The sequence below is a fragment of the Lactuca saligna genome, chromosome 3, assembly GCF_052625555.1.
Source record: "Lactuca saligna cultivar CGN05327 chromosome 3, ASM5262555v1, whole genome shotgun sequence".
In the NCBI taxonomy this organism is placed as follows: Eukaryota; Viridiplantae; Streptophyta; class Magnoliopsida; order Asterales; family Asteraceae; genus Lactuca; species Lactuca saligna.
Window position 1 is genome coordinate 206,543,545 of NC_136419.1, and position 144,179 is coordinate 206,687,723.

Genomic DNA, 144,179 nt, shown 5'->3' on the forward strand with positions numbered 1-144,179 from the left:
TGCGATTTGGGTGATCGTGGATCGGCTGACGAAGAGCGCTCATTTTCTAGCCATTAGCGAGAGCTTTTCTGCGGAGAAGTTGGCCGAGTTATAGGTGAGGGAAGTAGTATCTCGGCATGGGGTGCCGATCTTGATTATTTCGGACCGTGACGTGCGTTTCACTTCCAGGTTCTGGAAGAAGTTCCATGAGGAGTTGGGTACTAGGTTACATTTCAGTACTGCATATCATCCCCAGACAGACGGTCAGAGTGAGCGGACGATTCAGACACTCGAGGACATGCTTCGAGCATGTGTGTTGGACTTTAGAGGGAGCTGGGACACCTATTTACCCTTAGCAGAGTTCTCGTATAACAACAGCCATCATTCGAGCATTGGTATGCCGCCCTTTGAGCTGTTGTATGGGCAGAGGTGTCGCACCCCCATCTGTTGGGGTGAGGTAGGACAGTAGGTTATGGGTAGCACGGAGATCATGCTTCAGACGACCGAGCAAATTAAGATGGTTAGGTAGATGTTGTTGACCGCTCAGAGCCGACAGAAGGGTTATGCATACAGGCGACGGTCCGAGCTTGAGTTTCAAGTTGGTGATCCTGTACTCCTGAAGGTCTCTTCTTGGAAAGGAGTGATTCGGTTCAGGAAGAGGGGCAAGTTGGGGCCCCGATATATTGGTCCTTTCCGTGTGATCGCGAGGGTGGGCCGGGTAGCCTACCATTTAGACTTGCCAGCAGAGTTGGGACAGATTCACGAGACTTTCCATGTGTCGCAGTTAAGGAATTTTATAGCCGATGAATCGGCGGTGGTTCCATTGGGGGATATTCAGGTGGATGCAAGCCTGGATTATGCTGAAAGACTAGTAGCCATCAGAGATCGGAAGATCAAGGTTTTGAGGAACAAGGAGGTACCCGTGGTATTGGTTCAGTGGCAGCATCGCAAGGGATCGGAGATGTCCTGGGAGCCGGAACGTGAGATGCGGGAGCAGCATCCGGAGCTATTTGCCTAGCGGGACTTCGAGGGCGAAGTCTTATTCTAGTGGGGGAGAATTGTAACAGCCCGGATCCCCAGGTATCTTTACTTTCATATTTTTGATATTCTGTGAGGGGACTCGGCGAATTGGAGGTCGAACTCGCCGAGTCGGGTCGCGGTTTTGGGCGGAGGTTCACGTCCGGACTCGGCAAGTCCAAGGGATGGACTCGGCGAGTCCGTGCTGTTTAAAGAAACCCTAATTTCCCGGTCCTAAGCCCTATTTAAAGGACCTTATGGCCTTCATTGGCGGCCACCTTGAACCCTAAGAGCACCCATACGACTGTGAGCCCTTGTGAGTGTGTTAGGAGGCCATTTGATCATCTTTTTGTGTATTATTGCAAGAAAGGAGGGAGAAGATCATGCTTGAAGAGTTGGGAAGCTTGGATCTGCTTCTATTTCATCAAGGGAACCTTCTTGAGGTAACTTTCAGAGCCAAACTTCGTATTTTGGGTTGATGTGTCAAATCTAGGGTTTCTTCTTGCATTTCTTGGCTTAAATTGGAAGTATGAAAGGTCCCATGGAGATATGTGTTGGATTAATGTCTAAGTCCATAACTATAATTGGTAAGACTTGACCCGACCCGGCATGGTCCATTTGGGTTGCATGGCATCATGCACTTGGATAGACTATAATGAGAGAAATATAACACTTAAGGTTTGTTAATATATTATAAGTTCTAATATATTAATAAGGTTATTTAATTAGTATTGATCAAGAATTAATTTGGAATTAATTAAGTGATCAAAAGGAGACTAATTAAATATATGGGTTGATTGTGTAAATCATTCATTCTTATATATGTGGGCTTGTGATCCAAGATTCCTTATGTTGGACTAAGTCCATGGGGTGACCCATGGATACTCCATGGAGGTTAAAATCCATGGAGCATAAGGAATGGGTAAAGTCATGAGTTACATGGTGTAACCCTAATAGCCACCATATAAAAGAAACCCATGGCTCAAGAAATCGTGAACACTATGTGTGTGTATGAGGGCTAGACGATTTCATGAAGTGTTCTAATTTCTCTCTAAGTTATTCCAAGTGCTTATGGTGTTGTGTGAACCATTTGAGGTGTCACACTTGGGGCACTAGGCACTCAAGCTTCATGAACACAATCTACATCAAAGAGGTATGTATTCTATCTTGCTTTATTGATTGTTTTGTATGCTAGATTAGGATAATACCTTGGACGTTCATATTTGCATGTATAATAGAGAAAACATAGATCCAAGGTATTTAGGGTTGCATGTACACTTAGGAGTGTTAGAATTCTCATAACCCAACAGTGGTATCAGAGCCTAGGCTTGTTTTCTTGTTATACCTGCAATAGAAGCTGAAAAATCGAGTTTTGATGCTGTCAGCCCAGCTGACTCGCCGAGTCCATGAAGGGACTCGACGAGTCCAAGGCAAAATGCATCCAACTCGCCGAGTTGTGTTCTTGCACTCGACGAGTTGGACCCCAGACAGCATATCTTCGAGGTTTTTGGCTAGAAATGGACTAGGAACATTACCCTAAGTTGTTTTGAACTTATAAACTTGTTTTTTAATGTGGTAATGTTCATGCTAATCCATTTTCAAGATAATTGTCAATAGATTCATGTTTTGTATTAGTTTAAAGGTTAGACTAATTACATGAAAAAGTTTGATTTGAATTATCTTGTTCTTATGAGTTGCTTAGATTAATAGAAAAGTTGAGTAAAAAAGTTGTTTTCAATCCAAATTAATCTAAGAGTTGAGTATAAAATGTGTTTGTGTAACTTATCCTTAAGTTACATGAAGAGTCACATTAAAGACTCATAAAACTCATAAAGTTGGCAAAGGTTATAAAAGATGAAGAGTCTTGTCCTTAAGTTATGGAGGTTTAAGAGTCACTTCATTAATAAATAAATAAATAAAATATGTAACCTTAATTAATTCCATAAGTTATAAAATAAAGAAAAAGGTTAATTCTTTATTAGTTTAAAGTCTTCCATAATTTGTCCACAAGTAATGGAACTTGAAGAGTTTTTGGATTAAAACTACTTTAAATACATAAGTTATGGAATTAATTAGTTTTGAATAGTTTCAAAACTTGCCCTCAAGTTTTGGAATTTGTAAAGTTTTCTCTTATGAATACTTTAATTCCAAGTTAGCCCTTAGAATTTTAAAAGTTAAAATTCAACCCTTATACTTTATAATATTATAAGTTAATAATATTTATATGTATAAGAGTAAAGTCGGTCTTACCGCTAGTACGCCTCATTCACGAAGCCGGTCTATAAGGTGGGTATAAGGTTGTTGCCTATAAAATGGCAACTTAATGGGTGTCCACTCTCACCCACCGCTTGCTTGACTGGTGGAGGGTCGTTAGCCGAACGGGTTTGACAGGACTATAATTCTCCCTTCATTAAAAGTATTAATGATAAATACTAAGTAACTAAACTCTTAATAATTCCCAATCTTAGTTACTTAGGAAAATGTGAATAAGGTGCTAATCCATGAAATTACACTTTGCACTTTGTTTAAGTCGGTTAGTGGAGCGTGTGTGGTTAACTGGCACACTAACTCGTATTTAACAAGGTAGGCAAAGGGTAACTTAATGTTTATCATAGTATCGATGGAGCGTGTGTGGTTAACCGGCACATCGATTGAGGGGTAAACACTTAAGGGTACCAAGTACTTTGCATGGTTACTTCACACCTTGTTTTGTGATCCTCGGCATCCCAGTCACAAAACCTGAAGGGCACACTCGAGATTGAAACATGCCATTGAACAGTTCAATGAATCTCAAAAGATCTAGGAATTTCAAATCCAATTAAAACCTAATAATATATATTTCGTTTATCTTGGTGGAAATTGGTGAATCGTCATTCACCTACCTTCAAATTGTTTTATAGCTTGGATTACGGCATACCTCTTCTAAGTTATAAAATAGTCTGTTGGGTCCTAGCCTTAATATTTCATAACTGGTGTCATATTAAGGACTTTAAAATCAACTATCTTGAATATCTCCCAAAAAGATGTCTGGTTTAGACATTTATGATCTTCCCAAATATCTTGAAACAAGCTTTCCTAATGAAGATGATGTCCCATGGATATCATACTTCTCTCTCCTCCTCCAATTATTCTCCCTAACCCACAAGTTCTTGAAAAATTTAAGGTCACTCGAACCCTATTGGCAAGACAAGGTCTAGGTGTGATCACATCTTGGAGATGTAGTCACATATTGACAAGCCGGGAGAGTTGGGTGTCAAAGTCTTGAGAAAGTTGGTGGTTCAATCACTTTCTAAGTCACATAGTGAGTTGCTTTGGGACACCTATGAAATAGACTATGACAAGACCCTTAATGATCTTATCTATTGTTAAGATCAACTTCCTGAAACTTTATGGACATTGACAATGGTGACACTGGAAATACAGAAAAAGCATTCTCTTCCCAATGGAAAGGGATCGGCCATAGTCAACTCGGTTGAACAAATGGTAAAGAGAAAAGCTAAGTCTGTGATAGTCCCGTGTACCATTATCAAAGGGTCCATATGTTTATATTGCCAAAGAAAGGGTCATTAGTTGCGAAGCTGCCTAATTTACCTAAGGATGTTAAAGTCAATAAGATTGACTCTACTTCAGGTAAAGTCCACTAATCTAACTCTGTTAAGTTTCTATTCTGAGATTCCGGATACATGATGTGACTGGGTCACATGGTAATGTTTTAAGAATCAAAGAAAAGTAAAGGAACTTAAAGAAAGAATATGCTGAATCTGATCGCATAGATGGATTTCTATCGCGTAGTTTGAAGATCGGATTCTTGAGCTACTTCTTAGGAGTTATGAGATATTGCTAAGGAATAGACAACAACAAGTTTTCGTATGGATTGTAAGGATAAGTTTTTCCGCATAGTTTTAAAATAAAAAGAAAAATTTTGATTTTATTTATTTTAAAATATCCTTACAATGGCATTTGAGGAAAAATTGTTGCTTATACGATTCCATTAATAGCAAGAGTGGAAATATGAAATTGATTCTTTCATTTGTGGTAATGTCTAAATTTACCAAATAAGGAAAGATTCTCATCATCCAAAGTCTCAATTGGACCAGAACTTGGAATCATGCGAGTTGTATAGCATGATGAATGAGAACTTTCAAGTATTGGAAAAATTAAGACTAATTACTTATTCACATGGATGTGTGAGTCAAGTAATGGACTAAGGGATCGAGTACATAGTCATGTGCACTGATTAAGTCCACCACAAAGGATATAAGGATATTCGTCATATTTTACTAGAGTTTAGTAAATATGATTATACTTACAAGCTTAAGTGTAACTCTGAGACATTGGAAAAGGTTCCAATGCATAGCAGAGCGGATAAGAAGAATCAAATTAGGCAGAAAGATAAAAGTTTCTCAAATCTGAAAAGATGGGAGAGTACTTTAGTATCAGTTTTGTGATCATCTTAATGATTAAGAAACCATATCAAAATTAGTTCTCTAAGGAAGTCTTAGTGCATTCTCATGACTAAGAAGAAGGGATCTTGAATTGTTGAAATGGTTAATTCAAGAAGATGAGTCATACTTCGTTTCAATACAAGTCTTAGAGTCATACTCCAAGATTGTAATTTGAGTGATATGTCTTAAAGAAGGTTTAAAACACTTGACAAATGTAAGAGTAAAAGTTTTCTACTCTTGTACATTTGAAATTGGTAAGTTGTGATGTTTTGGATAAAAACAAAGATCAACTTAGGCCAATTATTTGAAGTGTTTGTCTTGATTAGAATCCACACTATCTCTTGAATGTCTGACAAGGAAGTCTTATATGTCAAGAGGACAGTGGGAGTTTTAAAGGTCTTGAAATTCTCAAGAACTAATCAAGAATGAAACCTGAAGTTCTTCACTAGCACACGACTTGAGGTTTATAACCTATCGTGTTGACATATTCTGTGCCCATTCTAGTTAAAGTTGGCTTTGCATATGAGTTCTTAGAGTTCTCAATGTGTTGCACAACAACTTGGAAGCAATGGTAGGCCCTTTAGCTACCAGGTAGCAAGAAATTAAGATTGAGTTCACTCAATATGAGTTTGGATTTGTCATTATCCTTGTATTGTGATTATGGTTTTGACAAATTCATATGGGTAGGAACTCATACACCATTAAATCTAAGTGTCATAAGGTTTCTCTCCGATTCATGAAAATGATGGTGAGGAAACACTTCCACTAAGTAGATTTTAGCTAGATAGCAATTGGGATATTTGCATTCTCAAAGTCGTTAGTGGAGCGTGTGTGGTTTACCGGCACACTAACTTGGACTTGTGAGAAATGGCAAAGGTCAAAACGATCAAGACTATGATTACGGCATCCCTTTTCATAGTTCTTAAAATTGTTTTGACACACCCATGAGCTATCTAAGGGAAGGTGTATGTTTTTTGATAAAGTCTTATCAAAACAATCTAGTATCAGAAATCTGAACTTTGGTCAATAAAGTATTGATTTCTAGAAGTCCAGCTGATTTCTGAATGCATGTCAAAGCTAGTGGGAGCATAAGTGTTATGCTAATAATCATCATGTTAGTGGCAGCATGATAATTATGATAAGTATTGCAAGTTAGCAATGTTAATTATAGAAAACAAAAGTTTCAACTGGGAAAAAGTTTTTTTGCTATAATTAAGGGAGAGGAAATTATACTTCATCTCAAATCTATAAGCTTAGATCGTGAGGTTTTAATCATTTAGTCAAGGATATATATGAATTTCATGTTGGAATGGCTCAACATAAGGAAATTATGTATATGGGTCCATTATTTGCGTTCTTAAATTCGATTATGATTACGACATCCCTTTTCATAATCTGAATTATGAGAACTTGGCAAATAGAAATGGAAATGTTATAGCAAAAGACTGGTTTAGTCTTTATGTGAGACATCATGAATCGTGTCCCATATGCTTCAGATATAGGACCGGTTACATGTGCTATATTCATCCTTTCTAAAATTTTCCAAATGTCTAGGGCATTAAGAAGGGAAAAAGGTTTAGAACTGGATATGACTAAAAGGATTAAACAATTGTCAAGGACAATCTAAGGTTTACCAAAGATTGGTTGCTCAAGGACAGTTGGAAGTATAGTGATAATTCTGGAAGGACCATATTGACATAATCTGTAAAGGAGGCAACTCTTGTTCAGAAGTGATAGTCAAAATGGAATCTGGAAATGTTTCAAAGTTAGATTTTTCAATCTGTCTAAGATTAAGGAAACTTAATGCAAGAAGGATGGTTCCAAGGACTTGATCTCCTTTGGAATGCTCTGTAATGATTGTTGTTAAGTCTTTCTGACTTTGTGCATAATCATTACAAGAGGATCGATGCATATAAGTTTAGAATCTAACAGATTTCAGTAAATGACATGAATTTGGAATTCTTGCATTTGCAGTAAGGATTGTGAAAAAAAAGAATTATTGAAGTTATGTTCAATTGATCCAGTTCACAAAGTAAAGATCATAGACAAACATAGTATGCATACTTGGTGTATGGCATGACTAGTGTTTAGAAAACATAGTGTGCATGCTTGGAGCATGGGACAACTATTGTTTTAAATTCAAGAATAATGTTGATAGCTGAAACAATATACAATAAATAATGTGTAATCATATGGTGATAAATAAAAAGTGTTTTATTTATATTCATAAGTTCTGAGACCATATTGGATTCAATTATTATTGTGTTTCACTTTGCATGTTTTGACTTCCCGAATAAACTAGGTTATTCTTCCGGAATGACTAAGTTATTCAAACCATCCACAGTCGGTCATATGTTGGAAGTAGATATGAATTAAGACTGTCATGGGTTGGCTTGTAGAGGTCTAAGTTGTTGGACAAAGGGCTACAACACTCATGAGTGCTCATAAGTTCTGAGTATTGGATTCAACCCGCGCTCATTGGAATCACTTCATGGATTTTATCACGAGTGATCATGAGACGATAATATCTTATATTCTTCAAACCTAGAGATATGAGTTGTTACTATGAGTTGGTTGTACATTGATTGCACGAAACTGCATTTGGTAACTCGGTGCTATAAAACGTGCCTTTGTGTATGATTCAACAAGTAGTAGAACAAGCCATATGAGTCGAAGTTTATCCATTCCTTTTACCTTCAGGATAAAAGCGATATCCGTGGGCCCCTCGATGATTTGATGATGACAGATGGAAGTGCTCGTCCGGGCCAGGACTGATTTGATTTGTTCAATTAGTCAGTCGTCATAAATCGGAAATCGGGAAACAACAAATGGACAGAGAGAATGATTATAATCCATGTCTCAGTCTATATGATATCTAGAATGGAGGAATATATGATCCCTTATCTAATGGACAAGTCGTTGACAAAGATCAGAGTTCATCTACAAGGTCAGAGTTCGACAGAAGCTTTTGAGAGCTACGATTGCTAGTTGGTTCCTGAAGTCATACGCAATAATAGTTTTAGACTTATCCAAGTGGGAGACTGTTGGATTAATGTCTAAGTCCATAACTATAATTGGTAAGACTTGACCCGACCCGGCATGGTCCATTTGGGTTGCATGGCATCATGCACTTGGATAGACTATAATGAGAGAAATATAACACTTAAGGTTTGTTAATATATTATAAGTTCTAATATATTAATAAGGTTATTTAATTAGTATTGATCAAGAATTAATTTGGAATTAATTAAGTGATCAAAAGGAGACTAATTAAATATATGGGTTGATTGTGTAAATCATTCATTCTTATATATGTGGGCTTGTGATCCAAGATTCCTTATGTTGGACTAAGTCCATGGGGTGACCCATGGATACTCCATGGAGGTTAAAATCCATGGAGCATAAGGAATGGGTAAAGTCATGAGTTACATGGTGTAACCCTAATAGCCACCATATAAAAGAAACCCATGGCTCAAGAAATCGTGAACACTATGTGTGTGTATGAGGGCTAGACGATTTCATGAAGTGTTCTAATTTCTCTCTAAGTTATTCCAAGTGCTTATGGTGTTGTGTGAACCATTTGAGGTGTCACACTTGGGGCACTAGGCACTCAAGCTTCATGAACACATTCTACATCAAAGAGGTATGTATTCTATCTGGCTTTATTGATTGTTTTGTATGCTAGATTAGGATGATACCTTGGACGTTCATATTTGCATGTATAATAGAGAAAACATAGATCCAAGGTATTTAGGGTTGCATGTACACTTAGGAGTGTTAGAATGCTCATAACCCAACAATATGGAACCTAGATCTGGACCTTAGCAGGTCCAGGAGGCCCCATATGACAAGCTTTATGTCCATTCTCTTGAGTTAGAAGCTAGGGTTGCCATATTAGAGGTTATTTCTCCAAAATGAGCCTTGTATGCGTTGCATGGCGACCAAGACTGAGACTTTACGTGACAAATAAGCTTGGGAAGGCCAAATCTATGTATGTATGGAACGGATCTGACCGCAAAAGCCAGTTTTAGCTGGTGCATGGCATGGACTCACCGAGTCTGAAGAACAGACTCGACGAGTCGCTTGAAGATTGTCCTTGAGACCACCCAGTGTGTAGTCCTGACCGAGTTGTGGGTGACTCAGTGAGTCGCAGAGAGTTGGAAAGGTTTTGACAGGTGGACCGAGTCAAGTTGGGACTCGCCGAGTTGTCCTTGCAACTCGGCGAGTTGAGTCTCGGTGGCCCCGTGATTCAGGCCCAGGTGGAACTCATCGAGTCGGGGGAGTACTCGACGAGTCAAAGGGAAAATCCTTGAGAGTTGGTTAAAATGCGTAGACTCGCCGAGTCACTATAGTGCACTCGCCGAGTCCGGTCCAAAGTGACCAAAGACTGTTGACCAAGTCAACCTGTGTTGACTTGATATGGATGGTCAACCTTAGTGGTACAAGTAATAATTATAGATTCATGATATCATAGGAGGATTACAGCTCGAGGGTTCGAGCACGAGTGATTCCAGGATTCACGATTAGCGACTTAGCGAGGCATACGAGGTGAGTCTTCTCACTATACTGTACCTGGAAGGGTTTTGACTGTGAGACCGGAAGGTCGAATATGATATGAGATATATGCTTTATGTGCGTTAAGTTATTCGTTATATGTGCCATGTATGATATGCTTGATTTGGGCCGGAAGGCAACATGTTATGGGCCGGAAGGCGTGGTCATATGGACTGTAAGGTTGACGTGGGTAGGACCGGAAGGTTTACCCAGTCGGGACGGAAGTCCCCTGAGACACATGGACCGGAAGGTCAAGGCCTGGAAAGGCGTACGTGCGTAGGTAGTATTTTGGGGAACTCACTAAGCATTTATGCTTACCGTTGTTGTGTTATGTGTTTCAGGTACTAGCGAGGACCGTGGGAAGTTGCCGGCGTGATCGTACACACACTCGGAGAAACCATTTTGTGATCTTTTGTTATGTAATCGGTTGTGACTAAATTGTTACATTGGAACCTAAACTTATTACTCATGTTTTGATGATTGTAAAAAAAAATGAAAAATTTTTGGTTTGGAATTTTATGACGTTACATTGACCTTGAAGGACTTCTATTGGGGTATCTCCCTCTTGGTGTGTTTTTCCACTCATGTGCATAGTAGGGTACATATGCTCGATTAGGATAATTTCGGGCAATGTGTCCAGGTGTTCCACAGTGAAAGCAAGTCTTTTTCTTCAATTGGGAAGTTGTTTATTCCTACCCCTGGTTGTGTGTCCTTTCCTCTTTTCTTATTGTTCCCACAAGCACAATTATAGCAAGTAATCGGTTTCGCTTGTTTTGGTGGCTTGTATTTTCCAACAATAGGTTGGTCATAAGTAACTGGACATGAAGTAGAAGCACTAGAATCGTTTAGCTCAACACTTTATGGCACAAACACGGAAAAATTGTCAAATATATCATCGAATATATCAAAAAAATTTGAGTTATCAGACTTTGACACATAATTATTATCAAATACCCTCTCTTCAGCTGCTTGCTTGGAATAACTTAGTGTTGGATCTGCCTAGGAAGTAGAAGCATTAGTATTTTCAATTTGAGGACCACTTACTGGCACAAATACAACAGGTTTTCCATATATGAGATGTGCGTCTCTATCCGTTTCATCTTTGGTCAAAGGTTATACACATAGGTGTGATTAAAAGGAGGAGGCACTTTATCATACCCTAGACCATTTTTCTGGTTAGCTTTGAATTTTAAACTATGTTGTATCATGGACGCAACTACTTCACTTGACGCATAAAATTTTCTGAAATTAAAATCTACATTTTCAAACTTATTTTTCAATGTGTCAAGTTCAACAGTTAACTCAACAAGTTGTTCTGTTACAAATATATATTTTGCACATTTATTGCTATACTCTTCCTGAAGTTTTCTAAAATCTTTTGGTTTGGCTTCTAGTTGTGCTTTTAGAGGTTTCTATCCTTTCCTGAGTTGATATCCTTTGTATTTTTGGTTGAGAACAAGAAATTTCATTGAATTTGGTTTTTGAATAACTCTTTGTTTACCAAAAATGCCCTTTGACTTGAAAACTCAAAAGTCAACATTAAAAGTCAAATTCAAAAAAGTCAAACTTAAAAATTAAAACTTAAAAGTCAAACTGAAAAATTAAAACTTAAAAGTCAAACCGAAAAGCTAAATTTGAAAATTTGAAGGTTAAACGAGAAAGTCAAAGTTTAAAGTCAAAGGTCAAACTTGAAAATCAAAGTCAAAATTTTAAGTAAAAAGTTAAAAATAAAAGATAAAAAAACTTTGGGTAGAAAATGAAAATTAAAAATAAAAGAAATTGATTTTGGGTTACATGTGTTAAAATGCGAAATTAGGGACCGAGAAAGGAATCCTTTTCAATTAAATTTCGAAGGTTTGTAGCGTGTGACAGGTTGGTTCAACTGGTAATGCGGAGCGGAAAGGAGGCGGGTGATCCGGGTTCAATTCTTGGTAAATTAAAAATTGCTTCCTACTTTTTTTTGATGTGCGTGCAGGTAAAACACCAAGCCGTATACCCTAGCTGTCCACCAAGGCCGTAAATGTCCCTGGGCTGTAAACTTCGGGCTGTAAATGAGTTTAAGGCCGTAAACCCTTCAATGGACGTAAACACTACTTCAGATGTCGTGAAAAACAACGTTTTTCACCAGTTTTTGCTCCAAAACTCAATCTAGAACTCATTTTTATGAAAAGCGCGAAGAACAAACCCCCTTATTTTGCCAAGATCTATCCAAAAACGCAGAAATCCATCAAAAATAAGATCAAATATGCTCCAGATTTGACAAAATTGATTGATACAATCCAAGCTCTGATACCCCCCTTATTTTGCCAAGATCTACACGGATCTCGACGGTTCGATATACTTGTATACTTTTGAAAATACTTATAGTTTGAAGATACCTCTAATTCAGAGCACTTAGGCCCTTTAGTGTTCATAGTTTTATACCATGTAAGGTTTGGTATACTTTATTCACTATAAACAAGGGCTTTGACACCAATTTGTCACACCCTGAAAACCGAAGGCGGAAACATTTCCGCGGTTAACTCCATGTTGGGTATCAAATCCAATGCACATAGTAAGTAAAGTAAAACAACCATTACATTACATATTGAAAAGTTTACATTTGTTTCAAAAGTAAAGTTATACAAGTGATACATAGTATATATGAACAAAATGAAACGGGTCTTCTGAGCACTCCGTCTTCGAACAAAAGGATCTTCGGGTACCTGTCTAACGCTGACCTGAGAATACAAGCGGTTTGAAAATCAGCATAGCGCTGGTGAGTTCATAAGCGGTTTTGTTTTGTGAAAAATGTACAAGTTTCCTGTCCGGTTTCTGAAAATGTTACAACCCAAGAAAATCCAATATTTTCTTAAAAGAAATGTTTGGTTAACTGTTAGGTTACACTGTTTTGGTTATGTTCAACTGTGATCCCAGGAAAATCCCATATTTTCCTAATGTGAAAGATGTATATTGAAAAGCTGGTTATCCTTGTAAAGTGTGTGTTAGTTCACACCCCCAAAATGTAATGTAAAAGATGTACTCTAAAAATGTATTAGTTTTAACACGTTTATAAAACTAACATATACCAAGTAAACTAGTTACTTAACCCATTATTACTATTATGTAAATCTCTGTTATCCAAATTGCGAGTTCCATAACCATACAATAGACTAATTAGGGCAATAAATAGTCCATCACCCTATATGACATTCGTTACCCTTGAACCTTTCGGTTCGGCTGTAGCTAGCAGCCAGGTGTGGGGTAGTCAGCCCCGTATAGATCTATACACTCAAGTCACGCTCCCTATCTAAGAGATTCTGGTTACGGGGGCGGTCCTCCACTCGCGTATCTCCGTGGAGTGTTCACCGAGGACGTGTTTCCAATTATAAGATTAACAAATTTACTAGTTATAATACTGAAAGATCAATTCACTATCCTCCACTTGCGTATCTCTGTGAAGTGTTACTAAGGACAAAACCATGTTCAAATGTTATGCTTTTAACTGTTATATTGTGGGAAAACATTTGTGAAAATATAAATACAACAATTTATAATGTAATTCACAAATAACTTGATAGTGTGTCCTGTAAGTTCAAACGGTTGTTTGTTACGAGTGTTAGTGTTAAAAGCATATATAGTATGAAACACAATGTATATAAAACAATTTTTGAGCAAAAGTATCACTTGTACTTTGCTTGTATTCCCCCACTGAAAACAGTGAAAACAGTGAAAATGGGTAGGGGTATGAACTCACCAGACGAGAAGGCGCAACTGTTTCGGACACTAAACGTTGGTTCGGGGCTTGATTACACGCGAGGTTCCTATGTAATATGTAATGTTATTCAAAGGTATCTAATTAGACTTTAAAACACTAATTAGATATGATAATGCACTCCAATGAGCGAAAATACTTCAAAACAAGTGTTTGGAGTGACCCGCGTGACATCTACGGACGTGTAATGATGCGTGGGACTTGGGAAGTGAGTTTACTCTTCAAGAGTAAACTCCTTAGGGAGTTTTTGTCTACATACCCCATACATACATGAGTTCACGGCCGTGAACTCATGATTGGGTGTTTTGGGGTGCTAAATGGCTTAAATGCGCATGGTAAATTTTGGAATGGATTTTTCTAAAGTCTTGGGATGGATTAAACTCACTTAAGGACCATTTATTGGAGTTTACGGCAGTAAAAATGGAGTTTACGGCCATAAAATCCCCCATGCCCAATTCTTAATTCATTTGGTGAGGCTAGGACAATCTCATGTGATTCCAACTATTTTTCCAAGCCTTGGTATGAATTTAGGGAACCTTTTAACATCTTTTTATGAGTTTACGGCCCTGGAACTATTTCTTGGGAAGATTTGGCTGTAAACTCCTAAATGGAGGGTGTTTGACATGTTTAAGGTCCCCAAACTATTTTTAGATGATTCTAGGATTTATTCCAAGGCTATTGGTGGAGTTATATGGCTTTTAAACATGTTTAAATGAGTTTACTCCCCATGTATGAGGGGTTTATGGCCCAAGATTGTTCTTCGGTAGTAAACTCATGTTTACTCCTCAAAAACCATGTTTAATTGTTCTAATTCCGAATTGGTAAGCCATATAGTCGTATCTAAGTCCCAATGTTGGTTTGGTGGGGTTAAATTGCTCAAAAACCCTTTATTAAGTGTTTACGGCCCAAGCATGCTCCTCGGCCGTAAACACATGTTCCAGGTCCAAAATGATAGATTAAACATGAATTTGAAGGCCTAAGAGGTTATACAACAAGTTACGGATGTTACCTCAAAGATTTAGAGCCTTAATTCAATGTTTTGGACCTTGATTCTTTGGTTGAGGAGAGAGGTTAGAGAGAGAGAGAGAGAGAGTAGTGAGCTGAAGCAAAAGCTTCAAAGGAAAGATTAGGTCACTTTAAATAGTGTTCGGGATTTGGACACGGTGGAATTCTACCCGATACCGGCGTTAGACGGGCTTTTGGTCGCACCCGATTTAGTTATCGTAACCCGATATGGTCGATTCTAAAATGTTTCTGATTATTAAAATGAAGTGCTAATGTGAGTTCTAAACATGTTTAGACACTCATTAAGTCATAATAGAAGTCCCGCAATTGTGACCTAATTAAATGACGTAACGGAAACGAATCGAAAATGACGAATATATTAACGAAAGGGGTTACAATTGATGTAACGAACTTCAGGTTGTCACATTATCCCCCCGTTAGAGGGATTTTCATCCAGAAATTTAGAATTAAGATACAAATCATGGATCAGGAAAGAGGTGTGGATACTTCTTTTTCATTGAGTCTTCATGCCCCCAAGTGAACTCCGGTCCCCGCTTGGCATTCTAGCGAACCTTCACTATCGGGATGTGACTTTGTTTCGTGCGTTTGACCTCTCGATCCATGATTTCGATTGGTTCCTCCACGAAGTTTAGTTTTTGTTGATCTTGATCTCGTCTACAGGAATCACTAGGGTTTCATTGGATAGGCACTTCTTGAGATTTGAGACATGGAAAATGGGATGGATGTTACTGAGTTCCTGAGGTAATCGAAGTTTATAGGCTACCGGACCGATCCGGGCGAGGATCTCGAAGGGTCCAATGTACCTCAGATTAAGTTTACCATGCTTTCCAAAGTGTACCATGCCTTCCAGGGCGAGACCTTCAACAGGACACGATCTCCAACCTGGAATTCCAGAGGTTTTCGTCGGTTATCAACGTAACTCTTCTGTCGGTCTCGTGAAGCTTTCAATCTTTCCCGGATTTGGATGATCTCTTTGGTGGTTTCACGGATGATTTTAGGACCAGTGAGAGCACTATCGGGGAATCGACTCTTGGCTAGCTGCGTGTCCCCTACCTCGGCCCAGCACAGAGGGGATCTGCACCTACGACCGTAGAGGGCTTCAAACGGGGCAGCCTTGATGCTGGTATGGTAACTGTTGTTGTACGAGAATTCAATCAAGGGAAAATGTGTGTCCCATGACTTGCCAAAATCGATGACACATTCCCTCAGCATGTCTTCCAGGGTTTGGATAGTTCTCTCATTCTGTCCGTCGGTCTGAGGATGATAAGCCGTGCTCATATCTAGTTTAGTTCCAAGAGATTTCTGAAGAGACTGCCAAAATCTGGAGGTAAACCTGCTATCTCAATCAGAGATAATGGACGCAGGTACACTGTGCAGTCGAACTACCTCTTAGATGTAGATTCGTGCGATTCTTTCCATCTTAAATGATTCTTTAATCGGGATGAAGTGGGCAGAGTTGGTCAAAAGATCGACAATTACCCAAATGGTATTGTACCTACTCGGACACTTGGGTAACTTGGAGATGAAATCCATGGTAATCATCTCCTATTTCCATTTGGGTATCTCAGGTTGCTGGAGCAGACCCGAGGGTTTCTGGTACTCAACTTTCACCTTGGAGACACTTGCCCACAAACATAGCGATTTCGGCTTTCATGTTCGGCCACCAGTATTGTTTCTTGAGATCTAGGTACATCTTGTCCGAACCTGGGTGAATGGAGTATTTGGTCTTGTGTGCTTCCTCCATGACAATCTCCCTGAACCCTCCGGACTTTAGAATCTAGATTCGGTCCATGAAACAGTAGACTCCGTCACCCCTGATCTCAAGTTTTTTAACCATTCCCCTTAGGGCTTCAATTGATTTGTTCTCAGGTTTGAGGGCTTCTATCTGGGCATATCGGATTTGCATGGATAAATGGAAATGGATAGTCATTGTCAGGTTCTTCACTTTTCGGCTTGAACTTTCCTTTCGGGTAAGGGCATCTGCTACCACATTGGCCTTGTCGGGATGGTAGCGGATTTCACACTCATAATCGCTAAGTAGTTCTACCCATCGTCGTTGCCTCATGTTTAGGTCTTTCTGATTGAAGATGTGCTGCAGGCTTTTATGGTTAGTGAAGATCGTACACTTGGTTCCGTAGAGATAATGTCTCCAAATCTTCAATGCAAAGATTACGACTCCTAACTCCAAGTCATGTGTGGTATAGTTGACCTCGTGTGCCTTCAGCTGCCTTGAGGCATAATCAATCACTTTTCCTCTTTGCATAAGCACACAACCTATGCCCTGATTTGACGCATCACAATAGACAACGAAGACTTCTGTCCCTTCGGGTAGGGACAGAACAGGTGCGCTACACAAGGCTTTCTTTAACGCCTGGAACGCTGATTCTTGCTTTTCACTCCAACAAAAGGGTACACCTTTCTGCGTTAGAGTGGTTAGGCGTTTGGCGATTTTGGAAAAGTTCTGGATGAATCTTCGATAATAGCCGGCGAGACCCTAGAATTGACGGATTTCTGTGGGTGTATTTGGTGCCAACCAATTCTCTATCGCTTTAATCTTGGAAGGATCCACGTGAATACCCTCCTCACTTACCACGTGACCAAGGAAAGTTACCTTCCATATCCAGAACTCACACTTGGAAAATTTCGCGTACAACTTCTCAGATCTAAGGGTCTCTGATAAGATTAAAGTTTCTTTTTAATCTATGAAGATCGAAAAGATCTTGAACAAGTTATGAAAACAATGACGATATAAACACAGTAAAATTATAGAACAAGAATGAATCAAACGTGTCGAATGATTAAAACAAAATCCTCAGAAGAGCTCGATTAAGAACATCAACTGTAGAGGATTGGAAGGTTACAAGTATGATCAAAGAAACCTTTAGTCGTCTGGAAAATATCGTATTCTCAGATCTCTAAAAACTTAACCTAATATGCATGCAAGCATAAGCTTATATACAAAGCATAAATGACATACGGTTGGACAGGCCCAAACCGTAATACAAAGAATTATTAACAAACGAGCCCAAAAGACGCAATCTTCTAAGCCCAACAATCTCCCCCTTTGCGTCAATTTGGGGCGAGATCTTCACTCTGTCTTCAAAGCAGATGGCTTCTTTACCGTTTGAAAAATTTTCGGTATCAAAGCTAGAATATGATGCCTGAAGGTAATATACCAACGAAGCATATCTGTAAAGTTCTTCTTATCTGCTGTTGTATTCTGTTTGCATCGGTGAATGATATTGATGATGTGCTCCAGACACTCTGTAGAGAACAGATGCTTGTCTACCAACGCAAACAGAAACTTGTGCTTACCCCCCCTTGTGAACATAACTGTCAGATTGGAAGAATCAATCTGCCCCAACTTCATTTTATGGACATCTCCGGTTTTGGAAGTGGGCTTGACAGTCGGTTTCTTATTCATCACCTTTGCTATTTCCTGATCCATAGTGGCCAGCTCATGGACATAGGAAGCCAACATTCTTTTAAGATGAGAAAGAATTGGTTCATATTCTCTCTGGTTGGAGAGAAGAATGTTGTATAGCAAGATCCAATCGTGGGGGTTCAGACTGGGAAGATCTGCCAGAGAAATAAGATGTTCGATGTTGGCAGTTCCTCTGTTGATTTTGAAATTGACGTTTACAAATTTCCCAGCCTGGGTTGGTTTCAGTACCTTGACTCTTATAATTTTCTAGGCACTCCAAGTCAAGTACTGAGGTTGACCGAATTTCAGATAGAAATCGATAAGCTCCCTGTCAACCTTCGGGTTCGGATGAGGGACGTTTGCAGTGACATCAAAGCAGTGAAAAGTGAAGGCTTTACGCGTAATGGGCATGTCGAACTGCGAGTCTTTGGAGTTTTCACACTCAAAAGATGCAATCGGTTCCAACCAATAAATAGAAGGAAACTCAATTGCTTGAGTGATGAGTGTGTCTCTGTCCCAATCTGGGAACAGAGTCTTTTTAGCTTGAATTGCCTCCTCATCCTCCCAGATTTTCCTTTCTCTGGCTTCTGCCTCTCGAGCTATCTTAATTGTTTCATCAAGCACTCTGTCCCGTTTCTTGCGTTGAAGAGCTTCAGTAATGGTTTCATCTGATTCTGATTCGCTCTCAACTAGGACATGTTTACCAGAACCCGAAGCTACATTAACCTTCGGTTCTTGTTTGGACATACCTTCCTCTCCCCCTTGTCTCGAAAGAACATGCTTCTCCGAGACACCCTTCATTTCACTTAGGATAGTGATCGCCGGAAGGAGTTTCGCCTGGAGATGCTGACGAACAGTGAGGGTTAGGAAGGGATCATGGGAGTCAAGAACACCGGTTAACATATTTTTAACGTCACCAGCGCAACTCTGAAGAACTGCCCGTTGAGTTTGAAGTAAAGTGATTTCTTGTTGTGCCTGGGCCAGTTGAACTTTCTGTAAGTCAATAGTTGCCTGGTGCTTGATAACTTCTTCCTTCAGGGTGCTCTCGGCTGCTAAAGAGGCAAAACGTGAATCCAAAGATTTGAGAATTGTAGTGGATTCAGTTTTGAGGTCAGCACGCAGAGCCTCAAATTTCCTGGTTTCTCCCTGAAGGGTGGCTGCGAACGAGTCTACTGACGCTTGAAATTTGGAAGCATTTGAATCAGCATGAGCCTTGAGAGAATCAAGAAAGATTTGAGTTGTATGAACAACCTCAGAAACTTCCTTAGTGGCTTTGGAGCATGAGGCTGCTGAATTGTCTACAGCGTCAGTGGAGCGATCCAAGGCTTCGGTGTAAGTCTGGATTGCTGACTCGATGAAAGCCTTCAGCACAGCACCCCCATATGCTTTACTGTCAGCCAGCAGACTGTCGAGTTTTGTGTGAATCTCTTGAAGTTGCTGACTTGACACAGGGGTATCTGTATCGGTGTCGGTAGGGATCCGGTAAGGGCTGTAATAGATGGAATCAAATTCATCATCATCACCCCCTAGGGTAGCACCGGAGTTGGAAGATGGAGAAGGGGAGGATTGAGGGTTGATAACCGGGGTTTCAACCACAGAAGCAGCCCCCGTATCAGATACGTTGACCGTTACTGGTGGTTGGGTTGTGGTGATGGTGATAGATTCTGTGAGAATAGGTTGAGAGATAGAAGATGAAGGTTGAGAAATGGTGAAGGGAATAGTGGTTTCGGTTGAGGTTTGGGGAAGTGATGTTGGAACAGAACTTGAGATGTTCTGTTTGGGTGATTGGGTTGGAGTTGGAAATTTTGGGGAAGTAGGAGGAGAAGGAGATTTGGTAATTTGGGGAGATTTAGGTGGGGTAGGCGAGTTTTGTGGAGACGAAACGGGTGCAGTTTCGGGTTGAGGATCAACATCTTCTGTTTCGGATGGTGCATTCTGTTTTGATTCAGAAGGAGATCCTTTGGCTCTTTTAGCCATCTTCTTAACCTTTTTCGTTCTGGGCTGAGAAGGTTCCTCTGCCTCGGATTTGTGTTTGGAGGACCTTCTCTTTTTCTCCGTTTGGGGTGAGGGTTCCTTCATCTCAGCCTTCTTCTTTTTGCTCGCTCTTTTTCCCCGGTTAGCAGGCCGATCCAGAGCCTCAAGAGCTGCACGTTGTTCCTCAGAAAGAACCCTAGGAGGCAGGGGGGTTCTGGAGCTGTAGTCCGCCATAATCTTGCTGTGGGGCGTGACACATCTGTACATGGACTCAGGGATTAGTCCATAGTGGAGGAACTTACTTGGATCTGAGAGAATGATTTTCTTGGTGTGGTATGTGGCAATTGAAGCCATAAGAACATCCTTCATGACAGGGATGTCAAGAGAATCGATGGCTCTCCTGGTGATGAGGGTCCAAAACCTGGCGCATGAAATTTCTGAGTGCCTTGCGGTAGAGTTGAGACTCTGAACCACTTGAGACCAGAGAATTGACCCATAGTCCAGATTGATCCCGTTGTAAAGCCCATACAGCATTGTGAGAAATCCTTTGCTAGTGGTGTCGGAACCACCACATCGCTCCGCTAAACCCTTAATTAAAAGGGTAAGCAATCCATTCCACTGAGATGGAAGACATGATTTCTTGACTTTGCCAACAGATGTTAGAACATCTGTATACCCCATCTCGTACATCATCTTAAAGATTTGGGCGGTTGAGATGAAGTCTGGAGAGATGACAGAAGCATCCACGGCAAGCCCTAGAAGAGAGCAAAACCGTGTTTTGGAAACGGAAGTCTTCTTGTCGTGAATAGAGAAGTAGATACGGTCTTTGTGTTTGTCATAGCTTGCTGTGGAGTAGACTTGAGATAGCAGGGACATAGGAACTGCCTCCACCTGCGTTAATGCCAATACCAATGGGGAATATTTGAGGCATTCCACCACGTAGAGCATATATGAGTCATAGACGAATGGAGACAACTCTATGATCATGTTCTGATTTGGTTTGATTGCAAGAAAGGAAGAAGAAGCCGATTGATCGTGAGCAGAAGAAGAAGTCGCCATTGTTGAGTTTTTGGAAGAAGATGAACAGTGCAACTTTATCAGAGAGATAATGCTTTGAGAGGTAACTGCCAAAGAACACGATCACATCTTATTTATACCGTTCCCAGGAGAGAGAAAATCGTGATGATGAGGAACCCAAAACGTCGCCTGAAAAAGCGCGATTAGAAGTTATGGTGTATTCAATGAAGACGTCAGCACACGTGGGGCTGAAACGAATCCTTTGCACGCGCCCAAATCTTTTTCGTACCGTTTGAAATTCCTTGTGCCCTTGTTTGGTTACAGTTGAGACTTAGTACTATGTGCCAAACTGTAATTAGAATGTGGGAAAACAATTCCGTGCATAAGAGTGTGAAAGACAAGGAAATAAATCTAATGTGTTTGGTAGTGCGTGTTGTCTAAATAAAAGACAGAAGGCAGAAGATTCCGGGCAAGAATCGCTTCCTTCAGAGTCAAGAGAGACCTGAAGTGTTTGTGTGGTTTCCCAAGAAATACGATCAGTTGTCTTTAGAGAAACAATGAAAGGCGTCTTCTGTTGATGGCTAAGAGGTGGCTGAACTCAAACCAAACATTAAATCTTGACATAAAACTAGGTGTTGGTAGAGTTACCTGTGAGACCGATGTGATCTGTTGAACAGGTAGGTGGGAAGTATTCTGTGATGGGAATGATATAGACAGAAATCTCAAAATAAATTAAACTGGATCTCTTTGGGAAGAAATGTCTTAGGACGAGACAGTTTCATAAAAGATCACTCATAAAGAAGATTTCCAAGTAAAAGCTTGAGTTAATAACTCACCGTCAATTCTATTTAGGTGTTGGATTTTGGGTTTCACTCAGAACGTGGTAATCGAATCTAAGATCATGAACTCAGATGTTGTGCAACCATAAGCCTCAGTGGTAAAGACCGAGAGCATCAAGGGTTACTTTGGGGAGCGAATGTAAGTGAAGAAGTTGAAGAGATGGTTAAGAGACCAAACGTACCTTCTGCTACATAAATGGGACAAAGCAGAGCAACTCATGTTCCAGATGAGTAAAAGAAGGTAGCTCTAGACCGAATATGAGAGAATAGCCTGATTGGGAAGAAACGATAGGTATTGATCGAATCATTAAGGCATGCTCAAGGTCATAGAGGCTTGAGACAACATACAGCAGCATGCTTCTAGGGACGTCTAACTAGTCTTATAAGAGAAAAACATACCTGGATGAACGATCCATAAGGAGATACTTGTATTCACTTGAGCAAGAAGAACATATACTAGAAATATGAAATATTTTTGAAATTTTGAAATTTACTTAGAGATAAATAAATACTGAAAGACAAAATATTTTTGTTTATTTTTAATTTTCTAAAAAAAATAAAAACAGAAAGATAAAATATTTTTGTTAAATTTGAAGTTTCTGAAAAAGAAAAAAAACAGAAAGACAAAATTTAAACAAGGAAAAGTAGTAGAGATTAGGAAGAACCGAGCGGTTTGATTGAATGAGTGCCTATCTTGTAGAGACAGAGAGAGACCGAGCGCTCTGGTTGATTTGGTTCCGTTATGTTACCAGAGCAGAGAGCAACAGAGCGTTCTGCTAGGTTAGGTTCTTTGATTTTGCCAGAGCAGAGAGTAACCGAGCGGTCTGTTAGGTTCGGTTCTTGAATTTGACCAGAACAGAGAGCAACCGAGCGGTCTGTTAGGTTCGGTTCTTGAATTTGACCAGAACAGAGAGCAACCGAGCGGTCTGTTAGGTTCGGTTCTTGAATTTTACCAGAACAGAGAGTAACCGAGCGGTCTGTTAGGTTCGGTTCTCCTTTTTTTTTTTTTTTTTTTTTTTTTTTTTTTTATATATAGAAACATGAGGATTTGGGACCGATTCTGCAACCATCATGCCTAAGCCTTGCAATATCTGATTGAATGATGCTTCAGGAAGAGCTTTTGTAAAGATGTCAGCCAGCTGATCAGTGGTTCTTACGAAGTGAACTTCGACATTTCCATCTTCCACATGATCTTTGATGAAGTGATACCTTAGTGCTATGTGTTTGGTTTTGGAGTGTTGCACTGGGTTATGACAAATCCTAATTGCACTTTCGGAGTCACAATATAGTGGGATCTTCTTCATATTGAGTCCATAGTCTCGAAGTTGACTTTGGATCCAAATCACTTGTGATGTGCATGATGCGGCTGCAATGTATTCTGCTTCGGCTGTAGATAGCGACACGCATGTCTGTTTCTTGGATTGCCAGCTAACTAACTTCCCGTCAAGAAATTGACATCCACCGGTCGTGCTTTTTCGGTCGAGTCCACATCCTCCAAGGTCAGCATCAGAATAGGCTTGAACGAAGAAGCCTGAGTTGGATGGATACCAGAGACCTAAGGAGGTGGTTCGCTTGAGATATCGGAGGATGTTCTTTACAGCAAGCATGTGAGGTTCACGGGGGTTTGCCTGAAATCGAGCACAATAACACACAGAAAACATGATATCAGGTCTGCTAGCAGTAAGATACATTAATGATCCAATCATTTGACGATAGAGAGTGATATCGACAGCTGGTTTGTCTAGATATGGGGTAAGCTTAGTGCCGAATGCCATTGGGACTTTGACTTTTGAGTCTCCCATCATACCGAACTTTGCTAGGAGAGTCTTTTTGTAAGCTTCCTGATTAATAAAGATGCCTTCGGGTCCCTGTCTTATGTTTAAACCAAGGAAAAAGTTAATAGGACCCATTGAGCTCATTTCAAACTTAGTCTCCATCAGCTTTCTGAATTCAGCCGTTAAGCTTGGATTCGTGGAGCCAAAGATGATATCATCGACATAAATTTGAACTATCATAAGGTGGTTACCTTCCTTTTTGCGAAAGAAGGTTGGGTCAACCGAACCTTGTTTGAATTTAGACATCTTTAAAAATTTTGTAAGCGTTTCATACCAGGCTCTCGGAGCTTGTTTAAGGCCGTACACAGCTTTATCCAGAATATAGCAATGATTTGGATGCTTTTCGTTCACGAATCCAGGAGGTTGCTCTACGTACACCGTCTCTTCAAGTTCTCCATTGAGAAATGCACACTTGACGTCCATTTGGAAAACTTCAAAGTTCTTGTGAGCAGCATAAGCTAGGAATATTCTGACAGATTCTAGCCGAGCTACTGGAGCGAAAGTCTCTTCGTAGTCTATCCCTTCCTCTTGACAATATCCCTTGACCACCAGACGAGCCTTGTTCCGTATAACATTACCTTCCTTGTCCATTTTGTTCCTAAAGACCCATTTGAGACCAACAACCGAAGCATCTGGAGGAGTTGGAATTAGGCGCCAGACTTTGTTTCTTTCAAATTCGTTCAACTCGTCTTGCATTGCTTGAACCCAATCAGAGTGGTCGAGAGCAGTGTTAACTGTCTTTGGTTCAACTTTTGATACGAATGAATTGAACATGCAAAACTCTACCTTTGAAAATAAGGAAGTCTGTTTTGCCTTCAGTTGTGATCGGGTCAGAACCTTTTCAGATACATCCCCAACTACCTGAGAGACAGGATGATCTCTGGTCCATTTGATAAGAGGAGGGTAATTTGGATCAACGGTTGGGTCTAAGTCGGCATTGATTATTTCTTCTAGTTCAGATTGGCTATCATAACCGAGTGTCACATCGTCATGTTGTACCTCAGTTGGTGTACTTTGGAAGATATGAGGTTCGTGTGTTTCTAGTGGACCTGAGCTTGCTGGTGTTGAGACCTCTTTGGTTGAAGTTGTGGAATTTGACTCCCCCTGGACTTGAGCGTTTGGCTCCCCCTCGACTTGTGTGCATGGCTCCCCTTCGTCTTGAGCACTTGGCTCCCCCTCGATTTGAGCTTCGTTGGAAGGAGAGTCGTTACAGATTGATTCTTCTTCATACATTCTCCTTGCAGCATCTTCAACAATCTGCTCCATGTGATCAACTTTGTTATCTGCTGCACCAGCTTCAGAAAGTGAAGCATTCTCTGGTTCGTCAAAGAGCTCCAGAAATGTCTCGAATAGATTAGCAACCGAGACTGTAACCATGCCATTTGGAGGAAAGATTTCCCCAGTGATATTTTCTTTAGCCTGCAGCTTCTTGACATAGTTGTCGTCAAAGGTCACATAATACGTCTCTTCAATTTTTCTTGAACGCTTGTTTAGGACCCTGTATGCCTTGGATGTGAGAGAGTAACCCAGGAAAATTCCTTCGTCGGCTTTGACATCAAACTTGTTGCGGTGTTCTTTGGAGTTGAAGATGAAACACCTTGAGCCGAACACATGAAAAAATTTCACATTTGGCTTCCTGTTGTTCAATATCTCATATGGGGTGAGAGCGAACCTTTTGTTGAGATATGACCTGTTCTGTGTAAAACAAGCAGCACAAATAGCATCAGCCCAAAAATAAAGAGGTAAAGAAGCAAAACTTAGCATAGTTCGGGCAGCTTCACACAAGGATCGGTTTCGTCTTTCGACTATTCCGTTCTGTTGTGGTGTGTAGGGAGCTGAGAAATTATGACTAATTCCCTTCTCTGCAAGAAACTCTTCAAACTCCCTGTTCTTGAATTCGAGACCATTGTCGCTTCGGATGTTGCGGACAACCTTTTTGAGCTGTACTTCAATTTGCGTAATAAACGTTTTCAGCTTTTGAGTCGCTTCAGATTTGAGCTTTAGAAAGAACACCCATGTAAATCGAGAAAAGTCATCAACGATAACAAGAATATACTTGCTACCACCGATGCTTTCGATAGATGAAGGACCACACAAATCAATATGAATTAATTCGAGTGGTTCAACAACTTTTGTATTGATAATAGATGGATGACTTTGACGACTCTGCTTTCCCATTTCGCATGCAGCACATAGATGATCCCTGTCGAACTTGAGTAATGGAAGTCCCCTTACATGACCCCCTGTAACAAGACGATTGATATCTTTGAAGTTAAGATGAGATAATCTTCGGTGCCACAACCAACTTTCATCGGATTGCGCTTTTGACAATAAGCATACAGCTGGGTTTCCTTTGATGGGTTTCATGTTTAAGGGAAACATTTCTCCCTTTCGCTCTGACTTGAGAATTATTTTATTTGACTTTTTCTCTATAATCTCTGAACCTTCATCATCGAATGAGACTTTGAGACCTGTGCCTCCAACCAGTTGAGATACACTAATGAGGTTGTGTTGGAGTCCTTCCACATATTCCACCTTCCTTATCGAGAAATCTCCATTGGTTATCATTCCGTATCCTTTTATGGTGCCGAAAGAATTGTTTCCGAACTTGACGTTGCCACCATTTGCAAGCGATCTGTATTCCCTAAGCTCTTCTTTCCTTCCTGTCATGTGACGTGAGCAGCCACTATCAATGTACCATTCTTCATCAAACTGCTCGTCACTTATAACCTGCAAAATTTAGAGAGATTTAGGAACCCAAAGTTTCTTGGGTCCACGTGAGCTTTGCATGGAAACAGGAGCAATGAGAGAGATATCAACAAGAAAAGTTCTTTTTACGAGAGTTGTTTTATCTTTCCTTTTAATGGTGTACACTTTTATTTTGTTAAGATTAGTAGAGTTAGATTCGGTCTTTGATGTGGATTTTTCGACTTTCTGCTTCCACATTTGCTCAGTTGATGAATGAGATTTAGAACGAGATTGATATGAAACTGAGGATGAAGAAGAATTGGAAGAATGAAAAGAATCAGACTTAGAAGGAGACTTTAGGTGACCCTTTTGTTTTTGATCATTGGAGGGACCGACCTTAGAGTTTTGAACTCTTTTGTCTTCAGAACCGAACCTTTGTGTTTGGTTCGAGCCACTTTTGGAACAGAACCTTTGGTTCTGGTTGATATCCTTTTCAGAACCGAACTTCTGCTTTCGGTTGTTGTCTTTTTGTGAACCGAACCTCGGCTTTCGGTTTTTGTCCTTTTGTGAACCGAACCTCGGCTTTCGGTTTTTGTGACTTTCAAGCTTTTCTTCAGGAATGACTTCATACTTTAGATTCTTGTCTTGATGAGTGAAGTATGCATTCTGGGAACGCCAAAATTGTTTCCTTTCCGAAAGGTTCTTCCGGTATCTGATGTTCCTTTCTATCTTCCTGTTCCGCATCTGAGATGGTTGATGATGAACATTTGCTTTTGTTTTTGCTGACCCCTTGATTGGTTCCATTTGAACTGCAGTGGAATTATTTTGAGCTGAAGAAGCCGAAGGAATGGTTTCTGTTGGAGAGTGAACATACTTCTGAGGAGTATCTTTTGTACCACTAGTGCTCGGCTCACTGAAGTTATTTGGCTTATTCAAAGGTTCGGGTATATATCTTCCTTTGCTCTTCCATGAAGTTCGTTCAGATAAACCAATGGTTTCGTCTGCATTATCAATAGGAGCTTCCCAGAAGTATTCATCACAGCCATCAGCATTGTCTTTATCTACAATGGCTGCAAGTTCGGCTGTTTGATGTTCAGTTACTCCTGTTACCTTGTATACTTGATTTGGAGTAGTCCTGACCTTTTGATACACAACAGCTTTCTCAACTAATTTTTGGGACTTTTGATGGGACAACCGAGCGAACTCTACCGAATTTTCAGAAATAAGATTCTTGTGATTTTCTGGCTCAGTTTTAATAAATTCTGAGCAGTCAACCATGTCCTCTACAGAAATTTCACTCATATTGTCATCCTCATCAAGCTCAGATGCATTTTCAACATCAATTTTGTTTTCTGAGCTTACTTTGGTGTTTAAAGAGTCAAATTTTTGCATGGTTTCGGTCCTTAGTTTAAGTCTGTCATTTTCATCCAAAAGATTTTTAAGCATGAGCTTGTGGTCTTTAGATTTAATGAAGGACTCAATTTTGTCCAGTCCATACATGTAGGTGGGATTTATGTCGTCAGACGATATCACACTTTCACAGTTATAAGCTTCGGCATCGATTTCATCTTCCTTAAATTCCAGGAAGGGCAAAATCATGCGGTGAATTCTTTGGCCTATTTCACAATCCAAGTGGAGCTGAGTAATATTAGAATACAGACGTTTAGCAATTAAACAAAAAACATTTCGTTGTTTTAACAATTTCAAATTGTCTCTTTGCAAATAAATGTTTTCATCTTTAACTCTGACTAATTCCGATTCCTTTAACTCTATCCACATTCTCCGCTCCTCACTCTTTGACGCAGCCCTGCTCAATTGATCAGTTAGGTTAGAATTTGTGACCCGAGTTTGAGTTAAGCTACTATCTAGATGAGATATTCTTGAATTGACACTTTTTAGTTCTTTCTCATAAGAGGATGATGGTACTTTGCATGAAATAAAAACAGATTGTACCTTCTTTATCAGTTCATCCAGCTCATTGAACTGCTGGCTGAGTGGTTTGGCTGTGAAGCACATGTCCTCCTTTGCATTCTGTCCATCATGACCTCCATCGGTGTTGTATCCCCTCAATTGAGATACGTCAGAAACCATAAGGCATTTACCACCACTGCCTTCTTCCTTAGACACGAACGCCTTTCCATGAGTAGGCTGCCTCACTTCCTCGTCTTCTGAGTCAGTAGACCAAACTTCCGTGCTACCGAACTCATCACCTGGAACAGAACCCTGCACAATAAGGGCATTACAAGGTGGGTTAGCAGCAGACTTCTTCTTTCTCAACTCTTCTAGCCTTTTCTGCAACACAGCTTCCTCATTGTTTCCATCATCTTTCTCAGCCATTTTCTTGAGGACACAGTCCTTAGCATAATGATTTTTCCCACCACAGTAGAAACAGCTCACTCCAGAGTCGCCGTCAACCTTCGGTTCCTTCTTGTGCTCCTCAACTTTCGGTTCATTAACCACCTTTTCAGAGCTGTAACTTCCCTGCCAGTTTCGGTTTTTATTGCTGGGAAATTTCTTCTTTATGAACCTTTTGGGATTGGATACCATCAAGGCATAATCTTCTGATGTGAGATCATATTCTTCCAGGCTGAGGTCTTCATCCTCCATGACAGCTTTACTTTTTGACAAGAGAGCCAACGAACCGAGACCAGAAACGACATTTTTCTCTTGCACAACGTTTTTCTCTTGAGACTTGAGAATTCCCACCAATTTCGCCAAAGAGTATGATTTAAATTGCTCATGGGCTTTAACTGTGGAAACTACTGCCCTCCACTCAGACTTTAGACCATTCAGGAATGTAACCTTCTGTTCGATGAGCTTCCTTTCGATATCATGTTTGATCATCTTGCTGAGAAGATGATTGAAGCGATCGAATGTCTGGGTTACAGATTCTTCAGCCCCTTGTCTAAATTCACCAAACTCAGATAGAAGCAGAGTTTGAATAGAATGTTCGAGATCTTCGTCTGTAGAATACAATTCACGAAGTCTGTCCCATACATCCTTCGCCGTCGTGCAAGAGCTAACCAGTCTGAATGTATCGGACTGAAGGGCAAACCGGATCAATCTTAGTGCTTCGATATTGCATTGGAACTTGTCTTTTTCATCTTGTGCAATGTCTTTCACGTCCTTAAGCAGATCATTGTATTCTTTTTGAGTTTTAATGACTCTGGACGTTGCAGAATGAGAAAACGGTCCGTTAGTGATGGCTTCCCAAATCAAATACCCATTTTCCTCCGACCCAATAACGTAGTCTTCGAAATGATGTGCCCATACTTCATAATCGTTGGTGTATAAGATCAGAATCCTTGTCGTCGAACCAATGCTGTTTGAAATATTGATAACGTTTGATTGTGTCACGTCCATTATGATCGTAAAAACCTGTTCAAAGATCAGACTTGTAATAAAGCAGATTAGGGCAAAATAATAAATATCAAGATACGTCAATAAAGATGACGGCTCAATAAATATTAATGATTGCGGAAAAACCCTAATGATAATCTTTTTCACAGAAAAGATGTGTATCAATTACACAGCCTCCTGCTCTGATACCAATTGATAAGATTAAAGTTTCTTTTTAATCTATGAAGATCGAAAAGATCTTGAACAAGTTATGAAAACAATGACGATATAAACACAGTAAAATTATAGAACAAGAATGAATCAAACGTGTCGAATGATTAAAACAAAATCCTCAGAAGAGCTCGATTAAGAACATCAACTGTAGAGGATTGGAAGGTTACAAGTATGATCAAAGAAACCTTTAGTCGTCTGGAAAATATCGTATTCTCAGATCTCTAAAAACTTAACCTAATATGCATGCAAGCATAAGCTTATATACAAAGCATAAATGACATACGGTTGGACAGGCCCAAACCGTAATACAAAGAATTATTAACAAACGAGCCCAAAAGACGCAATCTTCTAAGCCCAACAGTCTCCAACACTAACCTCAAGTGTTGCTTGTGGTCTTCTTCGCTTCTGGAGTAGACAAGGATGTCATCAATGAACACGATGAAAAATTTGTCTAAGAAAGGACGACACACCTGGTTCATCAAGTCTATGAACATAGTCGATGCATTGGTTAAACCGAAGGGCATCACTATGAACTCGTAGTGTACATATCGAGTTCTGAAAGCTATTTTGGAAACATCACTCTCTGATGGTACCGTGAACGAAGGTCTATCTTGGAGAAGTAGCTGGCTCCCTAAAGTTGATCGAAGAGGTCATCTATTCGCGGAAGAGGATATCGGTTCTTTACGGTCAACTTGTTCAGCTCACGGTAGTCGATACACATCCGGAAGGATCCATCTTTCTTCTTAACGAACAATATCGGAGCTCCCCAGGGTGAGGAACTCGGTCTAATGAATCCTCTACCAAGCAACTAATTGAGTTGGCTGGATAACTCCTGCATTTCTGCTAGAGCTAAGCGATACGGAGACTACGCTACGGGGTATCTCCAGGAATTAGGTCAATGCGAAACTCGACCTGACGGTCGGGAGGGATTCCTGGAAGCTCTTCAGGAAATACATCAGGAAAGTTACAGATTTCGGGGATGCTCGCGAGGTCTTTAACTTCCTGTTTCTCGTTGATTACATGGGCTAAGAATGCAATGCACTCCTTTCGCAGGAGCTTTTGAGCTTTGATGCAGGAAATGATACGAAGATTGGAACTGAGTTTATCGCTGTAGATTACAAGAGTTTGACCCGAAGGAAGATTAAGACGGATGGTTTTTTAAAAACAAAGGATATCTGCATGATTACAGCTCAACCAATCCATGCCAATGATGACATCAAAGCTCTTTATGGAAACCGACATGAGATTGATAGGAAATGAATGGTCATTCAGGGTAAGGGTACAACCTACGAACACCTCGCTGTCGCTTTCTTTCTTACCGTTAGCCATCTCCACGGTAAACGTTTCAGTTAAAGGTTGGGGATTATGTTTTAGGTTATGTTTGAATGCATGACTAACAAAACTCCTTTCAGCACCCGAATCGAAAAGAATACTAGCATATGAGTTGTCGAGAAAGAACGTACCCGAGACAACAGTGGGATCGGTGACTGCTTCCTCCCATCCCATGGCTAGGACTCTTCCAGTATTATTAGTTGTAGTCTTTTTGGGGCAATTCCTTTTAAAGTGCCCAACCTCTCCACAGTTATAGCAGGCTTGACCAACACCTGCTCCAGATGATTGATTTGCCGATTGGGCCGGAGCTTTGCAGAATCGAACCGTGTGTCCCGTCTTACCACAATTGGTACAAGATAGTTCTCGGCAGGGGCCGGGGTTGTGGTGATATTTGCACTTGTCACACAGAGGAAGATTACCAGCATACCTGGTGGTGGGAGTTGGAGTTGTGGATGCCACAATAGAAGCAGTAGCAACGGGGGTAGTAGCACCATGGACTGCTACAGTCTGATGTTTCTTGGAAGATACTTGGGAAGATTGACCCTTCTTCTTCTTCCAGAACTTTCTCTTCTCACCACTCCTTTTAGTCGGCTCAGGAGTGGTAGTGGTTTCCTCAACATCATCGCTATGACCAATCAAGGTCTGGGCTAAACTCTTGGCACTGTCATAGGTATCTGGACGTGCAGCTAAAACATTTCCCTTTGTTGGTTGGGTCATCCCCCAGATGAACCTTTCTATCCTTTTACTTTCAGGAGTGACCAATCCCGGGCAGAGAAGAGCGAGGTCATTGAATCGAGAAGTGTATGCAGCAATATCGGAACCCTTCATCTTTAGGTTCCAGAGTTCATGCTCTAGTTTCTGCATTTCGCCACGGGGACAGTATTCGGCTATCAGGAGATCTTTCATGGCTTCCCAGCCCATGGCGTTGGCTATGGGCAGGGTCAGAGATTTGACTTGGCCATTCCACCGAGTCAAGGCTTTATCAATGAAGGTACAGGCTGCGAACTTGACCTTATCAGATTCCGCATAGGCACAAATTTCAAAGATGGATTCGATTTTCTCAAACCATCGGGATAAGGAAATGAAACCTCCAGTGCCATCGAAGGATGTTGGTTTCGCATTCATGAAGTCCTTATAGGAACCCTCCTTTCGGTGCCCTTGATTATTTTCTTGGTTTTGGGCTGAGGACCACCTCCTGAGCTATCGGGGTTCATTTGGGACATAGCTGCTACCATTGCGGCAGTCAGAACTGTCTGAAGCGATGCAAGATTAAATTGAGGAGGAGGTGGTGGCGGAGGAGGATTGTTGTTGTTCTTTGACCTGGGTCTCTTTCTGGGAGGCATCTTGATCTAATAAGATCAGGAAAGAGAGAGGATGGTAAGTCCTCCAAATTGAATCGATAGATATGGCAGTTATATATCCCGAATAAGCGATAAAGCAAGAAAGAGTTATCAAAACAGATAATTTATCGCTAAGAAATGATTAGGGAACATCGCTTCAATGAGGATTTCTACAAAGGATTGGCTCGAGAAATACTCCCATAGTATTTCATGGTTTGCTTATGGAACTGGCTCAACGTTTGTGGTATTAGGGTAAGCTTATGCATGCCGCACACCACAGTCACTCCCAAGCACATGTTGGTCGTGTCTCGAATGAATATAGTTGGCCAGGCTATATTGATCCTAGACACGACTACATAACTGCCCAGGTTTAACCGCAGAACACAACACCCATTTTACTTATGTTTTGTTCTACTTGTAGTTACGGATCTCGACGGTTCGGTATACTTGTATACTTTTGAAAATACTTATAGTTTGAAGATACTTTTAATTCAGAGCACTTAGGCCCTTTAGTGTTTATAGTTTTATACCATGTAAGGTTTGGTATACTTTATTCACTAGAAACAAGGGCTCTGATACCAATCTGTCACACCCCGAAAACCGAAGGCGAAAATATTTATGGGGTTGACTCCATGTTGTGTATTAAATCGAATGCAGATAGTAAGTAAAGTAAAACAACCATTACATTACATATTGAAAAGTTTACATTTGTTTCAAAATTAAAGTTATACAAGTAATACTAGTATATATGAACAAAATGAAACGGGTCTTCTGAGCACTCTGTTTTCGAACAAAAGGATCTTCGGGTACCTGTCTAACGCTGACCTGAGAATACAAGCTGTTTGAAAATCAGCATAACGCTGGTGAGTTCATAAGTGGTTTTGTTTTGTGAAAAATGTACAAGTTTCCTGTCCGGTTTCTAAAAATGTTACAACCCAAGAAAATCCTATATTTTCTTAAAAGAAATGTTTGGTTAACTGTTAGGTTACACTGTTCTGGTTATGTTCAACTGTGATCCTAGGAAAATCCCATATTTTCCTAATGTGAAAGATATATACTGAAAACCTGGTTATCCTTGTAAAGTGTGTGTTAGTTCACCAACCCAAAATGTAATGTAAAAGATGTACTCTAAAAATGTATTAGTTTGAACACGTTTATAAAACTAACATATACCAAGTAAACTAGTTACTTAACCCATTATTACTATTATGTAAATCTCTGTTATCCAAATTGCAAGTTCCATAACCATACAATAGACTAATTAGGGCAATAAATAGTCCATCACACTATATGACTTTCGTTACCCTTGAACCTTTCGGTTCGGCTGTAGCTAGCAGCCAGGTGCGGGGTAGTCAACCCCGTATAGATCTATACACTCAAGTCACGCTCCCTATTTAAGAGATTCTGGTTACGGGGGCGGTCCTCCACTCGCTTATCTCTGTGGAGTGTTCACCGAGGATGTGTCTCCAATTATAGGATTAACAAATTTACTAGTTATAATACTAAAATATCAATTGACTATCCTCCACATGCGTATCTATGTGAAGTGTTACCGAGGACAAAACCATGTTCAAATGTTATGCTTTTAACTGTTATATTATGGGAAAACATTTGTGAAAATATAAATACAACAATTTATAATGTAATTAATAAATAACATGATAGTGTGTCCTGTAAGTTCAAACGGTTGTTTATTATGAGTGTCAGTGTTAAAAGCATATATAGTATGAAACACAATGTATATAAAACAAGTTTTGAGCACAAGTATCACTTGTACTTTTCTAGTATTCCCCTTGAAAACAGTGAAAACCGTGAAAATGGGTAGGGGTATGAACTCACCAGACGAGAAGGCGCAACTGTTTTGGACTCTAAACGTTTGTTTGGGGCTTGATTACACGTGAGGTTCCTATGTAATATGAAATGGTATTCAAAGGTATCTAATTAGACTTTAAAACACCAAATTAAATATGATAATACACTCCAATGAGCGAAAACACTTCAAAACAAGTGTTTGGAGTGACCCGGGTGACATCTACGGACGTGTAATGATGCGTGGGACTTGGGAAGTGAGTTTACTCTTCAAGACTAAACTCCTTAGGGAGTTTTAGGCCACATACCCCATATATACATGAGTTCACGTCCGTGAACTCATGATTGGGTGTTTTGGGGTGCTAAATGGCTTAAATGCACATGGTAAATGTTGGAATGGATTTCTCTAAAGTCTTGGGATGGATTAAACTCACTTAAGGACCATTTATTGGAGTTCACGGTGGTAAACATGGAGTTTACAGCCGTAAAATCCCCCATGCCCAATTCTTAATTCATTTGGTGAGGCTAGGACAATCACATCTGATTCCAACTATTTTTCCAAGCCTTGGTATGAATTTAGGGCACCTTTTAACATCTTTTTATGAGTTTACGGCCCTGGAACTATTTCTTGGGAAGACTTGTCCGTAAACTCCTAAATGGAGGGCATTTGACATGTTTAAGGTCCCCAAACTATTTTTAGATGATTCTAGGATTTATTCCAAGGCTATTGGTGGAGTTATTTAGCTTTTAAACATGTTTAAATGAGTGTACTCCCCATGTATGAGGTGTTTACGGCCCAAGCTTATTCTTGGGCAGTAAACTCATGTTTACTCCTCAAAAACCATGTTTAATGTGTTCTAAGTCCGAATTGGTAAGCCATATAGTCGTATATAAGTCCCAATGTTGGTTAGGAGGGGTTTAATTGCTCAAAAACCCATTTATTAAGTGTTTACGGCCCAAGCATGCTCCTCGGCCGTAAACACATGTTCTAGGTCGAAAATGATAGATTAAACATGAATTTTAAGGCCTAAGAGGTTATACAACAAGTTAGGGATGTTACCTCAAAGATTTGGAGCCTTAATTCAATGTTTTGGACCTTGATTCTTTGGTTGAGGAGAGAGGTTAGAGAGAGAGTAGTGAGATGAAGCAAAAGTTTCAAATGGAAGCTTAGGTCACTTTAAATAGTGTTTGGGATTTGAACACGGTGGAATTCTACCCGATACAGACGTTAGATGGGGCTTTTGGTCGCACCCGATTTAGTTACCGTAACCCGATATGGTCGATTCTAAAATGTTTCCGATTATTAAAATGAAGTGATAATGTGAGTTCTAAACATGTTTAGACACTCATTAAGTCATAATAGAAGTCCCACAATTATGACCTAATTAAATGACGTAACGGAAACGAATCAAAAATGACGAATATATTAACGAAAGGGGTTACAATTGATGAAACGAACTTCGGGTTGTCACAACATGCAAAATACATTTTCCTAGAAAAGAAAAGTATAAACCATAATTTTGACCCAAAATATAGTAGATCAGGCTATATCGCTGCAAGATCAGATTATATGTCCCCAAGCCAACTTGTGCTGTCCAACAACCGCAATACTTTTGTTCTGTCTTAGTATGACACTGATTTTAGTATGAATGCAAGTATGTATACTTTCGTTAAATATTTTATTATTTAAATGTATAAAATCTTGGTCAGAGTATTTAAATCCCGATGTGTTTATAGTTGTAAATCTCTTATGGGTTGATATTCTCAATTCACTATAAACAACGCTATGATACCAATCTGTTACACCCCAAACTGAATTGGCGGAAACATTCACAGGTGGAGGATGTCATGTACAATATCATAACAATGCATAATAGTAAAACAAGCAACAACATCATCCATTACATTAGTGGTATAATTTATACATGTGTGTTCTGAATGTATTTGCAAGACACCAAATATATATATATATATATATATATATATATATATATATATATATATATATATATATATATATATCAAAATAAAAGATGAGTCTGAAAGTTCTTCGTCTTCCCAAAACCTGGCCATCTGTACCTGTCTACTGGTGACTTGAGAATATAAGTTATTTTGAAAGAGAGGATCAACATTTAAGCTGGTGAGTTCATAAGTATTTTAGTGTCAAAATTTTGTACAAGTTTGATGAAAGTGTTTGTAAATGTTTGTTGTAAATTTATGCATCTCCTAGGAAATCCTATATTTTCTACTTATCATGAAATGTAGCCTTCTACCAAGACTCTAATTTTCTGCATGTTGTTTGTTTGTACAAGGGAGTGTTTCTCCCAAGTAGGACTATCATTACCAAAATATAGTTTACATTTCTGTTTATGTCAAAAAATCACAATGTGAATGGAATGGGAATATAATGATGTACTATAGTATTATATATGGTAACTACTATTGTACTAACTACCTTAAACAAATTGTTTTAATTAAGGTAAAATGTGATATGATTGTAACCATGCTTGATTGACTATGAAAACATGACGTCTCAAGAAGTCGAAATGATGATATTCATCACCCGTAGACATGCAGGTCCCATTGTAGCTAGCAACAAGGTGTAGGATGGTCAATCCAGTATAGATATATACACGGATCTCGACGGTTCGATATACTTGTATACTTTTGAAAATACTTATAGTTTGAAGATACCTCTAATTCAGAGCACTTAGGCCCTTTAGTGTTCATAGTTTTATACCATGTAAGGTTTGGTATACTTTATTCACTATAAACAAGGGCTTTGACACCAATTTGTCACACCCTGAAAACCGAAGGCGGAAACATTTCCGCGGTTAACTCCATGTTGGGTATCAAATCCAATGCACATAGTAAGTAAAGTAAAACAACCATTACATTACATATTGAAAAGTTTACATTTGTTTCAAAAGTAAAGTTATACAAGTGATACATAGTATATATGAACAAAATGAAACGGGTCTTCTGAGCACTCCGTCTTCGAACAAAAGGATCTTCGGGTACCTGTCTAACGCTGACCTGAGAATACAAGCGGTTTGAAAATCAGCATAGCGCTGGTGAGTTCATAAGCGGTTTTGTTTTGTGAAAAATGTACAAGTTTCCTGTCCGGTTTCTGAAAATGTTACAACCCAAGAAAATCCAATATTTTCTTAAAAGAAATGTTTGGTTAACTGTTAGGTTACACTGTTTTGGTTATGTTCAACTGTGATCCCAGGAAAATCCCATATTTTCCTAATGTGAAAGATGTATATTGAAAAGCTGGTTATCCTTGTAAAGTGTGTGTTAGTTCACACCCCCAAAATGTAATGTAAAAGATGTACTCTAAAAATGTATTAGTTTTAACACGTTTATAAAACTAACATATACCAAGTAAACTAGTTACTTAACCCATTATTACTATTATGTAAATCTCTGTTATCCAAATTGCGAGTTCCATAACCATACAATAGACTAATTAGGGCAATAAATAGTCCATCACCCTATATGACTTTCGTTACCCTTGAACCTTTCGGTTCGGCTGTAGCTAGCAGCCAGGTGTGGGGTAGTCAGCCCCGTATAGATCTATACACTCAAGTCACGCTCCCTATCTAAGAGATTCTGGTTACGGGGGCGGTCCTCCACTCGCGTATCTCCGTGGAGTGTTCACCGAGGACGTGTTTCCAATTATAAGATTAACAAATTTACTAGTTATAATACTGAAAGATCAATTCACTATCCTCCACTTGCGTATCTCTGTGAAGTGTTACTGAGGACAAAACCATGTTCAAATGTTATGCTTTTAACTGTTATATTGTGGGAAAACATTTGTGAAAATATAAATACAACAATTTATAATGTAATTCACAAATAACTTGATAGTGTGTCCTGTAAGTTCAAACGGTTGTTTGTTACGAGTGTTAGTGTTAAAAGCATATATAGTATGAAACACAATGTATATAAAACAATTTTTGAGCAAAAGTATCACTTGTACTTTGCTTGTATTCCCCCACTGAAAACAGTGAAAACAGTGAAAATGGGTAGGGGTATGAACTCACCAGACGAGAAGGCGCAACTGTTTCGGACACTAAACGTTGGTTCGGGGCTTGATTACACGCGAGGTTCCTATGTAATATGTAATGTTATTCAAAGGTATCTAATTAGACTTTAAAACACTAATTAGATATGATAATGCACTCCAATGAGCGAAAATACTTCAAAACAAGTGTTTGGAGTGACCCGCGTGACATCTACGGACGTGTAATGATGCGTGGGACTTGGGAAGTGAGTTTACTCTTCAAGAGTAAACTCCTTAGGGAGTTTTTGTCTACATACCCCATACATACATGAGTTCACGGCCGTGAACTCATGATTGGGTGTTTTGGGGTGCTAAATGGCTTAAATGCGCATGGTAAATTTTGGAATGGATTTTTCTAAAGTCTTGGGATGGATTAAACTCACTTAAGGACCATTTATTGGAGTTTACGGCAGTAAAAATGGAGTTTACGGCCATAAAATCCCCCATGCCCAATTCTTAATTCATTTGGTGAGGCTAGGACAATCTCATGTGATTCCAACTATTTTTCCAAGCCTTGGTATGAATTTAGGGAACCTTTTAACATCTTTTTATGAGTTTACGGCCCTGGAACTATTTCTTGGGAAGATTTGGCTGTAAACTCCTAAATGGAGGGTGTTTGACATGTTTAAGGTCCCCAAACTATTTTTAGATGATTCTAGGATTTATTCCAAGGCTATTGGTGGAGTTATATGGCTTTTAAACATGTTTAAATGAGTTTACTCCCCATGTATGAGGGGTTTATGGCCCAAGATTGTTCTTCGGTAGTAAACTCATGTTTACTCCTCAAAAACCATGTTTAATTGTTCTAATTCCGAATTGGTAAGCCATATAGTCGTATCTAAGTCCCAATGTTGGTTTGGTGGGGTTAAATTGCTCAAAAACCCTTTATTAAGTGTTTACGGCCCAAGCATGCTCCTCGGCCGTAAACACATGTTCCAGGTCCAAAATGATAGATTAAACATGAATTTGAAGGCCTAAGAGGTTATACAACAAGTTACGGATGTTACCTCAAAGATTTAGAGCCTTAATTCAATGTTTTGGACCTTGATTCTTTGGTTGAGGAGAGAGGTTAAAGAGAGAGAGAGAGAGTAGTGAGCTGAAGCAAAAGCTTCAAAGGAAAGATTAGGTCACTTTAAATAGTGTTCGGGATTTGGACACGGTGGAATTCTACCCGATACCGGCGTTAGACGGGGCTTTTGGTCGCACCCGATTTAGTTATCGTAACCCGATATGGTCGATTCTAAAATGTTTCTGATTATTAAAATGAAGTGCTAATGTGAGTTCTAAACATGTTTAGACACTCATTAAGTCATAATAGAAGTCCCGCAATTGTGACCTAATTAAATGACGTAACGGAAACGAATCGAAAATGACGAATATATTAACGAAAGGGGTTACAATTGATGTAACGAACTTCAGGTTGTCACATTATCCCCCCGTTAGAGGGATTTTCATCCAGAAATTTAGAATTAAGATACAAATCATGGATCAGGAAAGAGGTGTGGATACTTCTTTTTCATTGAGTCTTCATGCCCCCAAGTGAACTCCGGTCCCCGCTTGGCATTCTAGCGAACCTTCACTATCGGGATGTGACTTTGTTTCGTGCGTTTGACCTCTCGATCCATGATTTCGATTGGTTCCTCCACGAAGTTTAGTTTTTGTTGATCTTGATCTCGTCTACAGGAATCACTAGGGTTTCATTGGATAGACACTTCTTGAGATTTGAGACATGGAAAATGGGATGGATGTTACTGAGTTCCTGAGGTAATCGAAGTTTATAGGCTACCGGATCGATCCGGACGAGGATCTCGAAGGGTCCAATGTACCTCAGATTAAGTTTACCATGCTTTCCAAAGTGTACCATGCCTTCCAGGGTGAGACCTTCAACAGGACACGATCTCCAACCTGGAATTCCAGAGGTTTTCGTCGGTTATCAACGTAACTCTTCTGTCGGTCTCGTGAAGCTTTCAATCTTTCCCGGATTTGGATGATCTCTTTGGTGGTTTCACGGATGATTTTAGGACCAGTGAGAGCACTATCGGGGAATCGACTCTTGGCTAGCTGCGTGTCCCCTACCTCGGCCCAGCACAGAGGGGATCTGCACCTACGACCGTAGAGGGCTTCAAACGGGGCAGCCTTGATGCTGGTATGGTAACTGTTGTTGTACGAGAATTCAATCAAGGGAAAATGTGTGTCCCATGACTTGCCGAAATCGATGACACATTCCCTCAGCATGTCTTCCAGGGTTTGGATAGTTCTCTCATTCTGTCCGTCGGTCTGAGGATGATAAGCCGTGCTCATATCTAGTTTAGTTCCAAGAGATTTCTGAAGAGACTGCCAAAATCTGGAGGTAAACCTGCTATCTCAATCAGAGATAATGGACGCAGGTACACTGTGCAGTCGAACTACCTCTTAGATGTAGATTCGTGCGATTCTTTCCATCTTAAATGATTCTTTAATCGGGATGAAGTGGGCAGAGTTGGTCAAAAGATCGACAATTACCCAAATGGTATTGTACCTACTCGGACACTTGGGTAACTTGGAGATGAAATCCATGGTAATCATCTCCTATTTCCATTTGGGTATCTCAGGTTGCTGGAGCAGACCCGAGGGTTTCTGGTACTCAACTTTCACCTTGGAGACACTTGCCCACAAACATAGCGATTTCGGCTTTCATGTTCGGCCACCAGTATTGTTTCTTGAGATCTAGGTACATCTTGTCCGAACCTGGGTGAATGGAGTATTTGGTCTTGTGTGCTTCCTCCATGACAATCTCCCTGAACCCTCCGGACTTTAGAATCTAGATTCGGTCCATGAAACAGTAGACTCCGTCACCCCTGATCTCAAGTTTTTTAACCATTCCCCTTAGGGCTTCAATTGATTTGTTCTCAGGTTTGAGGGCTTCTATCTGGGCATATCGGATTTGCATGGATAAATGGAAATGGATAGTCATTGTCAGGTTCTTCACTTTTCGGCTTGAACTTTCCTTTCGGGTAAGGGCATCTGCTACCACATTGGCCTTGCCGGGATGGTAGCGGATTTCACACTCATAATCGCTGAGTAGTTCTACCCATCGTCGTTGCCTCATGTTTAGGTCTTTCTGATTGAAGATGTGCTGCAGGCTTTTATGGTTAGTGAAGATCGTACACTTGGTTCCGTAGAGATAATGTCTCCAAATCTTCAATGCAAAGATTACGACTCCTAACTCCAAGTCATGTGTGGTATAGTTGACCTCGTGTGCCTTCAGCTGCCTTGAGGCATAATCAATCACTTTTCCTCTTTGCATAAGCACACAACCTATGCCCTGATTTGACGCATCACAATAGACAACGAAGACTTCTGTCCCTTCGGGTAGGGACAGAACAGGTGCGCTACACAAGGCTTTCTTTAACGCCTGGAACGCTGATTCTTGCTTTTCACTCCAACAAAAGGGTACACCTTTCTGCGTTAGAGTGGTTAGGCGTTTGGCGATTTTGGAAAAGTTCTGGATGAATCTTCGATAATAGCCGGCGAGACCCTAGAATTGACGGATTTCTGTGGGTGTATTTGGTGCCAACCAATTCTCTATCGCTTTAATCTTGGAAGGATCCACGTGAATACCCTCCTCACTTACCACGTGACCAAGGAAAGTTACCTTCCGTATCCAGAACTCACACTTGGAAAATTTCGCGTACAACTTCTCAGATCTAAGGGTCTCTGATAAGATTAAAGTTTCTTTTTAATCTATGAAGATCGAAAAGATCTTGAACAAGTTATGAAAACAATGACGATATAAACACAGTAAAATTATAGAACAAGAATGAATCAAACGTGTCGAATGATTAAAACAAAATCCTCAGAAGAGCTCGATTAAGAACATCAACTGTAGAGGATTGGAAGGTTACAAGTATGATCAAAGAAACCTTTAGTCGTCTGGAAAATATCGTATTCTCAGATCTCTAAAAACTTAACCTAATATGCATGCAAGCATAAGCTTATATACAAAGCATAAATGACATACGGTTGGACAGGCCCAAACCGTAATACAAAGAATTATTAACAAACGAGCCCAAAAGACGCAATCTTCTAAGCCCAACAATCTCCCCCTTTGCGTCAATTTGGGGCGAGATCTTCACTCTGTCTTCAAAGCAGATGGCTTCTTTACCGTTTGAAAAATTTTCGGTATCAAAGCTAGAATATGATGCCTGAAGGTAATATACCAACGAAGCATATCTGTAAAGTTCTTCTTATCTGCTGTTGTATTCTGTTTGCATCGGTGAATGATATTGATGATGTGCTCCAGACACTCTGTAGAGAACAGATGCTTGTCTACCAACGCAAACAGAAACTTGTGCTTATCCCCCCTTGTGAACATAACTGTCAGATTGGAAGAATCAATCTGCCCCAACTTCATTTTATGGACATCTCCGGTTTTGGAAGTGGGCTTGACAGTCGGTTTCTTATTCATCACCTTTGCTATTTCCTGATCCATAGTGGCCAGCTCATGGACATAGGAAGCCAACATTCTTTTAAGATGAGAAAGAATTGGTTCATATTCTCTCTGGTTGGAGAGAAGAATGTTGTATAGCAAGATCCAATCGTGGGGGTTCAGACTGGGAAGATCTGCCAGAGAAATAAGATGTTCGGTGTTGGCAGTTCCTCTGTTGATTTTGAAATTGACGTTTACAAATTTCCCAGCCTGGGTTGGTTTCAGTACCTTGACTCTTATAATTTTCTGGGCACTCCAAGTCAAGTACTGAGGTTGACCGAATTTCAGATAGAAATCGATAAGCTCCCTGTCAACCTTCGGGTTCGGATGAGGGACGTTTGCAGTGACATCAAAGCAGTGAAAAGTGAAGGCTTTACGCGTAATGGGCATGTCGAACTGCGAGTCTTTGGAGTTTTCACACTCAAAAGATGCAATCGGTTCCAACCAATAAATAGAAGGAAACTCAATTGCTTGAGTGATGAGTGTGTCTCTGTCCCAATCTGGGAACAGAGTCTTTTTAGCTTGAATTGCCTCCTCATCCTCCCGGATTTTCCTTTCTCTGGCTTCTGCCTCTCGAGCTATCTTCAATGTTTCATCAAGCTCTCTGTCCCGTTTCTTGCGTTGAAGAGCTTCAGTAATGGTTTCATCTGATTCTGATTCGCTCTCAACTAGGACATGTTTACCAGAACCCGAAGCTACATTAACCTTCGGTTCTTGTTTGGACATACCTTCCTCTCCCCCTTGTCTCGAAAGAACATGCTTCTCCGAGACACCCTTCATTTCACTTAGGATAGTGATCGCCGGAAGGAGTTTTGCCTGGAGATGCTGACGAACAGTGAGGGTTAGGAAGGGATCATGGGAGTCAAGAACACTGGTTAACATATTTTTAACGTCACCAGCGCAACTCTGAAGAACTGCCCGTTGAGTTTGAAGTAAAGTGATTTCTTGTTGTGCCTGGGCCAGTTGAACTTTCTGTAAGTCAATAGTTGCCTGGTGCTTGATAACTTCTTCCTTCAGGGTGCTCTCGGCTGCTAAAGAGGCAAAACGTGAATCCAAAGATTTGAGAATTGTAGTGGATTCAGTTTTGAGGTCAGCACGCAGAGCCTCAAATTTCCTAGTTTCTCCCTGAAGGGTGGCTGCGAACGAGTCTACTGACGCTTGAAATTTGGAAGCATTTGAATCAGCATGAGCCTTGAGAGAATCAAGAAAGATTTGAGTTGTATGAACAACCTCAGAAACTTCCTTAGTGGCTTTGGAGCATGAGGCTGCTGAATTGTCTACAGCGTCAGTGGAGCGATCCAAGGCTTCGGTGTAAGTCTGGATTGCTGACTCGATGAAAGCCTTCAGCACAGCACCCCCATATGCTTTACTGTCAGCCAGCAGATTGTCGAGTTTTGTGTGAATCTCTTGAAGTTGCTGACTTGACACAGGGGTATCTGTATCGGTGTCGGTAGGGATCCGGTAAGGGCTGTAATAGATGGAATCAAATTCATCATCATCACCCCCTAGGGTAGCACCGGAGTTGGAAGATGGAGAAGGGGAGGATTGAGGGTTGATAACCGGGGTTTCAACCACAGAAGCAGCCCCCGTATCAGATACGTTGACCGTTACTGGTGGTTGGGTTGTGGTGATGGTGATAGATTCTGTGAGAATAGGTTGAGAGATAGAAGATGAAGGTTGAGAAATGGTGAAGGGAATAGTGGTTTCGGTTGAGGTTTGGGGAAGTGATGTTGGAACAGAACTTGAGATGTTCTGTTTGGGTGATTGGGTTGGAGTTGGAAATTTTGGGGAAGTAGGAGGAGAAGGAGATTTGGTAATTTGGGGAGATTTAGGTGGGGTAGGCGAGTTTTGTGGAGACGAAACGGGTGCAGTTTCGGGTTGAGGATCAACATCTTCTGTTTCGGATGGTGCATTCTGTTTTGATTCAGAAGGAGATCCTTTGGCTCTTTTAGCCATCTTCTTAACCTTTTTCGTTCTGGGCTGAGAAGGTTCCTCTGCCTCGGATTTGCGTTTGGAGGACCTTCTCTTTTTCTCCGTTTGGGGTGAGGGTTCCTTCATCTCAGCCTTCTTCTTTTTGCTCGCTCTTTTGCCCCGGTTAGCAGGCCGATCCAGAGCCTCAAGAGCTGCACGTTGTTCCTCAGAAAGAACCCTAGGAGGCAGGGGGGTTCTGGAGCTGTAGTCCGCCATAATCTTGCTGTGGGGCGTGACACATCTGTACATGGACTCAGGGATTAGTCCATAGTGGAGGAACTTACTTGGATCTGAGAGAATGATTTTCTTGGTGTGGTATGTGGCAATTGAAGCCATAAGAACATCCTTCATGACAGGGATGTCAAGAGAATCGATGGCTCTCCTGGTGATGAGGGTCCAAAACCTGGCGCATGAAATTTCTGAGTGCCTTGCGGTAGAGTTGAGACTCTGAACCACTTGAGACCAGAGAATTGACCCATAGTCCAGATTGATCCCGTTGTAAAGCCCATACAGCATTGTGAGAAATCCTTTGCTAGTGGTGTCGGAACCACCACATCGCTCCGCTAAACCCTTAATTAAATGGGTAAGCAATCCATTCCACTGAGATGGAAGACATGATTTCTTGACTTTGCCAACAGATGTTAGAACATCTGTATACCCCATCTCGTACATCATCTTAAAGATTTGGGCGGTTGAGATGAAGTCTGGAGAGATGACAGAAGCATCCACGGCAAGCCCTAGAAGAGAGCAAAACCGTGTTTTGGAAACGGAAGTCTTCTTGTCGTGAATAGAGAAGTAGATACGGTCTTTGTGTTTGTCATAGCTTGCTGTGGAGTAGACTTGAGATAGCAGGGACATAGGAACTGCCTCCACCTGCGTTAATGCCAATACCAATGGGGAATATTTGAGGCATTCCACCACGTAGAGCATATATGAGTCATAGACGAATGGAGACAACTCTATGATCATGTTCTGATTTGGTTTGATTGCAAGAAAGGAAGAAGAAGCCGATTGATCGTGAGCAGAAGAAGAAGTCGCCATTGTTGAGTTTTTGGAAGAAGATGAACAGTGCAACTTTATCAGAGAGATAATGCTTTGAGAGGTAACTGCCAAAGAACACGATCACGTCTTATTTATACCGTTCCCAGGAGAGAGAAAATCGTGATGATGAGGAACCCAAAACGTCGCCTGAAAAAGCGCGATTAGAAGTTATGGTGTATTCAATGAAGACGTCAGCACACGTGGGGCTGAAACGAATCCTTTGCACGCGCCCAAATCTTTTTCGTACCGTTTGAAATCCCTTGTGCCCTTGTTTGGTTACAGTTGAGACTTAGTACTATGTGCCAAACTGTAATTAGAATGTGGGAAAACAATTCCGTGCATAAGAGTGTGAAAGACAAGGAAATAAATCTAATGTGTTTGGTAGTGCGTGTTGTCTAAATAAAAGACAGAAGGCAGAAGATTCCGGGCAAGAATCGCTTCCTTCAGAGTCAAGAGAGACCTGAAGTGTTTGTGTGGTTTCCCAAGAAATACGATCAGTTGTCTTTAGAGAAACAATGAAAGGCGTCTTCTGTTGATGGCTAAGAGGTGGCTGAACTCAAACCAAACATTAAATCTTGACATAAAACTAAGTGTTGGTAGAGTTACCTGTGAGACCGATGTGATCTGTTGAACAGGTAGGTGGGAAGTATTCTGTGATGGGAATGATATAGACAGAAATCTCAAAATAAATTAAACTGGATCTCTTTGGGAAGAAATGTCTTAGGACGAGACAGTTTCATAAAAGATCACTCATAAAGAAGATTTCCAAGTAAAAGCTTGAGTTAATAACTCACCGTCAATTCTATTTAGGTGTTGGATTTTGGGTTTCACTCAGAACGTGGTAATCGAATCTAAGATCATGAACTCAGATGTTGTGAAACCATAAGCCTCAGTGGTAAAGACCGAGAGCATCAAGGGTTACTTTGGGGAGCGAATGTAAGTGAAGAAGTTGAAGAGATGGTTAAGAGACCAAACGTACCTTCTGCTACATAAATGGGACAAAGCAGAGCAACTCATGTTTCAGATGAGTAAAAGAAGGTAGCTCTAGACCGAATATGAGAGAATAGCCTGATTGGGAAGAAACGATAGGTATTGATCGAATCATTAAGGCATGCTCAAGGTCATAGAGGCTTGAGACAACATACAGCAGCATGCTTCTAGGGACGTCTAACTAGTCTTATAAGAGAAAAACATACCTGGATGAACGATCCATAAGGAGATACTTGTATTCACTTGAGCAAGAAGAACATATACTAGAAATATGAAATATTTTTGAAATTTTGAAATTTACTTAGAGATAAATAAATACTGAAAGACAAAATATTTTTGTTTATTTTTAATTTTCTAAAAAAAATAAAAACAGAAAGATAAAATATTTTTGTTAAATTTGAAGTTTCTGAAAAAGAAAAAAAACAGAAAGACAAAATTTAAACAAGGAAAAGTAGTAGAGATTAGGAAGAACCGAGCGGTTTGATTGAATGAGTGCCTATCTTGTAGAGACAGAGAGAGACCGAGCGCTCTGGTTGATTTGGTTCCGTTATGTTACCAGAGCAGAGAGCAACAGAGCGTTCTGCTAGGTTCGGTTCTTTGATTTTGCCAGAGCAGAGAGTAACCGAGCGGTCTGTTAGGTTCGGTTCTTGAATTTGACCAGAACAGAGAGCAACCGAGCGGTCTGTTAGGTTCGGTTCTTGAATTTGACTAGAACAGAGAGCAACCGAGCGGTCTGTTAGGTTCGGTTCTTGAATTTTACCAGAACAGAGAGTAACCGAGCGGTCTGTTAGGTTCGGTTCTCCTTTTTTTTTTTTTTTTTTTTTTTTTTTATATATATAGAAACATGAGGATTTGGGACCGATTCTGCAACCATCATGCCTAAGCCTTGCAATATCTGATTGAATGATGCTTCAGGAAGAGCTTTTGTAAAGATGTCAGCCAGCTGATCAGTGGTTCTTACGAAGTGAACTTCGACATTTCCATCTTCCACATGATCTTTGATGAAGTGATACCTTAGTGCTATGTGTTTGGTTTTGGAGTGTTGCACTGGGTTATGACAAATCCTAATTGCACTTTCGGAGTCACAATATAGTGGGATCTTCTTCATATTGAGTCCATAGTCTCGAAGTTGACTTTGGATCCAAATCACTTGTGATGTGCATGATGCGGCTGCAATGTATTCTGCTTCGGCTGTAGATAGCGACACGCATGTCTGTTTCTTGGATTGCCAGCTAACTAACTTCCCGTCAAGAAATTGACATCCACCGGTCGTGCTTTTTCGGTCGAGTCCACATCCTCCAAGGTCAGCATCAGAATAGGCTTGAACGAAGAAGCCTGAGTTGGATGGATACCAGAGACCTAAGGAGGTGGTTCGCTTGAGATATCGGAGGATGTTCTTTACAGCAAGCATGTGAGGTTCACGGGGGTTTGCCTGAAATCGAGCACAATAACACACAGAAAACATGATATCAGGTCTGCTAGCAGTAAGATACATTAATGATCCAATCATTTGACGATAGAGAGTGATATCGACAGCTGGTTTGTCTAGATATGGGGTAAGCTTAGTGCCGAATGCCATTGGGACTTTGACTTTTGAGTCTCCCATCATACCGAACTTTGCTAGGAGAGTCTTTTTGTAAGCTTCCTGATTAATAAAGATGCCTTCGGGTCCCTGTCTTATGTTTAAACCAAGGAAAAAGTTAATAGGACCCATTGAGCTCATTTCAAACTTAGTCTCCATCAGCTTTCTGAATTCAGCCGTTAAGCTTGGATTCGTGGAGCCAAAGATGATATCATCGACATAAATTTGAACTATCATAAGGTGGTTACCTTCCTTTTTGCGAAAGAAGGTTGGGTCAACCGAACCTTGTTTGAATTTAGACATCTTTAAAAATTTTGTAAGCGTTTCATACCAGGCTCTCGGAGCTTGTTTAAGGCCGTACACAGCTTTATCCAGAATATAGCAATGATTTGGATGCTTTTCGTTCACGAATCCAGGAGGTTGCTCTACGTACACCGTCTCTTCAAGTTCTCCATTGAGAAATGCACACTTGACGTCCATTTGGAAAACTTCAAAGTTCTTGTGAGCAGCATAAGCTAGGAATATTCTGACAGATTCTAGCCGAGCTACTGGAGCGAAAGTCTCTTCGTAGTCTATCCCTTCCTCTTGACAATATCCCTTGACCACCAGACGAGCCTTGTTCCGTATAACATTACCTTCCTTGTCCATTTTGTTCCTAAAGACCCATTTGAGACCAACAACCGAAGCATCTGGAGGAGTTGGAATTAGGCGCCAGACTTTGTTTCTTTCAAATTCGTTCAACTCGTCTTGCATTGCTTGAACCCAATCAGAGTGGTCGAGAGCAGTGTTAACTGTCTTTGGTTCAACTTTTGATACGAATGAATTGAACATGCAAAACTCTACCTTTGAAAATAAGGAAGTCTGTTTTGCCTTCAGTTGTGATCGGGTCAGAACCTTTTCAGATACATCCCCAACTACCTGAGAGACAGGATGATCTCTGGTCCATTTGATAAGAGGAGGGTAATTTGGATCAACGGTTGGGTCTAAGTCGGCATTGATTATTTCTTCTAGTTCAGATTGGCTATCATAACCGAGTGTCACATCGTCATGTTGTACCTCAGTTGGTGTACTTTGGAAGATATGAGGTTCGTGTGTTTCTAGTGGACCTGAGCTTGCTGGTGTTGAGACCTCTTTGGTTGAAGTTGTGGAATTTGACTCCCCCTGGACTTGAGCGTTTGGCTCCCCCTCGACTTGTGTGCATGGCTCCCCTTCGTCTTGAGCACTTGGCTCCCCCTCGATTTGAGCTTCGTTGGAAGGAGAGTCGTTACAGATTGATTCTTCTTCATACATTCTCCTTGCAGCATCTTCAACAATCTGCTCCATGTGATCAACTTTGTTATCTGCTGCACCAGCTTCAGAAAGTGAAGCATTCTCTGGTTCGTCAAAGAGCTCCAGAAATGTCTCGAATAGATTAGCAACCGAGACTGTAACCATGCCATTTGGAGGAAAGATTTCCCCAGTGATATTTTCTTTAGCCTGCAGCTTCTTGACATAGTTGTCGTCAAAGGTCACATAATACGTCTCTTCAATTTTTCTTGAACGCTTGTTTAGGACCCTGTATACCTTGGATGTGAGAGAGTAACCCAGGAAAATTCCTTCGTCGGCTTTGACATCAAACTTGTTGCGGTATTCTTTGGAGTTGAAGATGAAACACCTTGAGCCGAACACATGAAAAAATTTCACATTTGGCTTCCTGTTGTTCAATATCTCATATGGGGTGAGAGCGAACCTTTTGTTGAGATATGACCTGTTCTGTGTAAAACAAGCAGCACAAATAGCATCAGCCCAAAAATAAAGAGGTAAAGAAGCAAAACTTAGCATAGTTCGGGCAGCTTCACACAAGGATCGGTTTCGTCTTTCGACTATTCCGTTCTGTTGTGGTGTGTAGGGAGCTGAGAAATTATGACTAATTCCCTTCTCTGCAAGAAACTCTTCAAACTCCCTGTTCTTGAATTCGAGACCATTGTCGCTTCGGATGTTGCGGACAACCTTTTTGAGCTGTACTTCAATTTGCGTAATAAACGTTTTCAGCTTTTGAGTCGCTTCAGATTTGAGCTTTAGAAAGAACACCCATGTAAATCGAGAAAAGTCATCAACGATAACAAGAATATACTTGCTACCACCGATGCTTTCGATAGATGAAGGACCACACAAATCAATATGAATTAATTCGAGTGGTTCAACAACTTTTGTATTGATAATAGATGGATGACTTTGACGACTCTGCTTTCCCATTTCGCATGCAGCACATAGATGATCCCTGTCGAACTTGAGTAATGGAAGTCCCCTTACATGACCCCCTGTAACAAGACGATTGATATCTTTGAAGTTAAGATGAGATAATCTTCGGTGCCACAACCAACTTTCATCGGATTGCGCTTTTGACAATAAGCATACAGCTGGGTTTCCTTTGATGGGTTTCATGTTTAAGGGAAACATTTCTCCCTTTCGCTCTGACTTGAGAATTATTTTATTTGACTTTTTCTCTATAATCTCTGAACCTTCATCATCGAATGAGACTTTGAGACCTGTGCCTCCAACCAGTTGAGATACACTAATGAGGTTGTGTTGGAGTCCTTCCACATATTCCACCTTCCTTATCGAGAAATCTCCATTGGTTATCATTCCGTATCCTTTTATGGTGCCGAAAGAATTGTTTCCGAACTTGACGTTGCCACCATTTGCAAGCGATCTGTATTCCCTAAGCTCTTCTTTCCTTCCTGTCATGTGACGTGAGCAGCCACTATCAATGTACCATTCTTCATCAAACTGCTCGTCACTTATAACCTGCAAAATTTAGAGAGATTTAGGAACCCAAAGTTTCTTGGGTCCACGTGAGCTTTGCATGGAAACAGGAGCAATGAGAGAGATATCAACAAGAAAAGTTCTTTTTACGAGAGTTGTTTTATCTTTCCTTTTAATGGTGTACACTTTTATTTTGTTAAGATTAGTAGAGTTAGATTCGGTCTTTGATGTGGATTTTTCGACTTTCTGCTTCCACATTTGCTCAGTTGATGAATGAGATTTAGAACGAGATTGATATGAAACTGAGGATGAAGAAGAATTGGAAGAATGAAAAGAATCAGACTTAGAAGGAGACTTTAGGTGACCCTTTTGTTTTTGATCATTGGAGGGACCGACCTTAGAGTTTTGAACTCTTTTGTCTTCAGAACCGAACCTTTGTGTTTGGTTCGAGCCACTTTTGGAACAGAACCTTTGGTTCTGGTTGATATCCTTTTCAGAACCGAACTTCTGCTTTCGGTTGTTGTCTTTTTGTGAACCGAACCTCGGCTTTCGGTTTTTGTCCTTTTGTGAACCGAACCTCGGCTTTCGGTTTTTGTGACTTTCAAGCTTTTCTTCAGGAATGACTTCATACTTTAGATTCTTGTCTTGATGAGTGAAGTATGCATTCTGGGAACGCCAAAATTGTTTCCTTTCCGAAAGGTTCTTCCGGTATCTGATGTTCCTTTCTATCTTCCTGTTCCGCATCTGAGATGGTTGATGATGAACATTTGCTTTTGTTTTTGCTGACCCCTTGATTGGTTCCATTTGAACTGCAGTGGAATTATTTTGAGCTGAAGAAGCCGAAGGAATGGTTTCTGTTGGAGAGTGAACATACTTCTGAGGAGTATCTTTTGTACCACTAGTGCTCGGCTCACTGAAGTTATTTGGCTTATTCAAAGGTTCGGGTATATATCTTCCTTTGCTCTTCCATGAAGTTCGTTCAGATAAACCAATGGTTTCGTCTGCATTATCAATAGGAGCTTCCCAGAAGTATTCATCACAGCCATCAGCATTGTCTTTATCTACAATGGCTGCAAGTTCGGCTGTTTGATGTTCAGTTACTCCTGTTACCTTGTATACTTGATTTGGAGTAGTCCTGACCTTTTGATACACAACAGCTTTCTCAACTAATTTTTGGGACTTTTGATGGGACAACCGAGCGAACTCTACCGAATTTTCAGAAATAAGATTCTTGTGATTTTCTGGCTCAGTTTTAATAAATTCTGAGCAGTCAACCATGTCCTCTACAGAAATTTCACTCATATTGTCATCCTCATCAAGCTCAGATGCATTTTCAACATCAATTTTGTTTTCTGAGCTTACTTTGGTGTTTAAAGAGTCAAATTTTTGCATGGTTTCGGTCCTTAGTTTAAGTCTGTCATTTTCATCCAAAAGATTTTTAAGCATGAGCTTGTGGTCTTTAGATTTAATGAAGGACTCAATTTTGTCCAGTCCATACATGTAGGTGGGATTTATGTCGTCAGACGATATCACACTTTCACAGTTATAAGCTTCGGCATCGATTTCATCTTCCTTAAATTCCAGGAAGGGCAAAATCATGCGGTGAATTCTTTGGCCTATTTCACAATCCAAGTGGAGCTGAGTAATATTAGAATACAGACGTTTAGCAATTAAACAAAAAACATTTCGTTGTTTTAACAATTTCAAATTGTCTCTTTGCAAATAAATGTTTTCATCTTTAACTCTGACTAATTCCGATTCCTTTAACTCTATCCACATTCTCCGCTCCTCACTCTTTGATGCAGCCCTGCTCAATTGATCAGTTAGGTTAGAATTTGTGACCCGAGTTTGAGTTAAGCTACTATCTAGATGAGATATTCTTGAATTGACACTTTTTAGTTCTTTCTCATAAGAGGATGATGGTACTTTGCATGAAATAAAAACAGATTGTACCTTCTTTATCAGTTCATCCAGCTCATTGAACTGCTGGCTGAGTGGTTTGGCTGTGAAGCACATGTCCTCCTTTGCATTCTGTCCATCATGACCTCCATCGGTGTTGTATCCCCTCAATTGAGATACGTCAGAAACCATAAGGCATTTACCACCACTGCCTTCTTCCTTAGACACGAACGCCTTTCCATGAGTAGGCTGCCTCACTTCCTCGTCTTCTGAGTCAGTAGACCAAACTTCCGTGCTACCGAACTCATCACCTGGAACAGAACCCTGCACAATAAGGGCATTACAAGGTGGGTTAGCAGCAGACTTCTTCTTTCTCAACTCTTCTAGCCTTTTCTGCAACACAGCTTCCTCATTGTTTCCATCATCTTTCTCAGCCATTTTCTTGAGGACACAGTCCTTAGCATAATGATTTTTCCCACCACAGTAGAAACAGCTCACTCCAGAGTCGCCGTCAACCTTCGGTTCCTTCTTGTGCTCCTCAACTTTCGGTTCATTAACCACCTTTTCAGAGCTGTAACTTCCCTGCCAGTTTCGGTTTTTATTGCTGGGAAATTTCTTCTTTATGAACCTTTTGGGATTGGATACCATCAAGGCATAATCTTCTGATGTGAGATCATATTCTTCCAGGCTGAGGTCTTCATCCTCCATGACAGCTTTACTTTTTGACAAGAGAGCCAACGAACCGAGACCAGAAACGACATTTTTCTCTTGCACAACGTTTTTCTCTTGAGACTTGAGAATTCCCACCAATTTCGCCAAAGAGTATGATTTAAATTGCTCATGGGCTTTAACTGTGGAAACTACTGCCCTCCACTCAGACTTTAGACCATTCAGGAATGTAACCTTCTGTTCGATGATCTTCCTTTCGATATCATGTTTGATCATCTTGCTGAGAAGATGATTGAAGCGATCGAATGTCTGGGTTACAGATTCTTCAGCCCCTTGTCTAAATTCACCAAACTCAGATAGAAGCAGAGTTTGAATAGAATGTTCGAGATCTTCGTCTGTAGAATACAATTCACGAAGTCTGTCCCATACATCCTTCGCCGTCGTGCAAGAGCTAACCAGTCTGAATGTATCGGACTGAAGGGCAAACCGGATCAATCTTAGTGCTTTGATATTGCATTCGAACTTGTCTTTTTCATCTTGTGCAATGTCTTTCACGTCCTTAAGCAGATCATTGTATTCTTTTTGAGTTTTAATGACTCTGGACGTTGCAGAATGAGAAAACGGTCCGTTGGTGATGGCTTCCCAAATCAAATACCCATTTTCCTCCGACCCAATAACGTAGTCTTCGAAATGATGTGCCCATACTTCATAATCGTTGGTGTATAAGATCGGAATCCTTGTCGTCGAACCAATGCTGTTTGAAATATTGATAACGTTTGATTGTGTCGCGTCCATTATGATCGTAAAAACCTGTTCAAAGATCAGACTTGTAATAAAGCAGATTAGGGCAAAATAATAAATATCAAGATACGTCAATAAAGATGACGGCTCAATAAATATTAATGATTGCGGAAAAACCCTAATGATAATCTTTTTCACAGAAAAGATGTGTATCAATTACACAGCCTCCTGCTCTGATACCAATTGATAAGATTAAAGTTTCTTTTTAATCTATGAAGATCGAAAAGATCTTGAACAAGTTATGAAAACAATGACGATATAAACACAGTAAAATTATAGAACAAGAATGAATCAAACGTGTCGAATGATTAAAACAAAATCCTCAGAAGAGCTCGATTAAGAACATCAACTGTAGAGGATTGGAAGGTTACAAGTATGATCAAAGAAACCTTTAGTCGTCTGGAAAATATCGTATTCTCAGATCTCTAAAAACTTAACCTAATATGCATGCAAGCATAAGCTTATATACAAAGCATAAATGACATACGGTTGGACAGGCCCAAACCGTAATACAAAGAATTATTAACAAACGAGCCCAAAAGACGCAATCTTCTAAGCCCAACAGTCTCCAACACTAACCTCAAGTGTTGCTTGTGGTCTTCTTCGCTTCTGGAGTAGACAAGGATGTCATCAATGAACACGATGAAAAATTTGTCTAAGAAAGGACGACACACCCGGTTCATCAAGTCTATGAACATAGTCGATGCATTGGTTAAACCGAAGGGCATCACTATGAACTCGTAGTGTCCATATCGAGTTCTGAAAGCTGTTTTGGAAACATCACTCTCTGATGGTACCGTGACCGAAGGTCTATCTTGGAGAAGTAGCTGGCTCCCTAAAGTTGATCGAAGAGGTCATCTATTCGCGGAAGAGGATATCGGTTCTTTACGGTCAACTTGTTCAGCTCACGGTAGTCGATACACATCCGGAAGGATCCATCTTTCTTCTTAACGAACAATATCGGAGCTCCCCAGGGTGAGGAACTCGGTCTAATGAATCCTCTACCGAGCAACTAATTGAGTTGGCTGGATAACTCCTGCATTTCTGCTAGAGCTAAGCGATACGGAGACTACGCTACGGGGTATCTCCAGGAATTAGGTCAATGCGAAACTCGACCTGACGGTCGGGAGGGATTCCTGGAAGCTCTTCAGGAAATACATCAGGAAAGTTACAGATTTCGGGGATGCTCGCGAGGTCTTTAACTTCCTGTTTCTCGTTGATTACATGGGCTAAGAATGCAATGCACTCCTTTCGCAGGAGCTTTTGAGCTTTGATGCAGGAAATGATACGAAGATTGGAACTGAGTTTATCGCTGTAGATTACAAGAGTTTGACCCGAAGGAAGATTAAGACGGATGGTTTTTTAAAAACAAAGGATATCTGCATGATTACAGCTCAACCAATCCATGCCAATGATGACATCAAAGCTCTTTATGGAAACCGACATGAGATTGATAGGAAATGAATGGTCATTCAGGGTAAGGGTACAACCTACGAACACCTCGCTGTCGCTTTCTTTCTTACCGTTAGCCATCTCCACGGTAAACGTTTCAGTTAAAGGTTGGGGATTATGTTTTAGGTTATGTTTGAATGCATGACTAACAAAACTCCTTTCAGCACCCGAATCGAAAAGAATACTAGCATATGAGTTGTCGAGAAAGAACGTACCCGAGACAACAGTGGGATCGGCGACTGCTTCCTCCCATCCCATGGCTAGGACTCTTCCAGTATTATTAGTTGTAGTCTTTTTGGGGCAATTCCTTTTAAAGTGCCCAACCTCTCCACAGTTATAGCAGGCTTGACCAACACCTGCTCCAGATGATTGATTTGCCGATTGGGCCGGAGCTTTGCAGAATCGAACCGTGTGTCCCGTCTTACCACAATTGGTACAAGATAGTTCTCGGCAGGGGCCGGGGTTGTGGTGATATTTGCACTTGTCACACAGAGGAAGATTACCAGCATACCTGGTGGTGGGAGTTGGAGTTGTGGATGCCACAATAGAAGCAGTAGCAACGGGGGTAGTAGCACCATGGACTGCTACAGTCTGATGTTTCTTGGAAGATACTTGGGAAGATTGACCCTTCTTCTTCTTCCAGAACTTTCTCTTCTCACCACTCCTTTTAGTCGGCTCAGGAGTGGTAGTGGTTTCCTCAACATCATCGCTATGACCAATCAAGGTCTGGGCTAAACTCTTGGCACTGTCATAGGTATCTGGACGTGCAGCTAAAACATTTCCCTTTGTTGGTTGGGTCATCCCCCAGATGAACCTTTCTATCCTTTTACTTTCAGGAGTGACCAATCCCGGGCAGAGAAGAGCGAGGTCATTGAATCGAGAAGTGTATGCAGCAATATCGGAACCCTTCATCTTTAGGTTCCAGAGTTCATGCTCTAGTTTCTGCATTTCGCCACGGGGACAGTATTCGGCTATCAGGAGATCTTTCATGGCTTCCCAGCCCATGGCGTTGGCTATGGGCAGGGTCAGAGATTTGACTTGGCCATTCCACCGAGTCAAGGCTTTATCAATGAAGGTACAGGCTGCGAACTTGACCTTATCAGATTCCGCATAGGCACAAATTTCAAAGATGGATTCGATTTTCTCAAACCATCGGGATAAGGAAATGAAACCTCCAGTGCCATCGAAGGATGTTGGTTTCGCATTCATGAAGTCCTTATAGGAACCCTCCTTTCGGTGCCCTTGATTATTTTCTTGGTTTTGGGCTGAGGACCACCTCCTAAGCTATCGGGGTTCATTTGGGACATAGCTGCTACCATTGCGGCAGTCAGAACTGTCTGAAGCAATGCAAGATTAAATTGAGGAGGAGGTGGTGGCGGAGGAGGATTGTTGTTGTTCTTTGACCTGGGTCTCTTTCTGGGAGGCATCTTGATCTAATAAGATCAGGAAAGAGAGAGGATGGTAAGTCCTCCAAATTGAATCGATAGATATGGCAGTTATATATCCCGAATAAGCGATAAAGCAAGAAAGAGTTATCAAAACAGATAATTTATCGCTAAGAAATGATTAGGGAACATCGCTTCAATGAGGATTTCTACAAAGGATTGGCTCGAGAAATACTCCCATAGTATTTCATGGTTTGCTTATGGAACTGGCTCAACGTTTGTGGTATTAGGGTAAGCTTATGCATGCCGCACACCACAGTCACTCCCAAGCACATGTTGGTCGTGTCTCGAATGAATATAGTTGGCCAGGCTATATTGATCCTAGACACGACTACATAACTGCCCAGGTTTAACCGCAGAACACAACACCCATTTTACTTATGTTTTGTTCTACTTGTAGTTACGGATCTCGACGGTTCGGTATACTTGTATACTTTTGAAAATACTTATAGTTTGAAGATACTTTTAATTCAGAGCACTTAGGCCCTTTAGTGTTTATAGTTTTATACCATGTAAGGTTTGGTATACTTTATTCACTAGAAACAAGGGCTCTGATACCAATCTGTCACACCCCGAAAACCGAAGGCGAAAATATTTATGGGGTTGACTCCATGTTGTGTATTAAATCGAATGCAGATAGTAAGTAAAGTAAAACAACCATTACATTACATATTGAAAAGTTTACATTTGTTTCAAAATTAAAGTTATACAAGTAATACTAGTATATATGAACAAAATGAAACGGGTCTTCTGAGCACTCTGTTTTCGAACAAAAGGATCTTCGGGTACCTGTCTAACGCTGACCTGAGAATACAAGCGGTTTGAAAATCAGCATAACGCTGGTGAGTTCATAAGTGGTTTTGTTTTGTGAAAAATGTACAAGTTTCCTGTCCGGTTTCTAAAAATGTTACAACCCAAGAAAATCCTATATTTTCTTAAAAGAAATGTTTGGTTAACTGTTAGGTTACACTGTTCTGGTTATGTTCAACTGTGATCCCAGGAAAATCCCATATTTTCCTAATGTGAAAGATATATACTGAAAACCTGGTTATCCTTGTAAAGTGAGTGTTAGTTCACCAACCCAAAATGTAATGTAAAAGATGTACTCTGAAAATGTATTAGTTTGAACACGTTTATAAAACTAACATATACCAAGTAAACTAGTTACTTAACCCATTATTACTATTATGTAAATCTCTGTTATCCAAATTGCAAGTTCCATAACCATACAATAGACTAATTAGGGCAATAAATAGTCCATCACACTATATGACTTTCGTTACCCTTGAACCTTTCGGTTCGGCTGTAGCTAGCAGCCAGGTGCGGGGTAGTCAGCCCCGTATAGATCTATACACTCAAGTCACGCTCCCTATTTAAGAGATTCTGGTTACGGGGGCAGTCCTCCACTCGCTTATCTCTATGGAGTGTTCACCGAGGATGTGTCTACAATTATAGGATTAACAAATTTACTAGTTATAATACTGAAATATCAATTGACTATCCTCCACATGCGTATCTATGTGAAGTGTTACCGAGGACAAAACCATGTTCAAATGTTATGCTTTTAACTGTTATATTATGGGAAAACATTTGTGAAAATATAAATACAACAATTTATAATGTAATTAATAAATAACATGATAGTGTGTCCTGTAAGTTCAAACGGTTGTTTGTTATGAGTGTCAGTGTTAAAAGCATATATAGTATGAAACACAATGTATATAAAACAAGTTTTGAGCACAAGTATCACTTGTACTTTTCTAGTATTCCCCTTGAAAACAGTGAAAACCGTGAAAATGGGTAGGGGTATGAACTCACCAGACGAGAAGGCGCAACTGTTTTGGACTCTAAACGTTTGTTTGGGGCTTGATTACACGCGAGGTTCCTATGTAATATGAAATGGTATTCAAAGGTATCTAATTAGACTTTAAAACACCAAAGTAAATATGATAATACACTCCAATGAGCGAAAACACTTCAAAACAAGTGTTTGGAGTGACCCGGGTGACATCTACGGACGTGTAATGATGCGTGGGACTTGGGAAGTGAGTTTACTCTTCAAGACTAAACTCCTTAGGGAGTTTTAGGCCACATACCCCATATATACATGAGTTCACGTCCGTGAACTCATGATTGGGTGTTTTGGGGTGCTAAATGGCTTAAATGCACATGGTAAATGTTGGAATGGATTTCTCTAAAGTCTTGGGATGGATTAAACTCACTTAAGGACCATTTATTGGAGTTCACGGTGGTAAACATGGAGTTTACAGCCGTAAAATCCCCCATGCCCAATTCTTAATTCATTTGGTGAGGCTAGGACAATCACATCTGATTCCAACTATTTTTCCAAGCCTTGGTATGAATTTAGGGCACCTTTTAACATCTTTTTATGAGTTTACGGCCCTGGAACTATTTCTTGGGAAGACTTGTCCGTAAACTCCTAAATGGAGGGCATTTGACATGTTTAAGGTCCCCAAACTATTTTTAGATGATTCTAGGATTTATTCCAAGGCTATTGGTGGAGTTATTTAGCTTTTAAACATGTTTAAATGAGTGTACTCCCCATGTATGAGGTGTTTACGGCCCAAGCTTATTCTTGGGCAGTAAACTCATGTTTACTCCTCAAAAACCATGTTTAATGTGTTCTAAGTCCGAATTGGTAAGCCATATAGTCGTATATAAGTCCCAATGTTGGTTAGGAGGGGTTTAATTGCTCAAAAACCCATTTATTAAGTGTTTACGGCCCAAGCATGCTCCTCGGCCGTAAACACATGTTCTAGGTCGAAAATGATAGATTAAACATGAATTTTAAGGCCTAAGAGGTTATACAACAAGTTAGGGATGTTACCTCAAAGATTTGGAGCCTTAATTCAATGTTTTGGACCTTGATTCTTTGGTTGAGGAGAGAGGTTAGAGAGAGAGTAGTGAGATGAAGCAAAAGTTTCAAATGGAAGCTTAGGTCACTTTAAATAGTGTTCGGGATTTGAACACGGTGGAATTCTACCCGATACAGACGTTAGATGGGGCTTTTGGTCGCACCCGATTTAGTTACCGTAACCCGATATGGTCGATTCTAAAATGTTTCCGATTATTAAAATGAAGTGCTAATGTGAGTTCTAAACATGTTTAGACACTCATTAAGTCATAATAGAAGTCCCACAATTATGACCTAATTAAATGACGTAACGGAAACGAATCAAAAATGACGAATATATTAACGAAAGGGGTTACAATTGATGAAACGAACTTCGGGTTGTCACAACATGCAAAATACATTTTCCTAGAAAAGAAAAGTATAAACCATAATTTTGACCCAAAATATAGTAGATCAGGCTATATCGCTGCAAGATCAGATTATATGTCCCCAAGCCAACTTGTGCTGTCCAACAACCGCAATACTTTTGTTCTGTCTTAGTATGACACTGATTTTAGTATGAATGCAAGTATGTATACTTTCGTTAAATATTTTATTATTTAAATGTATAAAATCTTGGTCAGAGTATTTAAATCCCGATGTGTTTATAGTTGTAAATCTCTTATGGGTTGATATTCTCAATTCACTATAAACAACGCTATGATACCAATCTGTTACACCCCAAACTGAATTGGCGGAAACATTCACAGGTGGAGGATGTCATGTACAATATCATAACAATGCATAATAGTAAAACAAGCAACAACATCATCCATTACATTAGTGGTATAATTTATACATGTGTGTTCTGAATGTATTTGCAAGACACCAAATATATATATATATATATATATATATATATATATATATATATATATATCAAAATAAAAGATGAGTCTGAAAGTGCTTCGTCTTCCCAAAACCTGGCCATCTGTACCTGTCTACTGGTGACTTGAGAATATAAGTTATTTTGAAAGAGAGGATCAACATTTAAGCTGGTGAGTTCATAAGTATTTTAGTGTCAAAATTTTGTACAAGTTTGATGAAAGTGTTTGTAAATGTTTGTTGTAAATTTATGCATCTCCTAGGAAATCCTATATTTTCTACTTATCATGAAATGTAGCCTTCTACCAAGACTCTAATTTTCTGCATGTTGTTTGTTTGTACAAGGGAGTGTTTCTCCCAAGTAGGACTATCATTACCAAAATATAGTTTACATTTCTGTTTATGTCAAAAAATCACAATGTGAATGGAATGGGAATATAATGATGTACTATAGTATTATATATGGTAACTACTATTGTACTAACTACCTTAAACAAATTGTTTTAATTAAGGTAAAATGTGATATGATTGTAACCATGCTTGATTGACTATGAAAACATGACGTCTCAAGAAGTCGAAATGACGATATTCATCACCCGTAGACATGCAGGTCCCATTGTAGCTAGCAACAAGGTGTAGGATGGTCAATCCAGTATAGATCTATACACGGATCTCGACGGTTCGATATACTTGTATACTTTTGAAAATACTTATAGTTTGAAGATACCTCTAATTCAGAGCACTTAGGCCCTTTAGTGTTCATAGTTTTATACCATGTAAGGTTTGGTATACTTTATTCACTATAAACAAGGGCTTTGACACCAATTTGTCACACCCTGAAAACCGAAGGCGGAAACATTTCCGCGGTTAACTCCATGTTGGGTATCAAATCCAATGCACATAGTAAGTAAAGTAAAACAACCATTACATTACATATTGAAAAGTTTACATTTGTTTCAAAAGTAAAGTTATACAAGTGATACATAGTATATATGAACAAAATGAAACGGGTCTTCTGAGCACTCCGTCTTCGAACAAAAGGATCTTCGGGTACCTGTCTAACGCTGACCTGAGAATACAAGCGGTTTGAAAATCAGCATAGCGCTGGTGAGTTCATAAGCGGTTTTGTTTTGTGAAAAATGTACAAGTTTCCTGTCCGGTTTCTGAAAATGTTACAACCCAAGAAAATCCAATATTTTCTTAAAAGAAATGTTTGGTTAACTGTTAGGTTACACTGTTTTGGTTATGTTCAACTGTGATCCCAGGAAAATCCCATATTTTCCTAATGTGAAAGATGTATATTGAAAAGCTGGTTATCCTTGTAAAGTGTGTGTTAGTTCACACCCCCAAAATGTAATGTAAAAGATGTACTCTAAAAATGTATTAGTTTTAACACGTTTATAAAACTAACATATACCAAGTAAACTAGTTACTTAACCCATTATTACTATTATGTAAATCTCTGTTATCCAAATTGCGAGTTCCATAACCATACAATAGACTAATTAGGGCAATAAATAGTCCATCACCCTATATGACTTTCGTTACCCTTGAACCTTTCGGTTCGGCTGTAGCTAGTAGCCAGGTGTGGGGTAGTCAGCCCCGTATAGATCTATACACTCAAGTCACGCTCCCTATCTAAGAGATTCTGGTTACGGGGGCGGTCCTCCACTCGCGTATCTCCGTGGAGTGTTCACCGAGGACGTGTTTCCAATTATAAGATTAACAAATTTACTAGTTATAATACTGAAAGATCAATTCACTATCCTCCACTTGCGTATCTCTGTGAAGTGTTACTGAGGACAAAACCATGTTCAAATGTTATGCTTTTAACTGTTATATTGTGGGAAAACATTTGTGAAAATATAAATACAACAATTTATAATGTAATTCACAAATAACTTGATAGTGTGTCCTGTAAGTTCAAACGGTTGTTTGTTACGAGTGTTAGTGTTAAAAGCATATATAGTATGAAACACAATGTATATAAAACAATTTTTGAGCAAAAGTATCACTTGTACTTTGCTTGTATTCCCCCACTGAAAACAGTGAAAACAGTGAAAATGGGTAGGGGTATGAACTCACCAGACGAGAAGGCGCAACTGTTTCGGACACTAAACGTTGGTTCGGGGCTTGATTACACGCGAGGTTCCTATGTAATATGTAATGTTATTCAAAGGTATCTAATTAGACTTTAAAACACTAATTAGATATGATAATGCACTCCAATGAGCGAAAATACTTCAAAACAAGTGTTTGGAGTGACCCGCGTGACATCTACGGACGTGTAATGATGCGTGGGACTTGGGAAGTGAGTTTACTCTTCAAGAGTAAACTCCTTAGGGAGTTTTTGTCTACATACCCCATACATACATGAGTTCACGGCCGTGAACTCATGATTGGGTGTTTTGGGGTGCTAAATGGCTTAAATGCGCATGGTAAATTTTGGAATGGATTTTTCTAAAGTCTTGGGATGGATTAAACTCACTTAAGGACCATTTATTGGAGTTTACGGCAGTAAAAATGGAGTTTACGGCCATAAAATCCCCCATGCCCAATTCTTAATTCATTTGGTGAGGCTAGGACAATCTCATGTGATTCCAACTATTTTTCCAAGCCTTGGTATGAATTTAGGGAACCTTTTAACATCTTTTTATGAGTTTACGGCCCTGGAACTATTTCTTGGGAAGATTTGGCTGTAAACTCCTAAATGGAGGGTGTTTGACATGTTTAAGGTCCCCAAACTATTTTTAGATGATTCTAGGATTTATTCCAAGGCTATTGGTGGAGTTATATGGCTTTTAAACATGTTTAAATGAGTTTACTCCCCATGTATGAGGGGTTTATGGCCCAAGATTGTTCTTCGGTAGTAAACTCATGTTTACTCCTCAAAAACCATGTTTAATTGTTCTAATTCCGAATTGGTAAGCCATATAGTCGTATCTAAGTCCCAATGTTGGTTTGGTGGGGTTAAATTGCTCAAAAACCCTTTATTAAGTGTTTACGGCCCAAGCATGCTCCTCGGCCGTAAACACATGTTCCAGGTCCAAAATGATAGATTAAACATGAATTTGAAGGCCTAAGAGGTTATACAACAAGTTACGGATGTTACCTCAAAGATTTAGAGCCTTAATTCAATGTTTTGGACCTTGATTCTTTGGTTGAGGAGAGAGGTTAGAGAGAGAGAGAGAGAGTAGTGAGCTGAAGCAAAAGCTTCAAAGGAAAGATTAGGTCACTTTAAATAGTGTTCGGGATTTGGACACGGTGGAATTCTACCCGATACCGGCGTTAGACAGGGCTTTTGGTCGCACCCGATTTAGTTATCGTAACCCGATATGATTATTAAAATGAAGTGCTAATGTGAGTTCTAAACATGTTTAGACACTCATTAAGTCATAATAGAAGTCCCGCAATTGTGACCTAATTAAATGACGTAACGGAAACGAATCGAAAATGACGAATATATTAACGAAAGGGGTTACAATTGATGTAACGAACTTCAGGTTGTCACATTATCCCCCCGTTAGAGGGATTTTCATCCAGAAATTCAGAATTAAGATACAAATCATGGATCAGGAAAGAGGTGTGGATACTTCTTTTTCATTGAGTCTTCATGCCCCCAAGTGAACTCCGGTCCCCGCTTGGCATTCTAGCGAACCTTCACTATCGGGATGTGACTTTGTTTCGTGCGTTTGACCTCTCGATCCATGATTTCGATTGGTTCCTCCACGAAGTTTAGTTTTTGTTGATCTTGATCTCGTCTACAGGAATCACTAGGGTTTCATTGGATAGGCACTTCTTGAGATTTGAGACATGGAAAATGGGATGGATGTTACTGAGTTCCTGAGGTAATCGAAGTTTATAGGCTACCGGATCGATCCGGGCGAGGATCTCGAAGGGTCCAATGTACCTCAGATTAAGTTTACCATGCTTTCCAAAGTGTACCATGCCTTCCAGGGCGAGACCTTCAACAGGACACGATCTCCAACCTGGAATTCCAGAGGTTTTCGTCGGTTATCAACGTAACTCTTCTGTCGGTCTCGTGAAGCTTTCAATCTTTCCCGGATTTGGATGATCTCTTTGGTGGTTTCACGGATGATTTTAGGACCAGTGAGAGCACTATCGGGGAATCGACTCTTGGCTAGCTGCGTGTCCCCTACCTCGGCCCAGCACAGAGGGGATCTGCACCTACGACCGTAGAGGGCTTCAAACGGGGCAGCCTTGATGCTGGTATGGTAACTGTTGTTGTACGAGAATTCAATCAAGGGAAAATGTGTGTCCCATGACTTGCCGAAATCGATGACACATTCCCTCAGCATGTCTTCCAGGGTTTGGATAGTTCTCTCATTCTGTCCGTCGGTCTGAGGATGATAAGCCGTGCTCATATCTAGTTTAGTTCCAAGAGATTTCTGAAGAGACTGCCAAAATCTGGAGGTAAACCTGCTATCTCAATCAGAGATAATGGACGCAGGTACACTGTGCAGTCGAACTACCTCTTAGATGTAGATTCGTGCGATTCTTTCCATCTTAAATGATTCTTTAATCGGGATGAAGTGGGCAGAGTTGGTCAAAAGATCGACAATTACCCAAATGGTATTGTACCTACTCGGACACTTGGGTAACTTGGAGATGAAATCCATGGTAATCATCTCCTATTTCCATTTGGGTATCTCAGGTTGCTGGAGCAGACCCGAGGGTTTCTGGTACTCAACTTTCACCTTGGAGACACTTGCCCACAAACATAGCGATTTCGGCTTTCATGTTCGGCCACCAGTATTGTTTCTTGAGATCTAGGTACATCTTGTCCGAACCTGGGTGAATGGAGTATTTGGTCTTGTGTGCTTCCTCCATGACAATCTCCCTGAACCCTCCGGACTTTAGAATCTAGATTCGGTCCATGAAACAGTAGACTCCGTCACCCCTGATCTCAAGTTTTTTAACCATTCCCCTTAGGGCTTCAATTGATTTGTTCTCAGGTTTGAGGGCTTCTATCTGGGCATATCGGATTTGCATGGATAAATGGAAATGGATAGTCATTGTCAGGTTCTTCACTTTTCGGCTTGAACTTTCCTTTCGGGTAAGGGCATCTGCTACCACATTGGCCTTGCCGGGATGGTAGCGGATTTCACACTCATAATCGCTGAGTAGTTCTACCCATCGTCGTTGCCTCATGTTTAGGTCTTTTTGATTGAAGATGTGCTGCAGGCTTTTATGGTTAGTGAAGATCGTACACTTGGTTCCGTAGAGATAATGTCTCCAAATCTTCAATGCAAAGATTACGACTCCTAACTCCAAGTCATGTGTGGTATAGTTGACCTCGTGTGCCTTCAGCTGCCTTGAGGCATAATCAATCACTTTTCCTCTTTGCATAAGCACACAACCTATGCCCTGATTTGACGCATCACAATAGACAACGAAGACTTCTGTCCCTTCGGGTAGGGACAGAACAGGTGCGCTACACAAGGCTTTCTTTAACGCCTGGAACGCTGATTCTTGCTTTTCACTCCAACAAAAGGGTACACCTTTCTGCGTTAGAGTGGTTAGGCGTTTGGCGATTTTGGAAAAGTTCTGGATGAATCTTCGATAATAGCCGGCGAGACCCTAGAATTGACGGATTTCTGTGGGTGTATTTGGTGCCAACCAATTCTCTATCGCTTTAATCTTGGAAGGATCCACGTGAATACCCTCCTCACTTACCACGTGACCAAGGAAAGTTACCTTCCGTATCCAGAACTCACACTTGGAAAATTTCGCGTACAACTTCTCAGATCTAAGGGTCTCTGATAAGATTAAAGTTTCTTTTTAATCTATGAAGATCGAAAAGATCTTGAACAAGTTATGAAAACAATGACGATATAAACACAGTAAAATTATAGAACAAGAACGAATCAAACGTGTCGAATGATTAAAACAAAATCCTCAGAAGAGCTCGATTAAGAACATCAACTGTAGAGGATTGGAAGGTTACAAGTATGATCAAAGAAACCTTTAGTCGTCTGGAAAATATCGTATTCTCAGATCTCTAAAAACTTAACCTAATATGCATGCAAGCATAAGCTTATATACAAAGCATAAATGACATACGGTTGGACAGGCCCAAACCGTAATACAAAGAATTATTAACAAACGAGCCCAAAAGACGCAATCTTCTAAGCCCAACAATCTCCCCCTTTGCGTCAATTTGGGGCGAGATCTTCACTCTGTCTTCAAAGCAGATGGCTTCTTTACCGTTTGAAAAATTTTCGGTATCAAAGCTAGAATATGATGCCTGAAGGTAATATACCAACGAAGCATATCTGTAAAGTTCTTCTTATCTGCTGTTGTATTCTGTTTGCATCGGTGAATGATATTGATGATGTGCTCCAGACACTCTGTAGAGAACAGATGCTTGTCTACCAACGCAAACAGAAACTTGTGCTTATCCCCCCTTGTGAACATAACTGTCAGATTGGAAGAATCAATCTGCCCCAACTTCATTTTATGGACATCTCCGGTTTTGGAAGTGGGCTTGACAGTCGGTTTCTTATTCATCACCTTTGCTATTTCCTGATCCATAGTGGCCAGCTCATGGACATAGGAAGCCAACATTCTTTTAAGATGAGAAAGAATTGGTTCATATTCTCTCTGGTTGGAGAGAAGAATGTTGTATAGCAAGATCCAATCGTGGGGGTTCAGACTGGGAAGATCTGCCAGAGAAATAAGATGTTCGGTGTTGGCAGTTCCTCTGTTGATTTTGAAATTGACGTTTACAAATTTCCCAGCCTGGGTTGGTTTCAGTACCTTGACTCTTATAATTTTCTGGGCACTCCAAGTCAAGTACTGAGGTTGACCGAATTTCAGATAGAAATCGATAAGCTCCCTGTCAACCTTCGGGTTCGGATGAGGGACGTTTGCAGTGACATCAAAGCAGTGAAAAGTGAAGGCTTTACGCGTAATGGGCATGTCGAACTGCGAGTCTTTGGAGTTTTCACACTCAAAAGATGCAATCGGTTCCAACCAATAAATAGAAGGAAACTCAATTGCTTGAGTGATGAGTGTGTCTCTGTCCCAATCTGGGAACAGAGTCTTTTTAGCTTGAATTGCCTCCTCATCCTCCCGGATTTTCCTTTCTCTGGCTTCTGCCTCTCGAGCTATCTTCAATGTTTCATCAAGCTCTCTGTCCCGTTTCTTGCGTTGAAGAGCTTCAGTAATGGTTTCATCTGATTCTGATTCGCTCTCAACTAGGACATGTTTACCAGAACCCGAAGCTACATTAACCTTCGGTTCTTGTTTGGACATACCTTCCTCTCCCCCTTGTCTCGAAAGAACATGCTTCTCCGAGACACCCTTCATTTCACTTAGGATAGTGATCGCCGAAAGGAGTTTTGCCTGGAGATGCTGACGAACAGTGAGGGTTAGGAAGGGATCATGGGAGTCAAGAACACTGGTTAACATATTTTTAACGTCACCAGCGCAACTCTGAAGAACTGCCCGTTGAGTTTGAAGTAAAGTGATTTCTTGTTGTGCCTGGGCCAGTTGAACTTTCTGTAAGTCAATAGTTGTCTGGTGCTTGATAACTTCTTCCTTCAGGGTGCTCTCGGCTGCTAAAGAGGCAAAACGTGAATCCAAAGATTTGAGAATTGTAGTGGATTCAGTTTTGAGGTCAGCACGCAGAGCCTCAAATTTCCTGGTTTCTCCCTGAAGGGTGGCTGCGAACGAGTCTACTGACGCTTGAAATTTGGAAGCATTTGAATCAGCATGAGCCTTGAGAGAATCAAGAAAGATTTGAGTTGTATGAACAACCTCAGAAACTTCCTTAGTGGCTTTGGAGCATGAGGCTGCTGAATTGTCTACAGCGTCAGTGGAGCGATCCAAGGCTTCGGTGTAAGTCTGGATTGCTGACTCGATGAAAGCCTTCAGCACAGCACCCCCATATGCTTTACTGTCAGCCAGCAGACTGTCGAGTTTTGTGTGAATCTCTTGAAGTTGCTGACTTGACACAGGGGTATCTGTATCGGTGTCGGTAGGGATCCGGTAAGGGCTGTAATAGATGGAATCAAATTCATCATCATCACCCCCTAGGGTAGCACCGGAGTTGGAAGATGGAGAAGGGGAGGATTGAGGGTTGATAACCGGGGTTTCAACCACAGAAGCAGCCCCCGTATCAGATACGTTGACCGTTACTGGTGGTTGGGTTGTGGTGATGGTGATAGATTCTGTGAGAATAGGTTGAGAGATAGAAGATGAAGGTTGAGAAATGGTGAAGGGAATAGTGGTTTCGGTTGAGGTTTGGGGAAGTGATGTTGGAACAGAACTTGAGATGTTCTGTTTGGGTGATTGGGTTGGAGTTGGAAATTTTGGGGAAGTAGGAGGGGAAGGAGATTTGGTAATTTGGGGAGATTTAGGTGGGGTAGGCGAGTTTTGTGGAGACGAAACGGGTGCAGTTTCGGGTTGAGGATCAACATCTTCTGTTTCGGATGGTGCATTCTGTTTTGATTCAGAAGGAGATCCTTTGGCTCTTTTAGCCATCTTCTTAACCTTTTTCGTTCTGGGCTGAGAAGGTTCCTCTGCCTCGGATTTGCGTTTGGAGGACCTTCTCTTTTTCTCCGTTTGGGGTGAGGGTTCCTTCATCTCAGCCTTCTTCTTTTTGCTCTCTCTTTTGCCCCGGTTAGCAGGCCGATCCAGAGCCTCAAGAGCTGCACGTTGTTCCTCAGAAAGAACCCTAGGAGGCAGGGGGGTTCTGGAGCTGTAGTCCGCCATAATCTTGCTGTGGGGCGTGACACATCTGTACATGGACTCAGGGATTAGTCCATAGTGGAGGAACTTACTTGGATCTGAGAGAATGATTTTCTTGGTGTGGTATGTGGCAATTGAAGCCATAAGAACATCCTTCATGACAGGGATGTCAAGAGAATCGATGGCTCTCCTGGTGATGAGGGTCCAAAACCTGGCGCATGAAATTTCTGAGTGCCTTGCGGTAGAGTTGAGACTCTGAACCACTTGAGACCAGAGAATTGACCCATAGTCCAGATTGATCCCGTTGTAAAGCCCATACAGCATTGTGAGAAATCCTTTGCTAGTGGTGTCGGAACCACCACATCGCTCCGCTAAACCCTTAATTAAATGGGTAAGCAATCCATTCCACTGAGATGGAAGACATGATTTCTTGACTTTGCCAACAGATGTTAGAACATCTGTATACCCCATCTCGTACATCATCTTAAAGATTTGGGCGGTTGAGATGAAGTCTGGAGAGATGACAGAAGCATCCACGGCAAGCCCTAGAAGAGAGCAAAACCGTGTTTTGGAAACGGAAGTCTTCTTGTCGTGAATAGAGAAGTAGATACGGTCTTTGTGTTTGTCATAGCTTGCTGTGGAGTAGACTTGAGATAGCAGGGACATAGGAACTGCCTCCACCTGCGTTAATGCCAATACCAATGGGGAATATTTGAGGCATTCCACCACGTAGAGCATATATGAGTCATAGACGAATGGAGACAACTCTATGATCATGTTCTGATTTGGTTTGATTGCAAGAAAGGAAGAAGAAGCCGATTGATCGTGAGCAGAAGAAGAAGTCGCCATTGTTGAGTTTTTGGAAGAAGATGAACAGTGCAACTTTATCAGAGAGATAATGCTTTGAGAGGTAACTGCCAAAGAACACGATCACGTCTTATTTATACCGTTCCCAGGAGAGAGAAAATCGTGATGATGAGGAACCCAAAACGTCGCCTGAAAAAGCGCGATTAGAAGTTATGGTGTATTCAATGAAGACGTCAGCACACGTGGGGCTGAAACGAATCCTTTGCACGCGCCCAAATCTTTTTCGTACCGTTTGAAATCCCTTGTGCCCTTGTTTGGTTACAGTTGAGACTTAGTACTATGTGCCAAACTGTAATTAGAATGTGGGAAAACAATTCCGTGCATAAGAGTGTGAAAGACAAGGAAATAAATCTAATGTGTTTGGTAGTGCGTGTTGTCTAAATAAAAGACAGAAGGCAGAAGATTCCGGGCAAGAATCGCTTCCTTCAGAGTCAAGAGAGACCTGAAGTGTTTGTGTGGTTTCCCAAGAAATACGATCAGTTGTCTTTAGAGAAACAATGAAAGGCGTCTTCTGTTGATGGCTAAGAGGTGGCTGAACTCAAACCAAACATTAAATCTTGACATAAAACTAAGTGTTGGTAGAGTTACCTGTGAGACCGATGTGATCTGTTGAACAGGTAGGTGGGAAGTATTCTGTGATGGGAATGATATAGACAGAAATCTCAAAATAAATTAAACTGGATCTCTTTGGGAAGAAATGTCTTAGGACGGGACAGTTTCATAAAAGATCACTCATAAAGAAGATTTCCAAGTAAAAGCTTGAGTTAATAACTCACCGTCAATTCTATTTAGGTGTTGGATTTTGGGTTTCACTCAGAACGTGGTAATCGAATCTAAGATCATGAACTCAGATGTTGTGCAACCATAAGCCTCAGTGGTAAAGACCGAGAGCATCAAGGGTTACTTTGGGGAGCGAATGTAAGTGAAGAAGTTGAAGAGATGGTTAAGAGACCAAACGTACCTTCTGCTACATAAATGGGACAAAGCAGAGCAACTCATGTTTCAGATGAGTAAAAGAAGGTAGCTCTAGACCGAATATGAGAGAATAGCCTGATTGGGAAGAAACGATAGGTATTGATCGAATCATTAAGGCATGCTCAAGGTCATAGAGGCTTGAGACAACATACAGCAGCATGCTTCTAGGGACGTCTAACTAGTCTTATAAGAGAAAAACATACCTGGATGAACGATCCATAAGGAGATACTTGTATTCACTTGAGCAAGAAGAACATATACTAGAAATATGAAATATTTTTGAAATTTTGAAATTTGCTTAGAGATAAATAAATACTGAAAGACAAAATATTTTTGTTTATTTTTAATTTTCTAAAAAAAATAAAAACAGAAAGATAAAATATTTTTGTTAAATTTGAAGTTTCTGAAAAAGAAAAAAAACAGAAAGACAAAATTTAAACAAGGAAAAGTAGTAGAGATTAGGAAGAACCGAGCGGTTTGATTGAATGAGTGCCTATCTTGTAGAGACAGAGAGAGACCGAGCGCTCTGGTTGATTTGGTTCCGTTATGTTACCAGAGCAGAGAGCAACAGAGCGTTCTGCTAGGTTAGGTTCTTTGATTTTGCCAGAGCAGAGAGTAACCGAGCGGTCTGTTAGGTTCGGTTCTTGAATTTGACCAGAACAGAGAGCAACCGAGCGGTCTGTTAGGTTCGGTTCTTGAATTTGACCAGAACAGAGAGCAACCGAGCGGTCTGTTAGGTTCGGTTCTTGAATTTTACCAGAACAGAGAGTAACCGAGCGGTCTGTTAGGTTCGGTTCTCCTTTTTTTTTTTTTTTTTTTTTTTATATATAGAAACATGAGGATTTGGGACCGATTCTGCAACCATCATGCCTAAGCCTTGCAATATCTGATTGAATGATGCTTCAGGAAGAGCTTTTGTAAAGATGTCAGCCAGCTGATCAGTGGTTCTTACGAAGTGAACTTCGACATTTCCATCTTCCACATGATCTTTGATGAAGTGATACCTTAGTGCTATGTGTTTGGTTTTGGAGTGTTGCACTGGGTTATGAAAAATCCTAATTGCACTTTCGGAGTCACAATATAGTGGGATCTTCTTCATATTGAGTCCATAGTCTCGAAGTTGACTTTGGATCCAAATCACTTGTGATGTGCATGATGCGGCTGCAATGTATTCTGCTTCGGCTGTAGATAGCGACACGCATGTCTGTTTCTTGGATTGCCAGCTAACTAACTTCCCGTCAAGAAATTGACATCCACCGGTCGTGCTTTTTCGGTCGAGTCCACATCCTCCAAGGTCAGCATCAGAATAGGCTTGAACGAAGAAGCCTGAGTTGGATGGATACCAGAGACCTAAGGAGGTGGTTCGCTTGAGATATCGGAGGATGTTCTTTACAGCAAGCATGTGAGGTTCACGGGGGTTTGCCTGAAATCGAGCACAATAACACACAGAAAACATGATATCAGGTCTGCTAGCAGTAAGATACATTAATGATCCAATCATTTGACGATAGAGAGTGATATCGACAGCTGGTTTGTCTAGAGATGGGGTAAGCTTAGTGCCGAATGCCATTGGGACTTTGACTTTTGAGTCTCCCATCATACCGAACTTTGCTAGGAGAGTCTTTGTGTAAGCTTCCTGATTAATAAAGATGCCTTCGGGTCCCTGTCTTATGTTTAAACCAAGGAAAAAGTTAATAGGACCCATTGAGCTCATTTCAAACTTAGTCTCCATCAGCTTTCTGAATTCAGCCGTTAAGCTTGGATTCGTGGAGCCAAAGATGATATCATCGACATAAATTTGAACTATCATAAGGTGGTTACCTTCCTTTTTGCGAAAGAAGGTTGGGTCAACCAAACCTTGTTTGAATTTAGACATCTTTAAAAATTTTGTAAGCGTTTCATACCAGGCTCTCGGAGCTTGTTTAAGGCCGTACACAGCTTTATCCAGAATATAGCAATGATTTGGATGCTTTTCGTTCACGAATCTAGGAGGTTGCTCTACGTACACCGTCTCTTCAAGTTCTCCATTGAGAAATGCACACTTGACGTCCATTTGGAAAACTTCAAAGTTCTTGTGAGCAGCATAAGCTAGGAATATTCTGACAGATTCTAGCCGAGCTACTGGAGCGAAAGTCTCTTCGTAGTCTATCCCTTCCTCTTGACAATATCCCTTGACCACCAGACGAGCCTTGTTCCGTATAACATTACCTTCCTTGTCCATTTTGTTCCTAAAGACCCATTTGAGACCAACAACCGAAGCATCTGGAGGAGTTGGAATTAGGCGCCAGACTTTGTTTCTTTCAAATTCGTTCAACTCGTCTTGCATTGCTTGAACCCAATCAGAGTGGTCGAGAGCAGTGTTAACTGTCTTTGGTTCAACTTTTGATACGAATGAATTGAACATGCAAAACTCTACCTTTGAAAATAAGGAAGTCTGTTTTGCCTTCAGTTGTGATCGGGTCAGAACCTTTTCAGATACATCCCCAACTACCTGAGAGACAGGATGATCTCTGGTCCATTTGATAAGAGGAGGGTAATTTGGATCAACGGTTGGGTCTAAGTCGGCATTGATTATTTCTTCTAGTTCAGATTGGCTATCATAACCGAGTGTCACATCGTCATGTTGTACCTCAGTTGGTGTACTTTGGAAGATATGATGTTCGTGTGTTTCTAGTGGACCTGAGCTTGCTGGTGTTGAGACCTCTTTGGTTGAAGTTGTGGAATTTGACTCCCCCTGGACTTGAGCGTTTGGCTCCCCCTCGACTTGTGTGCATTGCTCCCCTTCGTCTTGAGCACTTGGCTCCCCCTCGATTTGAGCTTCGTTGGAAGGAGAGTCGTTACAGATTGATTCTTCTTCATACATTCTCCTTGCAGCATCTTCAACAATCTGCTCCATGTGATCAACATTGTTATCTGCTGCACCAGCTTCAGAAAGTGAAGCATTCTCTGGTTCGTCAAAGAGCTCCAGAAATGTCTCGAATAGATTAGCAACCGAGACTGTAACCATGCCATTTGGAGGAAAGATTTCCCCAGTGATATTTTCTTTAGCCTGCAGCTTCTTGACATAGTTGTCGTCAAAGGTCACATAATACGTCTCTTCAATTTTTCTTGAACGCTTGTTTAGGACCCTGTATGCCTTGGATGTGAGAGAGTAACCCAGGAAAATTCCTTCGTCGGCTTTGACATCAAACTTGTTGCGGTGTTCTTTGGAGTTGAAGATGAAACACCTTGAGCCGAACACATGAAAAAATTTCACATTTGGCTTCCTGTTGTTCAATATCTCATATGGGGTGAGAGCGAACCTTTTGTTGAGATATGACCTGTTCTGTGTAAAACAAGCAGCACAAATAGCATCAGCCCAAAAATAAAGAGGTAAAGAAGCAAAACTTAGCATAGTTCGGGCAGCTTCACACAAGGATCGGTTTCGTCTTTCGACTATTCCGTTCTGTTGTGGTGTGTAGGGAGCTGAGAAATTATGACTAATTCCCTTCTCTGCAAGAAACTCTTCAAACTCCCTGTTCTTGAATTCGAGACCATTGTCGCTTCGGATGTTGCGGACAACCTTTTTGAGCTGTACTTCAATTTGCGTAATAAACGTTTTCAGCTTTTGAGTCGCTTCAGATTTGAGCTTTAGAAAGAACACCCATGTAAATCGAGAAAAGTCATCAACGATAACAAGAATATACTTGCTACCACCGATGCTTTCGATAGATGAAGGACCACACAAATCAATATGAATTAATTCGAGTGGTTCAACAACTTTTGTATTGATAATAGATGGATGACTTTGACGACTCTGCTTTCCCATTTCGCATGCAGCACATAGATGATCCCTGTCGAACTTGAGTAATGGAAGTCCCCTTACATGACCCCCTGTAACAAGACGATTGATATCTTTGAAGTTAAGATGAGATAATCTTCGGTGCCACAACCAACTTTCATCGGATTGCGCTTTTGACAATAAGCATACAGCTGGGTTTCCTTTGATGGGTTTCATGTTTAAGGGAAACATTTCTCCCTTTCGCTCTGACTTGAGAATTATTTTATTTGACTTTTTCTCTATAATCTCTGAACCTTCATCATCGAATGAGACTTTGAGACCTGTGCCTCCAACCAGTTGAGATACACTAATGAGGTTGTGTTGGAGTCCTTCCACATATTCCACCTTCCTTATCAAGAAATCTCCATTGGTTATCATTCCGTATCCTTTTATGGTGCCGAAAGAATTGTTTCCGAACTTGACGTTGCCACCATTTGCAAGCAATCTGTATTCCCTAAGCTCTTCTTTCCTTCATGTCATGTGACGTGAGCAGCCACTATCAATGTACTATTCTTCATCAAACTGCTCGTCACTTATAACCTGCAAAATTTAGAGAGATTTAGGAACCCAAAGTTTCTTGGGTCCACGTGAGCTTTGCATGGAAACAGGAGCAATGAGAGAGATATCAACAAGAAAAGTTCTTTTTACGAGAGTTGTTTTATCTTTCCTTTTAATGGTGTACACTTTTATTTTGTTAAGATTAGTAGAGTTAGATTCGGTCTTTGATGTGGATTTTTCGACTTTCTGCTTCCACATTTGCTCAGTTGATGAATGAGATTTAGAACGAGATTGATATGAAACTGAGGATGAAGAAGAATTGGAAGAATGAAAAGAATCAGACTTAGAAGGAGACTTTAGGTGACCCTTTTGTTTTTGATCATTGGAGGGACCGACCTTAGAGTTTTGAACTCTTTTGTCTTCAGAACCGAACCTTTGTGTTTGGTTCGAGCCACTTTTGGAACAGAACCTTTGGTTCTGGTTGATATCCTTTTCAGAACCGAACTTCTGCTTTCGGTTGTTGTCTTTTTGTGAACCGAACCTCGGCTTTCGGTTTTTGTCCTTTTGTGAACCGAACCTCGGCTTTCGGTTTTTGTGACTTTCAAGCTTTTCTTCAGGAATGACTTCATACTTTAGATTCTTGTCTTGATGAGTGAAGTATGCATTCTGGGAACGCCAAAATTGTTTCCTTTCCGAAAGGTTCTTCCGGTATCTGATGTTCCTTTCTATCTTCCTGTTCCGCATCTGAGATGGTTGATGATGAACATTTGCTTTTGTTTTTGTTGACCCCTTGATTGGTTCCATTTGAACTGCAGTGGAATTATTTTGAGCTGAAGAAGCCGAAGGAATGGTTTCTGTTGGAGAGTGAACATACTTCTGAGGAGTATCTTTTGTACCACTAGTGCTCGGCTCACTGAAGTTATTTGGCTTATTCAAAGGTTCGGGTATATATCTTCCTTTGCTCTTCCATGAAGTTCGTTCAGATAAACCAATGGTTTCGTCTGCATTATCAATAGGAGCTTCCCAGAAGTATTCATCACAGCCATCAGCATTGTCTTTATCTACAATGGCTGCAAGTTCGGCTATTTGATGTTCAGTTACTCCTGTTACCTTGTATACTTGATTTGGAGTAGTCCTGACCTTTTGATACACAACAGCTTTCTCAACTAATTTTTGGGACTTTTGATGGGACAACCGAGCGAACTCTACCGAATTTTCAGAAATAAGATTCTTGTGATTTTCTGGCTCAGTTTTAATAAATTCTGAGCAGTCAACCATGTCCTCTACAGAAATTTCACTCATATTGTCATCCTCATCAAGCTCAGATGCATTTTCAACATCAATTTTGTTTTCTGAGCTTACTTTGGTGTTTAAAGAGTCAAATTTTTGCATGGTTTCGGTCCTTAGTTTAAGTCTGTCATTTTCATCCAAAAGATTTTTAAGCATGAGCTTGTGGTCTTTAGATTTAATGAAGGACTCAATTTTGTCCAGTCCATACATGTAGGTGGGATTTATGTCGTCAGACGATATCACACTTTCACAGTTATAAGCTTCGGCATCGATTTCATCTTCCTTAAATTCCAGGAAGGGCAAAATCATGCGGTGAATTCTTTGGCCTATTTCACAATCCAAGTGGAGCTGAGTAATATTAGAATACAGACGTTTAGCAATTAAACAAAAAACATTTCGTTGTTTTAACAATTTCAAATTGTCTCTTTGCAAATAAATGTTTTCATCTTTAACTCTGACTAATTCCGATTCCTTTAACTCTATCCACATTCTCCGCTCCTCACTCTTTGACGCAGCCCTGCTCAATTGATCAGTTAGGTTAGAATTTGTGACCCGAGTTTGAGTTAAGCTACTATCTAGATGAGATATTCTTGAATTGACACTTTTTAGTTCTTTCTCATAAGAGGATGATGGTACTTTGCATGAAATAAAAACAGATTGTACCTTCTTTATCAGTTCATCCAGCTCATTGAACTGCTGGCTGAGTGGTTTGGCTGTGAAGCACATGTCCTCCTTTGCATTCTGTCCATCATGACCTCCATCGGTGTTGTATCCCCTCAATTGAGATACGTCAGAAACCATAAGGCATTTACCACCACTGCCTTCTTCCTTAGACACGAACACCTTTCCATGAGTAGGCTGCCTCACTTCCTCGTCTTCTGAGTCAGTAGACCAAACTTCCGTGCTACCGAACTCATCACCTGGAACAGAACCCTGCACAATAAGGGCATTACAAGGTGGGTTAGCAGCAGACTTCTTCTTTCTCAACTCTTCTAGCCTTTTCTGCAACACAGCTTCCTCATTGTTTCCATCATCTTTCTCAGCCATTTTCTTGAGGACACAGTCCTTAGCATAATGATTTTCCCACCACAGTAGAAACAGCTCACTCCAGAGTCGCCGTCAACCTTCGGTTCCTTCTTGTGCTCCTCAACTTTCGGTTCATTAACCACCTTTTCAGAGCTGTAACTTCCCTGCCAGTTTCAGTTTTTATTGCTGGGAAATTTCTTCTTTATGAACCTTTTGGGATTGGATACCATCAAGGCATAATCTTCTGATGTGAGATCATATTCTTCCAGGCTGAGGTCTTCATCCTCCATGACAGCTTTACTTTTTGACAAGAGAGCCAACGAACCGAGACCAGAAACGACATTTTTCTCTTGCACAACGTTTTTCTCTTGAGACTTGAGAATTCCTACCAATTTCGCCAAAGAGTATGATTTAAATTGTTCATGGGCTTTAACTGTGGAAACTACTGCCCTCCACTCAGACTTTAGACCATTCAGGAATGTAACCTTCTGTTCGATGAGCTTCCTTTCGATATCATGTTTGATCATCTTGCTGAGAAGATGATTGAAGCGATCGAATGTCTGGGTTACAGATTCTTCAGCCCCTTGTCTAAATTCACCAAACTCAGATAGAAGCAGAGTTTGAATAGAATGTTCGAGATCTTCGTCTGTAGAATACAATTCACGAAGTCTGTCCCATACATCCTTCGCCGTCGTGCAAGAGCTAACCAGTCTGAATGTATCGGACTGAAGGGCAAACCGGATCAATCTTAGTGCTTTGATATTGCATTGGAACTTGTCTTTTTCATCTTGTGCAATGTCTTTCACGTCCTTAAGCAGATCATTGTATTCTTTTTGAGTTTTAATGACTCTGGACGTTGCAGAATGAGAAAACGGTCCGTTGGTGATGGCTTCCCAAATCAAATACCCATTTTCCTCCGACCCAATAACGTAGTCTTCGAAATGATGTGCCCATACTTCATAATCGTTGGTGTATAAGATCGGAATCCTTGTCGTCGAACCAATGCTGTTTGAAATATTGATAACGTTTGATTGTGTCGCGTCCATTATGATCGTAAAAACCTGTTCAAAGATCAGACTTGTAATAAAGCAGATTAGGGCAAAATAATAAATATCAAGATACGTCAATAAAGATGACGGCTCAATAAATATTAATGATTGCGGAAAAACCCTAATGATAATCTTTTTCACAGAAAAGATGTGTATCAATTACACAGCCTCCTGCTCTGATACCAATTGATAAGATTAAAGTTTCTTTTTAATCTATGAAGATCGAAAAGATCTTGAACAAGTTATGAAAACAATGACGATATAAACACAGTAAAATTATAGAACAAGAATGAATCAAACGTGTCGAATGATTAAAACAAAATCCTCAGAAGAGCTCGATTAAGAACATCAACTGTAGAGGATTGGAAGGTTACAAGTATGATCAAAGAAACCTTTAGTCGTCTGGAAAATATCGTATTCTCAGATCTCTAAAAACTTAACCTAATATGCATGCAAGCATAAGCTTATATACAAAGCATAAATGACATACGGTTGGACAGGCCCAAACCGTAATACAAAGAATTATTAACAAACGAGCCCAAAAGACGCAATCTTCTAAGCCCAACAGTCTCCAACACTAACCTCAAGTGTTGCTTGTGGTCTTCTTCGCTTCTGGAGTAGACAAGGATGTCATCAATGAACACGATGAAAAATTTGTCTAAGAAAGGACGACACACCCGGTTCATCAAGTCTATGAACATAGTCGATGCATTGGTTAAACCGAAGGGCATCACTATGAACTCGTAGTGTCCATATCGAGTTCTGAAAGCTGTTTTGGAAACATCACTCTCTGATGGTACCGTGACCGAAGGTCTATCTTGGAGAAGTAGTTGGCTCCCTAAAGTTGATCGAAGAGGTCATCTATTCGCGGAAGAGGATATCGGTTCTTTACGGTCAACTTGTTCAGCTCACGGTAGTCGATACACATCCGGAAGGATCCATCTTTCTTCTTAACGAACAATATCGGAGCTCCCCAGGGTGAGGAACTCGGTCTAATGAATCCTCTACCGAGCAACTAATTGAGTTGGCTGGATAACTCCTGCATTTCTGCTAGAGCTAAGCGATACGGAGACTACGCTACGGGGTATCTCCAGGAATTAGGTCAATGCGAAACTCGACCTGACGGTCGGGAGGGATTCCTGGAAGCTCTTCAGGAAATACATCAGGAAAGTTACAGATTTCGGGGATGCTCGCGAGGTCTTTAACTTCCTGTTTCTCGTTGATTACATGGGCTAAGAATGCAATGCACTCCTTTCGCAGGAGCTTTTGAGCTTTGATGCAGGAAATGATACGAAGATTGGAACTGAGTTTATCGCTGTAGATTACAAGAGTTTGACCCGAAGGAAGATTAAGACGGATGGTTTTTTAAAAACAAAGGATATCTGCATGATTACAGCTCAACCAATCCATGCCAATGATGACATCAAAGCTCTTTATGGAAACCGACATGAGATTGATAGGAAATGAATGGTCATTCAGGGTAAGGGTACAACCTACGAACACCTCGCTGTCGCTTTCTTTCTTACTGTTAGCCATCTCCACGGTAAACGTTTCAGTTAAAGGTTGGGGATTATGTTTTAGGTTATGTTTGAATGCATGACTAACAAAACTCCTTTCAGCACCCGAATCGAAAAGAATACTAGCATATGAGTTGTCGAGAAAGAACGTACCCGAGACAACAGTGGGATCGGCGACTGCTTCCTCCCATCCCATGGCTAGGACTCTTCCAGTATTATTAGTTGTAGTCTTTTTGGGGCAATTCCTTTTAAAGTGCCCAACCTCTCCACAGTTATAGCAGGCTTGACCAACACCTGCTCCAGATGATTGATTTGCCGATTGGGCCGGAGCTTTGCAGAATCGAACCGTGTGTCCCGTCTTACCACAATTGGTACAAGATAGTTCTCGGCAGGGGCCGGGGTTGTGGTGATATTTGCACTTGTCACACAGAGGAAGATTACCAGCATACCTGGTGGTGGGAGTTGGAGTTGTGGATGCCACAATAGAAGCAGTAGCAACGGGGGTAGTAGCACCATGGACTGCTATAGTCTGATGTTTCTTGGAAGATACTTGGGAAGATTGACCCTTCTTCTTCTTCCAGAACTTTCTCTTCTCACCACTCCTTTTAGTCGGCTCAGGAGTGGTAGTGGTTTCCTCAACATCATCGCTATGACCAATCAAGGTCTGGGCTAAACTCTTGGCACTGTCATAGGTATCTGGACGTGCAGCTAAAACATTTCCCTTTGTTGGTTGGGTCATCCCCCAGATGAACCTTTCTATCCTTTTACTTTCAGGAGTGACCAATCCCGGGCAGAGAAGAGCGAGGTCATTGAATCGAGAAGTGTATGCAGCAATATCGGAACCCTTCATCTTTAGGTTCCAGAGTTCATGCTCTAGTTTCTGCATTTCGCCACGGGGACAGTATTCGGCTATCAGGAGATCTTTCATGGCTTCCCAGCCCATGGCGTTGGCTATGGGCAGGGTCAGAGATTTGACTTGGCCATTCCACCGAGTCAAGGCTTTATCAATGAAGGTACAGGCTGCGAACTTGACCTTATCAGATTCCGCATAGGCACAAATTTCAAAGATGGATTCGATTTTCTCAAACCATCGGGATAAGGAAATGAAACCTCCAGTGCCATCGAAGGATGTTGGTTTCGCATTCATGAAGTCCTTATAGGAACCCTCCTTTCGGTGCCCTTGATTATTTTCTTGGTTTTGGGCTGAGGACCACCTCCTGAGCTATCGGGGTTCATTTGGGACATAGCTGCTACCATTGCGGCAGTCAGAACTGTCTGAAGCAATGCAAGATTAAATTGAGGAGGAGGTGGTGGCGGAGGAGGATTGTTGTTGTTCTTTGACCTGGGTCTCTTTCTGGGAGGCATCTTGATCTAATAAGATCAGGAAAGAGAGAGGATGGTAAGTCCTCCAAATTGAATCGATAGATATGGCAGTTATATATCCCGAATAAGCGATAAAGCAAGAAAGAGTTATCAAAACAGATAATTTATCGCTAAGAAATGATTAGGGAACATCGCTTCAATGAGGATTTCTACAAAGGATTGGCTCGAGAAATACTCCCATAGTATTTCATGGTTTGCTTATGGAACTGGCTCAACGTTTGTGGTATTAGGGTAAGCTTATGCATGCCGCACACCACAGTCACTCCCAAGCACATGTTGGTCGCGTCTCGAATGAATATAGTTGGCCAGGCTATATTGATCCTAGACACGACTACATAACTGCCCAGGTTTAACCGCAGAACACAACACCCATTTTACTTATGTTTTGTTCTACTTGTAGTTACGGATCTCGACGGTTCGGTATACTTGTATACTTTTGAAAATACTTATAGTTTGAAGATACTTTTAATTCAGAGCACTTAGGCCCTTTAGTGTTTATAGTTTTATACCATGTAAGGTTTGGTATACTTTATTCACTAGAAACAAGGGCTCTGATACCAATCTGTCACACCCCGAAAACCGAAGGCGAAAATATTTATGGGGTTGACTCCATGTTGTGTATTAAATCGAATGCAGATAGTAAGTAAAGTAAAACAACCATTACATTACATATTGAAAAGTTTACATTTGTTTCAAAATTAAAGTTATACAAGTAATACTAGTATATATGAACAAAATGAAACGGGTCTTCTGAGCACTCTGTTTTCGAACAAAAGGATCTTCGGGTACCTGTCTAACGCTGACCTGAGAATACAAGCGGTTTGAAAATCAGCATAACGCTGGTGAGTTCATAAGTGGTTTTGTTTTGTGAAAAATGTACAAGTTTCCTGTCCGGTTTCTAAAAATGTTACAACCCAAGAAAATCCTATATTTTCTTAAAAGAAATGTTTGGTTAACTGTTAGGTTACACTGTTCTGGTTATGTTCAACTGTGATCCCAGGAAAATCCCATATTTTCCTAATGTGAAAGATATATACTGAAAACCTGGTTATCCTTGTAAAGTGTGTGTTAGTTCACCAACCCAAAATGTAATGTAAAAGATGTACTCTGAAAATGTATTAGTTTGAACACGTTTATAAAACTAACATATACCAAGTAAACTAGTTACTTAACCCATTATTACTATTATGTAAATCTCTGTTATCCAAATTGCAAGTTCCATAACCATACAATAGACTAATTAGGGCAATAAATAGTCCATCACACTATATGACTTTCGTTACCCTTGAACCTTTCGGTTCGGCTGTAGCTAGCAGCCAGGTGCGGGGTAGTCAGCCCCGTATAGATCTATACACTCAAGTCACGCTCCCTATTTAAGAGATTCTGGTTACGGGGGCGGTCCTCCACTCGCTTATCTCTGTGGAGTGTTCACCGAGGATGTGTCTACAATTATAGGATTAACAAATTTACTAGTTATAATACTGAAATATCAATTGACTATCCTCCACATGCGTATCTATGTGAAGTGTTACCGAGGACAAAACCATGTTCAAATGTTATGCTTTTAACTGTTATATTATGGGAAAACATTTGTGAAAATATAAATACAACAATTTATAATGTAATTAATAAATAACATGATAGTGTGTCCTGTAAGTTCAAACGGTTGTTTGTTATGAGTGTCAGTGTTAAAAGCATATATAGTATGAAACACAATGTATATAAAACAAGTTTTGAGCACAAGTATCACTTGTACTTTTCTAGTATTCCCCTTGAAAACAGTGAAAACCGTGAAAATGGGTAGGGGTATGAACTCACCAGACGAGAAGGCGCAACTGTTTTGGACTCTAAACGTTTGTTTGGGGCTTGATTACACGCGAGGTTCCTATGTAATATGAAATGGTATTCAAAGGTATCTAATTAGACTTTAAAACACCAAAGTAAATATGATAATACACTCCAATGAGCGAAAACACTTCAAAACAAGTGTTTGGAGTGACCCGGGTGACATCTACGGACGTGTAATGATGCGTGGGACTTGGGAAGTGAGTTTACTCTTCAAGACTAAACTCCTTAGGGAGTTTTAGGCCACATACCCCATATATACATGAGTTCACGTCCGTGAACTCATGATTGGGTGTTTTGGGGTGCTAAATGGCTTAAATGCACATGGTAAATGTTGGAATGGATTTCTCTAAAGTCTTGGGATGGATTAAACTCACTTAAGGACCATTTATTGGAGTTCACGGTGGTAAACATGGAGTTTACAGCCGTAAAATCCCCCATGCCCAATTCTTAATTCATTTGGTGAGGCTAGGACAATCACATCTGATTCCAACTATTTTTCCAAGCCTTGGTATGAATTTAGGGCACCTTTTAACATCTTTTTATGAGTTTACGGCCCTGGAACTATTTCTTGGGAAGACTTGTCCGTAAACTCCTAAATGGAGGGCATTTGACATGTTTAAGGTCCCCAAACTATTTTTAGATGATTCTAGGATTTATTCCAAGGCTATTGGTGGAGTTATTTAGCTTTTAAACATGATTAAATGAGTGTACTCCCCATGTATGAGGTGTTTACGGCCCAAGCTTATTCTTGGGCAGTAAACTCATGTTTACTCCTCAAAAACCATGTTTAATGTGTTCTAAGTCCGAATTGGTAAGCCATATAGTCGTATATAAGTCCCAATGTTGGTTAGGAGGGGTTTAATTGCTCAAAAACCCATTTATTAAGTGTTTACGGCCCAAGCATGCTCCTCGGCCGTAAACACATGTTCTAGGTCGAAAATGATAGATTAAACATGAATTTTAAGGCCTAAGAGGTTATACAACAAGTTAGGGATGTTACCTCAAAGATTTGGAGCCTTAATTCAATGTTTTGGACCTTGATTCTTTGGTTGAGGAGAGAGGTTAGAGAGAGAGTAGTGAGATGAAGCAAAAGTTTCAAATGGAAGCTTAGGTCACTTTAAATAGTGTTCGGGATTTGAACATGGTGGAATTCTACCCGATACAGACGTTAGATGGGGCTTTTGGTCGCACCCGATTTAGTTACCGTAACCCGATATGGTCGATTCTAAAATGTTTCCGATTATTAAAATGAAGTGCTAATGTGAGTTCTAAACATGTTTAGACACTCATTAAGTCATAATAGAAGTCCCACAATTATGACCTAATTAAATGACGTAACGGAAACGAATCAAAAATGACGAATATATTAACGAAAGGGGTTACAATTGATGAAACGAACTTCGGGTTGTCACAACATGCAAAATACATTTTCCTAGAAAAGAAAAGTATAAACCATAATTTTGACCCAAAATATAGTAGATCAGGCTATATCGCTGCAAGATCAGATTATATGTCCCCAAGCCAACTTGTTCTGTCCAACAACCGCAATACTTTTGTTCTGTCTTAGTATGACACTGATTTTAGTATGAATGCAAGTATGTATACTTTCGTTAAATATTTTATTATTTAAATGTATAAAATCTTGGTCAGAGTATTTAAATCCCGATGTGTTTATAGTTGTAAATCTCTTATGGGTTGATATTCTCAATTCACTATAAACAACGCTATGATACCAATCTGTTACACCCCAAACTGAATTGGCGGAAACATTCACAGGTGGAGGATGTCATGTACAATATCATAACAATGCATAATAGTAAAACAAGCAACAACATCATCCATTACATTAGTGGTATAATTTATACATGTGTGTTCTGAATGTATTTGCAAGACACCAAATATATATATATATATATATATATATATATATATATATATATATATATATATATCAAAATAAAAGATGAGTCTGAAAGTGCTTCGTCTTCCCAAAACCTGGCCATCTGTACCTGTCTACTGGTGACTTGAGAATATAAGTTATTTTGAAAGAGAGGATCAACATTTAAGCTGGTGAGTTCATAAGTATTTTAGTGTCAAAATTTTGTACAAGTTTGATGAAAGTGTTTGTAAATGTTTGTTGTAAATTTATGCATAACCTAGGAAATCCTATATTTTCTACTTATCATGAAATGTAGCCTTCTACCAAGACTCTAATTTTCTGCATGTTGTTTGTTTGTACAAGGGAGTGTTTCTCCCAAGTAGGACTATCATTACCAAAATATAGTTTACATTTCTGTTTATGTCAAAAAATCACAATGTGAATGGAATGGGAATATAATGATGTACTATAGTATTATATATGGTAACTACTATTGTACTAACTACCTTAAACAAATTGTTTTAATTAAGGTAAAATGTGATATGATTGTAACCATGCTTGATTGACTATGAAAACATGACGTCTCAAGAAGTCGAAATGATGATATTCATCACCCGTAGACATGCAGGTCCCATTGTAGCTAGCAACAAGGTGTAGGATGGTCAATCCAGTATAGATCTATACACAAATTCATGTTCTCCCTCCAGGAGACTCTGGTTACAAAACGTGACACATCAGTATATTGCCATGCCATGAAGTAGTGGCTCACATTAATGCTATAGTCTGTTCTATCTGTTCTAGTGTATTATATGTTCTCTTTGTATAGTATGTTCCTCCCTGTTTCTCATTGTAGTACGTTCTTTCTGTTTCTGGTTATAGTATGTTCATTCCGTGTCTCATTATAGTATGTTTAAATTGTCTCTGTATGAACTGACTCTTGTATGTTTCACTGTACAAGAAATAGTGAGTAGTAGTCTTCAAAGCTATACCTATTATAGTTTACTAGTAATGTTGTTTGAATGATTGAGTATGTTTGTACACCTTTGCTACCTAAAGGCATTGAACTGATGTAAGAACTTTTATATCTATACATATATACATAATATATAACTAAGATCCAGATAACATTCAGACAAACAACCGATACCCTAAGTCCACAACCAAACAAGGAACATGAAATAAAGCGAGTTATCAGTCCTAAGCCCTTCCAACCTTATTTATATAGCTATATCTGTATAGACATGATTTGGCAATATATAAGTTTAATAGACTTTGATAAAGAGTTTAGGATATAAAAGAGTTTGATAAAAATTTTTGAAATAATTTGTTTGATAACACAGTTTGAAGTATAAGATATCCATTTGTTTGATAGTTATTAATTACATGTGATTGATACAATAAATATAATGTTTCTACTTGTATTCCCCCCATAAAAGCATTTAAAATCATTTAAAAGGTAAGTTAGGGGTATGAAATCACCTGTAGTGAGTGATTCGAATGTAAGATCGGTATAGGATGCTAAGTGTCAAGTGAAGCCTCGAGCACAAACGGATCCTATTAAGCATATAATGACACATATATGTATATAATTAGTGTATATAGCAACTAATCATGATAAAGAACCACCTTAGGGACTAGGAAACACTTGGATTGAAGTGTTACAATCACATGTGATTGTTCTAAGGGGTTTACGGCCACCCAAGGGTGTTCACGACCAAGGGAGTTTACGGCCATGGGAGTTTACAGCCAACACATGAAAAGTCTTGTGTTTACAGCCAAAGATGTTTACGGTTAATGAAGATCATGAGGAGGGTTTACGGTCAAAGATGTTCACGGCCAATGAAGTTCTTCATAAGGGTTTACGGCCAAGGGAGATGCTATGGCCATAAACTCTTGATGTTCTTGATGAAGTGGTTGTTTTCAAGTGTGTATGTTTAGAGCTTCTAAAGGTTAACTAGTATATGGAAGGACACTTACGTTTTGAAGCTTGATGAGGTGTTCACAGCCCAAAGAACTAGTAGGTGTTCTTGGTGTAAGTGATGAAGATTTGAAAGATATATCCAAAAGAGATAATTTCATGCATGAAATCATAGAGTTTCACTAGATTAAGCAAGGCATCAACTAACAAATGGAAGAATCACTTACACTTTTGAATATCAAGATGAAAATTCTTAATGATACTTGAGGGAGAATCCGGTTTCTTGACATGGATGTGTGAGAAGTGAAGGAAAATGAAGGAATATCATGCATTTGGAAGGATTTCATGGCCAACCAGGAGATTACAGCCGTAATCTCTAGTTTACGGCAGTCAACTCTAAGTGTTGGAGTTTTCCGGCTTGAATGATGCATAATGAACCCTAGTAGATACTTCCTAACACCCAATCGTTGAATGAACTTGGCTTAGAACACTCAAATAGACCCTTAACAAGGCTAAAAGATAGCAAAAACAAGTCTAACATTTGATTGAATTAACTGGCTTTACAAGAAAGAAATTTCAGATTGTCACATCATCCCCCCGTTAGAGGGAATTTCGTCCCAAAATTAGAGTTTAAGCAATTAAAAAAATCTAAATGAAAAGATGAGGATATTTAAGTTTCATTTGATCCTCTCGCTCCCAAGTGAATTCAGGTCCCCGCTTGGCTTTCCAACGAACCTTCACTATCGGGATACGACTTTGCATCGTTTGCTTGACCTCTCGGTCCATGATCTCTTGTGGTTCTTGCATGAAGTTGAGGCTCTCGTTGATCTCAATCTCGTCGAGTGGGATTACAAGAGTCTCGTCGGACAGACACTTTTTCTAGTTCGAAACGTGGAAAGTAGGCTGTACGTTACTAAGTTCGAGAGGTAGTTTGAGTTTGTAAGCTATAGGGCCGATTCTAGCGATAATCTCGAAAGGCCCTACATATCTTGTATTTAGATTTCCACGCTTTCCAAAGCATATCAAGCCCTTCCAGGGTGAGACCTTCAAAAGAACACGGTCACCCACCTGGAATTCCAAAGGTTTCCTTCTCTTGTCTGCGTAGCTTTTCTGTCGGTATCAAGAGGCTTTCAATCGTTCATGAATTTGAACGATCTTCTCTATCATTTTCCAAATTATCTTCGGACCTGAGAGAGTGCTGTCAAGAACTCATCCATTATCTAACTATGTGTCACCCAACTCAGTCCATCACAGAGGGGATCTGCACTTCCGGCCATAGAGGGCTTCAAATGGAGTAGCCTTTATGCTCGTGTGATAAATGTTATTGTAGGAGAACTAGACAAGGGGTAAATGAGTATCCCATGCCTTCCCAAAGTCTATCACACAAGCTCGCTACATATCTTCCAAAGTTTAATTAGGCATGTCACTTTGTCCGTCGGTTTGTGGATGGTAGACTTTACTTATGTCCAACCTAGTTCCGAGGGAACTTTGTAGCGACTGCCAGAATCTTGAAGTGAATCTACTATCTCTATCCAAGATAATGCATATGGGAACACCATGCAGTCATATGATCTCCTTAATGTATGTTCTTGTTAGTTTCTCCATCTTGTTAGTTTCTTTGATAGGCAGGAAGTGTGTGGACTTTGTTAACTTGCATGTGATAACCCAAATGGTATTGAGACCACCCGTTGTCTTGGGAAACTTGGTTATGAATTCCATCGTGATCCGCTCTCACTTCCATTTTGGTATCTCCGGTTGTTGTAGTAAACCTGAGGGGTTCGGGTATTCGACCTTAACTTTGGCGTAAGTAAGACACTTACTCAAGAAGGTAGCAATCTCTGTTTTCATGTTAGGCCCCCAGTATAGCTTTTTGAGGTCAAGATACATCCTAACTACCCTCCGTTGGCTAAATGGACCAGAGATCATCCAAAAACATAGGTTTTAGGAGATTCAACTTTTGGAGTTCTTACGAGAGCACAACAAAAAGAGAAGCGAACTGTGTTTTTCTCTAAAGTGGAGTGTTGCATGTTCAATTCGTTTATCTCCAAGATTGAACCTAAAAACATGAAATTTGCGGTTGATCATTCTGATTGGGTACAAGCAATGCAGGAGGAGCCTAATGAATTCGAACGAAACAAAGTCAGGAGACTTATTACCACTCGAAAGGATGCATCAGTAGTTGGTCTGAAATGGGTATTTCACAACAAGCTAGATATAGAAGTAAATATGATATGGAACAAGGTGCCACTCGTTTTCAAGGGATACATGTCAGGAAGAAAGCATTGACTATGAAGAAAACTTTGCACCCGTTGCAAGGTTGGAATCTGTTCGCATCTTCCTGGCATACACGACACACAAGAACTTTGATGTATATTAGATGGATGTCAAGTGTGCATTTCTTAATGGGGAACTTGAAGAAACAATGTATGTGGAACAACCATCAGGGTTTATAAATGAAAAGTATATGAACCACTGTTACATTTTGGACAAGGTAGTTTATGGCCTAAACAAAGCTCCGAGAGACTGGTATGAAACTCTAACTCATTTTTTAAAATAGGCTAAATTTAAATAAGGATCGAACGAACCAACCTTTTTTTGCATGAAAGATGGTGACCACTTGATGATCGTCCAAATTTACATTGATGACATCATCTTCGAATTAACTAACCCCAGCGTAATAGCTGATTTCCAAAAGTTGCTAGAAACTAAATTTGATATGAGCTCCATGGGTTCAATTAACTTTTTCCTTGGCTTGACTATAATATAGAGTCAGGAAGGTATCTTTATCACTTAGGAGGCTTATACAAAGACCTTACTCTCTATCATCAAATGATAGGCTCATTGATGTATCTGACTGCTAGTAGTCTAGATATCATGTTTTCCATCTGCTACTGTTCCAGGTTTCAAGCAAATCCTCGCGAACCTCAAATGATCGATGTTAAGAAGATCTTCAGGTATCTCAAGCGAATATCCTCACTAGGAATATGGTACCCTTCAAGTTTGGGTTTCTTTATGCAAGTGTTTTCAAATGATCGATGTTAAGAAGATCTTCCAATATTTATTATCAATGGAAACATATAAACAACAATTTTCACATATGTCATTGTAAGGATAATTAAAAATAAATAAAACTTTTTTTTTCTTTTATTTTAAAAACTTGCGGAAAAACATATCCTTACAATGCAAATACATATGAAAAACATTTTGTTGTCTATTCCTAAGCAATATATATCATAACTCTAATGCAACAGCTCAAAATTATGATCATCGAACCATGCGATTGAAATCCATGTTCGCGATCAGAATCATCATACTCCTTTTCTTAAGCTTCATTTGATTCTACAAAGCATAAAAAAGTAATTAGATTACATTATGTATTAAGAATCTCCAAAAGAGGCTTAATAGAGTTAGATAATGGACGTTAACCTGAAGCAAAGTCAAACTTTTTGACTTTTACCATCTTTATGAACTTTCAGGTAAATTCGGCAGCTTCGCAACCAATGCCCCTTCTTTTGGTAAAAGAAATATATGGACTTTTTGGAAATGGTACACTTGATTGTCTCAGACTTATCCTTTCTCTTTACCATCGATTCAAATGACTTGATCATGGCTTATCCCTTTCCAATAGGAGAGAAAGCTTTTCTTTACTTCTAAGGTTACCATTTTCAATGTCCATGGGAGTATGGGAAGTAGATCTTACAATCTAATTTGCTTTACCAGTGCCCTAAATCATTGCTAATTTAGCATCATCTAGCAAATAGATAAGATCACTAAGGGTCATGTCTTGATCTGTCATTAGGGAGTGACTAAAGAACCAAGTCAACATCCAGCTACCTTGAGACTTCGACACCCGACTCTCCCCGCTTGCCAATAGGGATTAAGTGACCTTGACCTTTTCAAGAGCTTGTGGAATAGGGAGAATAATTGGAGGAGGTGAAGGAAGTGAATTATGATTTCTAGTCCCATCAATGCTCATCAAGGGATTAATCATTCACTTTGATTTCCATATGGGATATCATCTTCATTAGGAAAGCTTGTTCCTAAAGATTTGGGAAAATCATAGCTGTCTAAACTAGACATCTATACTGAGAGAAATTCAAGTTTAGTTGATTTAATGTCCTTAATAAAACATCCAATATGAAATATTAAGGCTACGACTTGTGACAACCCAATTTTTTTTTCGTTGAAAGCTCAATCAGCCAACTCAACTGAGTGTCAGACTCATTTGTAATAAGTTCTAGCCTTGTTAAAGGTCATTCTAAGTAGTTTTAGCCTAGTACACTTAAGGAATAAGTGTTAGAATGTACCTACTAAAACCATGGAACAACAAATCAAACTTAACCTCACCAAAAAGGAGTTCACGGCCAAAGCACAAGAGTTTACGACCATAAACTCAAGGCTGGCCGTAAACTCCCCTTATAAGACTCATATCCTCCACTTTTCATTCATTATCTCACTTTTACCTCAAGAACACTCCATTTCTCTCTCAAGTATCATCCCGATTTCCATCCTAGATCATCAAAATTTGTAAGTGTTCTTCCTTGATTTGTTTATACATCTCATTATCTTGTATCATTCCATGATTCCATCCATGAAATCATTCCATTTGCTAGATCTCTAAGTTTCACCAAGAACACCAAGAACACACACTTGTTCTTGGTGGCCGAAAACTCCTCAAAGGCACTCCAAAGTGTGATTATTTCATCTATCATCTATTAGTGCATGTTAAAAACAAGATTATGGCCTTGAATCATCATAAAACTCAACATCAAAGAGGGTTTACAGCCATGGGTTTACACCCTGGCCGTAAACCCTAATAATTGGGGTGGTTTGAGCCCTAAACTCTTCTAGATCCTTGCTAAACCTTAGAACACTTGAACCTTTGAAACTCCTTACCTTTAAGACCCAAAATGAGACCATTAGGTGAGATGAACGCCATAGGGTTTACCCCCTGGCCGTAAACACCTCAACACCCTCCAAAACATTGGTTTTGCTCATCCTAGTGAAGCGCAATGGTCCCTCAAGTTTCCCTAGTACTCAAACACCCTTTTATGCCCATTTCCCTAAGTTTACAGCCATGAGTTTACACCCTGGCCGTAAACACCTTTGCTTGGCCGTAAACACTCTTTCTTTGCCTTAAACATCCCTTCATTGAATCAAATGTGATTCCAACACTTGGTCAAAGTGTTTCCTAGTCCTGTGAGGTGTTTCCTTGCATTTGGTTTCTTATAAACACTATATTTATGTCAATATATGCCATTATATGTCATTCAGGACTCTTTAAGTCTCGGGAGTTCATATGTGGAGCTCCTCATCCTTACACACATCTTTGTTTGAATCACACACATCAAGTGAGTTCATACCCTGTAATCAATGTTTTAAACTGTTTTAAATGCTTTTAAGGGTGAGAATACAAGTTGAACACAATAGATAATTATGCAATTGTTTGTTAAAACATATTTCAAAGGCTGCATATGTCTGTAATAAGTGATCCAAACATTTCAAAAACTCTTTTAAAGTTATGTTACATTTTAGTTTAACAAAACTCCATTTTTAAAGTACAAGCATAACTTAGTAGTAGCATGAGTCTTTTCAATAACAGTTCAAGTAAATCACTAGTAAACTATAAGGAGTATAGTTTAGGGGTTCAATTACTAAATACTAGGACATACTATAAAGTGAAACAGAGAGGTAGATATAATACAAGATAATATAAGAGAACACACAATAAAGAGAAACAAGAAGGAAGATACAATACACTATAACAGAAAGAACATACTAAGATACTATAATAGAACGAACATACTAAGTTTCTATAGCATGGAACATTTACATGATCTAACTATACCAATAATCACTAACGCATTGTGCTAAACAAAAGATGATAGATTATGGGGTATACATGATCATATAACTTTAATGTGGATTACACGACCTAGCAACTTGTTTGCTAAAGTCGTGTTTGGTTCCCATAATCTTTAGACAGGGAGAGCATATAGTATGGGAACTAGCCTGCACATTATGACCTTAATTAAACAAATATGATTTAAGGTAATTAGTACACCAGAGTGTCAATTCATAAGGCAACTGAGTACTTATATTTTCCCATTACTTTCATAAAGTGACAGTTCCACTTGAAAGTTAATGCAAAGTATTTTCGAGTCAATATAGTTATAAACTAGGTAAAAACTTACATTTTACAAATGATAATCAGAACAGTCAAGTCTAGTACATTCAGTAGAAAGGGACCATAATGCTAACCTTATGATTCCTTAATGTATACATCAAGATATATATATATATATATATATATATATATATATATATATATATATATTACTAATATCTGATAGGTAATAGGATGTGGGCTTTCTGCTTCATTTCATGTTCCTTGTTTTGTTGTGGGCTTAGAGCGGATTCACCTAGCCTATTATCCATTCGATATTAGTTATATATATGTTCCGTATACATTAAGTCATCATAAGGGGTACCAGGTATGGGACAGGTCATAGGATACCAATTCAATGCATAGTTTTCTAGTACAAAACATACTTTTCAAAAAAGAACTTTTGATATACAAAACTAGAAACTTACTAGTAAAGGGGTTAATCCATTTTATTAAACCATCATTTTAAGGGACCTTAGGTAGTTAGCTCTACAATACCTTAGTTTATACATCAAAGGTTATATATAATTAATATCCAATAGGTAGTTGGATGTGTGCCTTCCGTCTCATTCTCTGATCCTTGTTTGGTTGTGGGCTTAGGGCAGATTCACACAATTAACTATCTGTTCGATATTAGATTATATATAGCTAGTATAAACTAAGTGATTATAGAAGGAACCAGTGTGGTTACTATTTCATTATAAGAAATAACGGTTTTCTTAAAGGATCTTTTCATAAATTATAAAGGAACTATGAGAGTTAACTCCGTGAGTACCAAGGGAATACACCGAGGTTATATACAACAAGGATCTAACAACCAATGGGATGTGTGTCATCCGCCTCATTTCCTATTCGTTGTTTGGTTGTGGGCTTAGTGCAGATACGCATAATCAATTGTTTGTTTACTCTGAGTTTTATATAACTTTTATCCATTTAGTACTCATAGAAAGGATTGTAGAGTTATTTTTACTTATCTTTCATCAAAGCAGGAAATATAGGATTTTTTTGGAGGAACAGGCAAACTTTTCTAAGCATAACTTACAACTTACTAAACTTTCTACAACATACTTACATCACTAAAATCTTATGAACTCACCAGCTTAATTTATGATAAACTCTTTCAAATAACTTGTTCTCTCAGGAAACTAGTAGACATGTACTCGCACTAGGATTTCAAAGATGGAGCAGTATAGCTTCAAGTCTTGTTTTGTTATTTGCTTATGTATTCTATGTTTTGTGAACACACACACTTTGTAAACATTTTATTTCTAATGAAATGGTTGTTTATTTAATTTGATTACTATGATGCATGTCTTGTGATACTAAACATGATGTCCTCCGCCCTCGAACGTTTCCGCCGTTCCGGTTTTGGGGTGTGACAGATTGGTATCAGATCATTGTTTATAGTGAACTAAGTATATCAACCTATAAAAGATATACAACTATAAATACAATGGGGCTTAAGTGCTCTGGATAATAATATATTTTAAGAATATAATGATAAGTTATAAAAATATACCTACTTGCTTATACATGTATACACTAGAACAAGTATCACAAGAAGAACAGAACAAAAGTATTTAAGGATTGAACACTGCAGTCAAACCTGGACAATTATGTAACCATAGCTAGAATCAATATAGCTTGATCAACTATATTCATTCAAGATGTGACCGACATATGTTTGGGAGTCATGTGGTGTTACAACAGTCATAAAACTTACATAGCGCTAAGATAATTCTAGATCAAGTACATAGAGTTGGAATACTATAAGAGTATTCTATGACACTATAACATGATAAAAAGTCTGAAACATACTAAGTTCATTACATTGAAATACTATAGGAGCTTTTTAGGCTCTATATAAATAACTTATGTGATAACTTGAAATACCCTTACGGATAGGTCTATAATCTTGCAATGTATACTTCGAAGGTTTTATATAATTGAGATTTTATAGACATAGAATTTGTGATCTAAGCTTCACTACCCGTTCCTTGTTTGGTTGTGGATTTAGAGTAGGATCACTTATTCGAAGGCCTATTTAATCTTAAATTATATACAACTTTTATACATTGTACGATTATATAAGGACTCTATAAGAATCACCCCATAAAAGTTACCCTTAATCTCATAGATTCTTTAGACACTTCCATTCTCACACGACAAACATAGATAGATGTAACCACTTCCTCATAGTAGTCAGCAGAAGAGTCAAGGAGGAACAAGAGCAAGTCCATGAGAGGTTTTTGAAGAAGGATCAAACAAAGTAACCAAAACGTCATATGCGACACACTAATAAATAATAAATCTTGGTTAGCTTAAAGAGTTAGTGGAAACACTGCTCACCCTATGTGTTAGGATTATTTTCTTTACATGCAACTAGTAACAGTTATTCAGGTCATAGATATTCATTCAAGGATAGCCATTTCTAATTCATAAAGTTTATTCGTTATAAACTCTTTTATGAATCATTTCCAGAACTCTGTGGAAGTCAAGACCTGATACATTTAGAATTAGGATAACCTTGTCTTTCAGGTTTCGGCTTATCTCCATTGTTATAGACTTATCTCATCTCATCTTTGTATTCTTTTAGCAAAGATGCCTCCTCATAGATCAAACAGATGCACTACTCCGATAACTCCAAGTCAAACACCACTACCCCCACCCCAATTCGACTTTACTGCTCTCCAAGCAACGATATCCTCCGCAGTGGCAACTGCTCTAGCACACCTCAACGAAAGTGGTACCTTCGGATCTGGTAGCGGTACCCACTTAGCCAACCCTAGAGCTACTCATGGACACGCAAGGGAGTGTTCATAGAAGGACTTTATGAACTGCGAGCCCTATTACTTTAATGGAAATGGTGGAGTCATCGCTCTGATGCGATGGTTCGAGAGAACAGATTCAGTCTTTGCACTGTTCATGCCCAGAAGGGAGAAAAGTGAAATTTGCTGCAGCACCTTCTCCGACAGAGCCCCAACATGGTGCAGTAGCCATGTTAAGTCACTGAACCTATCAGTGGCTAACTAAATAGGTTGGGATAACCTAAAAGAGATGATGCTGGAAGAATATTGCCCACAGGGAGAAGTTAAGAAATTGGAACAAGAACTATGGGAGCATACAATGGTTGGCTCAGACATAGTGGCCTACATTGACAGGTTTAGCGACCTAGCAGCACTATGCCCTGGGATGGTTACCCCAGAGAGCAAGAAGATAGAAAGATACACCTAGGGTCTAGCTGCCCCGACCCAAGGAGATGTATTGACTTCTAACCCAGCCACATTTGATAGCGCCAAACGCCTGGGACAACGACTCATCGACCATGGAGTCCGCCATGGTATAGAAGTCCTCGTTCCTGATCCATCAAAGGGAAAGGACTATAATTAGTAGTCGGGGAACAAGAAGAAAAAGAAGCGAATAACACAAGAACCCGCAAGGGCAACAAACAAGTACTATGTATGCCGCCACAACACCTGCTACTCCAAAACCTACCAGTCGATATGCTGGAACCCTTCCGAAATGTGGAAAGTGCAACTACCACCACATTGGAGTATGCCGGGAAATGCATTGTCTGAACTGCCACAGAAAGAGACACACAGTCCGTTTCTACAGGACATCACCTCAACCGATCTCCCAAGTCCCCGGAGTTGAAGAAAACAAAGCCTGTTATGGTTGTGGCGAGACTGGACACAACCAGAAGGACTGCCCAATAGTGAGGAACTCAAGCGCATATGAACGCATTTTGATGATCACCACCGGAGAATCAATCCCGAAGTCACCAATGAGCAACAGTACGGTTTCGACTTAGTAATTACTTTTTAAAATTAATTTATATTTATATAAGATTAAAACATGGGGAAAACACTTAAAAGTAATTATAATAACTCACTTAATGAAACAAGTCAGAGTATTCAAGAGAATTAAAAGATCCGTTTAGAGAAGCTATGATGGCTAAGCATGTACATCAGGGTTGTGCATAGCTAAGATGTTGCAGACTGAGAGTGAGTGATTCCGCCTTAATTCCTATTCCTTGTTTGGTTGTGGATTTGAGGCAGAGTTACTCAGTCGACGGTCTTATTCATCCTAATTATTCATAACTTGTATATGACAGGCAATCGTGGTGGTACCAAGGAGGATCATGATGTAAAGTATCAACAATAGTTATCAAAGCACTTTTATTATATGTACTCGCTCATCGTGGTACGATACATAGAAGTGTTAACATCAAAGGGAAACAGAAAGCACTAGAACATTTACAAAGAGTACATTGTCGAACACACTAGGGGTACATCATCGTATAATAGAAGTTTCTTTCAAATTAGCCAAAACTTTGTTCAGTAAAGAGTCCGTTACTATACTAAGTTCATATGTTTCTAACGCCTCGACCATCAAGTTCTCGAAACCTTCATCATTCGTATCAACAGTCCGACCTAAACCTCAGTTTTTGTCTTTCGTATTCTAAACCGCGAAGTACTTATGCGAAGGGTACTTTGTCCTCTGAAGCCTTGCTGCCGTATATTCCACAGACCGTCACGAAATACCACTCGTCCTACAGACCAAGTTCGAGCACAGAGGCTAAGGACAAATACATTGCACCTATCACTATCCAGTATATATGCGAGGGTGGTTTATGATTATGATTACACAGATCTAGAATATGTGTTTCCTCCCTATCTCCTGCTCCTTGTTTGGTTATGGCTGTGGGGCAGAGTCGCACATCCGATCATCTTAATAATCCTAATTATATGTGACTTTTATACATGAGGTAATGATAAATGGACCAAGTATAAATTCTATCATGAACAATAGGGCCAAGCTGCCAGGTCTACGAGTGAGTATTCTGCAAATCAGAGGAGCCAACCCCAGTAGTACTGTAAGAAAGCTAATTTTGGGACGAAATTCCATCTAACGGGGGGATGAAGTGACAACCCAAAATTTTTTTACTTTGAAAGCTTAGTCAGTCAACTCAACTAAGCGTCAGACTCATTTGTAATGAGTTCTAGCCTTGTTAAAGGTCATTCTATGGAGTTTTAGCCTAGTACACTTAAGGAATAAGTGTTAGAATGTAACTACTAAAACGATGGAACAAAAAAATAAAACTTAACCTCACCAAAAAGGAGTTCACGTCCAAACCACAAGAGTTTACGGCCGTAAACTCAAGGCTGGCTGTAAACTCCCCCTATAAGACTCATATCCTTCACTTTTCATTCATTGTCTAACTTTGACCTCAAGAACACTCCATTTCTCTCTCAAGTATCATCCCGATTTCCATCCTAGATCATCAAAATTTATAAGTGTTCTTCCTTCATTTGTTTATACATCTTATTATCATGTATCATTCCAATATTCTATCCATGAAATCATTCCATTTGCTAGATCTCCAAGTTTCAACAAGAACACCAAGAACACACACTTGTTCTTGGTGGCCGAAAACACCTCAAAGGCACTCCAAAGTGTGATTATTTCATCTATCATCTAGTAGTGCATGTTAAAAAGTAGATTATGGCCTTGAATCATCATAAAACTCAACATCAAAGAGGGTTTACGGCCATGGGTTTACACCCTGGCCGTAAACCCTTATAATTGGGGTGTTTTGAGCCCTAAACTCTTCTAGATCCTTGCTAAACCTTAGAACACTTGAACCTTTGAAACTTTAAGACCCAAAATGAGACCATTAGGTGAAATTAATGCCATAGGGTTTACCCCCTGGCCGTAAACACCTCAACACCCTCCAAAACATTGGTTTTGCTCATCCTAGTGAAGAGCAATGGTCCCTCAAGTTTCCCTAGTATTCAAACACCCTCTTATGCCCATTTCCCTGAGTTTATAGCCATGATTTTACACCTTGGCCGTTAACACCTTTGCTTGGCCGTAAACACTCTTTCTACCTTAAACGTCCCTTCGTTGAATCACATGTGATTCCAACTCTTGGTCAAAGTGTTTCCTAGTCCTGTGAGGTGTTTCCTTGCATTTGGTTTCTTATAAACACTATATTTATGTCAATATATGCCATTATATGTCATTTAGGACTCTTTAAGTCTCGAGAGTTCATACGTGGAGTTTCTCATCCTTACACACATATTTGTTTGAATCACACACATCCAGTGAGTTCAAACCCCGTAATCAATCTTTTAAACTGTTTTAAATGATTTTAAGGGGGGGGGGAATACAAGTTGAACACAATACATAATTGTGCATTTGATTGTTAAAACATATTTCAAAGGATGCTTATGTCTGTAATAAGTGATCCAAACATTTCAAAAACTCTTTTAAAGTTATGTTACTTTTTAGTTTAACAAAACTCCATTTTTAAAGTACAAGCATAACTTAGTAGCAAAATGAGTCTTTTCAATAACACTTCAAGTAAATCACTAGTAAACTATAAGGAGTATAGTTTAGGGGTTCAGTTCATACTAAATAGTAGGACATACTATAAAGAGAATCATGGAGGTAGATATAATACAAGATAACATAAGAGAACACACAATAAAGAGAAACAGGAAGGAAGATACAATACACTATAACAGAAAGAACATACTAAGATACTATAACAGAACAAACATACTAAGGTTCTATAACATGGATCACTTACAGGATCTAACTATACCAATAATCACTAACGCATTATTCTAAACAAAAGGTGATAACTTATTTGGTATACATGATCATATAACTTTAATGTGGATTACACGGCCTAGGAACTAGTTTGCTGAAGTCGTGTTTGGTTCCCATAATCTTTTGACAGGGAGAGTGTATAGTATGGGAACTAGCCTTCACATTATGACCTAAATAAAACAAATATGTTTTAAGGTAATTAGTATGTCAGAGTGTTAATTCATAAGACAACTGAGTACTTATACTTTCCCATTACTTTCATAAAGTGAAAGTTCCACTTGAAAGTTAATGCAAACTATTATCGAGTCAAGAAAGTAATAAACTAGGGAAAAACTTACATTTTACAAATAACAATCAGAACAGTCGAGTCTAGTACATTCAGTAGAAAGGGACCATAATGCTATCCTTATGATTCCTTAATGTATACATCAAGAGAAATATATTAATAATATCTGATAGGTAATAAGATGTGTGCTTTCTGCTTCATTTCTTGTTCCTTGTTTGGTTGTGGGCTTAGAGCAGATTCACCCACCCTATTATCCATTTTATATTAGTTATATATATGTTCTATATACATTAAGTCATCATAAGGGGTACCAGGTATGGGTCAGGTGATATGATACCAATTCAATGCACAATTTTCTAGTACAAAACATGCTTTTCAAAACTAAACTTTTGATATACAAAACTAGAAACTTACCAGTAAAGCGTTTAATCTATTTTATTAAACCATCATTTTAAGGGACCTTAGGTAGTTAGCTCTACAATACCTTAGTTTATACATCAAAGGTTATATATAATTAATATCCAATAGGTAGTTGGATGTGTGCCTTCCGCCTCATTCTCTGTTCCTTGTTTGGTTGTGGGCTTATGGCATATTCACACAATTAACTATCTGTTTGATATTAGATTATATATAGCTAGTATAAACTAAGTGATTATAGAAGGAACCAGTGTGGTTACTATTTCATAATAAGAAATAAGGGTTTTCTTAAAGGATCTTTTCATAAATTATAAAAGGAACTATGACAGTTAACTCCGTCAGTACCAAGGGAATACACCAGGGTTATATACAACAAGGATCTAACAGCCAGTGGGATGTGTGTCATCCGCCTCATTTCCTGTTCCTTGTTTGGTTGTGGTCTTAGTGTGGATACTGATAATAAATTGTTTGTTTACTCTAAGTTTTACATAACTTGTATCCATTTAGTACTTATAGAAACGAATGTAGAGTCATTTTTACTTATCTTTAATCAAAGCAGGAAATATAGGATTTTCTGGAGGAATAGGCGAAGTTTTCTAAACATAACTTACAACTTACTAAACTTTCTACAACATACTTACATCACTAAAATCTTATGAAGTCACCAGCTTAATTGTTGATAAACTCTTTCAAATAACTTGTATTCTCAAGAAACTAGTAGACATGTACTCGTGTTGTAAATTCAGAAGATGGAGTGGTATAGCTTCAAGTCTTGTTTTGTTATTTACTTATGTATTCTATGTTTTGTGAACACACACTTTGTAAACACTTTATTTCTAATGAAATGGTTGTTTATTTACTTTGATTACTATGATGCATGTCTTATGATACTAAACATGACGTCCTCCGCCCGTGAACGTTTCCGCCGTTCCAGTTTTGGGGTGTGACAGGACCCAATAACCTACTTATAACTGGAAGAAGGATGCCGTAATCTGAGTTATAAGATAGTTGAAGGTCGGTAAATGATGATTTACCAATTTCCACCATGAAAAACTAAATTTAATTAAGTTTTAATTGGATTTGAAACTCCTAGATCTTTTAAGATACATTGAACCTTCAACCCTACCCCTAGAGGAAGGCTAACTGTCTCATCACTGACCTACCGATCTCACACAATCACCCGACCATGAAACTTCCACCAACCCTGTAGAACTAATGTATAGTAGCCATACATAATGCTAGACCCTATAGACTTTCGAATATCCAATCCTACCCTAGGCCCTAATCCCTAAGAAAAGAACATAAGGCCAGATCAAACATTCTTAGGCTATAAGATCTTAATTATATATGACTGTGATGCATACACAAGTAACTATAATAATGATGTCAATCACATATAAAGAAAACCCTAGGATAGCAGGCATCATGATATCAGGCAATCCTATCATGCAATTCCTTAAGATCCCTAGCCTAGTACTTGCATGCAGTGCTAAATAATCACATAATGAAATAATTGGTATGGTATTTTGGGGTTTACTTACTGGCTCCGGCTGATCGTACACTCAACCTCCTCCTTAGTTATTTTGAAAACCATTTAGAATTTTATTTTGAAAATCTTTCCTTGATTTGAGACTGGATTCACACGAGTGTTCCTCCAATTCGCTCAAACCAAGGCCCTAATACCAATTATAACTGTTGGGTTTTGAGCATTCTAACACTCCTATGGTGTACATGCAACCCTATAAACCTTGGATCTATGTTTTCTCTATAATACATGCAAATAAGAACTTTCCAAGGCTTTAATCCTAACTAGCATATTATGAAGCAGTTGTACTACAAAGTACTAGTTAGATGACATACCTTTTGATGTAGCTTGATGTCTTCAAGCTTTAAGAGCTTAGCCCCAATAGTGTGGAAGCCTCAAGTGGAATCACAAATCACCAAAACACCTTGTAAGACTTTAGAGAATATGGATACTTGGTTCTCTCTAGTGAAATTTGCTAGCCCTTCATAGTGTACCCACACTAGTGCCAATTTCACCAACCAAGGAGTCTTTATATAGTATGGAAACTAGGGTTAAACCCATGACCTTTCATTTCATATGATCCATGGGTTAAACACTCCATGGACTATCCATGAAAGCTTAGCCCAACCTAAATGAACTTGGCCTATTCCATATATACAAGATTCCATATTTAATTAGTTCATTTTGATCACTTAATTAATTCTAAATTAATTCTTGATCAATACTAATTAAATAATATGATTTCATATTAATATATTAGAACTTATAATATATTAATATTAATCATAAACATACTCTTCTCAAAAGATTATCCATATAAATTGTGTCGGTGAAGTGCAACCCAAATGGACCATGTGTAACAACCCGAAATTTCCATATCATTTATTGTAACTCTTTCGTAGTACAATTCGCGCAACCAATCGTCGTTTCAAATTTCGATTTCCGATCTTCCGTTTAATTAAGTCATTATCTGGTACACATTTAAAATGACTTAATGGGTGTCTTAATACATTTAGAAATCATTTTATCACCCAACTTTAGTGATCGGAATATTTCTAGAAATAAACGTATCGGGTTACGGTAACTCAATCAGGTACGACCAAAAACCTCGTCTAACGTCGGTATCGGGTAGAATTCCACCGTGTCCAAAACTTAAACACTATATAAACGTGTTTAAGACTCCATTTGAAGCCTTTGGTCAATTTACCATTAAACACTACCAACCTCTCTCCTAATCCAAGTTTAAGGGATCAAAACTCAAATTTAAGGCTTCAAATCTCTAAGGTACTTTCCCTAGCTTGTATTGTAACCTTCTTAGCCTTTAAATTCGAGTTCAAAGCATGATTTAGGACTACATTCATGAGTTTACGGCCATGGAACCTTCATGGGCCATAAACTCAGATATCAAGGGTTTTTAAGCCCTAAAACCCCTCCTAAGCAATGTTAGACATTAGTAATGGCTTGATGACTTAATGGAAGGGACTTACAACAATTAAAACATCCATTTAAAGGGACAAAAGTGAGTTTACGGCCAAGGCACATTCTTGGGCCGTAAACTCATATTCAAAGGGTTTTTGAGCCAATTAACCCTTCCAAATCATAGTTGGGACTTAGATATGACCTTTGGGCTTGCTAATCTAGACTTGGAACACTTCAAACATGATTTTTGAGTAATAAAAATGAGTTTACGGCCAAGGCATACTCTTGGGCCATAAACTCCTCTTAAATGGTGATTTAGTGCCTTTAAACATGTCAAAATGCTTTCAAACTCAACCAATGGCTTTGTGGTAAATCCTAGATTCATCTAAAAATGATTTGGAGACCTTAAACACAACAAATACACTACATAAGTGAGTTTACGGCCAAAGAACTCCTCCTAGGCTGTAAACTCCTACAAGTTTGTAAAATGATAATCTGAATTCATAATAATGCTTAGAAAATTAGTTTGAATCACATGTAATTACCCTAAATAGATCAAATTAACCATTCTTAGCCATGGGTGAGTTTACGGCCGTAAAATCTATGAGGGTGGCCGTAAACTCATGTTTTAAATGATATAAATTCATTCCAAGTGTTCCAAGGCATTTTAGATAATACATTCTAGCAATCCCCATGTCCATTTGAGCACTTAAACCATCAAAACCACACCCACATGAGTTTACGGCCGTAAACTCATGTATGTGTGTGTCCAATAGTTGTAAACTCCTTAAAATGTTTACTCTTGGGGAGTAAACTCAAGTCCCAAGTCCCTAGTACCATTACACGTCCGAAGATGTCACCCGGGTCACTCCAAATGCTCGTTTTGAGGTGTTTAACCTCATTGGAGTGTAATGTTCCATATGACTAGTGAATGTATCCCTAATTGTATATATATGGACATTATTTCATTTTACATAGAGACATCGCGAGTAGTCAAACCTTGAATCAACGTCTAGCATTCAAAACCGACACGTTTCCGAGTCCGGTGAGTTCATACCCCTACCCTTTTTCACTGTTTTTCACTGTTTTCAGGGGGGAACACAAGCAAAGTACAAGGGAATTCTTGTACTCAAAACATGTTTTCAAATGTGTGTTTCATATTCTTATGCTTTTTATTACTGATTTCCATAACTGATAACAAATTGAACATGCAGATCACGTAACATATATTTGTGAAATAGGTCTTTAAACTATTATGTTTTACATGTATTTCACAAATGGTTTTCCACATTTATCAGTTAAAAGCATGACATTAAACATTTGAACATAATACTTGTACACTGTTTTGTCCTCGGTAACACTCCACACACATACACGAGTGGAGGAATATCATATTATTACTAGTAAATTTGTTAATCCTGTATGATTGGAGATACGTCCTCGGAGAACACTCCACCGAGATACGCGAGTGGAGGACTACACCCATAACCAGAATCTCTGGTATTTAGAGAGCGTGACTTGAGTTTATAGATCTATACAGGGCTGACTACCCCACACCTAGCTGCTAGCTACAGCCGAACCGAAATGGTTCAAGGGTGACGAAAGTCATAAGTATGTGGACGACTTACTGCCACATGTGGACTACTTATTGCCACAGGTTTTAGTCTATTGTATGGTTATGTGTGACAACCCTATTTTTCCCAAAAGCATTGTAAACATTCGAAAGCTAAAAAAAAACAACGAAATTAACCTCGAAAATAAAGTGTTCAGGTATCTAAGTTGGGATGCATCGAATATTAGATATCATGCCCAGGTTTCCAAAAACATAAAGAACACTCAAAACCGAGTTATATTGAAGAAATTATAACCACTCGTATAATTACGACACGACATTAAAACATAATTTGACGTAAAAAGTGGAATCTCAATAAAATACATTTTAGCCTTAAAAGTATCTAAACAAAAGTCGTAGATCTCGTTGAAAGATGAGCGTGCATAAAAAGATCGCCCAAATTAGACCTCGTATGAAGAAGTTACGAATTTTCAAAGTTTCGTAACAGTAGTAGAGGGCTAAAAACTCGGATTAAAGATCGAGTGTTATTTAGCTATCGCCACCTAAACGGAAGTTGAAGATCTCCTCGGTGGTAATAAAACAATCAAGAGACAAACGAAAACCGACGTCGAATAAAGAACCTATGAAATCTTAACGAACTTTAGGAGGCCCGGCCTATTAAAATTATATCATTAAAAATAAAGTCAAAACTAGCCGACGGAGTCTAAATGAAAGTTGTAGAGAATAATCTCACCTACGCGTGGATATAAAGAACGCGAAAAACGGAGCTCGTACGCGAAAAACGGAGCTAGACCCAGAGTCGAGTCCCATCGACCCGCCCAAGCTACGCCTAGCTAGCCAGGAGTCGTAAGCCATGACGTATCTCTACGCCCAGCGTAACGACGTACGCCCCGCGTACTCCAAAATTACGCCCCGTGTACGAGGCAATTCCAGCCTATAAATAGAAGGCTTAAGCTCGAGTTTTTGGACACAAATCACAATCCCCCAGCCATTCTCTCATACTTCTAAGCTCCAGAGACCCTCCCCTCACCTCGGTTTCCGCACTCGAGCCCCCGACGAAAGATTTACGTTGCAGAGATCCCCGAAGAGCTCGACGACGCAACTATCCGCGATCGAAACTCTGCTCAACTCTAGCCCCTCTCTTCAAACTTAACGAGTGAGTTCATACCCCTACTTTTCAATCCTTTTTCATGTTTTAGGGGGGAAATACAAGTACATTACACGTTAAAAGTATCGTTTTCTAAACATAAATGCAATTTCTAACTTCGAATATCGATACAAACATCTTACGTATACAAGGGCGATTATATCACTAAGTTATGTCTACGAAATGAAACATACTATCTGAAAAACTATAATGGGTATAGTTAGCAAGTCAATCCTACATTTTTATACAATTTGAAAAACGAAACACTTTCAAAAGAAGTAAGGTCATTTCATTGTAAATCTATTTATACTGGGTAATGTGAGATATTTAAACTTCAACGTACATTTTTGTATGCATTTCAAGTCCTGTATTATATACCATAATCTCTTGGAGAGAGAGCGTGATACTTGTGTATAGATCTATACGGGATTGACAATCTCGTACCTAAACTACTAGCTATAGTTAGACCGGCAGGTCTGGGGTGACAAATGTCATAACACTGCAACACTTGAAGAATGTTGTTACAGGCCGTCAGTGTCAATAGTATGGTTATAAAACTCACATAAAAAGTATAAAACAAGATTGATTTACGAGATTCATATGTGCATCGCAGTTTTCCTACATTATATTTCCATACTAAATTATTGTCATCATTTGTTTATAAAAGTTACTAACACATTCCAACTTGGGAACCTTTTTCATTTTACAAGAAAATATTGGATTTTCTAAAAAACTCGTTTACCAAATTACTACCAAAAGGAATATACTTTTCAACTCGGAACACTCATGAACTCACCAACTTAATTGTTGACACTTTTCAAAACCACTTGTATTTCTCAGGGAATCAGTGATACAGGTAAACTACCAGCTTTTGGAAGAAGGAACACAAAGGATGTTTTTATCATTAAACATTTATCATCATATTGTAATATTCTTTTGATAACATGTATAACGCAACAATATACGTTTTCATTTTTATATATATGATGGTTGTGTTACTTTCTTTACAATATTCAATCGTTGTGATACTACGTGAAGTCATCCACCCGCGAATGTTTCCGCCGTTCTGGTTTGGGGGTGTGACATTATGGAACTCACAATTAGGATAACAGAAATTTACTTATAGTAATAATGAACCACTTTATTACATCTTTTACATTTTTACACCTTCCACTTACAGTAAACTTTTAATCAGGAAAGTACGGGACTTTCCTGGGGGGGAAAAACATGGAACATAAACACGATTACATCTTTTACATCTTTAACATCATTTACATTAGAAACCAACATGCAGGAAAGCATGGGGCTTTCCTGGGTAGCACTTACATTACTAGAAAGAGTAACAATTTGATAACAATACATCTTTTACAAATGGGTAACATACAATAAGGAAAGTATGGGACTTTCCTGGTAACACATGATAAGTAAACAGAACAGTTTAACCAGTCAGATAACCAACTATACGTTTTCACAAGAATAAACATGTTTTCAGTGTACAAGCTCATTATACTTTACATTTGTGAAAGAATAACCAACTATTAAGAAAATATGGGATTTTCTTGGTGCATATAACATTTCAGAAACAGAAAGGAAACTCGAAATATTTTCACAAACAAAAACCGCTTATGAACTCACCAGCTTTATGCTGATTTTCAAATCGCTTGTGTACTCAGGTCAGCGTTAGAACAGGTACCCGAAGATTCCTTTTTGATCAGAAGACGGAGTACATGAAGATCCGTTTCATTTTCTCTATATATACTATGTATCACAACTGTACAAACTTTACTTTTGAAACAACTGTAAAACTTTTATTATGTAATGTAATGGTTGTTTTACTTTACTTACTATGTGCATTGGATTTGATACTCAACGTGGTAGTCAACCCCGGAAATGTTTTCCGCCTTCGGTTTTCGGGATGTGACTGATTGGTATCAGAGCCCTTGTTTATAGTGAATGAAGTATACCAAACCTTACATGGTATAAAACTATAAACACTAAAGGGCCTAAGTGCTCTGAATTAAAAGTATCTTCAAACTACAAGTATTTTCAAAAGTATACAAGTATACCGAACCGTTGTCATCCGTAACCACAAGTAGAACAGAACATAAGTAAATGGGTGTTGCGTACTACGGTTAAACCTGGGCAGTTATGTAGTCGTGTCTAGGGTCAATATAGCCTGGCCAACTATATTCATTCGAGACACGGCCAACATGTGCTTGGGAGTGACTGTGGTATGTGGCATGCCTAATACTTACCCTAATATCCCAAACATTGAATCATTGTCGTAAATAATTCATGAAATACTATGGGAGTATTTCTCGATCCCAATCCTCTGTAATAATCCTTGTTCGAATGGCTTTCCGTGATTATTCGTAGCGATAAATTATCTTTTTTGATAACTCTTTCCTGCTTTATCGCTTACTCGAATCATATAACTACCATATCTATCGATTCAATATAGAGGACTTACCATCCTCTCTTTCTTGATCTTATTAGATCAAGATGCCTCCCCGAAAGAGACCTAGCTCAAAGAACAACAACAATCCTTCCTCGCCGCCACCTCCTCCCTAGTTCGATCTAGCATCGCTCCAGATGATGATGACAGCTGCGATGGTAGTAGCTATGTCACAAATGAACCCTAGTGGTTCAAGTGGTGGTCCTCAATCTCAAAACCCTGAAGGTAGCCAGGGACACCAAAGAGGGGGTTCCTACAAGGATTTCATGAATGCGAAACCAACTTCTTTCAATGGCGCTGGAGGTGTCATATCCTTATCCCGATGGTTCGAGAAAATCGAGTCCATCTTCGAAATCTGTGCTTGTGCGGAGTCTGATAAAGTCAAATTCGCGGCCTGTACCTTCGTTGATAAAGCCTTGACTTGGTGGAATGGACGAGTCAAATCTCTTACATTACCCGTAGCCAATGCCATGGGCTGGGAGGCCATGAAAGAACTTCTCATTGCCGAGTACTACCCCCGTGGTGAAATGCAGAAATTAGAGCACGAGCTCTGGAATCTGAAGATGAAAGGTTCCGACATTGCTGCATATACTTCCCGATTTGATGATCTCGCACTTCTCTGCCCGGGATTAGTCACTCCTGAAAACAAAAAGATTGAAAGGTTCGTTTGGGGATTATCTCAACCGACAAAGAGTCATGTTTTGGCTGCTCGTCCGGATACCTATGATAGTGCCAAGACTTTAGCTCAAATTCTGATTGATCACAGCGAAGATGTTAAGGAAATCACTACCACTTCTGAGCCGACTCAAAGGAGTGGTGAAAAGAGGAAATTCTGGAAGAAGAAGAAGGGTCAATCTTCTCAAGGATCATCCAAGAAACAACAGACGGTAGCAGTCCATGCTGCTACTACTACCCCTGTCGCTGCTGTTTCTGTCATGGGATCCACAGCCTCAACTCCTACCAGTAAATATGCTGGTAACCTCCCTCTGTGTGACAAGTGTAAATACCATCATCATCCTGGTCCCTGTCAAGAATTGTCTTGCACCAACTGTGGTAAGAAAGGGCACACAGTTCGATACTGCAGAACTCCTACCCAATCAGCCAACCAAACATCGGGAGCAGGTGTTAGTCAAGCCTGCTACAATTGTGGAGAAGTTGGGCACTTTAAAAGGAACTGTCCCAAGAAGTCAACTGCCGATAACACTGGAAGGGTTCTGACCATGGGACGGGAGGAAGCAGTTGCTGATCCCACTGTTGTTTCGGGTACGTTCCTTCTCGACAACTCATATGCTAGTATTCTTTTCGATTCGAGTGCTGAAAGGAGTTTTGTTAGTCATGCATTCAAACATAATCTAAAACCTAATCCTCAACCTCTAACTGAAACGTTTACCGTCGAGATGGCTAATGGTGAGAAAGAAAGCGCTAACGATGTATTCATAGGTTGTACACTTACCTTAAATGATCACTCATTTCCTATAGATCTCATGCCCGTTTCCATTAAGAGCTTTGATGTTATCATTGGCATGGATTGGTTGAGTCCCAATCATGCTGACATCCTTTGTTACGAAAAAGCTATCCGCCTCAATCTTCCTTCGGATCAAACTCTCGTAATCTATGGCGATAAACCCAGTTCCAATCTTCATATCATTTCTTGCATCAAAGCTCGAAGGCTCCTTCGAAAGGAGTGCGTTGCATTCTTAGCTCATGTGATCAACAAGAAACAAGAAGTTAGAGACCTCGCGAGCATCCCCGAAGTCTGTAACTTTCCCGATGTGTTTCCCGAAGAACTTCCAGGAATTCCTCCCGAACGTCATGTCGAGTTCCGTATTGACCTAATCCCTGGAGCTACTCCTGTAGCAAAATCTCCGTATCGCTTAGCTCCAAAAAAAATGCAGGAGTTATCCAGTCAACTCAATGAGTTGCTCAGTAAAGGATTCATTAGACCAAGTTCCTCACCCTGGGGAGCTCCGGTTCTGTTTGTTAAGAAGAAAGATGGATCCTTTCGGATGTGTATTGACTATCGTGAACTGAACAAGTTAACCATTAAGAACCGATATCCTCTTCCAAGAATAGACGACCTCTTCGATCAACTCCAGGGAGCCAGCTACTTTTCTAAGATCGACCTTCGGTCAGGTTACCATCAATTACGAGTCCAGGAAAATGATGTTTCCAAGACAGCTTTTAGGACTCGGTATGGACACTGCGAGTTCGTAGTGATGCCCTTCGGCCTAACCAATGCACCGGCTGTGTTCATGGACCTAATGAACCGAGTGTGCCGTCCCTTTTTAGACAAATTCGTCATCGTGTTCATTGACGACATCCTCGTATACTCCCGAAGCGAAGAAGACCACAAGCAACACTTGAGGCTAGTGTTGGAGACCCTTAGATCCGAAAAGCTTTACGCGAAATTTTCCAAATGTGAATTCTGGATACGGAAGGTAACTTTCCTCGGTCACGTAGTAAGCGAGGAGGGTATTCATGTAGATCCTTCCAAGATTAAAGCGATAGAGAATTGGTCGGCACCGAAAACACCCACAAAAATTCGTCAATTCTTGGGTCTCGCCGGCTACTATCGACGATTCATTCAAAACTTTTCCAAAATCGCCAAACCTTTAACCACTCTAACACAGAAAGGTGTACCCTTTTGTTGGAGTGATAAAAAAGAAACCGCATTCCAAACATTAAAGAGAGCCTTATGCAACGCGCCTGTTCTATCTCTGCCAGAAGGGACAGAGGATTTCGTTGTCTTCTGCGATGCGTCTATTCAAGGTTTAGGCTGTGTGCTTATGCAAAGAGGAAAGGTGATTGCCTATGCCTCTAGACAGCTGAAAGCACACGAGGTCAACTATACCACACATGACTTGGAACTAGGAGCAGTAGTCTTCGCATTGAAGATTTGGAGACATTATCTCTACGGAACCAAGTGCACAATCTTCACTGATCACAAGAGTCTGCAGCACATCTTTAATCAGAAAGACTTAAACATGAGGCAACGGCGATGGGTAGAATTACTCAGTGATTATGAGTGTGAAATCCGTTACCACCCCGGCAAGGCCAATGAGGTAGCAGATGCCCTTAGCCGAAAGGATAGTACAGGTCACAAAGTGAGGAATCAGACGATGACCATCCATTCCAACCTACCCATGCAAATCCGAGAAGCTCAGTATACAGCCCTCAAACCCGAGAACATGTCGAATGAAGTCTGGAGAGGAATGGAAAAGAAACTTGAGATCAGAGGTGACAGAGTTCACTGTGTGATGTGTGTCATCCGCCTCATTTCATGTTCCTTGTTTGGTTGTGGTCTGAGTGTGGATACTGATAATAAATTGTTTGTTTACTCTGAGTTTTACATAACTTGTATCCATTTAGTACTCATAGAAAGGAATGTAGAGTCATTTTTACTTATCTTTAATCAAAGCAGGAAATATAGGATTTTCTAGAGGAATAGGCGAAGTTTTCTAAACATAACTTACAACTTACTAAAATTTCTACAACATACTTACATCACTAAAATCTTATGAAGTCACCAGCTTAATTGTTGATAAACTCTTTCAAATAACTTGTATTCTCAAGAAACTAGTAGACATGTACTTGTGTTGTGAATTCAGAAGATGGAGTGGTATAGCTTTAAGTCTTGTTTTGTTATTTACTTATGTATTCTATGTTTTGTGAACACAAACTTTGTAAACACTTTATTTCTAATGAAATGGTTGTTTATTTATTTTGATTACTATGATGCATGTCTTGTGATACTAAACATGACGTCCTCCTCCCGTGAACATTTCTACCGTTCCAGTTTTGGGGTGTGACAGGACCCAATAACCTACTTATAACTGGAAGAAGGATGCCGTAATCTGAGTTATAAAATAGTTGAAGGTCGGTAAATGATGATTTACCAATTTCCACCATGAAAAACTAAATTTAATTAAGTTTTAATTGGATTTGAAACTCCTAGATATTTTAAGATACATTGAACTTTCAACCCTACCCCTAGAGGAAGGCTAACTATCTCATCACTGACCTGTTGATCTCAGGCAATCACCCGACCATGAAATTTCCACCAACCCTGTAGAACTAGTGTATGCTAGCCATACATAATGCTAGACCCTATAGACTTTCGAATATCCAATCCTACCCTAGGCCCTAATCACTAAGAAAAGAACATAAGGCCAGATCAAACATTCTTAGGCTATAAGATCTTAATTATATATGACTGTGATGCATACACAAGTAACTATAATAATGATGTCAATCACATATAAAGAAAACCCTAGGATAGCAGGCATCATGATATCAGGCAATCCTATCATGCAATTCCTTAAGATCCCTAGCCTAGTACTTGCATGCAGTGCTAACTAATCACATAATGAAATAATTGGTATGGTATTTTGGGGTTTACTTACTGGCTCCGGCTGATCGTACACTCAACCTCCTCCTTAGTTATTTTGAAAACCATTTAGAATTTTATTTTGAAAATCTTTCCTTGATTTGACACTGGATTCACACGAGTGTTCCTCCAATTCGCTCAAACCAAGGCCCTAATACCAATTATAACTGTTGGGTTTTGAGCATTCTAACACTCCTATGGTGTACATGCAACCCTATAAACCTTGGATCTATGTTTTCTCTATAATACATGCAAATAAGAACTTTCCAAGGCTTTAATCCTAACTAGCATATTATGAAGCAGTTGTACTACAAAGTATTAGTTAGATGACATACCTTTTGATGTAGCTTGATGTCTTCAAGCTTTAAGAGCTTAGCCCCAATAGTGTGGAAGCCTCAAGTGGAATCACAAATCACCAAAACACCTTGTAAGACTTTAGAGAATATGGATACTTGGTTCTCTCTAGTGAAATTTGCTAGCCCTTCATAGTGTACCCATACTAGTGCCAATTTCACCAACCAAGGAATCTTTATATAGTATGGAAACTAGGGTTAAACCCATGACCTTTCATTTCATATGATCAATGGGTTAAACACTCCATGGACTATCCATGAAAGCTTAGCCCAACCTAAATGAACTTGGCCTATTCCATATATACAAGATTCCATATTTAATTAGTTCATTTTGATCATTAATTCTAAATTAAATCTTGATCAATACTAATTAAATAATATGATTTCATATTAATATATTAGAACATATAATATATTAATATTAATCATAAACATACTCTTCTCAAAAGATTATCCATATAAATTGTGTCGGTGAAGTGCAACCCAAATGGACCATGTGTAACAACCCGAAATTTCCGTATCATTTATTGTAACTCTTTCGTAGTACAATTCGCGCAACCAATCGTCGTTTCCAATTTCGATTTCCGATCTTCCGTTTAATTAAGTCATTATCTGGTACACATTTAAAATGACTTAATGGGTGTCTTAATACATTTAGAAATCATTTTAACACCCAACTTTAGTGATCGGAATATTTCTAGAAATTACTGTATCGGGTTACGGTAACTCAATCGGGTACGACCAAAAACATCGTCTAACGTCGGTATCGGGTAGAATTCCACCGTGTCCAAAACTTAAACACTATATAAACGTGTTTAAGACTCCATTTGAAGCCTTTGGTCAATTTACCATTAAACACTACCAACCTCTCTCCTAATCCAAGTTTAAGGGATCAAAACTCAAATTTAAGGCTTCAAATCTCTAAGGTACTTTCCCTAGCTTGTATTGTAACCTTCTTAGCCTTCAAATTCGAGTTCAAAGCATGATTTAAAACTACATTCATGAGTTTACGGCCATGGAACCTTCATGGGCCGTAAACTCATATATCAAGGGTTTTTAAGCCCTAAAACCCCTCCTAAGCAATGTTAGACATTAGTAATGGCTTGATGACTTAATGGAAGGGACTTACAACAATTAAAACATCCATTTTAAGGGACAAAAGTGAGTTTACGGCCAAGGCACATTCTTGGGCCGTAAACTCATATTCAAAGGGTTTTTGAGCCAATTAACCCTTCCAAATCATAGTTGGGACTTAGATATGACCTTTGGGCTTGCTAATCTAGACTTGGAACACTTCAAACATGATTTTTGAGTAATAAAAATGAGTTTACAGCCAAGACATACTCTTGGGCCGTAAACTCCTCTTAAATAGTGATTTAGTGCTTTTAAACATGTCAAAATGCTTTCAAACTCAACCAATGGCTTTGTGGTAAATCCTAGATTCATCTAAAATGATTTGGAGACCTTAAACACAACATATACCCTACGTAAGTGAGTTTACGGCCAAAGAACTCCTCCTAGGCCGTAAACTCCTATAAGTTTGTAAAATGATAATCTAAATTCATAACAATGCTTAGAAAATTAGTTTGAATCACATGTGATTGCCCTAAATAGTTCAAATTAACCATTCTTAGCCATGGGTGAGTTTACGGCCGTAAACTCTATGAGGATGGCCGTAAACTCATGTTTTAAATGATATAAATTCATTCCAAGTGTTCCAAGGCATTTTAGATAATACATTCTAGCAATCCCCTTGTCCATTTGAGCCCTTAAACCATCAAAACCACACCCACATGAGTTTACGGGCGTAAAATCATGTATATGTGTGTCCAATAGTTGTAAACTCCTTAAAATGTTTACTCTTGGGGAGTAAACTCAAGTCCCAAGTGCCTAGTACCATTACATGTCTGAAGATGTCACCCGGGTCACTCCAAACGCTCGTTTTGAGGTGTTTAACCTCATTGGAGTGTAATGTTCCATATGATTAGTGAATGTATCCCTAATTGTATATTTATGGACATTATTTCATTTTACATAGGGACATCGCGAGTAGTTAAACCTTGAACCAACGTCTAGCATTCAAAACCGACATGTTTCTGAGTCCGGTGAGTTCATACCCCTACCCTTTTTCACTGTTTTTCACTGTTTTCAGGGGGGAACACAAGCAAAGTACAAGGGAATTCTTGTACTCAAAACATGTTTTCAAATGTGTGTTTCATATTCTTATGCTTTTTATTACTGATTTCCATAACTGATAACAAATTGAACATGCAGATCACGTAACATATATTTGTGAAATAGGTCTTTAAACTGTTATGTTTTACATGTATTTCACAAATGGTTTTCCACATTTATCAGTTAAAAGCATGACATTAAACATTCGAACATAATACTTGTACACTGTTTTGTCCTCGGTAACACTCCACACACATACACGAGTGGAGGAATATCATATTATTACTAGTAAATTTGTTAATTCTGTATGATTGGAGACACGTCCTCGGAGAAGACTCCACCGAGATACGCGAGTGGAGGACTACACCCATAACCAGAATCTCTGGTATTTAGAGAGCGTGACTTGAGTGTATAGATCTATACGGGGCTGACTAGCCCACACCTAGCTGCTAGCTACAGCCGAACCGAAATGGTTCAAGGGTGACGAAAGTCATAAGTATGTGGACGACTTACTGCCACATGTGGACTACTTATTTCCACAGGTTTTAGTCTATTGTATGGTTATGGAACTCGCAATTAGGATAACAGAGATTTACTTATAGTAATAATGAACCACTTTATTACATCTTTTACATTTTTACACCTTCCACTTATAGTAAACTTTTAATCAGGAAAGTACGGGACTTTCCTGGGGGGGAAAACATGGAACATAAACACGATTACATCTTTTACATCTTTAACATCATTTACATTAGAAACCAACATACATGAAAGCATGGGGCTTTCCTGGGTAACACTTACATAACTAGAAAGAGTAACAATTTGATAACAATACATCTTTTACAAATGGGTAACATACAATAAGGAAAGTATGGGACTTTCCTGGTAACACATGATAAGTAAACAGAACAGTTTAACCAGTCAGATAACCAACTATACGTTTTCACAAGAATAAACATGTTTTCAGTGTACAAGCTCATTATACTTTACATTTGTGAAACAATAACCAACTGTTAAGAAAATATGGGATTTTCTTGGTGCATATAACATTTCAGAAATAGAAAGGAAACTCGAAATATTTTCACAAACAAAAACCGCTTATGAACTCACCAGCTTTATGCTGATTTTCAAATCGATTGTGTTCTCAGGTCAGCGGTAGAACAGGTACCCGAAGATTCCTTTTTGATCAGAAGACGGAGTACATGAAGATCTGTTTCATTTTGTCTATATATACTATGCATCACAACTGTACAAACTTTACTTTTGAAACAACTGTAAAACTTTTATTATGTAATGTAATGGTTGTTTTACTTTACTTACTATGTGCATTGGATTTGATACTCAACGTGGTAGTCAACCCCGGAAATGCTTTCCGCCTTCGGTTTTCGGGGCGTGACTCCATGCCGGGTCGGGTCAAGTACATACCAAATATAGTTATGGACTTGGACATTAATCCAACAGTCTCCCACTTGGATAAGTCTAAAACTATTATTGCGTATGACTTCAAACCTAACTGGCAATCGTAGGTCTTAAAGCTGCTGTCGAACTTTGATCTTGTCAATGAACTTCTCCATTAGATAAGGGATTATATATTCCTCCATTCTAGATATCATATGGACTGAGGCATGGATTATAATCATTCTCTCTGTCCATTTGTTGTTTCCCGATTTCCGATTTATGATGACTGACTAATTGAACAAATCAAATCAGTCCTAGCCCGGCCGAGCATTTCCATTTGTCATCATCAAATCATCGAGGGGCCCACAGATATCGCTTTTATCCCGAAGGTAAAAATGAATGGATAAACTTCGACTCATATGGCTTGTTCTACTACTTGTTGAATCATACACAAAGGCACGTTTTATAGCACCGAGTTACCAAATGCATTTACGTGCAATCAATGTACAACCAACTCATAGTAACAACTCATATCTCTAGGTTTGAAGAATATAAGATATTATCGTCTCATGATCACTCATGATAAAATCCATGAAGTGATTCCAATGATCACGGGTTGAATCCAATACTCAGAACTTATGAGCACTCATGAGTGTTGTAGCCCTTTGTCCAACACTTTAGACCTCTACAAGCCAACCCATGACAGTCTTAATTCATATATACTTCCAACATATGACCGACTGTGGATGGTTTAAATAACTTAGTCATTCTGGAAGAATAACCTAGTTTATTCCGGAAACCAAAACATGCAAAGTTAAACACAATAATAATTGAATCCAATATGGTCTCATAACTTATGAATATAAATAAAAAACCTTTTATTTATCACCATATGATTACACATTATTCATTGTATACTGTTTCATCTATCAAATTTATTCTTGAATTTAAAACAATAGTTGTCCCATGCTCCAAGCATGTACACTATGTTTTCTAAACACTAGTCATGCCATACACTAAGTATGCATACTATGTTTCTCTATGATCTTTACGTTGTGAACTAGATCAATTGAACATAACTTCAATGATTCTCTTTTCACACTCCCAAATCCTTACTGCAAATGCAAGAATTCCAAATTCATGCCATTTACTGAAATTTGTTAGATTCTAAACTTATATGCATTGATCCTCTTGTAATGATTATGCACAAAGTCATAAAGACTTGACAACAAACATTATAGAGCATTCCAAAGGAGATCAACTTCTTGGAAACATCCTTCTTGCATTAAGTTTCCTAATCTTAAACAGATTGAAAATTTTAACTTTGAAACATTTCCAGATTCCATTTTGACTATCACTTCTGAACAAGAGTTGCCTCCTTACAGATTATGTCAATATGGTCCTTCCAGAATTATCACTATACTTCCAACTGTCCTTGAGCAACCAATCTTTGGTAAACCTTAGATTGTCCTCGACAATTGTTTAATCCTTTTAGTCATATCCAGTTCTAAACCTTTTCCCTTCTTAATGCCCCAGGCATTTGGAAAATTTTAGAAAGGATGAATATAGCACATGCAATCGATCCTATATCCGAAGCATATGGGACACGATTCATGATGTCTCACATAAAGACTAAACCAGTCTTTTGCTATAACATTTCCATTTCTATTTGCCAAGTTCTCATAATTCAGATTATGAAAGGGATGCCGTAATTATAATCGATTTTTAGAACGCAAATAATGGACCCATATACAGAATTTCGTTATGTTGAGCCATTCCAACATGAAATTCATATATATATCCTTGAGTAAATGATTAAAACCTCACGATCTAAGCTTATAGATTTGAGATGAAGTATAATTTCCTCTCCCTTAATTATAGCAAAACAACTTTTTCCCAATTGAAACGTTTTGTTTTCTATAATTAACATTGCTAACTTCCAATACTTATCATAATTATCATGCTACCACTAACATGATGATTATTAGCATAGCACTTATGCTCCCACTAGCTTTGACATGTACTAAAAAATCAGCTAACTTTCTTACCAAAGTTCAGATTTCTGATACTATATTGTTTTGATAGAACTTTATCAAAATCATACACCTTCCCTTAGATAGCACACTTGTGTGTCTAAACAATTATGAAGAGGGATGCCGTAATCATAATGGTTAGACCTTTTTGCCACTTCTCACAAGTCCAGGTTAGTGTGCCGGTAAACCACACACGCTCCACTAACAACTTTGAGAATCCAAATATCACAATTGCTATCTAGCTAAAATCTACTTAGTGAAAGTGTTTCCTCACCATCATTTTCATGAATCGGAGAGAAACCTTATTGTTGGGCTTAGAAGATTGCGTCTTTTGGGCTCGTTTGTTTATAATTCTTTGTATTACGGTTTGGGCATGTCCAACTGTGTGTCTTTTATGCTTTGTATATAAGCTTATGCTTGCATGCATATTAGGTTAAGGTTTTAGAGATCTGAGAATACAATATTTTCCAGACGACTAAAGGTTTCTTTGATTATACTTGTAACCTTCCAATCCTCTACAGTTGATGTTCTTGATCGAGCTCTTCTGAGGATTTTGTTTTAATCATTCAACACGTTTGATTCATTCTTGTTCTATAATTTTACTGTGTTTATATCGTCATTGTTTTCATAACTTGTTCAAGATCTTATCGATCTTCATAGATTAAAAGAAACATTAATCTCTTCAATTGGTATCAGAGCAGGAGGCTGTGTAATTGATACACATCTTTTCTGTGAAAAAGATTTTCATTAGGGTTTTTCCGCAATCATCAATATTTATTGAGCCATCATCTCTTTATTGACGTATCTTGATATTTATTATTTTGCCCTGATCTGCTTTATTACAAGTCTGATCTTTGAACAGGTTTTTACGATCATAATGGACGCGACACAATCAAATGTTATTAATATTTCAAACAGCATTGGTTCGACGACAAGGATTCCGATCTTATACACCAACGATTATGAAGTATGGGCACATCATTTCGAAGACTACGTTATTGGGTCGGAGGAAAATGGGTATTTGATTTGGGAAGCCATAACAAACGGACCGTTCTCTCATTCTGCAACGTCCAGAATCATTAAAACTCAAAAAGAATACAATGATCTACTTAAGGACGTGAAAGACATTGCACAAGATGAAAAGAACAAGTTCCAATGCAATATCAAAGCACTAAGATTGATCTGGTTCGCCCTTCAGTCCGATACATTCAGATTGGTTAGCTCGTGCTCGACGGCGAAGGATGTTTGGGACAGACTTCGTGAATTGTATTCTACAGACGAAGATCTCGAACATTCTATTCAAACTCTGCTTCTATCTGAGTTTGGTGAATTCAGACAAGGGGCTGAAGAATCTGTGACCCAGACATTCGATCGCTTCAATCATCTTCTCAGCAAGATGATCAAACATGATATCGAAAGGAAGCTCATCGAACAGAAGGTTACATTCCTGAATGGTCTAAGGTCTGAGTGGAGAGCAGTAGTTTCCACAGTTAAAGCCCATGAGCAATTTAAATCATACTCTTTGGCGAAACTGGTGGGAATTCTCAAGTCTCAAGAGAAAAATGTGGTGCAAGAAAAGAATGTCGTTTCCGGTCTCGGTTCGTTGGCTCTCTTGTCAAAAAGTAAAGCCGTTATGGAGGATGAAGACCTCAGCCTGGAAGAATATGATCTCACATCAGAAGATTATGCCTTGATGGTATCCAATCCCAAAAGGTTCATAAAGAAGAAATTTCCCAGCAACAAAAACCGAAACTGGCAGGGAAGTTACAGCTCTGAAAAGGTGGTTAATGAACCGAAAGTTGAGGAGCACAAGAAGGAACCGAAGGTTGACGGCGACTCTGGAGTGAGCTGTTTCTACTGTGGTGGGAAAAATCATTATGCTAAGGACTGTGTTCTCAAGAAAATGGATGAGAAAGATGATGGGAACGATGAGGAAGCTGTGTTGCAGAAAAGACTAGATGAGTTAAGAAAGAAGAAGTCTGCTGCTAACCCGCCTAGTAATGCTCTTATTGTGCAGGGTTCTGTTCCAGGTGATGAGTTCGGTAGCACGGAAGTTTGGTCTACCGACTCAGAAGACGAGGAAGTGAGGCAGCCTACTCATGGAAAGGCCTTTGTGTCTAAGGAAGAAGGCAGTGGTGGTAAATGCCTTATGGTTTCTGGTGTATCTCAATTGAGGGGATACAATACCGATGGAGGCAATGATGGACAGAATGCAAAGGAGGACATGTGCTTCACAGCCAAACCACTCAGCCAACAGTTCAATGAGCTGGATGAACTGATAAAGAAGGTACAATCTGTTTTTATTTCATGTAAAGTACCATCATCCTCTTATGAGAAAGAACTAAAAAGTGTCAATTCAAGAATATCTCATCTAGATAGTAGCTTAACTCAAACTCGGGTCACAAATTCTAACCTAACTGATCAATTGAGCAGGGCAGCGTCGAAGAGTGAGGAGCGGAGAATGTGGATAGAGTTAAAGGAATCGGAATTAGTCAGAGTTAAAGATGAAAACATTTATTTGCAAAGAGACAATTTGAAATTGTTAAAACAACGAAATGTTTTTTGTTTAATTGCTAAACGTCTGTATTCTAATAATACTCAGCTCCACTTGGATTGTGAAATAGGCCAAAGAATTCACCGCATGATTTTGCCCTTCCTAGAATTTAAGGAAGATGAAATCGATGCCGAAGCCTATAACTGTGAAAGTGTGATATCGTCTGATGACATAAATCCCACCTACATGTATGGACTGGACAAAATTGAGTCCTTCATTAAATCTAAAGACCACAAGCTCATGCTTAAAAATCTTTTGGATGAAAATGACAGACTTAAACTGAGGACCGAAACCATGCAAAAATTTGACTCTTTAAACGCCAAAGTAAGCTCAGAAAACAAAATTGATGTTGAAAATGCATCTGAGCTTAACGAGGACGACAATATGAGTGAAATTTCTGTAGAGGACACGGTTGACTGCTCAGAATTTATTAAAACCGAGCCAGAAAATCACAAGAATCTTATTTCTGAAAATTCAGTAGAGTTCGCTCGGTTGTCCCATCAAAAGTCCCCGAAATTAGATGAGAAAGCTGTTGTGTATCAAAAGGTCAGGACTACTCCAAATCAAGTATACAAGGTAACAGGAGTAACTGAACATCAAACAGCTGAACTTGCAGCTATTGTAAACAAAGACAATGCTGATGGTTGTGATGAATACTTCTGGGAAGCTCCTATTGATAATGCAGACGAAACCATCGGTTTATCTGAACCAACTTCCTGGAATAGCAAAGGAAGATACATACCCGAACCATTGAATAAGCCAAATAACTTCAGTGAGCCGAGCACTAGTGGTACAAAAGATACTCCTCAGAAGGATGTTCACTCACCAAAAGAAACCATTCCTTCGGCTTCTTCAGCTCAAAGTAATTCTACCACAGTTCAAATGGAACCGATCAAGGAGTCAGCAAAAACGAAAGCAAATGTTCATCATCAACCATCTCAGATGCGGAACAGGAAGATAGAAAGGAACAATAGATACCGGAAGAACCTTTCTGAAAGGAAACAATTCTGGCGTTCCCAGAATGCATACTTCACTCATCAAGACAAGAATCTAAAGTATGAAAACATTCCTGCAGAAAAGCTTGAAAGTCCCAAAAACCGAAAGCCGAGGTTCGGTTCACAAAAGGATAACAACCGAAAGCAGAAGTTCGGTTCTGAAAAGGATATCAACCAGAACCAAAGGTTCTGTTCCAAAGGTGGCTCCAACCGAACACAAAGGTTCGGTTCTGAAGACAAAAGAGTACAAAACTCTAAGGTCGGTCCCTCCAATGATCAAAAACAAAAGAGTCACCTAGAGTCTCCTTCTAAGTCTTATTCTTCTCATTCTTCTAATTCTTCTTCACCCTCTGTTTCATATCGATCTCATTCTAAATCTCATTCATCAACTGAGCAAAAGTGGAAGCAGAAGGTCAATAAATCCACACCAGAGACCGAATCTAACACTACTAATCTTAACAAAATAAAAGTGTACACCATTAAAAGGAAAGATAAAACAACTCTCGTAAAAAGAACTTATCTTGTTGATATCTCTCTCATTGCTCCTGTTTCCATGCAAAGCTCACGTGGACCCAAGAAACTTTGGGTTCCTAAATCTCTCTAAATTTTGCAGATTATAAGTGACGAGCAGTTCGACGAAGAATGGTACATTGATAGTGGCTGCTCACGTCACATGACAGGGAGGAAAGAAGAGCTTAGGGAGTACAGATCGCTTGCAAATGGTGGCAACGTCAAGTTCGGAAACAATTCTTTCGGCACCATAAAGGGATACGGGATGATAACCAATGGGGACTTCTCTATAAGGAAGGTGGCTTATGTGGAAGGACTCCAACACAACCTCATTAGTGTATCTCAACTGGTTGGAGGTACAGGTCTCAAAGTCTCATTCGATGATGAAGGTTCAGAAATTATAGAGAAAAAGTCAAATAAAATAATTCTCAAGTCAGAGCGAAAGGGTGAAATGTTTCCCTTAAACATGAAACCCATCAAAGGAAACCCAGCTGTATGCTTATTGTCAAAAGCGCAATCCAATGAAAGCTGGTTGTGGCACCGAAGATTATCTCATCTTAACTTCAAAGATATCAATCGTCTTGTTACAGGAGGTCATATAAGGGGCCTTCCATTACTCAAGTTCGACAGGGATCATCTATGTGCTGCATGCGAAATGGGAAAGCAGAGTCGTCAAAGTCATCCATTTATTATCAACACAAAAGTTGTTAAACCACTCGAATTAATTCATATTGATTTGTGTGGTCCTTCATCCATCGAAAGCATCGGTGGTAGCAAGTACATTCTTGTTATCGTTGATGACTTTTCTCGATTTACATGGGTGTTCTTTCTAAAGCTCAAATCTGAAGCGACTCAAAAGCTGAAAACGTTTATTACGCAGATTGAAGTACAGCTCAAAAAGGTTGTTCGCAACATCAGAAGCGACAATGGTCTCGAATTCAAGAACAGGGAGTTTGAAGAGTTTCTTGCAGAGAAGGGAATTAGTCATAATTTCTCAGCTCCCTACACACCACAACAGAACGGAATAGTCGAAAGACGAAACCGATCCTTGTGTGAAGCTGCCCGAACTATGCTAAGTTTCGCTTCTTTACCTCTTTATTTTTGGGCTGATGCTATTTGTGCTGCTTGTTTTACACAGAACAGGTCATATCTCAACAAAAGGTCCGCACTCACCCCATATGAGATATTGAACAACAGGAAGCCAAATGTGAAATTTTTCCATGTGTTCGGCTCAAGGTGTTTCATCTTCAACTCTAAAGAACACCGCAACAAGTTTGATGTCAAAGCCGACGAAGGCATTTTCCTGGGTTACTCCCTCACATCCAAGGCATACAGGGTCCTAAACAAGCGATCAAGAAAAATTGAAGAGACGTATTATGTGACCTTTGACGACAACTATGTCAAGAAGCTGCAGGATAAAGAAAATATCACTGGGGAAATCTTTCCTCCAAATGGCATGATTACAGTCTCGGTTGCTAATCTATTCGAGACATTTCTGGAGCTCTTTGACGAACCAGAGAATGCTTCACTTTCTGAAGCTGGTGCAGCAGATAACAAAGTTGATCACATGGAGCAGATTGTTGAAGATGCTGCAAGGAGAATGTACGAAGAAGAATCAATCTGTAACGACTCTCCTTCCAACGAAGCTCAAATCGAGGGGGAGCCAAGTGCTCAAGTCGAGGGGGAGCCATGCACGCAAGTCGAGGGGGAGCCATGCACACAAGTCGAGGGGGAGCCAAACGCTCAAGTCCAGGGGGAGCCAAATTCCACAACTTCAACCGAAGGGATCTCAACACCAGCAAGCTCAGGCTCACTAGAAGCACACGAACCTCATATCTTCCAAAGTACACCAACTGAGGTAGAACATGATGATGTGTCACTCGGTTATGATAGCCAATCTGAACTAGAAGAAATAATCAACGCTGAATTAGACCCAACCGTTGATCCAAATTACCCTCCTCTTATCAAATGGACCAGAGATCATCCTGTCTCTCAAGTAGTTGGGGATGTATCTGAAAAGGTTCTGACCCGATCCCAACTGAAGGAAAAACAAACTTCCTTATTTTCAAAGGTAGAGTTTTGTATGTTCAATTCTTTCGTATCAAAAGTTGAACCAAAGACAGTTAACACTGCTCTCGACCACTCTGATTGGGTTCAAGCCATGCAAGACGAGTTGAATGAATTTGAAAGAAACAAAGTCTGGCGCCTAATTCCAACTCCTCCAGATGCTTCGGTTGTTGGTCTCAAATGGGTTTTTAGGAACAAAATGGACAAGGAAGGTAATGTTATACGGAACAAGGCTCGTCTGGTGGTAAAGGGATATTGTCAGGAGGAAGGGATAGACTACGAAGAGACTTTCGCTCCAGTGGCTCGGCTAGAATCTGTTAGAATATTTCTAGCTTATGTTGCTCACAAGAACTTTGAAGTTTTCCAAATGGACGTCAAGTGTGCATTTCTCAATGGAGAACTTGAAGAGATGGTGTACGTAGAGCAACATCCTAGATTCGTGAACGAAAAGCATCCAAATCATTGCTATATTCTGGATAAAGCTGTGTACGGCCTTAAACAAGCTCCGAGAGCCTGGTATGAAACGCTTACAAGATTTTTAAAGATGTCTAAATTCAAACAAGGTTCGGTTGACCCAACCTTCTTTCGCAAAAAGGAAGGTAACCACCTTATGATAGTTCAAATTGATGTCGATGATATCATCTTTGGCTCCACGAATCCAAGCTTAACGGCTGAATTCAAAAAGCTGATGGAGACTAAGTTTGAAATGAGCTCAATGGGTCCTATTAACTTTTTTCTTGGTTTAAACATAAGACAGGGACCCGAAGGCATCTTTATTAATCAGGAAGCTTACACGAAGACTCTCCTAGCAAAGTTTGATATGATGGGAGACTCAAAAGTAAAAGTCCCAATGGCATTCGGCACTAAGCTTACCCCATCTCTAGACAAACCCGCTGTTGATATCACGCTCTATCGTCAAATGATTGGATCGTTAATGTATCTTACTGCTAGCAGACCTGATATCATGTTTTCTGTGTGTTATTGTGCTCGATTTCAGGCAAACCCTCGTGAACCTCACATGCTTGCAGTGAAGAACATCCTACGATATCTCAAGAGAACCACCTCCTTAGGTCTTTGGTATCCATCCAACTCAGGCTTCTTCGTTCAAGCCTATTCTGATGCTGACCTTGGAGGATGTGGACTCGACCGAAAAAGCACGACCGGTGGATGTCAATTTCTTGACGGGAAGTTAGTTAGCTGGCAATCCAAGAAACAGACATGCGTGTCGCTATCCATAGCCGAAGCAGAATACATTGCAGCTGCATCATGCACATCACAAGTGATTTGGATCCAAAGTCAACTTCGAGACTATGGACTCAATATGAAGAAGATCCCACTATATTGTGACTCTGAAAGTGCAATTAGGATCTGTCATAACCCAGTGCAACACTCCAAAACCAAACACATAGCACTAAGGTATCACTTCATCAAAGATCATGTGGAAGATGGAAATGTCGAAGTTCACTTCGTAAGAACCACTGATCAGCTGGCTGACATCTTTACAAAAGCTCTTCCTGAAGCATCATTCAATCAGATATTGCAAGGCTTAGGCATGATGGTTGCAGAATCGGTCCCAAATCCTCATGTCTCTATTTAAAAAAAAAAAAAAAAAAAAAAAAAAAAAAAAAAAAAAAAAAATTCAAGAACCGAACCTAACAGACCGCTCTGTTGCTCTCTGCTCTGGTAAAATCTAAGAACCGAACCTAACAGACCGCTCTGTTGCTCTCTGCTCTGGTAAAATCTAAGAACCGAACCTAACAGACCGCTCTGTTGCTCTCTGCTCTGGTAAAATCAAAGAACCGAACCTAACAGACCGCTCTGTTGCTCTCTGCTCTGGTAAAATCTAAGAACCGAACCTAACAGACCGCTCTGTTACTCTCTGCTCTAGTAACATAACGGAACCAAATCAACCAGATCACTCGGTCTCTCTCTGCCTCTACAATATAGGCGCTCATTCAAACAAACCGCTCGGTTCTTCCAAATCTCTGCTTCTTTTCCTTGTCTAAATTTTATCTTTCTGTTTTTTTTTATTTTTATTTCTTTTTCAGAAAATTAAAAATTAACAAAAATATTTTGTCTTTCAGTATTTATTTATCTCTAAGTAAATTTCAAAATTTCAAAATATTTTATATTTCTAGTATATGTACTTCTTGCTCAAGTGAATACAAGTATCTCCTTATGGAACGTTCATCCAGGTATGTTTTTCTCTTATAAGACTAGTTAGACGTCCCTAGAAGCATGCTGCTGTATGTTGTCTCAAGCCTCTATGACCTCGAGCATGCCTTAATGATTCGATCAATACCTATCGTTTCTTCCCAATCAGGCTATTCTCGCATATTCGGTCTAGAGCTACCTTCTTTTACTCATCTGAAACATGAGTTGCTCTGCTTTTTCCCATTTATGTAGCAGAAGGTACGTTCGGTCTCTTAACCATCTCTTCAACTTCTTCACTTACATTCGCTCCCCAAAGTAACCCTTGATGCTCTCGGTCTTTACCACTGAGGCTTATGGTTGCACAACATCTGCGTTCATGATCTTAGATTCGATTACCACGTTCTGAGTGAAACCCAAAATCCAACACCTAAAATGAATTGACGGTGGGTAATTAACTCAAGATTTTACATGGAAATCTTTTTTTATGAGTGATCTTTTATGAAACTGTCTCGTCCTAAGACATTTCTTCCCAAAGAGGTCCAGTTTAATTTATTTTGAGATTTCTGTCTATATCATTCCCATCACGAAATACTTCCCTCCTACCTGTTCAACAGATCACATCGGTCTCATAGGTAACTCTACCAACACTTAGTTTTATGTCAAGACTTAATGTTTGGTTTGAGTTCAGCCACCTCTTAGCCATCAACAGAAGACGCCTTTCATTGTTTCTCTAAAGACAACTGATCGTATTTCTCGGGAAACCACACAAACACTTCAGGTCTCTCTTGACTCTGAAGGACGCGATTCTTGCCCGGAATCTTCTGCCTTCTGTCTTTTATTTAGAAAACACGCACTTCCAAACACATTTTATTTATTTCCTTGTCTTTCACACTCTTATGCACGGAATTCTTTTCCCACATTCTAATTGCTGTTTGGCACATGGTTCTAAGTTTCAGTTGTAACCAAACAAGGGCACAAGGGATTTCAAACGGTACGAAAAAGATTTGGGCGCGTGCAAAGGATTCGTTTCAACCCCACGTGTGCTGACGTCTTCATTGAATACACCATAACTTCTAATCGCGCTTTTTCAGGCGACGTTTTGGGTTCCTCATCATCACGATTTTCTCTCTCCTGAGAACGGTATAAATAAGACGTGATCGTGTTCTTTGGCAGTTACCTCTCAAAGCATTATCTCTCTGATAAAGTTGCCACTGTTCATCTTCTTCCAAAAACTCAACAATGGCGACTTCTTCTTCTACTCACGATCAATTTGCTTCTTCTTCTTTTCTTACAATCAGACCAAATCAGAACATGATCATAGAGTTGTCTCCATTCGTCTATGACTCATATATGCTCTACGTGGTGGAATGCCTCAAATATTCCCCATTGGTATTGGCACTAACGCAGGTGGAGGCAGTTCCTATGTCCCTGCTATCTCAAGTCTACACCACCGCTAACTACGACAGAAACAAAGACCGTATCTACTTCTCTATTCACGACAAAAAGACTTCCGTTTCCAAAACACGGTTTTGCTCTCTTCTAGGGCTTGCCGTGGACGCTTCTGTCATCTCACCAGACTTCATCACAACTGCCCAGATCTTTAAGATGATGTACGATATGGGGTATACAGATGTTCTAACATCTATTGCCAAAGTCAAGAAATCATGTCTTCCATCTCAGTGGAATGGATTGCTTACCCTTTTAATTAAAGGTTTAGCGGAGCGATGTGGTGGTTCCGACACCACCAGCAAAGGATTTCTTACAATGATGTACGGGCTTTACAACGGCATCAATCTTGACTATGGGTCGATTCTCTGGTCTCAAGTGGTTCAGAGTCTCAACACTACCGCAAGGCACTCAGAAATTTCATGCGCCAGGTTTTGGACCCTCATCACCAGGAGAGCCATTGATTCTCTTGACATCCCTGTCATGAAGGATGTTCTTGTGGCTTCCATTTCCACATATCACACCAAGAAAATCATTCTCTCAGATCCAAGTAAGTTCCTCCACTATGGACTAATCCCTGAGTCCATGTACAGATGCGTCACGCCCCACAGCAAGATTATGGCGGACTACAGCTCCAGAACCCCCCTGCCTCCTAGGGTTCTTTCCGAGGAACAACGTGCAGCTCTTGAGGCTCTGGATCAGCCTGCTAACCGGGGCAAACGAGTGAGCAAAAAGGAGAAGGCTGAGATAAAGGAACCAGCACCCCAAACGGAGAAAAAGAAAAGGTCCTCCAAACGCAAATCCGAGGCAGAGGAACCTTCTCAGCCCAGAACGAAAAAGGTCAAGAAGATGGCTAAAAGAGCCAAAGGATCTCCTTCTGAATCAAAATAGAATGCACCATCCGAAACAGAAGATGTTGATCCTCAACCCGAAACTGCACCCGTTTCGTCTCCACAAAACTCACCTACCCCACCAGCCGTTAATCCTAAACCCGAAACTACACCCGTTTCATCTCCACAAAACTCACCTACCCCACCTAAATCTCCCCAAATTACCAAATCTCCTTCTCCTCCTACTTCCCCAAAATTTCCAACCCCAACCCAATCACCCAAACAGAACATCTCAAGTTCTGTTCCAACATCAATTCCTCAAACCTCAACCGAAACCACTATTCCCTTCACCGTTTCTCAACCTTCATCTTCTATCTCCCAACCTATTATCACAGAATCTATCACCATAACCACAACCCAACCACCAGTAACGGTCAACGTATCTGATACGGGGGCTGCTTCTGTGGTTGAAACCCCGGTCATCAATCTTCAATCCTCCCCTTCTCCATCTTCCAACTCCGGTGCTACCCTAGGGGGTGATGATGATGAATTTGATTCCATCTATTACAGCCCTTACCGGATCCCTACCGACACCGATACAGATACCCCTGTGTCAAGTCAGCAACTTCAAGAGATTCACGCAAAACTCGACAGTCTGCTTGCTGACAGTAAAGCATATGGGGGTGCTGTGCTGAAGGCTTTTATCGAGTTAGCGATCCAGACTTACACCGAAGCTTTGGATCGTTCTACTGATGCCGTAGAGAATTCAGCGGCCTCATGCTCCAAAGCTACTAAGGAAGTTTCTGAGGTTGTTCATACCACTCAAATCTTTCTTGATTCTCTCAAGGCTCATGCTGACTCAAATGCTTCCAAATTTCAAGCGTCAGTAGACTCGTTCACAGCCACACTTCAGGTAGAAACCAGGAAATTTGAGGCTCTGCGTGCTGACCTCAAAACTGAATCCACTTCACTTCTCAAATCTTTGGATTCACGTTTTGCCTCCTTGGCAGCCGAGAGCACCCTGAAGGAAGAAGTTATCAAGCACCAGGCAACTATTGACTTACAGAAGGTTCAACTGGCCCAGGCACAACAAGAAATCACTTTGCTTCAAACTCAACGGGCAGTTCTTCAGAGTTGCGCTGGTGACGTTAAAAATCTGTTAACCGGTGTTCTTGACTCCCATGATCCCTTCCTAACCCTCACTATTCGTCAGCATCTCCAGGCAAAACTCCTTCCGACAATCACTATCCTAAGTGAAATGAAGGGTGTCTCGGAGAAGCCTGTTCTTCCGAGACAAGGGGGAGAGGAAGGTATGTCCAAAACAGAACCGAAGGGTAATGTAGCTTCGGGTTCTGGTAAACATGTCCAAGTTGAGAGCGAATCAGAATCAGATGAAACCATTACTGAAGCTCTTCAACGTAAGAAACGGGACAGAGAGCTTGATGAAACATTGAAAATAGCTCGTGAGGCAGAAGCCAGAGAAAGGAAAATCCGGGAGGATGAGGAGGCGATTCAAGCTAAAAAGACTCTGTTCCCAGATTGGGACAGAGACACACTCATCACTCAAGCAATTAAGTTTCCTTCTATTTATTGGTTGGAACCGATTGCATCTTTTGAGTGTGAAAATTCCAAAGACTCGCAGTTCGACATGCCCATTACGCGTAAAGCCTTCACTTTTCACTGCTTTGATGTCACTGCAAACGTCCCTCATCCGAACCCGAAGGTTGACAGGGAGCTTATCGATTTCTACCTGAAATTCGGTCAACCTCAGTACTTGACTTGGAGTGCCCAGAAAATTATTAGAGTCAAGGTACTGAAACCAACCCAGGCTGGGAAATTTGTAAACGTCAATTTCAAAATCAACAGAGGAACTGCCAACACTGAACATCTTATTTCTCTGGCAGATCTTCCTAGTCTGAACCCCCACGATTGAATCTTGCTATACAACATTCTTCTCTCCAACCACAGAGAATATGAACCAATTCTTTCTCATCTTAAAAGAATGTTGGCTTCCTATGTCCATGAGCTAGCCACTATGGATCAGGAAATAGCAAAGGTGATGAACAAGAAACCGACTGTCAAGCCCACTACCAAAACCGGAGATGTCCATAAAATGAAGTTGGGGCAAATTGATTCTTCCAATCTGACAGTTATGTTCACAAGGGGGGATAAGCACAAGTTTCTGTTTGCGTTGGTAGACAAGCATCTGTTCTCTACAGAGTGTCTGGAGCACATCATCAATATCATTCACCGATGCAAACAGAACACAACAGCAGATAAGAAGAACTTTACAGATATGCTTCGTTGGTATATTACCTTCAGGCATCATATTCTGGCTTTGATACCGAAAATTTTTCAAACGGTAAAGAAGCCATCTGCTATGAAGACAGAGTGAGGATCTCGCCCCAAATTGACGCAAAGGGGGAGATTGTTGGGCTTAGAAGATTGCGTCTTTTGGGCTCGTTTGTTTATAATTCTTTGTATTACGGTTTGGGCCTGTCCAACTGTGTGTCTTTTATGCTTTGTATATAAGCTTATGCTTGCATGCATATTAGGTTAAGGTTTTAGAGATCTGAGAATACAATATTTTCCAGACGACTAAAGGTTTCTTTGATTATACTTGTAACCTTCCAATCCTCTACAGTTGATGTTCTTGATTGAGCTCTTCTGAGGATTTTGTTTTAATCATTCAACACGTTTGATTCATTCTTGTTCTATAATTTTACTGTGTTTATATCGTCATTGTTTTCATAACTTGTTCAAGATCTTATCGATCTTCATAGATTAAAAGAAACATTAATCTCTTCACTTATGACACTTAGATTTAATGGTGTATGTGTTCTTATCCATGTGAATTATCAAAACCATAGTCACAAGACAAGGATAATGACAAATCCAAACTCATACGGACTGAACTCAATCTTAATTTCTTGCCACCTGGCAGCTCAAGGGCCAGCCATTGCTTCCAAGTTGTTGTGCAACAAATTGAGAACTCTAAGAACTCATATGCAAAGCCAACTTTAACTGGAATGGGCACAGAATATGTCAACACAATAGGTTATAAACCACAAGTCGTGTGCTAGTGAAGAACTTCAAGTTCTATTCTTGATTAGTTCTCGAGACTTTCAAGACTTTTAAGACTCCCACTGTCCTCTTAACCTATAAGACTTCCTTGTTAAACATCCAAGAGATAGTGTGGATTCTAATCAAGACAAACACTTCACACAATTGGCCTAAGTTGGTCTTTGTTTTATCCAAAACATCACAACTTACCAATTTCAAATGTACAAGAGTAGAAAACTTTTACTCGTACATTTGACAAGTGTTTTAAACCTTCTTTAAGACATGTCACTCAAGTTACAATCTTGGAGTATGACTCTCAAAATTGTTTTTGGAACAAAGTATGACTCATCTTCTTGATTTAACCATTTCAACAATTCATGTTCCTCTTCTTAGTGATAAGAATGCACTAATATTTCCTTAGAGAACTAATTGTGCTATGGTTTCTTAATCATTAAGATGATCACAAAAACTGATACTAAAGTACTCTCCCTTCTTTTCAGATTTGAGAAACTTTTATCCTTCTGCCTAATTTGTTTCTTCTTATTCGCTCTGCCTTACATTGGAACCTTTTCCAATGTCTCAGAGTTACACTTAAGCTTGTAAGTATAACCATATTTACTAAGCTTTAGTAAACTATGACGAATAGTCTTATCGATATTTTGTGGTGGACTTGACCAGTGCACAAGAATCTGTACTCAATCCCTTAGTCCTTCACATTACTCACACATCCATGTGAACAAGTAATTAGTCTTAATTTTCCAATACTTGAAAGTTCTCATTGATCATGCTATACACCTTGCATGATTCCAAGTTCCAGTCCAATTGAGACTTGGGTGATGAGAATCTTTCATTTATTTGGTAAATTTAGACATTACCACAAATGAAAGAATCAATTTCATATTTCCACTCTTGCTATTAATGGAATCATATAAGCAACAATTTTTCCTCAAATGCCATTGTAAGGATATTTTTAAAATAAATAAAATCATCATATTTTTTTCCTTTTATTTTAAAAACTTTGCGGAAAAAAAACTATCCTTACAATCCATATGAAAACTTGTTGTTATCTATTCCTAAGCAATATCTCATAACTCCTAAGAAGTAGCTCAAGAATCCGATCTTCAAACTATGCGATAGAAATCCATCTATGCGATCAGATTCAACATATTCTTTCTTTAAGTTTCTTCACTTTTCTTTGATTCTTAAAACATCACCATGTGACCCAGTCACATCATGTATCAACAATCTCAGAATAAAAACTTAACAGAGTTTGATAGTGGACTTTACCTGAAGTAGAGTCAAACTTATTGACTTTAACCTCCTTAGGTAAATCTGGCAGCTTCGCAACCAATGCCCCTTTCTTTGGCAATATAAACATATGGACCCTTTGATGATGGTACACGGGACTATCACAGACTTAGCTTTTCTCTTTACCATTTGGTCAACCGAGTTGACTATGGCCGATCCCTTTCCACTGGGAAGAGAGAGCTTTACTGGATATCCAATGTCATCATTGTCAATGTCCATAAAGTTTTAGGAAGTTGATCTTAGCAAATAGATAAGATCATTAAGGGTCTTGTCATAGTCTGTTTCATAGGTGCTCCAAAAGAACTCACTATGTGACTTAGAAAGTAGTTGAACCACCAACTTTCTCAAGACTTTGACACCCAACTCTCCCGGCTTGTGACTACATCTCCAAGACGTGACCACACCTAGACCTTGCCTTGCCAATTGGGCTTGAGTGATCTTAAACTTTTCAAGAACTTGTGGGTTGGGGAGAATAATTGGAGGAGGTGAAAGAAGTATGATTTCCATGGGACATTATCTTCATTTAGGAAAGCTTGTTTCAAGAGATTTAGGAAGATCATAAATGTCTAAACCAGACATGTTATGGGAGATATTCAAGATAGTTGATTTATAGTCCTTAATATGACACCCAGTATGAAATATTGAGGCTAGGACCCAACAAACTATTTTATAACTTAGAATAGGTATACCGTAATCCAAGCTATAAAATATTTGAAGGTAGGTGAATGATGATTCACCAATTTCCACCAAGATAAACGAAATGTATTATTAGGTTTTAATTGGATTTGAAACTCCTAGATCTTTGAGATTCATTGAACTGTTCAATGGCATGTTTCAATCTCGAGTGTGCCCTTCAGGTTTTGTGACTGGGATGCCGAGGATCACAAAACAAGGTGTGAAGTAACCATGCAAATTACTTGGTACCCTTAAGTGTTTACCCCTCAATCGATGTGCCGGTTAACCACACACGCTCTATCGATACTATGATAAACATTAAGTTACCCTTTGCCTACCTTGTTAAATACGAGCTAGTGTGCCGGTTAACCACACACGCTACACTAACCAACTTAAACAAAGTGCAAAGTGTAATTTCATGGATTAGCACCTTATTCAAATTTTCCTAAGTAACTAAGATTAGGAATTATTAAGAATTTAGTTACTTAGTATTTATCATTAATACTTTTAGTGAAGGGAGAATTATAGTCCTGTCAAACCCGTTCGGCTAACGACCCTCCACCGGTCAAGCAAGCGGTGGGTGAGAGTGGACACCCATTAAGTTGCCATTTTATAGGCAACAACCTTATACCCACCTTATATACCGGCTTCGTGAATGAGGCGTACTAGCGGTAAGATTGACTTTACTCTTATACATACATACATACATATATATATATATATATATATATATATATATATATATATATATATATATATATATATATTATTAACTTATAATATTATAAAGTATAAGGGTTGAATTTTAACTTTTAAAATTCTAAGGGTTGACTTGGAATTTAAAGTATTCATAAGAGAACACTTTTCAAATTCCAAAACTTGAGGGCAAGTTTTGAAATTATTCAAAACTAATTAATTCCATAACTTATGTGTTTAAAGTAGTTTTAATCCAAAAACTCTTCAACTTCCATAACTTGAGGACAAGTTATGGAGGACTTTAAACTAATAAAATAATTAACTTATCTTTATTTTGTAACTTATGGAATTAATTAATTAATTAAGGGTACACATTTTATTACTTAATCAAGTGACTCTTGAACTTCCATAACTTGAGGACAAGTTATGGAGTCATAAAACCATTCAATGAGATAAGACTCTTCATTTTTTGTAACCTATGCCAACTTTTATGAGTTTTATGAAACTTAAATGTGACTTTTCATATAACTTGAGGACAAGTTACAAAAACACATTTTAGAATCAACTCTTAGATTAATTTGGATTGAAAACAACTATTTCACTCAACTTTACTATTAATCTAAGCAACTCATAAGAACAAGATAATTCAAATCAAACTTTTTCATGTAATTAGTCTAAACCTTAAACTAATACAAAACATGAATCTATTGACAATTATCTTTGAAATTGGATTAGCATGAACATTACCACATCAAAAACAAGTTTATAAGTTCAAAAATATCTTAGGGTAATGTTCCTACTCCATTTCTAGCCAAAAAAGTCGAATATATGCTGTCTGGGCTCCAACTCATCGAGTGCACGAACCAACTCGGCGAGTTGGATGCTTTTTGCCTTGGACACGGTGAGTCCATTCATGGACTCGGCGAGTCTGCTGGGCAGACAACATCAAAACTCAATTTTTCAGCTCCATTTGCAAGTATAACAAGAAAACAAGCCTAGGCTCTGATACCACTGTTGGGTTTTGAGCATTCTAACACTCCTATGGTGTACATGCAACCCTATAAACCTTGGATCTATGTTTTCTCTATAATACATGCAAATAATAACTTTCCAAGGCTTTAATCCTAACTAGCATATTATGAAGCACTTGTACTACAAAGTACTAGTTAGATGACATACCTTTTGATGTAGCTTGATGTCTTCAAGCTTTAAGAGCTTAGCCCCAATAGTGTGGAAGCCTCAAATGGAATCACAAAATCACCAAAACACCTTGGAAGACTTTAGAGAATATGGATACTTGGTTCTCTCTAGTGAAATTGGCTAGCCCTTCATAGTGTACCCACACTAGTGCCAATTTCACCAACCAAGGACATCTTTATATAGTATGGAATCTAGGGTTAAACCCATGACCTTTCATTTCATATGATCCATGGGTTAAACACTCCATGGACTATCCATGAAAGCTTAGCCCAACCTAAATGAACTTGGCCTATTCCATATATACAAGAGTCCATATTTAATTAGTTCATTTTGATCACTTAATTAATTCTAAATTAATTCTTGATCAATACTAATTAAATAATATGATTTCATATTAATATATTAGAACTTATAATATATTAATATTAATCATAAACATACTCTTCTCAAAAGATTATCCATATAAATTGTGTCGGTGAAGTGCAACCCAAATGGACCATGCCGGGTCGGGTCAAGTACATACCAAATATAGTTATGGACTTAGACATTAATCCAACAATAACACCCATAAAATTTAAGCCAAATTTAAACTTTCCAAAATTATTTAAAAACCAATAGTTACTACAAGTTTGTTTCCAAAATAGTCTTTATCAGAGTTTTCCCATAATACATATCAAAATGTGAGGAGTGGTACGATCACGCCTTTGCCTTGCCTCGATTCCATGATGTACCTGAAACAATAAACTGAAACTGTCAGCCTGAAAGCTTAGTGAGTTCCCCCAAAATATCCATACTCACAAATATACATATTATCATAAACACAATATATAATGGGTCCAGTCAACCATCAGGTTGGAATACCCCATACTCTCAACCACCAGGTTGGAATGCCAACACACTACGGGTCCAATCATCATCGGGATAGAATACCCTACGCCCTCAACTAAGAGGTTGGAATGCCTCGGTCTATTGGCCTCCGCACAAAGTAGAGAAACCTCAAACACCAAACATACACGTGCACATATAACATATGATCACATAATGGTCTACAGACAATACTGATCTAACAGATTCTACCACATAGCTCATCATATCATCCTATCTACTAGGATAGCAATCTAAAAATTTATACCACATGTCATATAATATTATCCTACCCTCTAGGATACCGATCTAGCAGATCATTCTACCATAACATAACTAAATACATTCCAAAGGGCCGACCTTGGTGCCTTAAACCCTTGACTATACTGAGGATAACTCACCTTGCAATGCTGAATCGCAGGAATAAGCTCAAACTATCGGATCACTGACTCGAACACCACCACCTATATTTATTACGAACCAAACTCATAAATCTCCAATATTTCAAAAAATGTCCTCAAAAGTTAACTGGCCAACTCATGGTTAAAGTCAAAGTCATCAGTCAAGGTCAGCAGTCCATGTTGACCTTAACTCGTCGAGTACCCTCAGCTGCTCGCCGAGTCACCAGAGTGACTCGTCGAGTTCCTAAGGCCCGCGATCAAAGCTCTGAGACCACTCGTCGAGCTTTCCTTCATGCAACTCGACAAGTTTATACACACATAACGATTTGGGAAAACCGTAACCGACTCGCCGAGCCACTCTACAAGCTCGCCGAGTCTAAGGCAATCTTCATCAGACTCGTTGAGTCCAAGACCATCTTCAAATGACTTGCCGAGTCAACCATGCGACTTGCCTAGTATCTTAAATCCCTCATCCATACAGAAGCTTTTTAAGTCATGCAAAGGCTCCAAACTGCAGATCTAAGCTTCTAGGGCTTGATTATCACGTAAAGTTGCAAACTTTACGTGCATGCAAGATGGTATGACCCAAAACAAGCTAAAAGGAATGGCTTAAGGAAATGGGATAGGTCATATGTAACATCGAAAATTTCAAACCAATTTAATCCTTTTAAACATATCAAGTTCATCAAAACATTACAACTTTGTTTTCAAAATATATTGATTATCAGAGTTTTTCCTAGAAACATAAACATAATCGGAGGAGCTGTACGACCACGCCTTCGCCTTGTTTTGATCCTCTGATGTACCTGAAACAATAAGCTGAAATTGTAAGCCTGAAAGCTTAGTGAGTTACCCCTAAAATACCGATACACATACAGTCCACATAACAATATCAACATTAGCATATACTATCAATAAAACAGAACATCATATACTGGGTCTACAACTTAACAAGCTGGACTACCCCAGGTACCTCAGTACGAGTCTGGAATGCCTACAGGGCCCTCAGCTCGTATCTGGAATGCCATCAAGCACTTATTACGAGTCTGGTATGCCTACCAGACCCTCAACTCATATCTGGAATACGCTAGGTTTTTTTGCTACCGCACGGAGCAGTACAACCTCAACCATCCCACATAACATGTCGACATGTTATGTGGGATGGGTTGAGGTTGTACTACTTACACGGACTACATCACCTTCCTGAAATTTTAGGAAGGTGACGTGGTCCATGTAAATGGTACAACGGACCCTATAAAGGTAATGTAGGAATTTCAGAGTCGGCAGAAAAGTTACGCCGACAGACGCCGATCTGAGTTGGAATTTCAGGAAGGTGACATGGTACTTCTGAAGGTCTTGCCCTGGGAGGGTGTGATCCGCTTCAGGAAGAGGGGAAAATTGGGCCCTCGATATATTGGGCCATTCAGGATCATTTCCAGGATTGGCAAGGTGGCATATAGGCATGAGCTTCTGGAAGAGCTCAGCTGGATTCACAACACATTCCACGTTTCACAGTTATGAAAGTGCATCACGGACCATGAGGCGGTAGTATCACTGGATGATATACAGGTCGATGAGAGCCTGAACTACATGGAAATACCTATGGTCATCTTAGAAAAGAAAAAGAAGATTTTGTGGAACAAGGAAATACCTTTGGTAAAGGTACAGTGGAAACATCGGAAGGGATCTGAGTGGACATGGGAGCTGGAGGCAAAGATGCGTGAGCATTACCCGACATTGTTTATTCTAGCAGACTTCAAGGGCGAAGTCTAGATCAAGTGGGGGAGAGTTGTAACACCCAGATTCTCAGGTATTGTCTAAATATGAGTTATTAGGTTAAGCCCTACTCGACGAGTTGGTTGATCTAATCGTCGAGTAGCAGTGGGAAGGATCACGGGTTAAGTAACCTACTCGACGAGTCCATATTGCGACTCGACGAGTAGGAGCTGGCAGCCGAAAACCTAAATCCCGGGGTTGTGCACCCTATTTAAGGGAACACAAACCTCTTTCAGCCTCTTTGCAGTCTCTTAACAAACCCTAATATGTGTGTGTGTTCCCATTGTGGGTTTGAAGCCTTGGAAGAGGATTTTGGTGGAAAACAGCTTGGGAAGCAAGTGGTTTGAAGCAAGGAGCTTGGGGAAAATCCGGATCTACTCCAGTTTTCTTCTCTTGGGAAGGTATAAAGCTGTTATCCTCCTTTCTATTTCGTTCTAGACCTCCTTGGTTGGAGATTTGGTTGGGTTATAAAGTCATTTCCTGGAGTATGAGCCAAGATATGAAGTTGTAACTTCAGATCTGAACTCTCTATGGATTGAAGGACCATAAAGTTCTTAGCTTTAGCAAGTTTGAGCCCCTCCCTAAGTGTAAAACTCCATTTCAAGCATCGTTTGGGCTTTTTGAGTCATTGGAGCCTTGCATGCACGTAAAGTTGCAAGCAGGCCTAAGGAAGTTGGATCTACAATTTGGGGCCTTGCCATGGCTTAAAAGCTGTCTGCATGATAGATGACTGAAAGGACTCGTTGAGTCGCAAAGCCAACTCGGTGAGTCGCTTGAAGACATGCATTAGACTCGACGAGTTGGACGAACAACCCAGCGAGTCCGATGAAGATTGCCATAAGACTCGACGAGTTGAAGAACAACTCGGCGAGTCGGATGAGTTTTAACCACGACACATTTGCATGTATATCCGTCGAGTTACAAGGAGGGAACTCGACGGCTGGCCTTAAGGTTTGATTGAGATTCAAAGGAACTCGACGAGTCACTCCGATGACTCATCGAGTTGGATGTGCTTCAAAGGACTCGACGAGTAGCCGAGTAAACTCGGCAAGTTGAGGTCAGCATGGACTGTTGACCTTGACTAAGGACTTTGACCTTGATCAGGGTTAGTTATTCTGTGAGGAAAGAGACTTATGAGCATGTCATATTATGGTAATAGGTGGTGGAGTCTTTGTCAAGTCATCAGAGAGCCTTGATTATTTACCGAGCTGACATCTACGAGGTGAGTTGTCCTCACTATACTAAGGGGTCTAAGGCACCAAGGCCGGCCCATTTGATGTATTAACCTAGTAGTGTTAGATGTTGATCATGAGTTAGTATTGCATGCTAGTGATGTTTGCCAGTTGATATGCTAGTTTGGTAGGTCTGTAGGACTACCTGTGATATTGCCTGATTTCCTGTATGTGTATTTATCTATTACATGTCGACATGTTATGTGGGATGGGTTGAGGTTGTACTGCTTTGTGCGGTAGCCAACAAACCCTAGAGTATTCTAGATATGAGCTGAGGGCCCGATAGGCATTCCAGACTCATACTGAGTACTCGGGAGCATTCCAGATACGAACTGAGGGCCCGATAGGTAATGCAGACTTGTACTGAGGGCTCGATGGCATTCCAGATACGAGCCGAGGGCCCGATAGGCATTCCAGACTCGTACTGAGGGCCCAGGGGTAGTCCAGCTTGTTAAGCTATAGACCCAGTATACGCTGTTTTGTTTTAGTGATATTATATGCTAATGTTGATATTGCTCTGTGGACTGTATGTGTATCGGTATTTTGGGGGTAACTCACTAAGCTTTCGGGCTTATAGTTTCAGCTTATTGTTTCAGGTACATAAGAGGATCGCGGCAAGGTAAAGGCGTGATCATACAACTCCTCCTATTATGTTTATGTTTCTGGGAAAAACTCTGATAATCAATATATTTTGAAAACAAAGTTGTAATGTTTGGATGAACTTGATATGTTTAAAAAGTTTAAATTGGTTTGAAATTTTGGATGTTACATCATAGCTTGGCAAATACTAAACTTTATGATAAAGAGAGGCTAAAGGAGCCCATATTTGAAGTTGCAACCCCAGATCTTGACCCAATGCAGAGAATCACCACAAAACCCTAAAAAGGGCTCTAAACCCAACCATGAGGGGTTCTAATCAAAGGAGAATCAAGGTAACAACTTGTTACTTTCAAAATGATGCCAACCCAAAGAAGAATCTGGATCTACAACAGCCACTAGCTCCAACTTCTTGCACTCAAAGCTCTTAACTCCAAAGGATCTTCTTTCAAGGTCAAGAACACACACAAAAGAGGACAAACACGAATTACGGTTTTCTGGATTCAAAAGGGGCGGTAAGAGAGGCTAAAGAGAATATGTGATCCTTAAATAGGGTACCAAAACCCCAAGATTTAGGGTTTCATCTGGCAGCTCCTACTCGTCGAGTCCCTACTTAGACTCGTCGAGTAGATCACTAAACACACAGACCAACTCGTTGCTACTCGACGAGTAGGGCTACGAAATCGTCGAGTAGACCTTGAAATCAAGAAAGTTCTTATGTAAGTCAATTACCTGAAGATCAGGGGGTTACATGTTTATATATATTTTTAAAACATTTTTGTACATATAACGACAAGTTTTGATGATATGTAGATTGGGTGAGCTTCTGTGAGTTGATGAAGATTGTTGCGATGACACTCCTAACTCTAAGTGTTTGAAGATTGACCTCTGTCTGTCCACCATATTTAAGCATAGTCTAGTCTGCTTATTGTGCATTTCTAGTCAATAAACAGAGGGGTTAGGTGTTTATCAAAAGTTTGTCTTATACCAACATAAGTTCTATCTAGGGGTGATAGTTTTCAACCCATCTTGTAAAACAATACAAACCCAACAGAAAAATATGCGGGTTTAGGTTGAGATCTTTGACATGCCAACCCGTTTAGATATAATATATTTAAAAAAAATAAAATTATATAGTCGGGTTGGCAGGTTGACCCGCAAAGCCAAATAAGTAACCCAACCCATGAATATAAGCGGATTTGTGGGTTGACGGTCACAAATCTCAACCCAAACCCTCTTATTTTTGTGTCGGGTTCATATCTAGTTACATGTTGGGTCGAGAATTATCACCCCTAAATAGAGCATATGTGGGTACAAGATATACTTTTGACCACCTTCTAACGCTTTATTTATACACAAGAAATGAATAACGAATAGCTCAGACCATGTTTAAATATGATGGAAAGACGAATATAGATCTTAAAAACACTAAACGTCAAGAGTGTTTTTGGATCAGTCTTGGGCACCAACTTCGCATAAGCCCACACAATATTTGTATAATCAAAAATTTATCATTACATATATAAAAACGTTTAAAAATACATAAAAACTTATCTTTACATGTATAAAAAATATTTTATAAGTTTGTTTTTGA